This window comes from Lampetra planeri, chromosome 1, assembly GCF_965212315.1.
Source record: "Lampetra planeri chromosome 1, kcLamPlan1.2.h2, whole genome shotgun sequence".
NCBI lineage: Eukaryota > Metazoa > Chordata > Hyperoartia > Petromyzontiformes > Petromyzontidae > Lampetra > Lampetra planeri.
Genome location: NC_136107.1, coordinates 30,285,381 through 30,426,240, shown reverse-complemented (window position 1 = coordinate 30,426,240; position 140,860 = coordinate 30,285,381). Strand labels below are relative to the sequence as shown.

Genomic DNA, 140,860 nt, shown 5'->3' with positions numbered 1-140,860 from the left:
ACTTGCTAAGCCCACTCGTTTCAAATAGTAACCACATAATTCGCCGTTATTGATCACATGAAGAAATTGGAACTGCTAAAGTGATGCCACCTCCAGGTGAGGACTGACAAGTGAGATAGCTGGTCTCGGCTCATAGACTACACGTTCCATCTCCATGGTGGTTGTAGCTATAGAGTGCTTTACTGTGCACAGACATCCACGATTTAATGTCTCGGTTTGAAATCCACAAAAGGAGAAGAGATGCAATCTAGATTTGAAGTTTTCGTGACTGCAGGGATCCATACTCTTTGGTTATTTCGGTAAAGTCACATAGGTATAAAATAAATGAAATCACGACGTTTCGGGCGCAACACAAGCGTCCGTCAGAGATGCATCACCCCGAGGTCAGGGGTCGGCAACCTCTTGAAGGAACTGCTTCGTGACGTAATTTATTAAGGACCACCATCTCGTATTCACATTATATTGAGGCTCTTCAAATTACTTTGGTTGCCGACTGCTGCCCTCGGTTCTTCGCGTCTTCCCCGTTCTCTACAATGTGAAACAATACTGTGGAACTGTGGCGCCATGAGTTTGATTGATATGTGCTGGTTTTGCATATCTGCATGTCCGACCATTCACTCGTACCGAAAGGACGAGCTGATAAGCCCACACAGGAGGAAATAAAGACCGGTTTTGCAACGACTACTGCCATACCCATAAAGGACCCTCCCTCCATTCCTGGGCTAGTTCAGTACAAGATAAGTGACACTCAACAAGAGTGAACAAGCCATCAGCAAAACGTTACAGGGATGCTATGATATCACTACGCTTTGGCACATTCTGCGTGCAGCCTACTGCACTGGAATGCCTCGTGTATTTTCGGTTGGATGGCGAGGAAATAGAAATGAGGACGTTCAATAGGAACAGGTAGAGGAGGAGAAAAGTCTTGGTAGGATAAAACAGAGACAGCAAAACCAATGTCAAGTGGGGCCACATTCTGAGACGTCAAAGCTCAATGAGGGAAGTGCTGGAAGGAAGCATGGATGTTGGGAGAGATGCCAAGAGACAGAAACATAGAATGTTGCAGCTACAGGACTTGAAGGAAAGCACAACACTACGAGGAGACGTCTGGCTCGAACCCAATACACAAACTCCTCACCGATAACAATAATGTCCACAGCCTGTGCATATACCCTCTCTGTATAGTCTGTAAATACTATTTAAAAGCTCAAACTTTTTATTTTCACCATTGGTACCTCATTTTCCAGTAAAAATATGATAATTGGCTTTTTACCGTTTTATCTGGCAACAAAACTGACACCTTTTTTACGAGGAGTCATGTTTGCATAGACCACAATACCTGCAGTCATAATGCAAACAAAAAACACAACTCTGGTAAGGACAGTGCATACATTATCAGAGTTGTGTTTTTTGCATTATGACTGCAGGTATTGTGGTCTATGCAAACATGACTCCTCCTAAAAAAAGGTGTCAGTTTTGTTGCCAGATAAAAGGGTAAAAAAACAATTATCATATTTTTATTTTATTGTAAGAAGCGACCTGCCCATCACAAATGATAGCTCAACGAAGTCGCTTATCACGTGGACATTTACAGCGGCCAAATACTCGAAATGCATGTTTCTAAATGTGGAGGGTAAAACCGGAGGACCCCGTGGAAACAAAAAACCACGCGACCATCGGGAGAAAGTGCAAACTCCAATTTACACAGGCGTCGATGTCGGGATCGAACGCAGAGACGTCATGTATACCAGGCGAGGGAGTTAACATCTCGCCACCGCGGCGCCTATTGAGGTTCTCCTGCATGCGTTCTCATGGCTCAAGGCACATTGCTCATCAATGGGACAAAATGCTTGGAAGATCGCAAAGTGAGGTGGGTTTGAACCGTTGTCGCAAAATGTGGCTCTGCACGAGCCAGCCACGTGGGCGCACGCGCAGTCGGGGGACGCCGCACAGATGGGATCCTCAAAGTTCGCTCCCCGTTTCATCACGGATAAGAGGCGTTCTACCCGGAGGCGGAGTTTGACTTCTTTATATTGGGACGGGGTGGGGTCAGAGGTTCGCTTTGTCCCGCACGTTCGGAATCACGGGTGCATGTAATTAATTATTTTATTTTTTAATTATTTTAAAAATATTAATTGTGCTGAAGATTCCATGCGGAAGATTCTATCTTCAGCACAATCGGTGTGTGTGTCAACTTGTTGAAGGGGGAGTGGAGTCGGAAACCCCATCAGAAAAAAATCTCCATTTTTTTTGTCCAAAAAGTTTGTTTCTTTTTTTAATGTCTAAAATATTGTACTGACACCAATGCCACCCAGACAGGGGCACGGCACAGTGAGGGTTACATGGTGAGCCTTTTGTTCACGAGATGATTGAATTTGCAGGGGCGCATACGTTTTGTGAGATGTCGATTGTTTTTAGGATTGCAGGAAGGTACACGTGGGCGGAAATGCCACTCAGGTGTTACCTCTGTTCAATGGAAGTGCCGGGATGAGACGAATTGTAGAGAAGCATTGCTTAATAAAGGAACACAGGATATCAAGGCGCTACTAATTAGCTACAGTTTTTGACCCGCCCCAACCTGATAGTTTAACAGAGGGCTAAATAGTCATTTGGTCAGTAATACATTACTATTTTTGTCCCACATTGTGTTCGCACTTTGGCTACACAATAGAGAAAACAAATTTATTCAGTTTATTTTTTATTATTATTTTTCTATCTACGTGACTTTACCGAAAGAACCAAAGAATAAAAAGCATGTGCTATTGAGCATATGTTCTCAATCCACGTATTCCTCATTCTGTCTCTGTAATTCCAAGCAGGCATCTCTCCATGCGTTTGTTGTGCAATTTTCTGATTTCTTTTTTAGAAAAGTAAATGGACTTTGGGAAGTACACATCGCTCGGCGCAATGATATATAATTGTCAAGAATGTTGATGTAGTGGCAGCCAACGGACGGAGTCCATCCCAAAGGACGTCGTCGACTGAGGATGGGGAGCGATGACAGCGTCTCGTGTGCAGGTGCCCGGCGGATTACGACTGGCGGATTAGGGAGGCCTTCATCCATCAGCGGACTACTTTTTGTGTTTAGTTTTGTTGTCCTTCACCACAGCGCCAATTGGCCACGTACGGTGCGAAAGAAGTTCAACATACGGAGCTGCTGATGACGATGAAAAAATGGGCATGCACAAAAAAATAATAAAGTGACAAGATCAGAACCCTGCCGTTGCGTAGATGTAAATTCACCCACATGCATATTTCACCATATTCAGCACAACGAAGCCACGGGACACGCATTGCAAGGTGCGTGCAACGCGCAGGTACAACGCGATCCCTGGGTCAGCACATTGTTCACTCTTATGGGGGTAGCAGAAGGGCAGTGGGGCTGGACTATGTGAAGAATGGATGATGGAAGAAACAGGAAAATCCAGAACCACGGAATGTTGTCAGATTTTGCCCCCGATATTTGTTTGGAGAGTACAACTCACAGACCTTACAGTCCTCTAGCGCCGTGATACATCCTACAGTTAACGTGACATCTAAACCGATAGCATCGCTCCGTGTATCATTACCGGGTATGTGCCAGAATTGAAATATGTCGTCATTTTAACGTAGATTATTATTTTACTTAACAAGTCACGTATCGCATTTAAAATCTGGAACTGAAATAAACCATCGTGGATTACACGGAGGTTTCTTTGGAGCATCGGGCATAGGTGACAATGAGAATCCTGGGCCCCCATGAAACCTAATCTCGTCCTAAATATGTTGTATGTTATTCATTTCCCCCCGGCATTTGATACTTGATAATGTTTGTATTGCAGTTAAACATTTCCCGTAATGCTGGGGTCGGCAAACCAAACTAACAAGAGAAGAAAAAAATTTCTTTGGTAAAAAAAAAAATTACCTTCATATTTCAAGAGCCGCAAAGCAGTCATTAAAAGAGCCACACGCGGCTCCGGAGCCGCAGGTTTCCGACCCCAGCCGTAACAGGAAGGCTGTGACCATGTCAGTATGTCTGCTTATGTCGGGTATATGACTATACATTATATGGACATCAATGCTGCCGCAGAACGCTTCGATAGCCCACCTGAGAATAGTGTCCGATCCTTCAGATGACACACAACGCTACCGTTGGTGCTTTACAATTTATTGTCACCGTTCTTTGTGTACGACTGCTGTAGTTTATCATGCTCCTGGGGTTGACAAGGTGTATATTTAAAAAAATGGTGCGCTTTTTGAAAAGGGTGTGTTATTACACCTTGTGGAGCGGTGGCGCAGCGGTTAGCGCGCTGCGCTACGACCTCGACGACCAGAGTTCGATTCCCACTCACAGCCAGTCATGGACCACCCCTAGGTCGACTCAGCCTCAAAGGCGGCCGGGTGTGGTGCTGGCCACCGTGCAGGCCTTCATAGGTGTTCGCTAACAGCACTTGGCTCAGCAGTCTGTTAAGGTTTTGACTTAAAACTTTCGTGACTGCAGGAATTTATATTCTTGGTTCTTTCGGTAAAGTCACTAGATAGAAAATAGTATGTTAAGTCCATATTGGGGAAAGGGTCTTCGTCTTTTTGACTTTGCTGCCTGTACCACTAACACAGGGGCGTACTCACACACACACAAAAAACTCAACCACGTTCGTTAACAACGCTCTGGCCTATAAAGGCAAAAGATACTCCATAATATTACAGGATATGCCTTGAATGGGCTCTTTCATGTTCCCAACCATTCATGTTAGTATAAAGACATAAACAGGGTGGCTACATGTGTGGCACTGTCACTACTAAATTCCCGACTGAAGGTCCCTGTGACTCGATCAGATGTTGTGAGTTCGCTGATCCCACCAACACAAAGAGGTTGTATGAATTGAAAAAGTAATGTAAGGGTTTCACGTTGCAGTGGTTTTATTTTACAGGCATTATTTTCTTATTCTCTTTTTATGGACTTCTAGTTTCTGTTATGTATTCTTTGTACTGTAATGCCTAGACGTACGTCATATATATGTATATTATTTAAAGAAAGGGGCCATCCATTTAGTACGTACGCATAGGACAGGGGGGGGGGGTGAAGCCGTTCTATAGGATTCGGGGGGGGGGGGGGTTGACCCCTCCCTGTACGCGTGTGTACAGGGAGGGGGGAGGGGTCAAGTTGACAGATTTTTACGTCCGTACTAAATGGATGGCGCCAAAGGCTGTTGAACGCAGCGGATAGATAGTAATAAAGTAAAACAAATCCACGTTTGATGGAGTGTATTTGACCACGGACACGGATGATTATATTCAGGAGCAAACAAAAACATTAACAACTCATCCACACACACGTCGGACACTACCAATAACCATACAATCTCTGCCGACAAATGGTCGTGGCTTTGAGCAGGTAATTTGCAATGTTTGGAAACTCTAATTTCCAGACACATTGGTATGGTGTTTTACATATTTTTATTCCGTTTTCAAATGTGCTCTATCCTGATCTCGTCCGCATGATTTACCTTAAATAATTGCTCTACGTTTCCATATTCTCTTGTTTTGATCAACTCATATGCCTAAATGAAAAAAAATTTTGTTCAGCAAACTTGTCGATTATTTTTTATTTGCTCATATTTATCTTGAGACAAACTTTTAAACCTTTGCATTCGTAAATGTTTTTGTAGTTATTATTTGTTGTTATACAGTACTGGCTCTGGTCTCCATTCATGTTAAGGTATAACTTCTCAAAATCTGGTGTTTGGTAAAATATTGCTCAGAAGAACCTTGGTGCGCTTCGCCAAGCAGCCGAAGTCTCATTCTAAAGTGGCAGCAAAATGTCGCTTGTTCAACGGCATTGTGCAACAAAGCAAGTTTCTGATGACGGAAATAGTTGAGCCAGCTAAAATTTAGAGGAGGGTATCTGTAACAGATCGCTGATATGTCTCGTTCAAGTTTTCCAAATTTAGAAGTGCAGGTTAACGCTGGAAGACCTTCGCAGAATGGCACCGTCATGAAATACAATTACGTCGCATATCCGACCGTCCCATATCCGACCATTGTCCAGCCTGACCAATTAACCGCCCACGCCTTGTCCAGAATTTGTCCACGATGGTGTGAACTATCACTTTCTATAGATGTTCACAAATCCGACCTTTTCGCATTCAGTAACACATTCTTAGCAGCACGCACATTCACTTCCAAAAAACAGTGAAGCATATCCCTCTGTTTAAAGCACTTTCCACTCGAAGTGTGTCCATTAGCCTATTTGAGTAAAGAGTAACTAAATCCTCTATGTGTTCAAATATCCAACTTTTTACATATCTCAGTACCTAGCCAGTTAAATATGCGACTTTATGCCGTATATTAATTTAGCATAGATCAGTAAACTGAAAATTACACCTGCCTACACACGTAACATGTCCACGCAATAGTGAAGTCTTTCTCTTCTTGTTCTGGCCGTGAGGTAGTGACACAGCAAAGCCACCTTGTGGGCCAGAGACGCAGGTAAGGAATGTGAAGCACAGCAGTAAATCGATGCATTACAATGTCCTATAACTTAAAATAGCAGAATACACTCTAACAGTATAAAAACATAAACAATTTAATGCATATATTTTGTGAAACACAAGCTAAAACATGATTATCTGTAGAGGCCTCATGTCAGTTTTTTTTTTTAAATCAAAGCAATATTGCATGTATTAACATTGAAGTGTAATACTTAAAAGGATGCTTCCCGTGATTTCAGAATATAGTTTGAGGTGGTGAAAATGCACAATGACCACCTTGATTTATGAAATAGTCTGAACGATTTCTTCGCAAAAGAAATATAAATCAAGTTAAATATTGTTTTGTAAACATGTTATATATATTATTTAAACATGCTGCGTGACGAGTTAAGTTCTGCTGCATAAAAACACATTATTATTTTGTTAGCATTAAAATCACATTATTTTAAGTTTGATGATTATTGAAATGAATTATTGCTGCCAATGTATGAACTCATCTTTTTCTACCCTGCATGAAGAAATCTAAACGGCTCCTTAAAATATACGATATTTACCCAATAACAATCATTTCCATGCCGACTGTATTCTCCAGATTATGAGGCACACTTTACCTCCGTATTGTTAAGCAATAGTTGTGGTGTATCTTCCCATCTGGTAGGCGTGCGTGCATGCGTGTCCGTGTGTAACAAGACTTCTTGTGCAACTTTATTGACAACGGGCACCGGTTTTCGGTGCACCTTCCTTTCTGGAGCGACTTAAATTCCGGAGAACACGGCAATACTCAACTGGAGGTATGCAACGTTCACACGACATATTATACTGCATGTGCTAATGAGACCAACTGTTATTTCTTCATGAAGCTATTCAGTAAAGGAAAACAAGTCTGGAACTACTAACGTGAAATGTTCACTTTTTTCACACTACAGAAATGTGTTAACCATTTCACACTACGGGCCAAAATATATCGTCATTATTGTACATTATAATGTCTCGAATCATTCAATAGTTTACAGGATTGTAAAGTAGATTACTGTATCAAGAATTGAGATACTTGTCAAGGAAGGCACTTGCTGGGGTGGTGGTGAGACACTGCACATCTCTGTGGCCACAAACCTGCTAGAGGCAGTCTCAAACATTATTCTTCAGCCAAACTCTACCAGCGTTAATCACTGGCACGTTCTGGAATGACTGCACTTGCAATCTGGATGTTGATGTTAATTTTTGGCACAGTATTGTATAAAAAAATGCCTCCACTAGAGGGAGGTCAAGACAGCCCCTCCAGAGTGTAATTTGGCCTACTCTTCCACCCTGACCAGACGTCTTTGGAAGAGAAGGGAGTACCCATACTTCATCCCACAACACACGGACCTTCCGATCAACTAATTTACCAACCTAAAATGTAACATTGTTTAAACTTTAAATATGTTTGCGTTACCAGCAGACGTTAGATTACAAGAATGCAGAGGCAAAATATTACTGAATGACTGAATGATTTTATGGAGTGCATTTTGCGATTGGCGATCACCAAAGCGATGGAAACGCCACAATTTCCCGTACGATTGTAAGTTACAGGAGGACCATAGTTGCGTGCCACTAACGGCCGTCCAGCATAATCTCTGCTGCATCAATGCGGAAACTGGCAATCGTGGGCGGCACATTGAGGAGGTACAATTCGAGGCCATATTTCAAATCAAACTTGATCCACTGTGGTGGCGGCCGTGGACGAGCATAGAACTAAAACAACCTCGTCACCTATGGGGACCTTTTTGGCAGTATCAAAAATAATGAAAAATAAAAAGTTTTACCCTCTCAGATGTTGAAAAATGAAGGCTGTCTCTAGTGCAGGCCAATCAGTTTAAAAAACAATGCGTATACTATCAGATAATGTTTGTCTGCATGTTTTTCCACAAGTATCGGTGGTTAATGCAGACTTGATGCCTGTTTTATTGCCAGAGCGTCAAAACCTTTTCTTATTTTTCATCAACCGTATCACCATTCATAATAGAGGTTTTGTTGGGTTATATTGCGTAAATATATAAATGTGTCATTAAACCTGCCACCACCCGACACAGCCAACTAGTAAGGGTTGTCACAAACAGAACGTGGCCAATTCGTCACTAGTACAGCAACACCGGTGCGTTGGAGAGCCAAGCCACAACATTTACAATCTGAGTACAAGGTTTCGCCAGTAATTACAACCATACTTCATCAGACAACAGCCAGATTTGTGGAGAAGTCCACTTGTTTCGTTCCTTATATAGAGGCGTAGATGTGGTGACCAAGCTTCTGCACTTTTGCGCAAAGTGTGGGGGGGGGATTAATGAGTCAACGTACATTATGCATGCGCATTATGCGAGCCCTTTGATCTTGTCCTTCCTATCCATTGTGTATTAAAATAGCTGTACCAACGGTAATCCCTATGGAAGTATGGTGGCTTGTATCGGCGTGCATTTAAACAATATATTCTTTGTATTCTTTGATGATTCGCTTCCACGCAGCACTAAGACGGGAGCTATCCAAACAGTTGCATTTTTATTTATTTATTTCAATTTCGATACATTCTCTAATTAGTCTTGGCCAGTAGTAGCTGGTTTTGCACAGAACTTCAACATTATCCAAATCAATTGGGTGTCCTTGTTGGCACGCGTGTTCTGCTACTGCTGACAGTTGTATTTGGGAGTATTAAATATCTCTGATGTTCTTTTAGTCTCGTGCTGATCATTGTTCCTGTTTGCCCAACATAGCATTTACCACAAGTGCAGTTAATCCTGTACACACCTTATGTTGATGGCTCCGGTAATACATCTTTTGTACCAAATATTAATTTCTGTATTTCATGTACCGTGCCAAATCTGACGGTGTTAAACCTATCACCATTGATTTCAACACAGGCGAGTATCCAGGGTGTCCTTAAAATGTTCCATCCATGAGGTAATACATTACAATTAGACTATCAGTTTTGAGATCAAACTGTGAAACTCCACACCCACAAACGTGGGACTGTGGTATGAAGATTTGATCTCATGGGTAACATTGTTAAACCTACACATGTCCGTCGTGGCGTTTTGGCAGCACATGTCCTAGGGTTTTGAGAGATTTCCAGGTGGTGATAGTCTTGAATGGTTGAACCATTCTGCACCGCTGAAGGTCACTTCAATGGTTTAAGGGAACATTTTGGCAAAATTTCAACCACGCCTTTCAAAATGCTGCCGAATAAGTTTGCATTAAAATGGATTATATATTTTCGTACACCCTATATAGTAGGCTAAGGTTTCAGGAAAGTATTTCTTTCAAAGGCACAATGACTTAAACATTATCCTGCTCCGTAATTTCTGGACAAAAGCACATTGCTTTTTGCAGCCTTTTGCATTGAATGGGATCCCATTGTTTATATGGCGTGCTTTTGTCATGATATCTTTTAATCTGACATCATATAGAAAATCTTAACTCCGCTGATGAGACCCGGAAGGTAATTGCTCGATACTATTTATCTGGAAAGCCAATAGGCTGTCGAACTAAAACTTATTTTTACTCTCATGCGGAGGCACAGAACAGAGTTCTGCTTATATTCGCTTTCACGTATTTGCCACGCCAGTGAGCTCTTTAACGACGGCAATTCCGGACCGACCCCCGACACGAGCGCCGACGGCTTCCGCGCTAATCCTCTCCGTCGCTGCCCTCGTCGGGGACGTAGCCGGCGATTTGGCGCAAGCGCAGGGTGTCGTACTGGGGCGGCGGCGTGTTGGGCGTCGGAATGGGCTCGCGCGGGCACTGCATCGCCGTGTGGAAGGTGGGCGGGTCCTCCGCTGGGCTGCCACCCACGGGCAACTGAACGGGGAAGTGGACGGAGGGCGCGGGGTCGGGGCCGCGGACGAGGGACGCGAACGTCCTGCGGCACGTCGTGAGCAGCTTCTTCAGCAGGATCCACGGGAAGTCGACGCAGAAGATCTCCAGCACCTCGACGACGCACAGCATGGAGCAGCTCAGCCAGAGCCCCAGAAGCCCGCCGAGGTTGGAGAGCAATGTCACGATCTAAAAACGGTAAGGGGGGCCACGGAGGCCACACAAGGGCTGTCTGCACACCGGTTCTCTCCACCTACTATTGTTCTGGAGTTGTGGTTGTAGTTGTTGGCGCACCCAACGTTTTGGAGTGGGGGGGATGAAGGGGATGCTTTTTTTTTTACCGAGAGTATCAAATTGGAAATAAACGTTTTCCAAATCATGAAATGTATCTAAAATGACAATCATTTTTTGTTACAATTTGCATTAATAAAAAATCTCAAAAATGGTCAATGGCATAAAAAAGGCTATCCAAACATTTGGTTGGGCCTCTGGTTATAGCCAAAAATTTTACAGCCACAGCTGCAGTATAGATGTTGCCCCATGAAATCACTTTGGATAGTTTTATCGAACATTCAGGGCCATATACTTGTATTGGCTGAAGGGAGGGTTTAGGGGCCTATGCAAGGATAAACAAAAATATGAACGTACAAATACACAGGATTTTAAATTAAATAATTGCAGATGTTCAATAATTTGCGATGTAAGAATCTGCTGTTCCCTGAACCTCACAGATTATTGGCGGTTTGCGACTGCTCCTCCCATTAATTCGTAGACTTCTGGTTCTCTCCCAGAAGCGGCGAATTCATCCAGTTGCCAGCTGCACCAACTTTGTAATCCGCGCATTTATTTGTGCTGAATTGTTTGGAATCACGCAACGTGGCTCCTCTCGAAAATCCACGGCACTTTGTTTTACAGATTATAGAGCCTCTGCGGTGCGCCACGGATTTACAGGGCCCACCAAATGCTTCCCCCTGATATCAACGCCGATTCCTGGAGTTCTGCAGTTAATGGATTGGATCTCTATCCCACCTGAGGACGATTGCTTGTGTGGCGATGGAAACGTCGCGATCTATTATTTTTTCTACATACGTGACTTTACCGAAAGAACCAAAGAGTATGCATTAATGGGTTGGGTTCGGCTACCCGATGGGGTTCAGGGTTGTACCACGTGTCGCTCAGTGGCACACAGAGCAAAGCATCAGACGTCGTGCTGGATAGTGCGCACGGTACAAACCAGGAGACAAAAAAAATAGAAGAGCTACGCAGCACCACAAGTGCGGAAACCGATGCGGCAGTCCCGATGTGTTCAGTCTCCATTTCATATTCTAGAAGTGGAATTCTTCGTGAAAGCACACAAGGGTTAGATGGTGTAAATACAAATGTGTCGTTAATTCAGCATGGCAAATTAGTAAGGTTTGTCATGTAGACAAAACATGCCAATTAATTACTAGTTCAGCACACCGGTGTGTTGGAGAGTAAACCCACAACATTTACAATAATCCTCCAACACACTGGCTGTGTTGGGTGGTGGTGGGTTACCGACACATTTTTATTTACGCGATCTAACCCAACAAAACAAAACTTTGTTACGAATAATATCGATCATGAAAGCCGACTGCTACGTGTTAAACAAAACACGTAAGACGTACGCTGCTCGCCGGAGATTCTGAAATGGTCTTCTGGGTGAGATCTTTGAAGTAAATGTTGACAATGGCAATGTCGCTCCTGAGAAATGCAAACGTGGAATATTAAAGAAATGACAGTGATTGTAAGCCCCTTATTGTAATTGAAGCAAAATCATTTGGTGTCACGTTAATGGCCTTGAATGTAGATGCGAATTAAACATTTCTCTCGTTGGCACCTCTGGCTAAATACTCACGGCTTCAGTGTGTCGTTGGCCGGCAGTCCTCGCTCTTCAGAAAGGGCACGCAACAGCCACCCCTGGAGGCACAGCCAATGTCAAGTATTTTGTCTTCCATGCTCGTGACAAATGCCATCAATGTGGGAAACCCACGTGTTATACTCGACGTGAGCTAGCAACCGCTGCGGGACACCTAAATGTATTTTAAATACGTTTTACTCACATACTGTGGTGTCAAACTTGGAGGGTCAATTATTAAAAAATCAAACACTCGACCTGCAGTACTGCCCATGATATATCATTAGAGTACTGTACATAGTTGAGTACTGGGTATTTGTGAAGCTGTGCACTTGTTCAACTATTCCATCTGGACAATCCATTGAGGTTGGAACATCTCGTTTGCAAAGGTGTCCACGTTTTAGCGACGGGTGTTTACGGAGGATTAAGCGCGCAATTGTACGTGCGTGCAATTCTCTCATTCGTACGGTTGCTGATGTAGATGCAGAGCAACTACAATTTCACATTCAGGTGGTCAAGCCAGACAACCGCATCAGCAGTAGCAGAGCGTATCACCGTGATGTCTCCTTCGTATGTGTGGATCGGGGCATTGCGTCGTTATACGTTGTACGGTCTGGTTCCGGATGACCACAGTCGCACACTCCTGGAGTTTTGATTTATTTTCCATTTGTGCATCGGATATCCGCATCTGCTGCCATAGTTTGTGTGGTGGATGCGATTTAGGGGTGGACCATGCACGTGCGTGCAATTAATTGGCCAAACTAATCGCCATTGGTTCACTGACACCTCAGACTAGATGCGGATGTAAGCCTATCCCGACAGCGACAGAAAAGGTTAGGCCAAGCAGACATGATATTTATGCTCTTACCTTAGATGCTTTGGACGGCCAGTCAGCTAGGCTCAAAGTTACCTCGTGCTCCGTCTCCCTGTACGACAATACTAACAGATCATGCAAATATCCCAGGTCATACGACCAGAGGTTGAACTCAAACGACATCCCTTTAGTCCATAAGAGGATTTTTGGGTTAGATCGCGTAAATATAGATGTGTAATTAAACCCACCACCACCCGACACAGCCAATTAGTACGGTTTGTCACGTAAACAAAACGTGGCCAATTCGTTACGAGTTCAGCACACCAGTTGTGTCATGGAGAGTAAACCCACAACATTTACAATTCGAGCACTGCGACGTTTCGCCAGTAATTACAACAACCAGCCTTGTTTAGGTTCGGCTGTGGTTTCCTTGCCTTCAAGCTGAACGTATTTGAATGCACCGCCTTAGTAGGTGGTGCATTGAAACGGCTCGTAATCGTGTGAGCCATAGCACTGCACGCTGTTGACACAAGGCAGCACAGTACAGGAGAACTCCTCTCATCCACGACCCAATTGCCCACAAATTCTATTTGTGGGAGCTGTAGAGTCCGCAAAAAAAAATCTCCTATTATCCACAGCACTATTCATTACATTATCCCATTTATCAGTGATTTTTTTTGTTTGTTTAAATACTTTTTTTGTATTCGATTTTTGCTGTACACATGAACAAAGGCCCGCAGCAGAATGTTGGGTGACATAAAAAACAACCGCACGCCGAATAAATCCGCCAGGCCCGTGTACCCGACGTGTCCTGAAAGTCAAAGTGAAGAGGTGGTGGGTCATTTTTAAGTGGCGTAAATTTGTAAACAACTTCACAGACAACAGAACCGGCGATGTCCATTCTCCCGCATCACCGTGGGGACAGGCGGAGTTCAGTAGAAATGCGACCGAGACGTGTTTTTTTTTCTTTACACTCACGAGCAAATTTGTCGGCAGACTTGAATACACTTGAGCTCCTCTTTAATGTACATGTCGTACAGGCGGTAGTAACAGTACTCTGAAAAGGGGAAGGTGGAACAGAAAGCAGTAGAGCGTGAATCATTGTCGTCTCGGAGCACGAGAAGACAAAAGGGGACCGGTTAATGTACAAAATTAACATTTGTCCAACTTCGCTTTTGAGTGGAGCCGCTCACCCCAGCCTGGGTTGTTGTCGTAGTTGCAGAAGCGAGATCCTTCAGGCAGTGGTTGCTCGTAATTGGCACAGCCACAGCTTTTGATCATCTCCAACTGGAAGCACGAGTTCTGGCAGGTCTTTTGGTAAAGTCACGTAGGTAGAAAATAAAATAAATTAAATCACGACATTTAGGGCACAACACAAGCGTCCGTCATCAGGTGGGACAACCACAGCAAGAAACAATTGCTGAAGTGGGCAAAAGGGCTGCTGCAACAAGAGGTCACGCTCAATTCGCGTGAACCAAAAGCACGGTAGACGCTGAGGTTCTGCCGGGGCAAAGGGCAGTTCATGATGTGCAACACAGTTACAGTTGTCAAGGTACTCACTTGCACCGAGTATGGGCTGTCGTAGAGGCTTTTTACATCGATGTCACTTCCGTCCATTGTGCAGTCGCTGTAAGGCTCACCGAGTTTTTGGACATCGTACTATAAAAAATTAACAGAAACAACAACAAAAAGTGTCAGCTTCTCAAAGGGAGCTTAAATTGCTTCTCCGATGCGTTCCTTTGGTTATACTGCACGTTGTTCAGCCTGATGCCCCTCCCCGCCCCCCACCAACACTTCGCTCCACTTCTTGGAGAATTCCTGCGGAAGCTCCCGGCACGTGGGGCAAAACGTCAGACATCGTACCAAGCCACAACAACAACACACGGCGCAACCCGAAAACACATCGGAGAGAAACATATAGAGCACAACCAGGATACCCGAACCCATTATACTGATCCTGATCATTTCGTTCCGTGTTCACGAGTACCACTCGAAGTCCCAGGGAAGACTCCGTGGCTGGGGGGATGTTGATCCCCACGGCCTCGATGAAGGGGGTTGTATTCTGCAGGTGGATGCCAATCTTGGCACCGGCCCCCATGGCCAGGTAGGGTAGGGCATTGTCCTGCCTCGTGTTAAGAATCATGTGCAGCCCTGAAAATTGCAAACGAACATTGACAGGTTTTAAAATGTAGATGATTTTCAAAATGTTATTCTTGTGTGATGGAGGGGGGGAGAGGTGGGGCAGTGAGGGAATAAAGAAAAATAGCATCTCGAAGATTTAAAGATTGCATCTGTGTTGGGTCGCGCAATGCAGCACCCACCGTAGTCAATGCCGGCGGAGGCAATGTCCAAACTTTTCCCATCGCGTCCGTCATTGAAAGTGAAACAATTTCCCAAGATTGGATGTTGTAACTTCTTGAAGCTTGTGCTGAAAAAGGGCAAGGTCGCAGTTCATTTGAACAAATGATTAAACGTTTGCAACTGAAGCACCAATTGCCATCGAGTAGAACATACTACCAAAGAACCCCTGTTAACGACTAATCGCTTAACGGCGAGCCTCCATAGATTCAATGCTTTTTTTACCGATCATTAACCTGGTAACGACACGCTGTTGAAGGTACAGTAAATATTAATGATGCATTGATTAACCATGTTTCTTTTAATAGTATGTGTTTATAAAGTTCTTTTCTTCCCCTTCCAATAATCGCATTGTTGCTTCACAGTTCGGAAATACTTGAAATACCATCGTGCAAAAAAAGTTATTTTACATATAACATAAACAAATAGCCCCCGATTCACCTGCCATGCGCAGTATACGTTGGCTGTGTGGCTGTTGGCGTGTGGCTCAACTGGGCGTCAAGGTGGCGAGATGTCAACTACCTCGCCTGGTATTCAGGAGGTCGTGGGTTTGATCCCGACCCTGACGCCTGCTGTATATTTGAAGTTTGCGTGTTCTCCACCTGTTCGCGTGGATTTTTCTCTCCGGGACCTCCATGTTTTTCTCGCCACATTTCGAATGAACACGCGTTTAGAGTATTTGGCTGCATTAAATTTCCATGTCATAAGCCTCTTAGTTGAGCTATCATTTGTGGCCAGGTCGCTTCTGAGAAAGAGCTATATGGCTCAGTGGGCCTTACCTGGTAAAATAATTAGTTTAAATAGTTAATAGTGCAATGTCAGCGCAGGGCTGGGGAGAGGCAGTGGCTTTACCTGGGATCGCAAACAGTTCCGCTGAAGAGGCAACCGATAATGAACTCATCGGAACTGTACCCAAGCTTGTCCTTATCCTTCTCGGGCACAATGGCCATGATGTTGATGAAGTGCAGGCGGTACCACTGCATTACAGCATCAATGGCGGACGTGAAGGCATTGTAGATACATTTTTTTTCTTCCCCACACTGCACACACACACACGCATACAGACACACACGCGCGCAAATCGTCAGTGCATTAAACCTCTATCAACGTTTACGTTTGCATCAAACTGAAACTTGGACATTTGTTCACAGCCTTGGATGGAAATACAAAACACGCATAAAGGGAAATCCATACAACGCATACAAATTGAATGCGAATAACTGCAATCAACAGTGTTTGTAAAGAGCAAACTTACCACTTCAATAGCGATAAGAGGTTCGGACGACTGATAATTTTGGCTGAAGTACGACCTCATTTCCACCTCCCCCGGCACAACGTGGAATTTGCCGCTGATCACATCGGTGACCACGGTTTGATTGGTGACCGTGGTGTCCAGCCACACCAGCGGCATGGGCAGCGGCTCGTCGTCCCGCTTCGCTGTGCTGAGGTTCGTCACCGCGATGCCGATGTTGTGCAGGGCCACGGCAGCGTTCCTGTCCAGCTTCTCCAGCAGAGCCTGGGACTGATTGTATCTGCACGCGCGCCAGTCGCAGGAGGCGTCGTTAGATCGGGCGGAGACGAAGCGCCGTGCCCCGCTCTGAACTTTGGTACGCGTTGGCCGGGTAGGGATCGACGCCGCGGATTTTAGGCTCAAGCGCAATACTTGTAGGCATTGCGATACATCCTGTAGGTTAAGTTGCTGCATGAAATCATTGATATCACAATGTGTATTCGAACAATTACGTGCCAAACCTGAAATAAATGTGATCATTTGAACTTTGAATTAGCTTTACATTTTATGAATCGCATTTTAAAACGAGATTTTAAATGACCAAGTTGAATGACATAGGGCGCGGGGGGGGTATCGGATATGGGTGGGAGATAAAACAGTCAGGTAAGGAATTACATCGACAAAGAGGCCCCCCTCCTGCCCCCAAAACTATAACGGCCCCAGCCCCCACCAAACGTAATCCAGTCCTGCACAAAGATTGCCTCGCCTCAACAACAGAAACCTGCGTGTAAAACCTTGGCACCAAACGACATTGCTTAGATCATGGCACCTTTTTGCCGGTATCAACGTATGAAAAATAAGAACAGGTTTTATCCTTTCTGGCAATGAAACAGGTGTTAAGATGTTCAAACACCAAATAAACCTTTTGCAAGGATTCAAATCTGCACCAGTTTCAAAGACAATGGCATATATCATTAGATCACGCTTGTTTGCATGTTCACCACGAGTACGTGTGGTTAATGCAGACTTGATATTCCTTGCAAAGGGTATCTAGTTGGTGTTTTGAACATCATAACGCCTGTTTTATTGCCAGAAAGGGTAAAACGTATTCTTATTTTTCATGTTATTGCTTAAATGTGTTGTTAATGTTTAAAATACACGTACTTTAGTGTTACCAGCTTAGCGCTTTAGAATTTTATTTAACTAATATTTTCGTAATGAAAAATAAATAAAAAACTCGAGATGAGTGTGTGAACCACTTTTGACATTTCATTACTGTACTATATGTGGATATATTTTTTTTTGACGTAGGAATTTTATGAACGCGGCATTTAACCAAAAAATATATTTAACACACCGTTAGTGATTATGGTGTTTGAATTTACCCGTACTAATTTGTCTTCGCATTACTTGCTATTAGATATTACTTTAGTCCACATGTAACAATACTGAAAATGTACCGGTTGCATCTGTAGCAGCAGCAGCAGCACAGTTGATGTATGTGCTTGGAATCACACCGAAGACCCAATGCGATTAAACACGTGTTAGAAAACACGTACCGGTTCTAGACAATGTTGTGTGTTCGGAAATGTAAGTGGGACTTGGGCAGCACGTCACTCGAGCGAACGGTGGCTGAGAATAACGACGGAGGAGCAGCCAAAGAAGGAAGCGAATCCGAGGGAACGTCCACAGTGGAGACGGATCAATTATCTTAACGATCGGTACATCAATTGAACGTGATAGATGGCAACTTGGAAGGGTGCTTCATCCAGCAGTGGCTGATGGCGATGTGTATTTATTATAGGCTACAAAACTCTGCGTGGAAATGCAAAACGCACAACTCATTAAATCATCCAGAAAACCACTCACTTGTAGGGATTGAGGCTGCAGATGGTGATGGCTGGAAAGGGCATCTTCTGGTAGCTGATCGTCACCGACACGGCGATGGAGTAGAAGCTCTGTATGAGTTGGATGCCCTGCCAGAACACCATCGCCACTGCGATGAGCGAGAGCACGATCCAAATCGTCTTCTTGATTGGCCCTTTGGAGACGGCGATTCGGCGCATGCCGTGCATGTTGGTGTTGTTTAGGTAGAAGTCCAGCAGGTCGGTGATGGAGGGATCGGGGCCCTCGATCTTGAGGGTGTCCTTCACCCGATGGAGCACACGCTTGGAGTCACCCTCAGAAGCCATTGCAGCGCAGCTGTGAGAAAGGAAACACCGGGGGGGGGCAACGCGGTCTTAAGCCAAGGACGCGCGATTCATCGGGCGACGATCGACGATTGCCCCTTTCGACTTAATGTGCAAGCGTTGCAGCAGCAGCAGCTATTCTGGATGCCGAGGGCATTTACCTCGTGTAGTGAATGCAAGTGGTGTGCTCAGCTGTAAACAGGAGTGTCGTGTTGCTTCCTCACAGTGGGTGGGTTATCTGTTTTATTGGGGGGCATTCAACTTCTGAGAAATAAACGCTATCATTCGCTGCCATCCACTCTTCGCTCTCTCTGCCTCAGTGTGTGCTGCTGCTGCATGACACACGACTGCGACTTACCACGAAGCCAGCAGAAAGAGGTGGGTTGCTGCTGGTGGGTAGGACGGACTGAAATGTTAATTTCAGGAACAGGTTATTCTGGTCAAACAGCGCACATCCCCCTTCGAGGCTTCCACTCTTTGTGCGGAACATTTTCATTTGGTGCTTCAACGCCCCACGTAATCAATGCGCATAACAGTCCGAATTTAGCATTTGCCATGTTTATTTATTTTTTACTTTAAAATTGGAATCGTAGACCCCGTACTTATATTTGCATGTTAACAACATCAACTTCCCGGTTGAATTGTCAGCACCAAGTGCAAGATTTTAGAAGGTCCCAGCGTTGAATGAAAATAGCCAGAACTCGCCAGGTATGTGAATGAATAATACAACGAGCAGGGTTCTAATGTGTAATCATAACCAGTTGATAATGCCTTATCTGTACGCACCACATATGACAATGCCCATACACAACGCAGCTGTTTTTTGGATAATATAATCACACTTTATAAATACAGCACAGTATAGCGCAATTCAATGCACTATAGCAGCTGCACAATCTACCTTGCCTGAGACTCCACTGTCATCGCAGACTCGGATGTAAGCCTACACTGCTTATAGCCCTAAACTCCAACCCCATCATCATAATTCCCTAATCAGCAGTCGGCTCTTAAAGGCATGCTTCGTGACGTTATTTACCAAGGATCTACCGTCTCTCGTATTCACAGTGCATTGCGGCTCTTAAAACATTGAGTATTTTTTTTGCAAATTCGATAAAAGGGCTATTATGTTGGTTGCCGACCCCATGCTCTACTCTACGAAAAACTAAATAAGTTGAATCACTTCGTGCCTCGCGAAGTGTACTTTGTCTTTACGCTGGCTGTGACTTGTTTTAATGCTTTATTTTCCCCAGAACCAGTTCTTGTTCTTGTTTATTATCATGTCTGTGTGTTTTTTTTATTGAAAGCGCTTTGAGATTGTTGGGTTTAAATTGTATATAAGTGTAAATATTTAGAGCCAGGTGTGAGCTCATTGAGTCTATTCATGTCTGATTTTCAGTGTATCCCTGAATTTAAATACATCACACATCGGTAACAAAAGAAAGTCGATGCGAAACAAAACACAATCACAATGTATACACAATTATTAAAATACGGAATGACTTCCCAATTGTAGCGAAATATAACAACACCCATGTGAACGCAAACAGGTGAAATGCGATTAAATTTCAACATGATAAAAATATATATAAAATGCAGTCCTGTCATCAGCAATCCGCATGTATCTATGGTGCAACAATGAGGCCAGCAGCGTCTTCACGCGAGCCGATCTCCATGGCTGCATCTCCGTGGACGATGCCCCCCCTTGTGATGTGTTCTCCTCCTTTGCCTGCCATTCAGCAATTGTTCCTGCCCGCCGGTTATAATTGCCCAAAGTCAAAATTACTTCGATTTCACAAAATTAACAACTCTTCTAACTCATCTTGCAATATTACTTCATTGTATAATCAACAACAACGTGGCACCCAATTTACCGACCGTGTGTTATAGCTGTGGCAGCCCCATCGGCTTAACACAACTACAGTTGGGGCTGAATTGGCATTGACATAATGGGGAATTTAAATCGTGCAATGCAATTAATTCCTTATCCGCGAATTTACCCAACTTTACTTTATCGCCTACATCTCCCGCGGACAATTTGAGTTGCGGGTAAGAGGATTTTTTCCGATATGAATTACGACATTTTATATATGTGTTGAACTTCTTTTGCACCGTACGTAGTCAACCACGCAAATCGGAGGTGTAATGAAAGTAGAGCTTTCAATTTGGTTACATTGCAGCAGGGTCGCAGAGTAGTCAGAACGTATGAAATCTATTTTAACAAAAAAAACACATTCGTCATTAACACTGACATTAAAAGCTAACACAAATATATACACTAGCCTTTTGCCCGTCCAAGGACGGGTGTATTGCAGTAAAACTGAAACTTGCAAGCGAAAAGCACAACGCGACGTGATATTCATTGCATCCATTCGATCCATTCGTTTGCAATTTGTAAGGCTGTGGTGACACAGACCTGTTTAATTTTAAGGTAATAAGCCCTTGTTCATCATGACGTCCTTTTTACTTCTATGTCTCAACAGTGTTACGGAGATCGCGTGACGTGAGGGTTCTGCCTTTGTAGTGAGGGTTGTAAGGACGGCTAAACGATTTGCAGAAAATATCTAATTGTGTTTTTTCCGACAAATATTGCGATTTGATTTGCGATTACATGTTTGTTTTAAGTCAAGCTTCAGTTCAATATTCACTGTGTAATAGATTTAAAACATGTGATGGAGCATTACCACATGATACCATCAATATATGAACTGCTCTATATATTCTAATGCAAGGATGAGAACTTAAAAGATATGAATTGCTTCCAACATGTATTTATTAAAATGTTTTAATGGAAATAGAACAATCAAACATATAACAATTGTTAATGTATATTAATAAAGTTATAACTAAAAATAAAACAATTCCAATAAGAAAGTAATAGGACTTTTGAAATCGCAGCCTTTGCGATTTACTAATCGCATTGTTTCACATAGCGATTTCGATTTGAAATCGATTTATCATTCAGCCCGAGTTGTAAGTTGATGCCGAGAAGGGGGGAGGAGGCGCCTCGGGCCCCCATGTGGAGTGACGTTATGCGTTAATAATTATGAATGGAGGGGGGTCCATTTGGAGGACATCACCTTGTAATGATTATTAATGAGGGGGGGTTGTTCGATGTGGAGTGACGTCACATGCTCATGATTATTAATGAGGAGGGTGGGTGACGTCACCTGCTCATGAATATTAATTAGGGGGCTGGTTGATGTGGAGTGACGTCACGAGCGTTAAGAACAGACATTCCTGGGTGATTATAGTATGTATAAGTGCATTTCAGGCATTTGATCTTCATAACACACGAAGGCCAGGGAGAAAGAGTGAATTACAAGTTTAAAAGTGCAATTTAACACCATGGTGCCTGTTTAATAATTGCATTTTGGAAAAAAATTGTCGTGATTACCAGTTTTTTTTCATAGGCATGTATATGGGTAGCTACCTAATGGTGGTTTGCTGAGTAACAGACACACTCTTCAATCATTAACAAGTATTTCAATACAACCTCATCATACTATGTTATATATATGTGTACAAAAAGAGTTTTGCTGACTGGAAGGAGGGAGGGGCGGACGGGCGGGCCCCTGGTGTGTATTACAACTTTGCGAAGGACGGCACAGAAAACCCGCCCGCCGTATTTCGTGGATGTTGAACTTTGCAGAACCGCTTTGTGTCCACCAGGTGGCACTGCACCAGCGCCCTGCAGAGTGAGGAATTACCACAACGGGCATCCAATCACAGGGAGAGTCAATAAACTCTACTAAACTATTTATTTTACCAGGTAAGGCCCACTGAGCTGCATAGCTCTTTTTGAGAAGCGACCTGGCCACAAATAATAGCTCAACGAAGTGGCGTATCACGTGGAAATGTATAGCAGCAAAACTACTCTAAATGCATGTTTCTAAATGTGGAGGGAAAAACCGGAGGTCCCGGAGAACCACAGTGAGAGACATGCAAACTCCACGACCTCCTGTATACCAGGCGAGGTAGTTGACATCTCGCCAAAGTGGCGCCTACAGTTACTTAAGATTAAAGACAGCTCATGCAACTCTAAATATTTTTCAGATGTTTTTTTAATTAATTTTGTTTCAACATAAATAAAGACGGCATGTTTTGCAATTGGACTAAAGTAGTTAAGGTACCATGTCCAATGCCGCCATCACACTGCCCGACTTCCACTACACACGACTCATCAGTGAACCCACCACCACACTGCCCTACTTCTACAACACACGACTCATCAGTGAACCCTCCACTACACTGCCCCACTTCCACAACACACGACTCAGCAGTGAACCCACCACCACACTGCCCCACTTTCACAACACACGACTCATCAGTGAACCCACCACCACACTGCCCCACTTTCACAACACACGACTCATCAGTGAACCCACCAACACACTGCCCCACTTCAACAACACACGACTCATCAGTGAACCCACCACCACACTGCCCCCCTTCCACAACACACGACTCATCAGTGAACCCACCACCACACTGCCCCCCTTCCACAACACACGACTCATCAGTGAACCCGCCACCACACTGCCCCACTTCAACTACACACGACTCATCAGTGAACCCACCACCACACTGCCCTGCTTCCACAACACACGACTCATCAGTGAACCCACACTGCCCCGCTTCCACAACACACGACTCATCAGTGAACCCACCCCCAGACTGCCCCCCTTCCACAACACACGACTCATCAGTGAACCCACCACCACACTGCCCCGCTTCCACAACACACGACTCATCAGTGAACCCACCCCCACACTGCCCCCCTTCCACAACACACGACTCATCAGTGAACCCACCACCACACTGCCCACTTCCACTACACACGACTCATCAGTGAACCCACCACCACACTGCCCACTTCCACTACACACGACTCATCAGTGAACCCACCACCACACTGCCCCACTTCCACAACACACGACTCATCAGTGAACCCACCACCACACTGCCCACTTCCACTACACACGACTCATCAGTGAACCCACCACCACACTGCCCACTTCCACTACACACGACTCATCAGTGAACCCACCACCACACTGCCCACTTCAACTACACACGACTTATCAGTGAACCCACCACCACACTGCCCACTTCCACTACACACGACTCATCAGTGAACCCACCACCACACTGCCCACTTCAACTACACACGACTCATCAGTGAACCCACCACCACACTGCCCCGCTTCCACAACACACGACTCATCAGTGAACCCACACTGCCCCGCTTCCACAACACACGACTCATCAGTGAACCCACCCCCACACTGTCCCCCTTCCACAACACACGACTCATCAGTGAACCCACCACCACACTGCCCCGCTTCCACAACACACGACTCATCAGTGAACCCACCACAACACTGCCCCCCTTCCACAACATACGACTCATCAGTGAACCCACCACCACACTGCCCACTTCCACTACACACGACTCATCAGTGAACCCACCACCACACTGCCCCCATTCCACAACACACGACTCATCAGTGAACCCACCACCACACTACCCCACTTCAACTACACACGACTCATCAGTGAACCCACCACCACACTGCCCCGCTTCCACAACACACGACTCATCAGTGAACTCACACTGCCCCGCTTCCACAAGACACGACTCATCAGTGAACCCACCCCCACACTGCCCCCCTTCCACAACACACGACTCATCAGTGAACCCACCACCACACTGCCCCGCTTCCACAACACACGACTCATCAGTGAACCCACAACCACACTGCCCCCCTTCCACAACACACGACTCATCAGTGAACCCACCACCACACTGCCCACTTCCACTACACACGACTCATCAGTGAACCCACCACCATACTGCCCACTTCCACTACACACGACTCATCAGTGAACCCACCACCACACTGCCCCCATTCCACAACACACGACTCATCAGTGAACCCACCACCACACTGCCCCCCTTCCACAACACACGACTCATCAGTGAACCCGCCACCACACTACCCCACTTCAACTACACACGACTCATCAGTGAACCCACCACCACACTGCCCCGCTTCCACAACACACGACTCATCAGTGAACCCACACTGCCCCGCTTCCACAAGACACGACTCATCAGTGAACCCACCCCCACACTGCCCCCCTTCCACAACACACGACTCATCAGTGAACCCACCACCACACTGCCCCGCTTCCACAACACACGACTCATCAGTGAACCCACAACCACACTGCCCCCCTTCCACAACACACGACTCATCAGTGAACCCACCACCACACTGCCCACTTCCACTACACACGACTCATCAGTGAACCCACCACCACACTGCCCACTTCAACTACACACGACTCATCAGTGAACCCACCACCACACTGCCCCACTTCCACAACACACGACTCATCAGTGAACCCACCACCACACTGCCCACTTCCACTACACACGACTCATCAGTGAACCCACCACCACACTGCCCTACTTCTACAACACACGACTCATCAGTGAACCCTCCACTACACTGACCCACTTCCACAACACACGACTCAGCAGTTAACCCACCACCACACTGCCCCACTTTCACAACACACGACTCATCAGTGAACCCACCACCACACTGCCCCACTTCAACAACACACGACTCATCAGTGAACCCACCACCACACTGCCCCCCTTCCACAACACACGACTCATCAGTGAACCCACCACCACACTGCCCCCCTTCCACAACACACGACTCATCAGTGAACCCGCCACCACACTGCCCCACTTCAACTACACACGACTCATCAGTGAACCCACCACCACACTGCCCTGCTTCCACAACACACGACTCATCAGTGAACCCACACTGCCCCGCTTCCACAACACACGACTCATCAGTGAACCCACCCCCACACTGCCCCCCTTCCACAACACACGACTCATCAGTGAACCCACCACCACACTGCCCCGCTTCCACAACACACGACTCATCAGTCAACCCACCCCCACACTGCCCCCCTTCTACAACACACGACTCATCAGTGAACCCACCATCACACTGCCCACTTCCACTACACACGACTCATCAGTGAACCCACCACCACACTGCCCACTTCCACTACACACGACTCATCAGTGAACCCACCACCACACTGCCCCACTTCCACAACACACGACTCATCAGTGAACCCACCACCACACTGCCCACTTCCACTACACACGACTCATCAGTGAAGCCACCACCACACTGCCCACTTCCACTACACACGACTCATCAGTGAACCCACCACCACACTGCCACACTTCCACAACACACGACTCATCAGTGAACCCACCACCACACTGCCCACTTCCAGTACACACGACTCATCAGTGAACCCACCACCACACTGCCCACTTCAACTACACACGACTCATCAGTGAACCCACCACCACACTGCCCCGCTTCCACAACACACGACTCATCAGTGAACCCACCACCACACTGCCCCCCTTCCACAACACACGACTCATCAGTGAACCCACCACCACACTGCCCACTTCCACTACACACGACTCATCAGTGAACCCACCACCACACTGCCCCTATTCCACAACACACGACTCATCAGTGAACCCACCACCACACTGCCCCCCTTCCACAACACACGACTCATCAGTGAACCCGCCACCACACTACCCCACTTCAACTACACACGACTCATCAGTGAACCCACCACCACACTGCCCCGCTTCCACAACACACGACTCATCAGTGAACCCACACTGCCCCGCTTCCACAAGACACGACTCATCAGTGAACCCACCCCCACACTGCCCCCCTTCCACAACACACGACTCATCAGTGAACCCACCACCACACTGCCCCGCTTCCACAACACACGACTCATCAGTGAACCCACAACCACACTGCCCCCTTCCACAACACACGACTCATCAGTGAACCCACCACCACACTGCCCACTTCCACTACACACGACTCATCAGTGAACCCACCACCACACTGCCCACTTCCACTACACACGACTCATCAGTGAACCCACCACCACACTGCCCCACTTCCACAACACACGACTCATCAGTGAACCCACCACCACACTACCCACTTCCACTACACACGACTCATCAGTGAACCCACCACCACACTACCCACTTCCACTACACACGACTCATCAGTGAACCCACCACCACACTGCCCACTTCCACTACACACGACTCATCAATGAACCCACCACCACACTGCCACACTTCCACAACACACGACTCATCAGTGAACCCACCACCACACTGCCCACTTCCACTACACACGACTCATCAGTGAACCCACCACCACACTGCCCACTTCCACTACACACGACTCATCAGTGAACCCACCACCACACTGCCCACTTCAACTACACACGACTCATCAGTGAACCCACCACCACACTGCCCCGCTTCCACAACACACGACTCATCAGTGAACCCACACTGCCCCGCTTCCACAACACACGACTCATCAGTGAACCCACCCCCACACTGCCCCCCTTCCACAACACACGACTCATCAGTGAACCCACCACCACACTGCCCCCCTTCCACAACACACGACTCATCAGTGAACCCACCACCACACTGCCCACTTCCACTACACACGACTCATCAGTGAACCCACCACCACACTGCCCCACTTCCACAACACACGACTCATCAGTGAACCCACCACCACATTGCCCACTTCCACTACACACGACTCATCAGTGAACCCACCACCACACTGCCCACTTCCACTACACACGACTCATCAGTGAACCCACCACCACACTGCCCACTTCCATTACACACGACTCATCAGTGAACCCACCACCACACTGCCACACTTCCACAACACACGACTCATCAGTGAACCCACCACGACACTGCCCACTTCCACTACACACGACTCATCAGTGAACCCACCACCACACTGCCCACTTCCACTACACACGACTCATCAGTGAACCCACCACCACACTGCCCCACTTCCACAACACACGACTCATCAGTGAACCCGCCACCACACTGCCCCACTTCAACTACACACGACTCATCAGTGAACCCACCCCCACACTGCCCCGCTTCCACAACACACGACTCATCAGTGAACCCACCCCCACACTGCCCCCCTTCCACAACACACGACTCATCAGTGAACCCACCACCACACTGCCCACTTCAACTACACACGACTCATCAGTGAACCCACCACCACACTGCCCCACTTCCACAACACACGACTCATCAGTGAACCCACCACCACACTGCCCACTTCCACTACACACGACTCATCAGTGAACCCACCACCACACTGCCCACTTCCACTACACACGACTCATCAGTGAACCCACCACCACACTGCCCCACTTCCACAACACACGACTCATCAGTGAACCCACCCCCACACTGCCTCCCTTCCACAACACACGACTCATCAGTGAACCCACCACCAAACTGCCCACTTCCATTACACACGACTCATCAGTGAACCCACCACCACACTGCCCCCTTCCACAACACACGACTCATCAGTGAACCCACCACCACACTGCCCCACTTCCACAACACACGACTCATCAGTGAACCCACCACCACACTGCCCCCTTCCACAACACACGACTCATCAGTGAACCCACCACCACACTGCCCCCTTCCACAACACACGACTCATCAGTGAACCCACCACCACACTGCCCACTTGCACTACACACGACTCATCAGTGAACCCACCACCAGACTGTCCCCTTCCACAACACACGACTCATCAGTGAACCCACCGCCACACTGCCCCCTTCCACAACACACGACTCATCAGTGAACCCACCACCACACTGCCCCCTTCCACAACACACGACTCATCAGTGAACCCACCACCACACTGCCCCCTTCCACAACACACGACTCATCAGTGAAGCCACCACCACACTGCCCCACTTCCACAACACACGACTCATCAGTGAACCCACCACCACACTGCCCACTTGCACTACACACTTGCACTACACACGACTCATCAGTGAACCCACCACCACACTGCCCCCTTCCACAACACACGACTCATCAGTGAACCCACCGCCACACTGCCCCCTTCCACAATACACGACTCATCAGTGAACCCACCACCACACTGCCCCCTTCCACAACACACGACTCATCAGTGAACCCACCAGCACACTGCCCCACTTCCACAACACACGGCTCATCAGTGAACCCACCACCACACTGCCCCACTTTCACAACACACAACTCATTAGTGAACCCACCACCACACTGCCCCCTTCCACAACACACAACTCATCAGTGAACCCACCACCACAGTGCCCCACTTTCACAACACACGACTCATCAGTGACCTCGCCACCACGCCGCCCAACTTATATTTTCCACGGAAATAATGGGCAGGCAGTGCTTAACCGGATCCACAAAAACCACAGACGTGAACATTTTATGCACAATTTGAGAACAAAAAACCCTCATGTGTGTGACTACAAACACCAACACATGGATCATGGAACAATATACATTAGAACGTGATTCATCAGACATTCGCCCACTGTCAGACAAAGCAACCGAATGGCTAAATCACTCAGAACTGAATTTGTGATAGTCTAAACGAAACGTTGTATGCTATTATTTAATTTATTGTTCTCTTTCTACGTGACTTTACCGATAGAGCCAAAGAGTGTTGAGATAGTCTGTATAAGAGGAAAACATGCACAGATAATAGATATGTCAATAGTGCTCCCAGTATCAGTGCAGACAAGATTAATTATACGGTACATGACTGAATGCCATTCCATCCTCATGTTTTACTCCAATTATTGAACCTCCTCTTTCGAAGAGATGTTGTTCCAGACTTCACGACACTTGAACACACTTCTTGCAAGCCAATAAACAGTTCGTCGTAACGTGCTCGCATTCACAGACTCATTTTGAGTCGCATTCATCCTTTTCCAGGAAGGAGCCCGTGAATGTTGAGCCACGTGACAGTATAACAAGATGCCGTGTGCTCTTGTCAACAGGTGTGTCCATTGTTGAACATGCAGGTACTGTACCTGTAATTTCCAAGATGATGCAATGGGATTTTCCCTTGCCTTTGTGACACTGATGTGGGTTTTTTTGCAAACAAGATTTTTTGTCTGGGCGACCCAGAACACATTTCTTTACACCTGGTACATCACAGTATAAGCTGTGGCCGTGGCTCTTTTAGCCACTACATCTCACTGGAACAACCTGCGCAGGCAAGTCACCCTCAGTTCATCGAGGAGGCTTTCGCGACCGATATCATCCATAATAGAGGTTTTTTTGGGTTAAATTGCTCGCCTCTCTCAGTTTTAAGACTTTCCACAAAACTTTCCTCTTCAAGCCGCCCATACCTTCATAACTTCATTTTCACTTCATTTTCAATGTATTTTCTCATTCCCTTGCTTGGTTTCCTCACGTTCCTTCACGTTCTTCATTTAGAAACATTCATTGAGATTATTTGGTGCTATAAATGTCAAAACGATGGGCCACTGTGTTGAGCTATTATTTGTGGCCAGGTTGCTTCTGAAAAATAAGTGAATGCCTCAGTGGGCTTTACCTGGTAGGATGGGGATGGTTTAATTGTATTTGTATGCGTGTGGGTGATTTGTTTCCCTTTCGTTTGCTTTGCACGATTACCATGTTTTTTTGTATTGTTTGTTATTGTAAGGTTCTGACCCTGTGCCTCTCCTGGACATCTGTGAAAAAGAGCTTTGTAGCTAATCGGATTCCTCCAGTATGAATACATATTCTGAGTCTTCGTAATTCTGTGCTCTGAGATGTTTGTTATATCACGGCTGCACGACAAATGGTTAAGCCTATTGCAGGCCACCAGCTGAGCAAAACATTTCCATTTTAAGAATTAAGCTCCGATTGTATGTGCAGAGCACAGTTGAATTACAGGACAAATGTGTTAACGATTACCATACTGCTACAGTGGTGTACTTTGTACAAGTGTTTGTGTAACATTTTCGTTTTATGCAACTTAAAATTACATCCTTCAAATTTGCTTTACCATGAAAGAGTCCACGAAGCAACGCCTTTACGTCGTAAAGTAACACATGAATTGATGACTGGTATACCTCTTATCCACGAGGTAAAAACAAAATCCGATAACCTGCGGATAACAGGGTGGCGAATTTACTGCTGTACTCCTCTTATCCGTGGACAAAAATGACGAAGCAGCTTTGCCATGCAATACGGCTAAAATCGCGGATAATAAAGCAAAAAATGTGCCCGCGGAAGAGGAGTTCGGTACTCATAAAACCAAGACGTTACTACAACTATTCTCTCTCTTCGAAATTTCACCGTCACTATCTTTTAACTGCCCTCCCACCGTGCCTATTGCTAAATTGAGTGAGTTGTAGATACATTCGAATAATTCATGTTATGGTTGAAGCACATCAAGCTGTTTTCATGAGACGTGCTTGCCACAGTTTTCCATTTCAATGCGTTCCATGTTGCTGTAGCCACAACGCTGTAACCACAATGGGTGTTGAACTTGAGTCACTCTGTTGTGTGTGTACAGTGAAGTACTTCTAATTCCAGTCCAGGAATTACGTCTCGTCTTTTTCCTTTCGGTAAAAATATACTGCTACTCCATTGCATTCCTCCATAGGACAAAATCACTCGAAATGCACTTGATTACCCTCTTGTCAGATCTCAGGAGGTAAGGAAAACTCGGATGGACGACCGCCAGGGCATGCCGGGTGTTGTAGGCGTGAGGCAGCATGTGGCAGTGTTGAGTGTCATTCTCATTTTCACTCCGGTTGTTTCTGTGGGTACTTTGTATGTTCTGTATTTTGAACGTCTTTCGCACCGTATGTGTCCAACCGTGCTACAGCGGGATTCACTTGCCCTTTTTGTCAAATATTCAGCAATTTGTTACGTCATAAAACGATTCACATTTGCACGTGTTTTTTTGATCGAAACAAAACATAAACTCTTCTTTCTGGGCCACACCAGCCATGAATACTGGAATAAAAACGGTGACAAAGAAGAGTCTGTCGTTTAGCAGGCCATAACATTTTTACACGTGTCGTGGTGTGAAGTAACGCGTTCAACTTCTTTTCTCCTGTGTCACTTCATTTGAAGCATCCCACGCGGATGCTCCTCACGTTCCACCACACGAACTCTTCTCGCAAACTCTCCCTCTTGCTCTGCTAGCCTCCTACTCCGAGCTCACTCTCTCTTGCGCCACTAGCCTGTGACTCCGCACTCCGTTAGCCTGTCACGGACGCTCTCGCTCGCTAGCTCCGCTAGCCTGTTCTCCGATCGCCTCTAATTGTATACTCCGCTAGCTTCTCATTTCACCAACCTCTCACTGAATCTTCTGCTAGCCTATTCTCCGCTAGCCTAACACACTCGCACTAAACATTCCGCTAGCCTTTCCCCCGCTATCCTGTCACTACACCCACATCTCCAACCTCGCCCGTGCCCCCAGCGGGGGTTCAGCCAACACCGCTGGGGAGGACGAGGTGAGGTCCCGAACTTCTCTTGTATTGACTTCTTCATCTCCAACCAACTCAACCCCGTTGTTTCACACATTCTCTTATATCCCCCTCCTCTTTAAATGCCCTCAGGTGGCCCTCGTAAAGCCGGCGTCCTTCCCGTGTCTCTTGCACCTGCACCCCCCCCCCCCCTTATCACCTCTATCTCTCGCCTCCTTGGCGCCTACAGCGTGTTTGCATTTGCAGCCAGCCAATCACTGCCACTTTCCCTAATTGCTGGCATCTCTCTGTCTGCTGTTTCCCAGATCACACGCTTGCACCTGCTCGTCCTGACCTGACCTCACTGTTTGCAACGCCGTACATGAATGCAACTGCTGTTTGAAAACCCTGCACGCGTTACGCCACTACACATGTTCCACATGTATGTGCAGTAAATCTGTAATGCGTACACGTCATCATCAGCGATGCTCTATCCACTGCTGGATGATGCCCCCCCCCCACACACACACTTTTCTCATCCCTCATGATCCTGCGACATGTCACACACTCCATCACATTCACATGGACGATCTAATACTTTCACTCCATCTCTCTGGTGGTCTTCCTCTTCAGTGTGTGTGTCTGCTCATTTGGCTGCCAGTCCCCTTACCAATCTCTTCCATAGGCCACCTTCCTCTCCAGCAGTGCATCTTGCCCAAGTCCACATTAGGTTTCTTAGCCGTCGGTCTGATGATCTCTCATTTGTGTGCATTCTCTGATGCATGTGTTCCTCTTTCATATCTCTCAGTGCAATTTCAGGCTTGTGTTGTAATTTCCCGAGGTATATCATTTGTGGCCAGGTCGCTTCTGAAAAATAAACTTATCGATCAGTAGGCTTTACCTGGTAAGATAAAAAAAAATTTGTTTAGTTTTATGGATATATATTTGAAAATTATTTGTTTACCTTTCCGATGCTTTGCACTCCTGTCGTGTTTTTGTTTTGTTTGTTGTTGTAACGTTTTGACCCGCTCCTACTGGAGATCTGTGAAAAAGAGATTTATAGCTCATCGGATTCTTCCAGTATGAATGCATATTCTGATTCAAGTTGTTTCTCCGCAATTAATTTGTTGTCGTTATTTTGTGGCAAGTGTACACTAATCAAACGATGGAAGGCACGCAACCAAAAACATGATTACAACGATACTACTTCCATAATATAGGTGTTTTGGGTTAGATTGCGTGAATATAAACGTGTCGTTAAACTTGCCACCACCCGACACAGCCAATTAGTAAGGTTTTTAACTTAAATAGAACATGCCAATTCGTTACCCGTACAGCACACCAGTGTGTAGGATCGCTAATCCACAACATTTACAATTTGAGTACAACTCTCCAGCACACCGGTGTGCTGTACTAGTGAATAGGAGACTTGAGCTGGTCAAAGAAGGGTCTTTATTCTTGACGCCAGCTCACAGCACACTTCCACTCGTTATCCAAAACCAACCTCGAGCTCTACAACTCCATTCCCTTTAGTAGCCCGTCTCCCCCCTTTTCCGCTAATCACCTTCACTGGGTTTCCTGCCCTTTTATAATCCTTCTTGCACCAATCCGATCAGAGTGTCCTCCACTCAATAATCGGATTGCGTGTCGGTGCGGCAACCGTGACAGTTCAGGCCCTGGTGAGGGAGACTGTGTGGGTTCCCCCTGGGGCACAGATGCTGATCCCGCTGCGGTTGTGGAAGCAACTCGACCAGGTGGCCAATGCAGGCAGGATTATGCTGAGCCCCTACAACAGGGTGGTTGAGGGTCACTCGCTGGTGGGAGGGATCAAGAGCCCTTCCTCCAGGTTTTAAATGCGGGGACGCGCACCGCAGTTGTGCAAGCGGGTGTGGTGTTGGCCCACGCAACGGCGTCGAGTTAAGAGGAGACCAACGAGGTGGTCGCAAGGGGAGCGGGGAGCGGCAGAGGATGAGTGGTGGAAAGATGGATTGTTTGCAGAGAACACGGACTTGACAAGCGAGCAGATGGGCGAGCTGCGAGCTCTGCTCCGGGAGTTCTCTGACGTGTTCAGTAAAGGGAAATTTGACATGGGGCGCACATCGTTGATACATCATCACATTGACACGGGTGTTGCCACTCCTATCTGCCAAAATTCGTTTCGGTTTAGTCCGAAAGAAAAGGAACATGTGCGCCAGGCGGTCGATGAAATGTTGGTCGCTGATATAATCTCTCCATCCACCAGTCCGTGGGGAGCGCCAATCGTTCCGGTTAAAAAGAAGTATGGTACCTTGCGGTTTTGCGTCGATTTCAGAAATAAAGTCTCCGTGCAGGATGCTTATCCGCTTCCACGGATGGACGATTCATTGGATGCCTTGTCGGGTGTGCGTTTATTTTCCACCTTGGACTTGCTCTTGGGGTATTGGCAATTGCCTCTCGATGATGACTCAAAACCCAAAACTGTGTTTCGCACCCCTCAGGTGCTTTTTCAATTCAACTGTTTGCCTATGGGTCTTCATTCGGCCCCGGCTACATTTAAGCGATTAATGGAATTGGTATTCTTAGGTTTTTTTCGGTAAAGTCACGTAGGTAAAACATTAAAATTAATCAAAGTAAAATAAAATAAAAATCACGACGTTTCGGAGGCAACACAAGCTTCCGTCTTCACTTGATACAGCTGTCGTGGCTGTGACGGTTCCACCTGAAGACGGAAGCTTGTGTTGCCTCCGAAACGTCGTGATTTTATTTTATTTTACTTTTATTAATTTTAATGTTTTACCTATGTGACTTTACCGAAAAAACCTAAGAATATGAATCCTTGCAGTCACGAAAGCTTCAAATCTAGAATTAAGAGAATTGGTTTTATCAGGACTCCAGAGAGACTCTTGCTTTATTTACTTGGATGACGTCATCGTCTTTGGACGCAGTTCCGTGAACACCTGCAGCGACTGCACTCGGTGTTTGCGAAAATGCGCGCAGCAAATTTTAAATTTAAACCACAAAAGTGCCAATGATAACACTACACCTGTGTAGTGATTGTGGTATCATTACTGGGTGCACACGTATGACGTAACTGTGCCGGGAGCGTTACTACCATGTGGGTCTACACACACACATGGCGTCATCCCGGCTGGAGGCGGGAATGACGTCAGGGCCGTTGCTGAACGCGTGACCGGGTCCCAGTGGGGACCGGGGGTCCAGGGGGACCTCGGGGGGCACGTGGACAGCAGAGGGGGGGGGCTTCAAGAGGGTGCTCGAGGGGAGGCGTGGCCAGGGTGGGGCCCGGGCACGCCGAGGCCCATATAAGCAGCCGCCTCAGGAGGTTCGGGGCTGTTCCTGTGAAGAATGAAGACGCCTCGTGAAGATGCCGAGAAGAGAAGGCCTCCAGTGAGCGGACTGCCAGCAGCCACCTGGCTGGGTCACGCTGAAGCAGTTAAGAGACAAGTGTGTGTTAGCTAGGGTAGGTCGGTGGTCACCACCCTATGTGTAGAGTAAGAGTAACTGTTGAGTTACTGTTGTGTTCATTAATAAATGAGTGTTGCCTCCCAAGAAGTGTGTGCGCCTAAATTGAACCCATTACACCTATATGCGCCAAGTTCAACTCCAAAACCTATTCACAGGGGAAACAAACTGGCAGTCAATACTGTACTTTGACTTCCTCCAAATATATCCTGCGGTCATGAAACTGCATTCTCACACTTTGCCTTGTCACATATTTTGCTCCTTTTGCTTTTTTTACCGACGAAGTGAAAGCAAGCACGGGGACCGGTGAGTTACGCATACGTCCCACCCTTCTTGCGTACGCTCGTCCTCCCTGGTCGCTATCATTTGAAAGCGTAAACAATGAATATAATAATTAATATGAGGGGGTTTCAATTGCTGCAATGCAGATTGGCGTGTAACTACCTTATTTAAGGAAACGGAGGAAGTTTGGCAGCGCACTTGCCCTTCAGCTAACTTCCGTTTGTAGCTGTGCGTGTTGCGGGGGGGGGGTAGCCTGCAAACGTTGTCACTTATAAGAATCAACACGGGGTCTTGTTTCCACATACTGAGAATTCCTCCTCATCCGTCAGTAGGGGAAGGGAGGACGCGTTCGGCGACGTTGAATGTAAGTTTGGCGACGATCACCTTCTCTTCGGCTCGACAGTTCTATATGATTTGTGAAGGAGAATGGTGAACAAATGTATAACGGTATGTATTGCTGCTGTTCACTTGGAGGTTTTGGTGTGCGTGTGTGTTTAGGACCCATGATGCTACAATGGTGTTTCGCTTGTGCATCATATAGTTGTTTTTAGGTTAGAACGCGATCAAACCCAAAAAACTATTATGAATAATATTGGTCGCGAAAGCCTACGTGTTAAATTGTATCGCTTGTATTGGGTCGTGTATATTGAGCATGGGGAAACAGAGGTGTTGCAGCATTATTGTTGCTTTGAAAACTAATTTATTTCCAAGTGCTGTTTGTGTTTAGTTTATTGGCGTTCTCCCGCACCTCCGATTAGCAAGCTTGCCTATGTACGGCGTGAAATAAGTTCGACATGCTTCCATCGTCACTGCAGTGGAGGTTCGTACTAAATGCGTCATTAAAGCAGCTGTGAGGTTTTAGGCTCAAACTCTAAGTGCGTTGCAGATTGAGAATCTGTGTTAGTGATCATACGCATCCAGGTCATATGTGAAATGCCTTTAATATGAACTGTGTTTGAACAAAGTATTACATCCGCATACGAAATGTAACTTAATTTAAAGATTCAACAATGTCCATCGACAGTAAATCACAGTGCACGACACGAGCGATGCATTTTTATTGCTTAGGAGATGGCAATTGTGTACTGTCAAACATGTGCGTGGCTCGAAATGAATTCACGACCAAATAGAAACCAGTTTAGCTGGATTGTCCATAGCCAGTGCAGTTAGAGCAGTTGTGAACACTCAAAGAGAAATTGCTGTGCTGATGTACACACCGACGCTACTCAATTACATTTGCATCTTTGCTCACGTCACTCTGGAATTCGCCACCAACGAACGACACATATTTACGCGATCTAACCCAAACAAAAACCTCTTATGGATATTGGTCGCGAAAGCCTACGTGTTGAACTCACTAAAACACCGACATTTGCCACACTCTGCTCGCCATGACCAACACCCACGATGTAAAGCACAATCACCACGCATTCGTCACCTGACACCAGACAATAAGCCTTAGCCAGATACGAACCGCTTCAGAGACGGTGTCTTCTCATCACCCGTCCCTTGACCCCTAGTCGGTCCAACGGTGGACATGACATGAGTGATTATGATTAGTGATGATTAGTGATGGACTGACACCAGGGGGAATTCTAATTGGTCAGTGAGGACAGACGGGATTGACAATAGCATTTTAATGTCGGTGAACTGCATATGCCGCATCAAGCATGCAAACTCTTTCCTACATTGAATCAGATATTGTGTAACATGCACATACAATATCCCCTTACAATCTGGATTTCTACGACATGTGTGCCATTGTTTTCATTGTATTATCTCACATTTCGGTTTTAAGCAGGGATTTTTTAAATCTCCCGCAGGCCATTCATAATTGGCTTAAATCCTCTGGCCAATGTGTATTTTGAACCCATATACATTTTTATAAAAAAAAAAACTTCATCACTATTATACACTTTTAAATTGCTCAACTCGCGTGTGTGCTCGTACTGCGGTTGAGTATCCAGCTGCTATACATGTCCACATGATAAGCCACTTCGTTAAAGCCATCATTAGTGACGGGCAGGTCGCTTCTAGAAAAAAGAGTTATATAACTCAGTGGGGGCCTTAACCAGGTAAAAAGCTAAAATAGTTTCAACTTTATTTAGGTTTTTTTACGCGATTGTGCCACAGAATTCCTGACGTGTTTCCGGAGTTACGCCACCGCGCGTTGGTCTTCGACACAATTTACCCCCCAAGTTTCGCTCCACGAGCTTTCTTTAGTCCGCACAGAATTCGGTTCCTAAAATTATGGGAGCTTCTCCTATTCACTTCCTGAATACATTCCCAGTGCGTCAAGCAGCAACAAAGTTCAACGACACGGCCACAACCCGAAAACACGCCCGTCGTGATGTGTGGCCCTGTTATGGGAAGTTGACCACTCGGTGGCAAATTGCACAACCGTTGATCATTCTGTTATTAATCGCTCAAACGTACAATGTTTTTTTTATCAAGAAGGAAGCGGTGGGAATGTGTAATGAACTGTAATGTGAACCCGCGTAGCTAGAGTTTAATGCGCAAACTACGACTGCTTATATCAAGGCCGTAGCCATAGAGTCAACATTGGGGGGGACCAAAACTATTTTATTGCAATATATTGAGAGGGGGGACATTTTGAGCATATTTGAATATTGGGGGGGATGTGTGTGTGTGTGTGTCCCAATATATATTATAATTACGGCCTTGGTAAGCTCGCCAAACTGCACTGAGCTTTGGTAAAACGATCCCTGCCCAAATAAGTATTCGTTAAGCAGTGGATTGGCGCACGGAGAAGGCGTCCTCTTCACACCCAGTCATTCTTAGTAAGCTCCGTCTCTTTCATTCCCCAGCCAGAACCACGGCTGGTGCATCTATCGGACTGCTGGTGACTTGACGCACCGTGGGTTATAAACCAATTCTAGTTTACTTATTTGCTTTACTTCACTTTCGCACATAATTTGACCGCTGCGTGTCCTGTAGACGTGTGTATCATGATTAAACAGAAGGAAACTCCGTGCACCACAGTAACACTGCCCCCATCTCAGCAAACAAGCCGAGTGGGGGGAGGGAGGGAATGCCACGTTCACAATGCTATGCGTATATGGTTAGCGGAAAACGTCCATTCGTTTTATGATCTTAGCAAAGAAAGTGATAGATTATACAAAAAATGGTAACTGTTATTACGTAAGCATTTCATTTAGTCACACAATGTATTGTGGATCAACAAACCAGATTCGTTTCATTTGCATGTCAACATTATTTTGAAAATTAAACCATCGGATGAGGCTGAAAACATTCAATCGAGTGCCGAGTTCACTTGGCGTTACGATTGGCGCGTGCGTGGGAACGTTTCAATTGACTCCTCTAATGTGGAAAAGGGTGGTACCAGAGCAAACAGGTTTGACCTGATAACAACCACGGCCAGAATAGCAGCAGCCAACTGACTGTATAACCACTCCTCGCAATGGCGTTATCACAGAGACTGCACCCAGCACAATGTCTCGGGTGCAGTCACCCACCGCCTCTTCTCAAGTTGCTACATCTTTGCTCAATTCACTAAATAAGAACTAATCTATCTTGATTAGAAGCTTTCGTGACTGTAGGCATCCATACTCTTTGGTTCTTTCGGCAAAGTCACGTAGGTACAAAAACAATAGATCACGACGTTTCGATCGCAACACAAGCAATCGTCATTAGGTGGGACAACCACAGGAAGAAAACTGCTGAAGTGGCACGAGGTTATATAGGCCTCGGCAGTAGGGGGGGAGGGAGAAGGGGGGAGGAGGCGGGGCAGAAAGTGGACCCCGCCTAGGTGACTTTACCAAAAGAACCAAAGAGTAAATAACTAATCTATTACACGTTCAACAGTGCTGTTTGTTGCTGGTCGCTTGGTGTATGGGGTATTTTGGCTCTGTGCTCAGCAATCGTGATAATTGCGTTTCGTTGTCGCTAAGCAGTACAGGCTCATGATGCCAACTTAAACCCATTTCCATGTCAACCCAACTTGTGTTCAGGTGCAGCTTGGCAAACGCGTTGGAGTCCCATGTGCTTGGGAACAGTGTTGAGTTAAACAAAACAAAACGATGGAGAAGAAGCCAGTGGTAGATCAATTCTGGAGACTTCAGCACCTGGTGGAGCGATGCCTTCACGACCTTGAGAAGCTCTCATGCACAGAGTCACCCAAAAATGGTAAGCTTACAAGCCAACGGCAACAGCCTTTATTATGAATCGATCCAGTGCAGTGGGTTTTTATTTTGTATTTAAATGTTAACGAGTGTATACACTTGTTAATTTCAGTGGGTTCACGGTTGTGCGATTGCAAGAAAGAATGACGCAGAAGTTAACTTGCATCTAAATATACAACGGTATATTCATATTATGGGTGGAAGAATCCTCGTTATCAGTCATGCGATGGAATAATCCACCGACCACCCACATACTAGCGGATTTTACCGTGCCATCTCCTCTGTGGATGGCCTCTCGAATGTCTTCCGTTCCTTGGCCGCCACTCCGTTATTAATCTTGACCAAGGGCCATCAATCCTTTTCGCGCCATATCCTGTCCAAGCCCTCTTCGCTTTCCGTAACCATTTCAATGATGCCCTTAACCGGAATCATCTTTATTTGATCAACGTATGCGGTTGTTTGTCTCTCAGTCTGATTACAGTACAGTATACGCTTGCATGTGTAATGTAGTAACTCGGCGGGAGACGACTTCACGGGTAGCACACTCTTTATTTCACCAACTTCGGTTCACAGGCGACTAACACCCACTGTAGTATCTCGGGTGACTAACACCCACTTGGTTACTCGGGTGACTAACACCCACTTGGTTACCCGGGTGACTAACACCCACTTAGCTACTCGGGTGACTAACACCCACGTGGTTACTCGGGTGACTAACACCCACTTAGCTACTCGGGTGACTAACACCCACTTGGTTACTCGGGTGACTAACACCCACTTAGCTACTCTGGCGACTAACGCCCACTGAGCTATTCTGGCGACTAACGCCCACTAGCTACTCGGGTGACTAACACCCACTGAGCTACTCGGGACACACCCTGCCGGGGTGTCCGTCTCGACTGTGGGTCCCCCAGTCCCGACCCACGTGGGCGTCGAACCACGGGTCCCACAGTCTCGCCTCCGAGCCACACAGGGCCCCGGTCCCTACAAGGACAGCGGGACTAGGGGTCTCGGGGCACTAGCTCTTCAACTCCGTCTTCGATCTTCAACTGGTTAACAACCCCGAGTGCTCTCGCGCGTCCCCCTTTATACCCCACCTGCGGACGTCGCTGAGAGCACCCATCCTATTTGACCAATCACTGGCCACTCGCTACGATCCTGTTTTCCCACATCTCAGCGTGCCTCACCACCCACGCCGCGCCGCCCCGTCATCCGTCACTCCCGGCGCGCGCGTCCATACCACGCCCACAACGCGTGCCCAACCCCGCACCCCGTGCTGCCCCGTGATCCATCACTGTCACAGTCGGCGCGCGTCAACACCACCACTACACATGTATTCACGGTTTAAGCACTTTCAGTTGTTGTTAAATGTTGTTTGTTAACTACGCACTGATTAAATACCTTATTCTTTAGGCACATGAGTAGTGTAGTACTTTTCTATTGTCTAGTTCACCTTTCCAAAAGTACTCCAACCCTAATATGTGAAATAGTATTACAGTAAATACTTCATATGCTGTGTATACTATATATAAACAGTATAGAAAGTTGACCATGATCCCTAATAGAGCGTTTGGGTTAGATTGCGTGAATATAAATGTGTCGTTAAACCCACCACCATCTGACACAGCCAATTTAGTAAGGTTTGTCACGTAAACAAAACGTCGCAATCCGTTCCTAGTACAGCACACCGGCGTGTTGCAGAGTAAACCCGCAACATTTACAATTCGAGTACGACGTTTCGCCAGTAATTACAAATAGCATAATCAGGTGACGGCCAGAATAATTTAGACTGAAAACAAGATAATTTCTCCACAACTTTGGCTGTTGCCTGATGTTGCTGGTTGTAATTATTGACGAAACGTCTTACTCTCCAACACTAGTACAACACACCGGTGTGCTGTACTAGTAACGAATTGGCATGTTTTGTTTGTGACGAACCTTACTAATTGGCTGTGTCGGGTGGTGGGTTTAACGACACATTTATATACACGCAATCTAACCCAAAATCCTATATTATGCATATTGGTTGCGAAAAGCTACGTGTCAACGTTGACTATTGTTTCACAGCAGATGTCTTGCGTGGAATGTATCCGGAAGGAATTTGCATGCCGTGCTTTCTGTGGCCCACAGCTGGCTTGGCACTTAACCGATGGACCTTGGAGGAGTTTATCAGCAGACATCCATCCAATGGTGTATTGGTCATTCGGCAGATACTTGACAAGCTCCGAGAGGTAACGGCCGAACACTTGGCGATCAAACGATTCCGACGCACCTGCAGGGATTCACAACTGCATGTTTTCTGTAGCTGTTGCCACTACTTTTGCACCGTCGCAGTTTGGCCACGGCCATTGCTAGTTGACTTTGGTGAGAGCTCGGAACATGATTACTGTTGGGCCCGATCAAGATACCGTTTGGCGAGTTGAACCGCCAGTGAAGAATTGTATCATCCAGTATTTCCCTGAACTAGAGCTCACAAAATAATACCGTGGTGTTTGGATTATTTCCCCGTGTATTTTAACGCAAAGGTTGGGGAGGCAGACTTTGCAGCAGTCCACGGTTGTGATCCTTCTGCTGCTGCTGTCCGTTGGTCACATTTTTTTTTTGATGGACGATCTTAAGAGGACCACAACGCACCACTTTAGAAAATGCTTAAGATGTTTCGCGTACGCACAATGGGCATTTTTCTGTTTTACACATTTGTGTATCTCGTCTGAAACACGAAAAACTGCGTACCATATTCTTCCCTTGTCCACGCTGCCACTTTCCCTTGCATCCACATCCTCATTGCCACACCATCATATCAACGTCACATCCCACGCATTGTGAGTGCTACAATTCAACGAATAACATTTTAGGATACGTTTTAGATGTGGCTGTTGTAAACATTGAAATGGAACAACCGTATTTGTTTATTCATGTAAAGCCTCAAAAACATGTTTTAAACGTACTGTGTGTATCGGTTAATCACTAAAAACGGTATGTTTATTCGTACAGTATTTTTCAAAGGGTATGTTTTTTTATTATTGTTTGTGGGATGATTAATGATACAAATTAGAAAAGGGAAAAATAAAAATAGTGCATTGACACCTCCATACTGAGTGCAGTAAACTGTGGTTTGGACATTTAAATATTTTAAAAGCAATATTTTTTTGCTACATGAAAGTCTATCGATACACAATTCTCTGACCAAAAAGGTCACATGGGTAAAACACACACCATGACTTTTTTTGTATGCATGTTTCCAGTGTGTATTCTTAAATTGTACTGTATTGTTCTCTTGTGGTTGCATTCCTGCGTTGGAGGAAGTAGCCATGACCTGCGGCTATTCCTGCGTGTACATAGCCTGAATTATTAGGTGGGTGTTCATTTCCAGTCATAGCCCTGTTTGCGAGTCTTACAAAAAGTACACAGGCAAACATGACCCACCTTCCTGGGAACAAAAACCATGCAGACACTTTCACACATGCAGGGAGGAAAGATGTGTTGTTCCCTGGTTATATGGGGTATTGAACATGGAACAGTTATTTTAACATTTGCTTTTAATGTGTTTTAAATATGAATATACACCATTTAAATGAGTCATTACCCATACATGCCTAAAATACTCCACTTTATTTGAAACCTGATTGTCATTTAAATACCTCTTGTATTTAAATCCCTGTCACAAGTTATTTTGTGTTTTTTTTCCAGCTTCATGGGACATTTAACCACGATGGATTTGTTCCTTTGGCGCTCATGTTTTGGTCAACTGTAATAAACGTACGTACATGTTCAGTGGCATTTTTTGTTGTTGGTACAATATTGCCTAGATTGAAATTACAAAAAAGCTGAATCGCTTATACAATGCAGGATTGTGATTTACTACTAACAACCGTTAAGTGTAAAGACAGTGCGGAGTGATAGCGGGACAGTCTGGGTCCCCGGGACCATGGTTACTAATGGCCGTGTTCATGATTGATGATTGGACGAGCGTTGACAGCGTCACGTGAGGGGGGGGGGGAGCACGGGGTCCAATAGCAGGGGAAGTGTAACTCGGGCGGTGATTGACAGAGGCAGGTGGGCGAGGAGAGTTCTAGAATGGGGGCGTGGCCGCACCGGGCGAGGATAAGATGGGGGCTGTTGGCGTGGGACACTGTCGTCTTTGTCGCCTTGAATCGGGTCGTCTCCATCGTCTGCGAGTTGTCTTGAGACTAGAAGCTACGTTGTCTCAGAATAGAGTCGTCTCACTACCCAAGTGTATATAGTCACTCGCGGTTACTTGTTGAGTTGTAAGTGGACTTTATTCAGAATGAATATACAGAAAGACAAGACGGTGTCTCTGAGAGCTACATCACATATGCATTACAAAAGGGCAATTGTCCAAATACATTGTCCCACTAACGTGCTGTCTGACAGTGTCCGTGGCAAGGTGTTTTTGGTCTTCCTTACGCACCACTCCCAGCTGAATTCCGTCTGTTGTTAATGGTAAAGACAATGGTAGAGGTGCAGCCCTGCAAGTGCTTGCTCATGCCACTGCTGGTGGAAGGGCCTCTACTAGAGGGAGCTCTCGAAAGGCCCCTCTAGAGGGTATTGTGGCCTGCCCTGTCCACGACAGCCAGATGTCATAGAAGTTGGTAGGAGTGCCCACGTTTTACCCCATCACACAGGATTTGCAAATCGTCTATGGTGTACACATTGCTACTGCTCGCTGGATAGGGATGGGTGGATTTAAGGTATGGTTACGTACTTGCCTTCCGGATTGCAAATTTAATGTACTTACCATTGCACCAGGGCAGCATACGTGTTTTGTTGCCACACCACTAAAGTATAATTATGCGGTGATAATTGAATGAATTGTTAATTGTGTACGGTATCCAGCATACCTTTATGATTTATTATACTGCACTGTACACTGTATTTGTATTTTCTTTGTCAAAATGAGACTTGGAACATGATGCCAAATTCTCGACAGACCCCACACATACCCCAAGACAAGCAGATCCTCGACATCTCTTACGAGGAGTTCTACAAGTTTCTGACATGGCCACAGCCTGCAGGTGGACTCTGCAAAAACATCCTTCACTTAATCAAGACAGAAATGAGAGCCCCTGGTTAGTCTGGCGATGGGGGTCGTGTGCCTGTCTGTGCGTTGTGTGCCCCTGGTCCTGGCCTCCCCCTCGGTCGACTCAGCCTCAAATGAGTACCTGGTGCGGTGTGTAAACATCGCCACTGGGGAGACAAAGGCGGTCGGGCGTGTTGAATAGGGTTGAAGACTTAGAATTTCGTCAGTTTTTACCGGTTTTTTTTATAATTGGTATAAGTCCCAACATGTTTGTGGTCTTGTGGTTTACCCCGTATGAGGAACAGCTAATGATTAAACCAATATTTTGTTTATTGTGTATCAGTTAAACTACAACCCATAAAACCCACACATTAATAACATAAAGTTAACCGTGGTACAGCATTTGACACAGCCACTGTCCAGGCATACCTCACTTAGCGATCAAGATGCTTTCCCAGATAACTAGTTCTCATCGAATCAATGCTAAAAGGAGTCATTCTACTATTCTATATACGGGGATACGTTCCTTGACAGCGTTATTTTTTTACGTATGAGCAATGTATGAGGACTTCATTTGGCTTTCGGTAATAGCGCAAAGAAAACAGATGGTAATACAGATTATATATAAAAAATGTTTTGTTATAATAATATCAGTATTATGTACGATTCTCACCAATACATCCAAGACCCACACCCACCTGACACTCACCGGCCTTGACCGGGCCTTATCACTTTTATTTTAACATCCGAAGTCATGCTTTTCCTTGATACTTCATCTCAAATTTTCAGCACCAATACTTGCAGGCCTTTTTACAGATATTATGGGTTTTAAATGCTCATAAAAGCATGAAAATAAGGTAGAGAGAGAGAGACCAAGATGGAGTGAACAAACGCACGTCAGTGGGAGGGAGTGTCAAACAAAAACTGGCGAGCGATGCGTCGCTGTAATAACATTGGAAGAAGAATCATTTTTGTTTAATGTAATTGTGACCACGAATCGTGAAAATTGACTCGCGTGGGGGGGTTGGGTGCTGATTGGCTCAGAGCGTTGCATTTCCTCAGTGCCGCTGCTGCGTCTTCACATAAGCGATTTTATTTATTTTTGTTGTTGTTGAAATATTTGTATCCAGGACAAAGAGCGCTATAATAAATACGTGTTCTACGCGGTCGCGCTAAAGAGATGTCTGTATAATGTTTTACAAAGTCAATTAGATTTTACTTTCAGTTTGAAATATGAATTTTAAAAATGTTCCAATTAACTTCAAATAATATGTTTAAAGTTACATTTTAATATACTTACTTATTTTGTGTTTGTTTTTGTCAATGACAATACTTTTTTTATGCAGGAATAACGTTCCAGAGGCTGGCCCAAGCTGAGAATGAAATCAGTTCAAATAGTTGCCTTCCAAATGCAAAGTGAGTATTTTTTTGTTTGTATTTTTCACAGTTTATGGTTGCACTGTTTGACTTCTCATCATCCGTTTTTTTTATTCCAGAAATTGAAGTTCTTGAAAAAGAGATAAAATACAGGACATTTCCACTAAAAGCTCCCATAGACCTTAATGTTAAATCCTTCCATAGACTTCAATGTAAATAATAATAATTTAAATTTATAATGTGCATTCCATCCTAGAATCTCAATGTGCAAAGGCTCCCATAGGCTTAAATTGCAAAGGCTTACATAGACTTTGGATTTGGTCACAAATAGATGTGGAAATGTGTTCATGAATAAGTTACATACACAACATATAACACAATACATTTGGAGAAATTGCACACTTTCCATGTAATATATACATACTGCACATTTATAAATGAAGACTTTCCATGGAAATGTTGTTTTGCGGTTACACATAACACTCACTGTATGCACACATTGCTGATTCTGTTCATTTCCATTCAGAACCGTTCTCCTACTTGATCCTGCGGAGGTACCACAAGTGTTTTCCGAGACTATCAAAGCCGAACTGAAACTTCTGGGTCTGGACAGACAGAGCAGCAACGTGAAGCTCATCCGACACGTGTTCCAAAGCACAGGCGGCAGGGAGTATGACCTTGATGCCCTGCAGAAATCCCTGCAGGTGTGTGCATTGCCACTGTGCATTTGTGAGTTTGGCATGCCACAGCAATGGTCAGTCAAATGGCATTGGCTGTAAACTGGATATGTATGCATGTTGAACTTCTTTTGCACGGTACGTAGCCAACCGTGCCAATTGGAGGTGCGGGGGAAGGACAACAAACTAAACACAAAGCATTTCTAAAGAGATTAGATTTCAGTCTAGATGATTTAAAAGTGCATAGCTCCAGTAACTTCCTAATATCGGAAGGAAGAGCATTCTAGATGGCTGCAGAAGCGCAACTGAATGTGCGCGATGCAGTTACCGTCTTTGTTCGTAGGCTAGCCAAGGTAGGTGAGTTGGTGAGAGGGCGAGATGGTCATGGTAAAGTTGCTCCCAGGCCTTAGATCGTTACTGGCTTGGTGGTGTTCAAATGGGAGCAGAATAAAAACAATGTTAACATACAAATGTTGTACATATTGTCGGCATCATCGTTAAAAACCATGTAAATCCTGTGGAGCCAATCCATTTCATGACGAAGTACAAACGTGGGAAATACATTTTGTGATGCATCCTTGCTATAATTAAGTCAACGTACCTGCATATCACCATTGCAGACGAAGGACAAGGATTTTGTACACAACGTATACCTGAGGTGTGTGAGTGCACTGGAGAAGGCAGATTCCTCAAGAAATGACGACTGCACTTCTGGAGACCTTGGGCAGCAGCTGCACACAATCTATGAGGAAGTTGTGGGATCTGGTAAAAAAGGTAAAAAAGGTACAATCTTTGTTTTTAGTGGGTATGGAGCCTGACCTCAGTCAAACCGCTTATCTGATTCAATACTGTATTAGTCATTATAACAATGTAAACAATAAATATGTCGAGCTGAGGGGAATTTATGTAGTGTTCATGTGGTAATTCCTCGTTTAACGTGGTAGATGTGTTCCTTAAAAGTTACGTGTTAAGCAAAAAGCACGTTAAACGATTCATTGTTGTACTAAATTACATTTGCACGGTAAAATCAGCCTGCAGTAATTTTTTAAAACCCACTAATGCGTACAATTGCTGTGGTGTTGACCACTGTGATAGTCGGTTCTAGCAAATGTGCGTTTTTGTAACGCATGAAAACAGTTTCATTGATTCCAACACCTCATACCATTCAGTGTTTGTGTAACATTCACAAATGGACTGTATGTATTGTTTTGTTTATGTGCAGGTGAAAACAATAGCACATTGGAGTTCATTCCATTGCCTGTTCCCAAAATATTGGTCCATGACTGGAAAGACCAGAACTTAGGTGAGCTGATAATATCCATCATATATATATTTATTTTTCGATTTAAAGCTTTCGTGACTGCGGGGATTCATATTCTTGGTTCATTCGGTAAAGTCACGTAGAAGGGAAATAATAAAAATAAAACGGAATGAAAATTCTCACGACGTTTCGATTGCAACACAAGCAATCATCATCATCAAATTTTCTTGCTGAAGTTTTCACACCTGATAATAATTGCTTGTGTTGCAATCGAAACGTGATCATTTTTATTATGTTTTATTTTTATTATTTTATTATTTCTCTTCTATGTGACTTTACCGAAAGAACCAACAATATTATATATATTTTTTTATTTTCAATAAATGCATAAATTATTTTATCCAAGAGCATAGCTGGACACCCAAAGCAATGGCAAATGTGACCACGTGGTTTCAGTGCTAACACTCTTTGAGACTAGGCTCTTAAGAAAGCTGTCTCTGGTGTGGACCAATCAGTTTCAAAGACAATGCACATACTGTCAGAGCATGTTTTTTGTTTGCATGTTCACCACAAGTATATGTGGTTAATGCAGACATGATTTCTTGCAAAAGATTTCAGTTTGGTGCTTTAACATCTTAACACCTCCTGTTTTATTGCCAGAAATGGTAAAACCTATTTTTATAATTGTACTGTGACTACACAATCACCTTTTGGGTTGCAGTGGTGCTGCGAGTAGCCGTAGTAGTGGTGATGGTGGTTGGGATGTCCTGGTGGTGCAGCTTGTGGCCACGTACCATACTATTTTTATCCATTGCACTTTGTCTGCAAGTGATGCTCTCGCCTATCTATGTATATAAAACAGGTTAAGGATTGTCTGCAACAACTCAGCTGGCTTCCAATTTTACGTTGCTCTATCAAGAGTCGGATCGTTTGATTAGCTTAGTGTAGTGCCTTAAAAATAACCCAGAAGTTGACAATTGTGTCTTTAGAGAAATCTTTGGTAAAAAAGAAATATATAAGTTCAAAAAAATTAGTTTAATGTTTAAATAAGATATGCTAGATCGGCATATGTTTTAATACCAGTTACAGCTTGTGAAATATATTTTGGGCCAAACAGGAACTAATGAGCAGAGCAAAACGAAGCCTTTAAATCATGCCGGCTTACAGGTGCAATTAGTCCTTTCACAAGTTATCTATTCATATGAATACGTATCTAAAAGTATTAATTATTCATGACGTCAACGACAGTTCTCAATAGGGCCTCCAAAATGTTAACACCATTCTTATCAGTGGCATTCATCATTCACCTCTTGTTTTTTTTGTTCTTCAGACTTTTTATACAAATACGTGCAGCAGAAAAAAATTGGCAAAGCACTTGCCACCGAGCAGGGATCTGGTGACGTCGAACCTTTTCGAGATTCCGGATTCTCCAGTGCTTCCATAAGTTCTGGCTCTTGGCCCGAAGGGGAATCCGCTTGTGAGACACGGCCACGTGATGACGGCCTGTCGGCTTTGCGGCACAGTGAAGCGCACTTGCCGAGTGACAAACGACCGGACAGTGGATATTCCGAAAAGGACGAATTAGAACTGAGTAACATAGAGGAAGATGACCTTTTGGACACTGATCCCAATGTTAGCCAAGACGATCTACCACAAACAGATGAATATTATTTACCCAGTGAGCTACCACTGCTGGATGAAGAGGAACCCAGTGAAACATTGTGCTGTCGCAGTTCAATTGAGGATGACCTATCGGACAATGAAGCGACAGAAGAGTGCTCTTTCCAGAAAACGCCCGAGGCAATTAAACTTAAGCGAAAGACGGCGATGCGCAGGAAGCTACAACTGAGAGGCGAAAAGGCTGCAGAGTTCCGCGCCTTGCGAATTGTAGTTTTTGGCCGAGATAAAACGCTGGGAAGGCTTGCAAGGGCCTACAACAGGATGAGGTGAGTGTGTGTGTCTAGCAACAGTGGTTAGCACGCTGCACTATCAGCGTTGTGACTCGAGTTCAATTCAAGGCTAACAACATCAGTGGTGAGTGATATTAGAACCAGTGCTGTCATCCATCCACCGCCCCCATAACCAATCCGCACTGACAAATGTGGTGCAGTTTGGTCAAATAAATCCACCCAATGACCAAACAAGGTGTGAGTAGGGCCTTCTTCCAGAGTTCTTCCATAGTTCTTCCATAGTTCTATAGTTTACTGGACATCTGTGAAAAAGAGCTTGATAGCTCATCAGATTCCTCCACTCCAAATAAAGCGTATGATTCTGCATGAGAACGGCTCAAAAAAGACACCCCCAAAAAACAGGTGTTGGTGATGTGTGTGGGATTCACATTACCGTACTGATGTGTCCAAAAACTAGGTTTTGTACTTTGGTGTTTTAGCATTGTAATTTTTTTTTAGGTTTGCTAACACTAGCGATATCAGAAACTTAGAATAATGCAAAGTGTCAAGTATATTCATATTAGGCAAGTTTAGGGCATTACTGGCCTTCAGTAAATCGCTATACTCTATTTTGCTGAAGTTCCTTCCTCTGCATTATTTCAACTGTTTCTGTTCAGGATACGCGAATCAAGATGTTCATTGCTGATGAAGCACTTCCGGCTGGAGTTTTACTACATTCCCATTCGAGACCAACCACCCTCCACAGCCAACCCACTATATGGACAGGCTCTCAACCAGCAGGTACAATTCCAAGACAAATTTTAAAATGTGTTCTTGTAAATCACGAACCACCTATCTAGAAACAGTACACGCCTTAGCACACTTTGGTATGGAGCACCTGAGGCATGCGCTTAAGCGATAGGAGGGGAAATTCGAGCCCAAATTGTCCCCTTTTATACAACATCTGAAATAAGTTAGCCAGATAGAGGGTCGAGAGACACGGATGGAGGATAAGTGGTATAACCCCTGCAGATTAGATGGGAGCCGGACTCAGAGGGGTGGAAGGAAAAACGCTAGTTCTGGTCGCCTCTTATGTTTTCTTTTCTTTATTTCAGATGCGTTTCGGTTACATCCCTCGCTCCCCTTGTCAACCCCTGTCTCTTACTTAAAGAACTTCCCTTACCCCTTTCGGTGTGGACCCGTTTGATTTGGGGCAGCAGCGGGGTTCGTTCCCCATCTCTCTGTCCCCTGCTTTCTATTACCAGTTTAGTTTATGTTGACGATGTTATACGTACGTCACAACGTGATGTAATGGGCCCGCTCGTTGCCTCAATAAAGCAGAAAATGCTCTTGTTATTAAACCGCTGTATTGCTAGTTCTTAACAATTGCGTGTTTTGTTGCCGCATGTTGCAGAGGTTTGCGGCTCTAGCCCCAATGCTGCCCTGGTAAACACTTTGCTGTGCGTTAACCATAAATTTGCACTGTCTATTTTGCATTGAATGTCATTCGAAGAAGAGCAGACCATGTGTGCCGACATCAGTGTACAAATTTTGTCGGATAAAAAGAAATACACTCCTAAATTACTTAATTTGACAATACACGTATCAACATGATCCCTTTACTGACATACTAGCTGTATGCAAAACATGGTATCTTCCTGTTATATGTATGTTTAACTTCTTTTGCACTGTTGGTATCAAACCGTGCTAATTCTAAGGAAATTAGTTCTCAAACTAGATTTACACTAAGAATGGCACAGACATCAAATGTGCTAAATTATTATGAATATTCAATGTTATTATTATCAGCAGGATCAAGACGACTGCGTGATATCTCAGACTCTGGGAGCAATCGACACCTGGTACGAGCGTAACGTTGGCAACGCCTTCAGCATCATGACCCTTCTTCCGAGCCAGGTCTGCGCTTTTTGCCACAAAAAGAAATACACGAATTTAATGCAATATCGTTCGAGTGATACACATCACTTGAACAATATTATACGTTGATCTCCAGGATGCAGCGATATCTCGCCGTGCGGTGGTAACATAGCCCAGCGGTAGCGCGTTCGCCACTCGCTGCAGAGGTTTGCAGTTCGAAACCGGCAGGCCACCCTGCTTATTATTGCGGGCGCATGAGCCATAAAACACACACTGTTCGTTTCACATTGGATACTCAAGATCCTGTGACGTGATTCGAAAGAGTAGGCCAGTGTTATGTGTCGTCGTCAAGGTCTAAGATTTGCTGAATTCATAAAAGTACCTGCAAATTACTAATTTGGAATTATGCATAGCAACGTCGCACCCTCGATTGTGAAACTACTGCACACTGCATGGAAACATAGCCACCTTCATGTTAGCCTTTCTCTATAGGAATGGTGCCCATTAAATGTATTTGATTGTTACTGTTATTGAACAAGAATCAGAGTTCTTGACACTGAGCCAGTCATAGTCGCAGTATTTTCCCCATGAAATGCAATGTTGGTGATATTGTTTTCTTGACCTATTTTTCTACTTCACAGATCACACAAGAGACGAGCGTAATTGCACATTATCCATTCTGGGCCAACACAGTGCTGTATTACAGCCGGTTTGCCAAGCACTCAGTCCTGCTTCAAGCTTATCAAATGGAGGTAGGCAATGGCATTCAACAATAGCTAACTACACTCATGAAATATAAAAAAAAATAAGCACAGGGGTATGCCACATAAAGAAAATATATTTAGTGTTACCAACCTGAATAACAAATTTGTAAATTATCTTTAAACTTAATTTAGTTATTTTAGAATGGATAAGTAAACTGATGCTACTTACGTGACATTACAATCAAGAAGAACGTGCATCAAATGGTCCCAAAGTTAATTATTACTTTTTCGCATTGTTTTGCTCTGTTGACCAGTTGTGCCTAATGAATGGAAAGAAGGTGAAGGAGATTTTTGTCCAGGAGATGCTCGTGTCCCCTCAGTCTTCAAGACAAACACTGATGGCCGGTAAGAATGATAATTTTAAGGACTCATCAATTAAAATCGATTCTAGTGTGTATGACACTTTGCAAAAAGTTTCGTGAGCAAGAACATATTGTAATTACTAGATTAACCTCCACTGGTTTCAGAGGGGTGGAAATAAAAAATGCTCCTTTTGGCCACCTTTTATGTTTTTATTTTATTCATGTCAGGTATGATTTGGTTATATCCCTCTCTGCCCTTGTCATCCCTTCCCCCCTCATTATATAAAAGTTACCTTCCCCCCCTTAGGTGGGACCCCATATGGTTCGGGGGCAGCGAGCCCGTTCCCGATCTTTCTATCCCCTGTTATTTTCGGGCCGGTTTGGCTTGTGCTGATTGGGTGTATGTGTGTCACGACGTGATGTCTGCATATTGCCTCAATAAAATTAAATGAATAAAAAGAGATTAACCAGCACTGGCTGTGCATTTGAAGTGCTATTGTACTTTCTTATTTTAAAAGTTTTGCTGGAGGGAAGAGATGATAGACGGATAGTCATGTCTAAAGGATGTGCGGGCTGCTAGTTTTGGCTTAAAGCAAGGACTTCTGCTCTGGAAGACCTTGCATACTTACTAGTTTAATCATATGTAACATTATTAGATAACACTGGTCAACACACTTTTCCTGGCATATGGTATTCCAACGGGTTTAAGGTAATTTTGGGGTGCTGATTCCAAATCTGGCATCAGTTTTTGTCTATCACATCAGGTTTTTGAGATATAAAATATTGCATTTTCAATAAAAACTGCAGAAGAAAAATATTAAATAAATGCGGATATTATATTATAAACACACTATCCTAAAAATACAGCAGCATATTTTAACACTAAAGCAGTCACTGACTCGCAACAACTTGCAATCATAAGTGACAGAGTTAATTTCGGGTAAAATCAATGAAAATGGGGTATGCCGATAGCATAAAAATGAGATGTGATAGAGCAATTCTGAGATCATATTTGGAATCAGCACCCTGAAATTAGTCTAAAACAGCTGCAAAAGTCCAGGCCAGAAAAAAACGTTTTTTTTGTTGACCAGTGTAATACATTTTGTGAAGCAGGCACTATGAATTTGTAAGCACTGCCTAACTCACCATTTATTTGGCAGGTCAATGCAGAAGAGCTTCAGACTATGACAAAGAACCATCTGTCTCTCTCTCGTTGGCGTACGACAAGGTAAACAAAGCATCAACAATGCACCCTCATCTCCAGGTGTATCTCCTAAAACAAATCTTCCTGTAGTTCAGACCTTTAAACCTGTTAAAAATAATATTTATGAAAAATGGGCTCTCAGTTGGTTTCCAATAAAGAAAATTATTTATGTTATGAGGATTCGAAACTGTGATGGTGGTTAATCTGTTGTTAACCCTGCCTTTGCAGGTTAGCGTAAGCAAACGTGTGCAGACGGTGACCGTTGAGAAGAATTTCACATCTGTGAAGATTTCACGACTGTCACCACTGGTGAAAGCAGGTATGGGAAGTACTGATAGTCATGCAAGTAACTGAATATTTCTTGAAGCGTTCTTTTTTTCAGTTTCTTCAGATGTATCTGGTGTATAATTGATATATGTATATAAAACATATGTTCATACCTCTAGAGGCCAACTTGGATACTCTATACCTCATCACGATGGAACCTGCTGGGAAACAGACAAGGATGTTGCCATTTGTCACCCAGGTATGATCAACAATTATATTTGTACTAAATAAATGGCTAACTTAAGGGACTGAATATTAGTAATAATAATTATTGAGTACATATCGTATTCGGATCATTATTGTAGCACACTGTTATCAGGAAGGCGCTATGTTTTGCTTACCAAAAGGATCACTGTGTGACGTCAAGTTGACACTTAAAACGTCCACGTGTTTATGCGTACATTTTTGTTTGAAGAATTAATTTGTTTTCAACATTTAAAAGGATTACATTTAGTACACAAACAAGAAAGTTGGTAACATTTTACAAGCATGAAATTTGAAACAATCCAAGATTGGGCTTACATTTGAGAAAATCAGATATCCAAAAACTAGAAAACAAAAATCCTGTCCGTCATATTTTGTGTGCTCGGTTTCCATTGCATGACCTGAGAGTGATGGACTTGTGACATGGTCTCATCCCACAGGTGAACCAACAGACTACTCCACAGATAAGGAACCCTCCCATACGGGTCAATGCTGTATCATTGAAGAGCAAAGCATACTCCACTTTAACTGTCATGTTGGATAATGATGAGAGTAAAGTGTTTCAGGATGTAATCGGGTAAGAAACCACTTCAGACTACAGTTAGGACCATTTATGTACAAATTACAATGCTGAGAAAAAGTTTGTGAACCCCTGAGGATTTTCACATTTTACATATTTCAAACCTAAAATGTTACGAGATCTTAATCTAAGTCCTAATAATGACACAAACATAATACTCTTTCCACATTTATTTATCTTGAAATGATTCTACATTCAATAACCATGTGTGAAAAGTATGTGAACCTTTAGATTCATTAACTGGTGAGCATTAATTACTGAAAATAAGTGTTTCCTGTAACCGATGGTCCGTCTTTCACATCGAATTTGAGGAATTTTGGCCCATTCCGCCTCACATAACTCCTTCAACTCGGTGACATTTGAGGGTTGCCTTGCATGGACAGCTCGCCTCAGGTCCTGTCACAACATTTCTATGGGGTGTAGATCTAGGCCGTTGTAAAACGCAGAATTTTTCCTTCTGCAGCCATTCTTTTGTAGCTCTGCTTGAATGTTTAGGATCATTGTCTTGCTGTAAGGCCCACTTTCGGTTCAGCTTCAGCTCACGGACAGATGGCCTGACATTCTCCTCTAGAATCTTCTGATACAATGCATAATTCATGGTTGTGTCGATGATGGCAAACTATCCAGGTCCTGAGGCAGCAAAGCAGCCCCAAACCATCACATTCCCACCACCACGCTTGACGGTTGAGATGAGGTTCTTCTGTTCGAAAGTGGCATTTGGTTTTCGCCAAACAACGCTTTTCATTGAGGCCAAAACGTTCTACCTTTGGCTCGTCTGTCCAGAGAACGTTGTTTCAGAAGTCTTGTGGATCGTCGGATTCCAAAGAACACAGGATGAGATGTTACTATCCTTTGTGCAAGCACTTCCAAGAGTTCATGAACAGTGAGCCTGGTGAAATTTGGGGAGTGCATCGTCAGTAGTGACCCTTTGGTTCCTAGGGTGTTTCGGCCTTTCATACTATACACCCTCCCCAAAGGCGGCCAGCGACAGGGTGATCAATCCTACGCTTGCGTCCCATTCCCAATTAGTCATAGGAGTTGCCTTGTTGTTGATAGCCAACATCCCATGGGACTATGCATGGCAGGGGCGTCCTCCTCCCTGAGTCAAGCATTGTTGACTGCATACCTCCTGGCCCTCTCACTTTGGGGCCCAGCTGGGGTCTTTCCTCTTCATCCAGAGCCACTGACTGCTGCCTTCTGCCGCCTCCGATACAGCTCTGATTGCCGAACGCTGGCTCTGGCCCTTAATTCCCAGGTCTCTAAGCAGTCTGGTTGTAGATGTTGCCACAAAACCTCTGCAGCCCACCTCCACTGGTCGGACTTCTGTGTTCCAGCCATGATGCCGTGCTTCGGCAGCTAGATCGGCATAGCGCAGATGTTTTCGCTCATAAGCCTCATCTACTGAGTCCTCCCAGGGTACTGAGAGCTCAATGATGAAGACCTTCTTGAGCGAACGGGACCAGAGCACCATGTCAGGTCTTAGGGTGGTGGTTGCGATCTCCGGAGGAAACACAAGTTGCCGGCCCATGTCAGCTAGCATTTTCCAGTCGCGGGCCAAGCACAGCTGGTCTCGCTCTATTGGTGTAGAGCCGACATGCTCTGTGACAAACTTCAGATGGGCAGCAATGTTCTTTATGGAGAGCAGTCATATTATCCTTGCTTCTTCTTCCATGAACACCATTCTTCGGTCTTTTTTTGATAGTTGAGTCGTGAACACTCGCATTAGCCAAGCCAAGAGTGGCCTGCAGATCCCTTGGCTGTTTCTTTGGGGTTCTTTGTGACTACCTTCAGGATTTACCGGTTTATTCTTGGTGAGAATTCGGTAGGACGACCGCTCCTGGGTCGAGTCACTGTGGTCTTGAACTTTCCCCATTAGTAGACTATCTGTCTGACAGTGGATTGGTGGAGCCCCAAATCCGTAGAAATGGTTTTGTAACCCTTTCCGGAATGATGAGCATCAATAACAATTTTTTTGAGGTCCTCAGAGATATGTCTTTGGATCATGGCATGATTTGTTTCCACACACCTGTATGGTGAAGACCAAACTCACAGTTTCTGATCTTTGCATAGGGTGGGGCCTCCCAAACTCACCCATGAAGAGCTACCTAATTATTTAAATGCCTGATTCTAATTATTTCCTTAATTAAGTGAATTAAACCAGGAGTTAACTTACTTTTTCACATATCCTGAGTCTTAATTACTAATTGTTTGTTTAATTCACGCATAATTTTTTTAAAAACACATGTAATTGGTTAATATAAAAACCCTATTGAATATTTAAGAAAATAGCTTTTTTATTCAAGAATGCTATGGTAAAACTATGGAACTTCCATTATTATCATTGGGGTTCACAAACTTTTTCTCGGTACTGCATGTCACGTGTGATATAGTCACATAAAACAAATATACACGTTAAATGCGCAATGTGTACGTGCGCATTATACGTGCGCATTTGTCAACCCACTGCTGGATGAGTGTCGTCCCATGCCACGTGTGCTGTGGGATGTTTGACCATACTTCACCATGCTGGTCAGTGTGGGTTGGGGAAGGTGGGGGAAGTGCAGTGCTGCGTGGATGTTGTTTGCCGCACTGCCCTCTGCTGCCCACAATGCCCCCTTAAACTGGCCCTGTATTTTTTGCACTTGATGGTCAACCATCCAAGTGCCATCAGGGCTCAAATTCTGCTTTGCTTCCAAGAGCTGACGAGATTTGGTGACGCCTCGGTAATTGGGTCTAAATATAAGGAATTATGAGGATCTATTGACTTTTAGTAGTTGTTACAGTAATCGGTGACTACTATTTTGAATTGAAATACTTTTGTGTCCCAACAGCTGTGCAGTGTCTGCTTGTTTGAATCCTGAGCACAGCCTGCTGAAGCGACAAGGCAAGACCTCAAAAGTCAACCCAGTCGATTGTCACCCATTTTTATGTCTCCCCATCAGCCTCTTTTCTGTACGGACTTTATAGTCACATTTTAAAAAACGTGTCTTTTTAACGTCCTGGGGAAAACTTGACAGAGTTCCCCAGGACAGGTAACTCAACAAGGTGGTTGATCCTGGGAAAAACCGGGACGGGTGGCGACCCTAATGTTCGGTTATCAGTGCAGTCTTATCTCATCATTGCCAAGAGTCGATGATACACTTTGAAACGTCGAAACCATACCAGTGTACTCTGGTTTCCTTTGAAAACTTGACACTGCGTGCGTGAATACAGTATACAATCATTTTAAAATGGTTAAACAATATATATTCTTGATGAAGATGTGGTATATAACATTCTCAAAAAACATGAAAAATAACTGATACAGTGCACTGTTTTCCATTTAAAGTACCGTAACAATACAGTATAATACACCGTGCAATGTTATACTCGATGCCTATATATATGTTAAATAATGTGTTAGATTGTAATCTTTTTGTAAGTGCCTAGAATTGAATGTAATATCCTATTTAAATTGGGGAAAAAACGAAGCATCCTGTGGAGGAAGCACTAGTTTCAGATGCCTTGTTTTAATGCGCCTGGTGTGCAAGTGCAACTATAGGTATGAGGGATATTTGTTGTTATTATCAGAACCTTTATTTCGACTGGAAGAATGTGATGTGAGCTATGAAGATTTTTTCAGACGTCCACATTGTGTGGTCCCCCAAGTTCCTCCTCGACTTTGATGCCACCTTGTGTTCATGGAGAACCACGTGCAGAATATTGCTGTTAATTCTTCTCACGAGGCTCAAGTTTATACCGTGAAATTCTGTACCTGGGTGAATTTGGGCTTGATATGTGTGAGAAGGTGCATTTAAACAAAAACAAGGTTCCCTCTCTGTAAAAATTCAAAATTTGAAATTGGTGTAAAAAGTACATTGTAGGTATATAGTTAATTAATTCTCTGTATTTAAATTATTTATATGGTTTAGCAGATTGTTTTTATGCTGTATTTATGACCATGTTACATCGGGCCTGTGGCGTTATCTCCCTTGATTGGTGGAGCGATGAAAACTGGTGGTCCTGTTCATTGTTATTTTTTTTTGTCTTTCATAGATTAAACTGGTGGCCCTGTTCAATGTTACATTTTTTTGTGTTTCACATTTGATGTGCTTTGGACCTTGTTGCGTGACAGACACTTCATGAAATAATTATGAGATAAACTCTACAGTGTACATATAGGAGGGTGTGTGTGTAAATTATATTTCATCATTGGGCAAAGTGTATAATTCAGCAAGTAAAACATCATGTTGTATAAATCTACTTGATGTATATATTATGTATATTTGCTGAAATTGCAATTACCTGTTTTATAGTGTGTCCTTGAAATCACGTGGGGAGACAGTGTCCCATATATTACATGGTTGTGTAGGGGGAGGGGGTGGAATTCCTACATTTTAAAAATAGGACTCGTAAGTGGAAGTACATGCCAAGCAATAATGACATTTAGCTGCATCTCTGCGCTGCGTAGACACGTCACATGCTTGTCAGTCCCAGTTGAGCACTTTACTGTTTCGTGACATGTCGCATCGGATTGTGCATTACAAAATTGCCTCGTGATTAGAGCTGTGCTCATCACTTACTCACGTCATCGAATACTGGTGATCCGTTTGGTTTACTCGACTAATTTAATGACACCAAAATAGTTGCGGAATAAAGTATCAACTTTGTACCCATGTGTGCAGCTGGATGGGAGGTGATGGGCAGAGCTTGGTGATGTAATTGGCATCATCAGCCACCGTCATGCTGGGCATGACTTGCAGGGGGTTTCCAACCTTCAGGAGGCAGAAAGTCGGGCCACCATCTTAAGAGGTTTGAGTAATCGATCACGAATTTTTCAATTTTTGCCGTTTGACTTAATGAATAAATTGTCCCAGCTGTACTCTTCATTTTAGATGCTTTCATAAATTTGTATCTTTATTAAATAGACATGTATGATTTTACAACTTAAAATGCAGTCTAAATATGACAAGCTGTTAATGGGCTAAATTATAATCTTTACGTGAATCTGGTAATGGGGGTTTGTTAAGAAAACGGAAACATGGTTTACTCCACCTCTAAATTAGTTTGGTATTTTGAGACACAATCATCAGTGTTTGTTTCTAAATTCGTGATTGTATTGTATCTATATGTTGAGAAGCTTATTATCGTTTGTATGAATTATGCAGGCATGTCTTTTATTAAAATGCTACTTCCTATTGCGTTTTCCAGTTGTCCCTTAGATATCTTCAATTGTTTTAAAAAGTGTTTTGCATTTCTATGGTTTTGTTCATATTTGTCTCGAGCCACACTTTGTAGCGTTCTAAAGTAAGTTCTGATATAATGTCTTGTACTTAATTTCCATCGGTTGCTAAATTGACTTGTTTAAAATAGAACATTTAGAAGCTAATATTTTCTCCAATTCAGTTTCGACTTTGTGATGATATTTTAGTTCATTAAACGTAGAAAATCACTTGAAAAACTGCAACTTAACTTCCACTGCATGAATAATATGCCGAGATGCTAAACATGAAATAATTGTAAACAAATGCTTACCAGAGAGATGTTGAGAGACAGAATGGATTAGGCAATTTAACCAGGTAGAAGACATTTTTCAAACTGTTGGGTTTGAGTAAGAACACAGCTGTAGAAGAGATGGTCAGTGGTCAAGAGAAATAACTTGAGTGGCATCCAAATAATAATTTAATTTGTCGGACAGCACGTCCACCGGGGAGAGCGAGCAATGAAATCGGCTCGTATGTACGTGTTAGGCGAATTAGTGCATCGTCAGGTCACGAGAGGACTGGCGCTTGGGGGTCGCCTACATTCGCAGTGGATTGACCAATGGTTGGTGCGTATTCATTAAAAATGTATCTTGCATATTTTGGGCCAGTCGACACTGCCTGACAGTTGGATATACTGTATGAGCTTGTCCTCCCTTAGACTTCAATATTACATCCTCCCATAGACTTCATGTTCAAGGCTCCCATAGACTTCAATGTTAAATGATCCCATATAATTCAAGGAAGCACTTGTTTAAAATCCCTTGTTTTAATGCACTTGAAGTGCAAGTCCAGAAATAGGTGTGATGGACAGTTTTATCGGAATCTTTATTCTGGAAGAATCCGATGAGCTGTGAAGCGCCTTTTCACAGATGCATCTTATGGTGGTACCCCGCCTCTCGCACAATGTCCGTGATGCACTAATTTTTAGTCTGTTGATGGTCGGCAATGCAGCAATCGACTCATCTCGACGAGCTGTATACGATGCACTATTCGATTAACTGTTAAAAGTTTAATTTTTCGATAACGGAATTTGTTATGCTAATGTTTGGCGTTTCGACATCGCGGAGTAGCACTGATTTCAGATTGATTGGTATCCCAGCCGTGGAGTTAAGTACACCCCTGGAAAAAATAGTGTCCCAGAAATAAAATATTTTATTTCCTCGGCCCAGTTTGTATTATTTGCTTCCCCGGGGTACCGCCATAAGGAGCAGATGTCTAGATTGTGTAGCCCTCAAGTTCCTTATCTACTCTGTCGTTTGCTGCCACCTTGTGTTCATGAACCACCAAATGTGGAACGTTGCTGTTATTATTATCATGAAGCTCAAGTTTGGAGTGGGAAATTCTGTGCCTAGGCAAATTTGGTGATGTCTATGAGAAGGTGCATTTATGAAAAAATAAGTTGCCCTCTGTACAAAATCCAAAGAGTGAAATTGGTGTGAAACGTACAATATAGGTATAATTCAAGTTCTTCAAATCTTCTGACTCGCGTATGCAAATCGGATAGCAATCCCTTCCTTAGCTATCAACTCAATCTCAAGTCGGTTTCTTCGTTCGTTTCTCAATCCACTTCTCTTGGTGAGGGTCGCGGCGGCAGCGTGTGGAGTCCAGACCTCCCTTTCCCTGGCGACGGACTCCAGCACTACTACACTATACACTGCTACACTATACACTATACTATACACTACTACACTATACACTACACACTACTAAATACTACGACACTACTATACACTACACTAGAAACTACTATACACTACTATACACAGACTCTAGCTCTTCCTGGGGAATTCCCAGGCGTTCCCAGGCCATCCGAGCGACGTCGTCCCGCCAGCAGCAGCGTGTCCTGGGCCGGCCCCGGGGTCTTCTCCCAATCAGTTTATTAATATCCAAAAAAGTCTTGCTCTGGCCTACCTTATTTCATTCCACTTTACTCCCAGTTACACCTGCTGCTTTATTAGTCTAGGCCAGGGGTTGGCAACCAAACCAACAAGAGGCATTTTTTGTTCGAATTCGGTAATAAGTATAACCCGTAAAAACAACGTTTTTCACTATAAATCCTTTATATGCGTGGCAGCGAACTTAATATAAAGGATTTAAAAATATATTCGCCTGTGGAGGACGCGGGGATCGATCCCGCGACCCTTGGCACGGGAAGCGAGGGCGCTACCAACTGCGCTACTCCGCCACAGCCTGTGGAGGGGTTACGCTCTGGGCTCTTACACTGTGACGTTCAGCCAAAGCCATGAATGAGTTCTATTTGAATATATGTAAAATAAATTTTTTTTGCCTAAAAATTGTAAAATTTTGGGAATTTTTTTTTCACGAACATTAATTGTCTCGCACAACGAGTCTGTGTGGAAAATGTCAGCACGATTGGATCACGGGAAGTGGGTTAAAAACGACAGAAAGATTTGCACGGTCATAAGCAAGCAAGCACGCAAGCAAGCAAGCACGCAAGCAAGCAAGCAAGCACGCAAGCAAGCAAGCACGCAAGCAAGCAAGCAAGCGAACTTAATATAAAGGATTTAAAAATAAGTATAACCCGTAAAAACAAAGTTTTTCACTATAAATCCTTTATATGCGTGGCAGCGAACTTAATATAAAGGATTTAAAAATAAGTATAACCCGTAAAAACAAAGTTTTTCACTATAAATCCTTTATATGCGTGGCAGCGAACTTAATATAAAGGATTTAAAAATATATTCGCCTGTGGAGGACGCGGGGAACGATCCCGCGACCTTCGGCATGGGAAGTGAGGGCGCTACCAACTGCGCTACTCCGCCACGGCCTGTGGAGGGGGTACGCTCTGGGCTCTTATACTGTGACGTTCAGCCAAAGCGATGAATGAGTTCTATTTGAATATATGTAAAATATTTTTTTTTTGCCTAAAAAGTGTAAAATTTTGGGAATTTTTTTTCACGAACATTAATTGTCTGTCACAACGAGTCTGTGTGGAAAATGTCAGCTCGATTGGATCACGGGAAGTGGGTTAAAAAACGAGCGAAACATTTGCACGGTCCTAAGCAAGCAAGCAAGCACGCAAGCAAGCAAGCAAGCACGCAAGCACGCAAGCAAGCAAGCGAACTTAATATAAAGGATTTAAAAATAGCCGCAATGCATGTGAATACGAGACGGTTGTCCTTAATAACTCGCGTAACACAGCGGAAACCTTCAAGAGTTGCCGACCCCTGGTCTAGGCCATTGGCAACACAAAATCGCCGTCAAAAACATTCCCATTCCTGAAGCTGGGAAATCTCTCTCCAGAGTCAGGGATAAACAATGACCCCCTGCATGCACGATAGCCACCGATTTCAGTTTCATTTATTAGGTATAGCCCTGTGAGCCATGCGGCTCTTGACTCGGGTGCAACCGCAACAAATAAAACCATGAACAACGAACATCTTGAAGTGACTACGCGCAACAGAAAATCCAGGAAAAAACTGCAAAATCTTCCAGAAAAAAGGCCCGTATATCAACACTATGTGAAAAAATCCCAGTGGGATGCAAGTCAATAACAACCATAAGACAATTTAGATTAAAGTTATCAGGCTAACTCTGTACTTCAACACACATGGCTAAACCATACGTTTTCGAAATCACCAAAATAAAGCTATGAAAACAATGTAACAGTATACATAGGAACTGTTATTAAAATTTAACAAGAAACGATATACATAACATGTATGACTAAACTTTGCAGCCACAGCTGGCAGCATGAGTCCCTCCATAACAGCAGGAGTATCAGCGTGCGTTGAAGAGTGAATTCACAACATTTAAAATGTAAATTTAAAATGTAAATGTTGTAGATTCACTCTTCAGCACACCGGTGGGCTAAAGTAGTGGACTATTTGACTTTCGTGAAAGTGACACTTTTTTACTGATTGGCAGTGTCGGGTGGTGGAGAGTTACTAATTTATAAATAACGCGATCTAACCCAAAAACGTTTATTATGAACCTCTTGTATGTTTGCCGCGAAGATGGCCCATTGCTCACAACATCTCCGATTAGGACGGTTGACTACGTACGATGCGAAAGAAGTTCAACATACATACATACAACATCGACATATATATATCCTTTTATTCTTGACGAATGTGTTTGAATCTTGACTTAAAGCTTTCGTGACTGCAGGAATTCATATTCTTTGGATCTTTCGGTAAAGTCACGTAGATAGGTTCAAAAATAGAATGTGTTTGAGTTGTTATTATTCGTTTACCTTTGCCAATACAGAATGTCCAAACAATTAGTTACACTCTCTGGGTGAAATTCAGAGCCAGGAGACGGTGGTTGATGTTAAACAAAGGATAATGAATGTGATTAAGACCCCCCACGGTTTGTGCTGGAGAAAGGGAGTGTTGTTTGAAGGAAACAAGATGTGGACCCTCTTTCTTTATTGTATGACAGAATTAAAACAATTAATAAAATACGTGAATGAAACTGAATAATACATTGTATTTATAAAGGGCCTTTCAACGATGTACTGAAGGCACTGTAAATCACAAAAAATATATGGTAGGCCAAGGGGAGGAACATATCAGAAGTATACAGGTGCTAAATTAGAGAACCTCGAGCAAGAGAAACGCGTGTTGAGGCAGGGTTGAAACCACACCGCCGCTGTCTCCGAACCACCAACAGTGGTCTGTGGCCACCAGTGCGACTGTTGTCATCCAAAAGAGACCCATACAACATATAATGACGCAACGCGCGTTCCACAAATACGAAGGAGACATCCCGGCGATTCACTCCGCTGCTCCTGACGCGGTTATCTGCCTTCACCACCTGAATGCGAAACTGTTGTTGTTGCTCTGCATCTACATCAGTCGTACGGAAGAACAAGAGCCAACAACAGTCGGAGCAGGGAGCTCGTTCCACAGCCGAAGAGGGCAGCGCAGCAGAGGGCAAGGGCACCCAGAGCATGCGCGGAGGAGCTGTGTCCGAGGAACACACGCAGGGGCCATCGACCATCGAAAAGCGATTCCTTTGGGATGGCCACACATGGCCATCCTCGCAGCAAGCCATCAGATTGTCACCGCATCGTGCGCTTTCAGATGCGCTTCTGCCGATATTAGGAAGCCACTGGAGCTATGCACTTTTAAATAAACTAGATTGAAAACTTATTACTTTAGGAGTGCTTTTTGTGTTTAGTTCATTGTACTTCCGCCCAGGGGCGGTTTCTTCATTAGGGCGATTGGGCGACGCACCACCAATGTCATTCAACCACAGAGTCACGCTAGCCGTCACTGTGCCTCTGGATATAGTCCAATCAGCGTCATGCTACGTTCTGTGGAGTACCGCCTCTTTTTGGGCGATTTCCCTCTGGCTGAGAATCGCCCCGAGTGGTCCCATAGACTTACATTCAAATATGTTTTTTTTCGAACGGGGGGCGCTGCAATGCATTCTCTATGGCTTCCGGGAGGGCTCGCACTAACGTGCTTACGTCATCATACGTAAGCACGTTTCATCCAACAAAATTATTTGTCGCCACCTAGTGGAATCTTTAATAAAAGAAACATGAGTGGATTGTATTAATAGTGAGTATAGAAACAAACAAGATGTATTGTAAGAGTCACTTTATTTTTCATTAATATTAAAGAAGTGAAGTTGCCTTTACATGCTTAAGCTGTTAATTTATCCTTTGCATGGGTGGACCTTATCCTTATCAATCATCCAGACATTTGCTCCCCCTGAGAGATTTTGCAGGAGCCGCCACTGCTTCCGCCGCACCTACAATTAGCACGGTTGGCTACGTACGGTGCGAAAGAAGTTCAACATGCATACAAACAAACATGCTTTGATGTATGTGTAATAAAGTATTTCCACGACGATGCTTGTTGGGTGCTTCTTTATTTACAACGGTACAGCACAGCTTCACTTCCCCTCCCGATGGATTCACTCTCCCAACCCGTGGACGAGGCGCCTCTCTCCCTCCCTCCGCGTCCCCGCGAGGCTCACTCCACTCTCCAGCCTCGCCGCTGGCTGACGGCATGCTGGAAGCGGAGGCGAGCTTCGAGGGAAGATCCGCAATGTGGCCCGTGACGAGGAGAAGGGCACACCGACCCCCACCTCTGGCCACACCCCCTCGAGGAACCTTCTTGAGGGTTCCTGAACGCCTCACCGGCCCGATCATATCCCCCCTCTCGGATTGGATCCCGATGACATCATTGTGCCCGTACTCGTTACCCTCTGGTATCCCCTGGATAGCGCTCCCTCATTACATCACCACCCCCCCCATAATAAAAAGACTAGCCGTCCCGGCTAAAGGTAAAACCCAATACGAGTAATGAAGAGACGCAAACGTGGGCGCATGTGGCGTGCGTGCAGAGCGTAGCACTGAATAGGCTGAGGCCAGCAGAACATAGAACATTAACAAGAGAACAACATCGAATGTTAACAAGAGAATAACGAACGAACGCAGCCCCCAAGGAGGCGAGAACGGTGCGTTGGTGAAATCAACGGAAGCGAAGTGTCTTGGAGCTAGTCCGTGACGCCGGGCCGTTATCATGAACTGCCCCCTGCTGGCCCTTGGACGGCACGCCGGGTGGCAGGATGAGCGACGGCAGAGCGGAGGGCTCCATAGCAGTAGGGCCGGCCTGGTCGCCGACATTGGTAGTTACGGACTCGGAAACTGTGGAAGGTATAACAGAGCCCTTTGGGCGGTCATCACGTAACCGCGCTGTCCCCGGTTCGTCAGACACGTCAGACTTCGGCAGGCCAATTGGTGGAAATGAAGGGGTAAGTTGAAGAGGAAAAAACGGCTTCAGCCGCGAGGGGTGAACGAACCAACGTCGGCGGCCCGCCTGGATGCGCACAAATTGTGGCCGAAGAATTCAGATCACTTCGACTGGTCCCCGCTAGGGCTTACGCAGCTTAGGGGAGGTACCAACGGGAACTTAAGGGCAATGCAACCAAGCACCTGACGGTCAGACCTGTGAGCAAGACGTTAATTTCGCTCTTGTGTCTTGGCGGTATTGACTTTGGCCACCTCTCGTGCGTCAGAAAGACATGGCAGGGAATCACGGACATGTTCAGGCAGTCTAGACTTAGAATCAGCCATCGTTACTCTCAATTGGGTATGAATATGTAGCACATTCTCTCGGCCGTACATAAGGAATAACGGCGAAAACCCCGTAGAAGCATGAGGGGCCATCCTATATGCAGCGAGCACACTAGGCACCTGCAGATCCCAATCGGCCTGGTTGGCGTTCACCGCCTGACACAGCATGGCGGACAGGGTCCTGTTCAGGCGTTCGACCATACCATTCGTCTGAGGATGATACGGTGACGTCCTAATTTTCTTAGTACCCAATGCATCACAAACCTCGAGCAGCAACGTAGAGGATAAATACCGGCCTTGGTCTGTAAGTAGTTGTTCGAGAGCACCCTTATCCATAACATCACCATTAAAAAATGCATTGGCAATGGAGGCGGCCAACTGGTCCGGTAGCGGCCAAGCCATCGGCCAGTGCGTAAAATATTCAACACCCACCAAGAGGAACTTATCCCCCTTAGCTGTGAGCGGAAGGGGCCCAAAATGTCGAGCGCCACCAGCTTGTTGATACACGAGACCGAAATAGACTGCAGTGGCGGGTGGCCTTTCTGTTGCGGCGGATTCCTCTGAGCACAATCAGTGCAAGCTCGGATCCATTTGGAGACATCGGCCGTCATACCTGGCCAATAATAATTCTGCTGCAATGTAAACAGAGACTTTTGCACTCCCAGGTGTAACAACTTTTTCCCGTGCAGAGTGCAGACCAAGCCGCACCGAAGAGGAACGACAATGCGGCAACGATCCAACGCGTCCTCCATCCACATCAAAAGGCCACCAATCAAAATCACCCTGCCATCCCCAGCCAAATCGGATGCCACCTGCCCGTGCTCAGACCAACGCCGCAGATCCCCTAAGGAGAGGTCAAGGAGCTGCTCACGTATCCATACGGAGCAGGGAAGTCGCAAAACACTGTAAATCGGCGCGGTCGCGTCCAAAGGCTCAGAAGCATCAACCGCAGACATAGCCGTACTAGCCTGTGAGGGGAGGGGTCCACAACGACTCGTACCAGACAGACACGGGCAACGAGGCGATTGTGGCAGCTGTGTCAAAGCATTCGCATTGCAGTGGCGAGAACCTTAACGGTAAACAACGTTGAAAGAGAATTCCTGCAGAATCTCTAGCCAATGAGAGAGCTGGCCAGCTGGCTGTTCAATTTTCAAGGAGTACTGAAGAACCGCATGATCGGTGCGGACAACAAATTCCCTGCCATAGAGGTAAGGCCTGTATTTACTAGCAAAGTAAATGATGGCCAAAAGTTCCTCCGGGTAACACAATAGTGGCGTTCCGCAGGCGAAAGGACGCGGCTACCGTACGCGACCACCTTTTCCACGCCATCCTTAGTTTGAGAAAGGACAGCGCCAATGCCCGTATCGCTGGCGTCGGTGTCAAGGACAAATGGCAGTGGAAAATTGGGATATCCGAGCGTGGGCACGTTAGACAGCCGTTCACGGAGGGCAGAAAACGCAGCCTCCTCCTCCGGACCCCGTTTGAACCTCTGATTTTTAGTGGTCAGCGCGTGCAACGGTGCAGCGACGGTAGCAAAATTTGGCACAAACCTGCAGTAGTACGAAGCAAACCCTACAAAGCTGCTCACATCCCCCAAAGTTGCAGGGGTCGGCCAATCGCGGACACAGGCAGTCTTTTCAGGGTCCGTGGCAATGCCCTTGGAACTAACAATGTGACCCAAGTAATGCACCGAAGTCTGCAGCGAATTAGCCGGCTTAAACTTCAAGCTAGCGTAACACATTCTATCGAAAACGGATCATAGCCGCTGCAGATGTTGTTCAAAAGTGCGACTGAAAACAATCACGTCGTCTCAGTAAATGAGACAAGTGTCCCACTGTAACCCGGCTAAAACGAGCTCCATCAACCGCTGGAAGGTGGCCGGAACCGAATTAAAGCCCATGGGAAGGCGTGGAAAACGTAGTTCTGGGCTTCCATGACTTGTCTAGGGGTAGCTGCCAAAACCCCGAAAACAGATCAAGGGTAGAAAAATATTTAGCGCCGGACAGGGCGTCTAGAGAGTCGTCCATCCGTGGAAGCGGATAGGCGTCGGGTACGAAAACCTCGTTTCATTTGTGAAAATCGACGCAAAACCTGAGGCCACCATCCTTCTTTTTGACGAGCACAACCGGCGTGCCCCAAGGGCTAGTAGAAGGGGAGATAATATCGGCGGCCAGAATATTGTTGACTGCCTGTTGCACATGCTCCTTCTCCACTGGGCTCAAGCGGTGTGGGTTCTGTCGAATAGGACTGGTGTTGCCCATATCAATATGGTGTGATAACAGTGTCGTACGACCCAAATCGAACTCATCCTTGCTAAACACGTCCGAATAATCACATAGCAGAGAGCGCAATTTACCCCGTTGATCGGAGGACAAGTATGCATTGTCCCCACACAACGTAGTAACCCATCCCTCATCCGTCACACGGCAAGGCTGAGCTGCTACCACCAACCGCTGCGGCTCAAGCTCATCATGGTCCGAAAACATAGTGGTGGCGTGAGCCAGTACCATACCAGCGGGAACCACAACAGCGTCCGGCCCTCCATTGAGAACCTGTAGGAACAGGGCTTGCTCGGAGCAAACAATAGTCTGCGCGTCAACAAGCGCCAACCCTCAGTCCACCGCATTAGACGGATCAATATGTCCAATTCCTTTGCGATAACGTAATGGCACAAGCATCTGAGATCCCGGAGAAATCTCCACCTTGACGTCAACGATGGCCTGGACTGCAGCGCCCAGTGTTGAATGCATCAATGGAGAGGGCAAGAAGGGCAATTTGTGACCCGAAGGCATCTCCAAGCAACCTTGATCGACCAGGATCTTAACGGGCATGCGACGAAGATAATCAGTACCCAACAAACAGGGCACAGTTAACGACCTCGAGATCAAAAACAGGTCCCGATACAGCAAAATCACTGATGACAACGAGGGCATCCACCTGGCCAATTATTCCCATGCTGCCCCCATTAGCCACAACACAAGCATCAACGACGGGTCGTATTTGAGTATCAGGGATAGACAACAATTGAAAAATGACATCCGAAATAATAGTAGCGGAAGCCCCCGTGTCCACCAAGATACGAACGCTGACCCCTTGTATCGAACCCGACACCAACGAGGACTCCGCAGCCGCCGCAACCACACGACACGCCAATTTCCTCCATTGAGTGAGCGATTCGGGCCAATTCTGTGGGACCGACCCGCAATGACGGTTGCCAACAACCAAATCCCGTTGTGAGCGTACAGGCACCGCAGATCGAGATGCATGAGGTTGCAAAATGTGCCGTGTGTCAGACATGTACCGACTCGCCTGGGGGTTCAGAGGATGATCCGTCGGAGGGGCCACAGGAGCCGGAGCAGCAGACGAAGATGGAGAGCGAGGACGACTCCGGCATTCCCTCACGAAGTGACCCGGCCGACCACAGCGGTAACAAGTGATGGCTGGTCTTTGAGTCCCCCGGTCGTCACGAAGATGGGGTCCTTCGGTCCCCCAGCGACGAGAAGCCACGGTCCGTCTCCGATCCCACTCATAGGCCGCAGTGGCCAGATCACCAACCGAAGAATCTTCTCGAGGCGGATTATTCACAACTTTAGATGGGGACCAACCCCGGGGTCCCCCATCATGCTTAGGGTTCCCTGTCCACGCCGCCATTTGAGACCAGCGCTGCAAATTTTCGTGCCAATGCAAGCACCTGGCAGCCCACCGGGATGATTGCGTTTCATGGCCGCATGCAGGAAGGACAACCCCCATGTTCGGGGTAGGCAGCCACAGCCAGTGCCATCAAGGCACTACGGTAGGCCAGGGGATATTCTGAACTGCCCCGCTTATGCTGTATACATTTTCTCCGCCTGTCTGAAGGTAAACTTCTGCCATCTTGGCGTACACACCTTGTAACGTTGCCCGCTTCTCTGGAGGAATGGACCTGAAGACCGCCAGAGCGTCATCGTCCGGCACTGTCGGCAGAGCGACCAGTGCTTCCTCCTCCGACCAATGGACCGACCTGAACGCCGCTTCGAATCTCCAGGTGAAGGCGTTCCAGTCGCCACCAGCTGCAATTAATTCTTTAACGTGGGGAAGATGACGTCCACGATCGATGACGCTGCGCGCGACAACAGTGGTAGCAGTGGCAGTCGCCCCCTTCCCAGCACGCGGCTCGTCGGAAATGGCGGCCACCGTACCCGCCTTCGCCGCACTGTCCAAAATGGCGGCGTCCAGCCGCGTGGGCGACTCCGGTCGTGTAATGGCGGATGGCCCATCTGCGCACGATGGCGGACGCCGACTCCGCGTGCGCGATGGCGGCCGTCACCCCAGCTGAGGAGCCCATCGCAGCTGCCTCGACCTCTCGATCGCCGCTTCCTGGAGGCAATGGGAGTGGACGTCCCACCACCGTGGACGTCGCTACGAGCGAGACGAGCTGGAGAACAACGCCCCGCAGCGACTCTTCCACCCGTCGTCGGGCCCTACGGACGAAGGTGCGCGACCGCAGTGCCCACCCCCGGAGCAGTAACTTCCTCGGCCGTGGCACTTGTAACCGGGACCACGGGTCCCGGGGTCGGCTGGTCCAGGGTCTCCATTTCATCGTCGTCTGAAAATTCCACAGGTGGGTTCTTCTTTCTGAGGTTTTTAGACACATTTCTCCCTCACGATGGTCTTGTCTTGAAAGGCCACGTCTGACACCACTGTAATGAAGTATTTCCACGACGATGCTTATTGGGTGCTTCTTTATTCACAACGGTACAGCACAGCTTCACTTCCCCTCCCAATAATTTTACTCTCCCAACCCGTGGACGAGGCGCCTCTCTCTCTCTCCGCGTTCCCGCGAGGCTCACTCCACTCTCCGGCCTCGCCGCTGGCTGACGGCATGCTGGAAGCGGAGGCGAGCTTCAAGGGAAGATCCGCCACGTGGCCCGTGGCGAGGAGAAGGGCAGCGCCGCCGTCCGGAGCCCAGGCTTCCACACTGACCCCAAACCTTCCCCCCGATCTCCCTTATATCCCCCCTGGGGGAACCTTCTCCACTAGACAGCCTCCTTTATGGCCTTGTCTCACCAGTCTTAGACCAGGGAACAATGCCATAAGGCATATTATTGCCTATTCTTTCTGAAAATAAATTACGTATGATAAGCTTGCATTGTCACGATAGGTTGATATACAGTGCTAATGGTGGGATTGAGTCAAAAGTGATTTTCCATGGTCTGTAAAAGCTGAGCGTTATGGTATTCATGTTCATGAATCTTTTCCAGATGTGGTCGATGGTGGAGAAAGCTTTCTTCAAACAACTGTGTTGGCTTGGTTGGTTGGCTTCTCCAGTAACCTATATTCTGTTCCCAATGATCTTCGTTAATAATTACCTACGTGCGAAAATAAGTCAACGGGTCTGCATATCCATCATGTAACGGCATTAGGGAAATATCAACTGCTATTTATTCAACTGCCGTTAATTAAAGTTCAAGTTTATTATGTTTATCCAGGTGAGAACTCAAGATCACGTATGAGTGTAATTTGGAACAATTATCTAGGTTGCCTGGTTTGTTATTTGTGAATCTAGTATTTGTTTCAACCCTCCTTCATGCTGCATTGGTCATGGGAATTGTTTGCCCGTACTTCACCACGCTGAGCAATGCGGGCTGGTGAAAACCTTTTTATTCTGGCGTAACTACATTATCAGCTCAGGGGGTGTGGCAATTGGTTCAGGTTGGGCCCCAATATTTGATTTATCTCGCACGGTCGCACCTCGGCTATATATCGCGGCTCCTCTTATCTAATCACATCGTTACGCTCAAGGTCTCGAACATTTAACGCTGTATGGGCGCGCCGTCTTCGCAAATGCAGCCACAACAGCTCGGTAGCACCTCTTTGGAATATCATTGACACGTATCTAATGCAATAAATATCCCAGAAACGGAGTTTTATGTGAAAGCATTTTAATAAAATTAATTTAAACCGCGTTTTAAATAAGTTTTTGTTATTTATACGTAAAATATATATCTCATGGTGGTTGTCAAGGGGGCCCCAACTCCTAACTTTGGCCACCAGGGGTTGTCACGGTGGCGAGATGTTAAATACCTCGCTGGTATGCAGGAGGTCGTGGGTTCCAGCCCATACCTTACCAGTGCCTACATTATTAGAGACCAATTAAAATTGTATTCTTCGCCTAGTGGCCCTATACACTTCAACGTTCATCCTACAGAGTCCCATCACAAGGGATAAATACAAACAGACAATAAAAGTGTTTGCCCGTATTGAAACGGCTAGGGCTGAACGATTAATCGATTTCAAATCGAAATTGCAATTTGAAACAATGCGATTAGCAAATCGCAGAGGCTGCGATTTTTAGCGATTTGAAACGTCTAATAACTTTATTATTGGAATTGTTTTATCATAACTGTATTTATTTAACTTAGGAGCCGGCCGTCCATAAATGACGTCACGCGATTTTGGACGATTTTTGACCACCCCCCCTCGTCACATGGCGTCACAAAAAGTCAGACCCCCCTCAAATATGACGTCACAAAGCTCTGCCCCCCCCCAAAACCATATTTCCATTTTGAAAATAAAACATGCTTCAAATCGCTTTAAACTATTGCCATTGTAGTGCGTATTTAATCTGGCGTTGCACTCTGATGTTGTAGGAGAAAACACGTATTAAAAAGGAGGCGTTGGAAAGCTTAAATTTAGCATAACATTCACTTTAAAATATTCAGAATATTATAATTATAAATTATTATAAGTAATCTCCATACATAAAAGGCAAAGTTGTGAATGTGTGTCTGTTCAAAATGTGTAGCGTACTTCCCGAAATGCAACAAACTGGAAATTTGCCATGTGGGTACTTTCCAGACTGTACACCATGCAAAAATTATAAAAATTACACTTTTTTGGGGGGGGGGGGGGGGGGGGCTCAATAATGCATATTTTGCACGGCAAGTGAGCTGTGACGTCAAATCTGTCACGTGACCCGCGCCGCGCTATGAACCCGGCGACCCGAGTTCGATTCCCGCTCACGGCCACCACCGGTAACGATTATTTCAGCCGCTCCTGTGCCTCCCCTAGGTCGACTCAGCCTCAAACGAGTAACTCGGGTGGTGTGTGAACATCGCTACTGGGGAGACAAAGGCGGTCGGGTGTGGTGGATCCAAGTCCCGGGCGAAGCCGGGGTAGTACAGCTAGTTATACCTATTAATAAAATACTTGAAACGTTGTAGTAGAACGAAGCAAACTGGAGAGTACAATTATAGCAATCACATATTAATTCCATAGAATGAAAAGCCCTGGTAGAATCAAGATGTTTAATAACAATCATTAAACATTTTTTCAAAATGTATGCTTCTCCAATCTCCCATGGAAAAACAAAATGCTCCTTCATGGAATAAATTAAAGGTGACCTTAGTCAATTTAAATAAACAAATAGTTAATCATGAAAATTAATCAAAATTAGTGTTGTTATAACAATTCTATATTTATTTAAAGTTGCGCATTTTGATGTGACGTCACATTTCTCAAACCCCCCCTCCTCGTCACAAATGTCTGACCCCTCCCCCCCAGGTGCGTGACGTCATTTATGGACGGTCCCTTAACAATTGTTCTGTTTGGTTGTTCTATTTAAATTAAAACATTTTAATAAATACATGTTGGAAGCAATTAATATATTTTTAAGTTCTCATCCTTGCATTAGAATATATAGAGCAGTTCATATTTTGATGGTATCTTGTGGTAATTCTCCATCACATGTTTTAAATCTATTACACAGTGAATATTGAACTGAAGCTTGACTTAAAAACATGTAATCGCAAATCAAATCGCAATATCTGTCAGAAAAATTGCAATTAGATATTTTCCCCGAATCGTTCAGCCCTAGAAACGGCTGTACGCCAAACGGACCTGAAAACTCAATTTCCCTGTACAACAATACGGGATGCCGACCGTGACGCCTGTATATTTGTAGTTTGCTTGTCTCTCTCTCTACCCGTGGTCGCGTGGATTTGTCGCCGGGTCCTCCGGTTTTTCTTTCCACATTTAAAATCAACATCACGCGTTCAGAGGACTTGGCGACTATAAATGTCCACATTACAAGCTTAACACTTGTGGGTAGGTCGCTTTTGAAGAAACAGCTATATAGCTCCTGTGGGCCTTACCTGCTAAAAAATAGTGTCATAGTTTTTCATAGTAACGCTCCTGACTAATTTTGTCCCCACTGGAAATTTGATAAATTGCAGTGCGTCCCATAACACGTGCTATGGAGAAACGGCCATTGACAACGGGACGGGTGCGCATGGACCGTGGCATCGAGCGGCGCTCTGCGGGCAAGTGGGCGCGGCTCCCCCCGCCCCGCCCCCCCGATCGCTCTCTTTCCCCTCGCGGATTAAAAACAGAAACAACTGGAAGCGTATCGCACAGAGGCACTCCGGCAAAGTCACGGTCACACAGAGGAACGTAACGATTCTCAGCCAAACGTTCTTGCCCGGATCCATTTATTTTTCTCCCCCATGTTTGTCCATGCATCACATTTATCAGCGCAAATATATTAAATACATAGCGGTATAAACGTACGGCAAAATTAATATTTCTAAAAACATGTTTACGATACGCACGGATCAATACGCGAATAGTGGGGCGTAGTAATCGATCGGTTAGGTCTGGGGATCGATCCGTTCGTAATCGCAAAAGCCGCCCGTCGGGAGGGGGGGTGTGCAGCGGGCGGGGCGACCGGGGGCTGTCGTGGAGGCGGGGCCAAGGGGGGGGAATTCCCGGCATGCCCCGCGCGGGATATATAAGGCGGGGGCGGGTGAGCCGGCGCGTCAGACGACGCGGAGTTCGCGTCGAGCGCGGGGTGGCGGAGCGTGCCGGCCGCTCGGCTCTTACATAATAAAGACACCACCACCACAGTAACAGAGAGGAGGGAACGCAAAGACAACCGAGACGGGACCGACAAAAAACACACACTCGGGGCCAAGGACAGGCAGGCCTCGAGGCCCTCCTCGCGACGCCATGGACGAGAGGAAGGAGGCGGCCGAGGCGGAGATCCAGGAGCACTGCCCCGAGCACTGGTTCTCCATCTGGGAGCGCGAGTGTCTGGACGACGCCGAGCAGGAGGCGCCCGAGGAGGACGACCGCCTCGCCCTGGAGAGGGAGCAGGCGGCGCAGAAGCTGTGGCTCTCGTTTCAGAACTCGGCCACGGCGGTCGCCCAGCTCTATAAAGGTGCGGAAGAAAGCCCTTCCCCCCAACACCTCCCCCCCGGCGAATGACGTTCACGGGGCCTCGAGGCGGGCGGTGGCCTCGGCTCGAGTGGCGGGTCGGGCGGGCGGGCTGGGCGAGCCGGGCTCGCAAAGCAGCCGAGGGCCCAAAATGGCGATTGTGAAGAATATGGCCGATAGTGGTGGTTTGTAGTGTTGATGATGGTGCTTACACTGAGCGTCGTTTTGTTGTTGAGAGGGTGAGGCCCCTAGGTGGTGAAGGTGGCGTTGATGGCGGTGGAGGTGATTATGGTGAGGTGTTGGCAGAGGCGCAGTGGCGATGGTGGGAGCGATGGTGGTGGTGGTGGGGAATTACGGTGACCGTTGAAGGTGGTGGTGGTGGTGGTGGGAGTGATGACGCTTGCGGTGTGGGAGTGAAGACGATGGTGATGGCAGGATTGGTGGGGGTGATGTGAGTGGTGGTAGTAGTGATGGATACCGTGATAATTTCGAGTGGCTGGTTGTAGGGGTGATGTTTATAATGGCAGTAATGATGTTGATCCAGTTGGGCGTGATCATGGTTGTGATTTGACGATTGTTACTGTCGGTGATGGTTGAAGTGATGATGGTGCCGTGAGTGATTAATAGTGGAGGATACGTAAGATCGCTGAGGGTGATTATTATGGCTGTGGTGGTGGTGGTGATTGTTTTGGGGCGAGTGATTGGTTTATTTGGTGACAGTGGTGTGATAGTTGAGTGATTGAGGTGTGAGTGATGACAACGCGATGTTTATGACTTAGGTGGTGGTGGTTGTCATGACGATTATTACTATAATAATTTAGGTGGTGTTATGAGTTACAATGATTATCGATAATTTGGTGTGGGTAATGGTGGTGGTGCTGATTGGCGGTGCGGTGTAATGCCGATTATGGCGCCGGTGGTATTTGTAATTGTGACTTTAATCAATTAAGTTGTTGGATGTGGTGATGTTCACAGTGATGACGATGATGTTGTTGGTGAGCGTGATCATGAAGATGATGACAATGATAACCATGATGATGGTGCTGCTTCAGTTTGCTAGGATCGGGGCCTGTAGTCGCCAGCCATTGTTTATTATGCGGGGTGGGGTGATGGAGGAGTGGCCCCTTGGAGCATGGTCGCCTGGTCTCATTTGCAAGGGCAAGCACATTGGATGTGGGGGGAGGTTAGGGGGGGGGGTCTCATTTTAGGGGTACTTAGCTGCGGTTTTATAAAACGTGGCTTATTAAACGTAAATGAATGCACCACCACCCAGGGGTGGATGAAGACATCCTTTTTTACATTCAAATATTTCCCTTGGAAAGATCCGTTGATAGGGAACGTGTCGTTTGCAATGGTGTCAACTGTCGGATGCATTGGTCTGAGTACGCCTTATGGCACTGGTATTTTGTACGTATGTTGACCTTCTTTCGCACCGTACGTAGCCAAACATGCTAATCGGAGGTGCGGAGGAAGGACAACAAACTGAAATAATTGTACGAGCATTTATTATTTTTCAAGAATGGTGGACTACATATTTATTTCTGAGTTGGTCGCAATAGTTTGACATGCTTTGCCCAAGTGAAAAGGCACTTCATGAATAAACCAATGTATAATCACGTGGGCCCAAAGAGTGACCAATGTTGAAGTAAGAAAAGGGTTCCACATAGAAGAAGACGTGATGCAGGCAGTGATGAGAAGGAAACTGGTGCTGTTTGGACACACGTGTGGGATGGACAACAGCAGGAAAATTAAAAGTGCTATTTGGAAAAATGGAAGGAACAGGAAAAAATGGAAGATCTCAGAGAATTGATTGACAACATGGGAGATTGGTGCCAGAAAGATGTGCACCACTTGACCATATTGGCACAAGACAGATTAGATTTATAGTGGAAACGAATGGCGAAAGGTGCAGTGGACACCAACGTGGGCTATCTCACCATGGAGTGTGGTGGTGATGATGATGATAACTACGTATTTTTTTATTGCTTGGAACGTATATCTGAAATTGTGGCACTTGTGTCCTCACAGACCGCGTCTGTAGTGAACACCTAAGGGCTATCTGTCCATGGAGTGTGATGATGATAACCACGTATTTTATATCGCCTTGAATGTATGTCTGAAATTGTGGTACTCGTGTCTCCACAGACCGTGTCTGCCAGCAGCAGGGAGTCTCCTTGTGGATCCCCTTCCAGAACGCTGCCTCGGCCGTCACGAACCTTTACAAAGGTGCGGGGCGCTGTGCGTGCGTGTCCTGTGTGGCACAGCGAGTGGGCTGCATTTGTTAAGTGTACGTGTCCTGTGTGCCACAACGGGCAACATCTTCATAGGTGCTCGCTAACAGCACTTGCCTAAACAGTCTGTTACAGCCTTTGTCTTTGTTGGGATCTTTGTCTTTGTTGGGCAGCACGGGTGTGATGTCTGTGTCCTTTGTGGCAGAGTGGGCTACACGGGTGATGTTTCTGTCATGTGTGGCACAGTGAGTGGTAAGCACTTGTGACGTGTGGAGTGGTAGTGCAGTGGTTAGCGCGCTGCGCCATGAACCTGGCAACCCGAGTTCAATTCTTGCTCACGGCCAACACCAGTGCCAATTATCTGAACCGTTCCTGGGCCTTCGCTCGGTCGACTACGTTGAAAATTAGTACCTGGTGTGTGAACATCACCACTGAAGAGACAAAGGCGGCCGCGCATGGTGCTGGCCCCACACACCCCCTCGTGTGTTGTGGTGGCTTTCATTGGTGCTTGCTAACAGCACTTGCCCAAACAGTGTGTTAAGGTTATACAGGGGATCTTTGTCTTTGTGTGGCACAGTGGATAGCATGGGTGATGTCTGTCTTGTGTGGCACAGTGTGTGGGCAGCACAGGTGGTGCATCTGCTCGTCATTATAGTCGATTAACCCATAACAACTGGGTCTGACCTGCCAGCGAGACTCCAACAATTGACGTGTCTTCAAAGTGCACCTAGCCTGGCACAAAACGCTTTCGTAACAAACGGTGGCTTTTGTTGTCGCTTCTTGTTTGTGTCTGTCAGCCGTGCGTGAGCACTGGATATATATTTCAGCTGTGTCTGTGTGGAGCAGTCATAGTGGTTATCGCACTGTGGTGGTACAGACCTGGCAACCCAAGTGTAATTCCCTGCCATAGCTAATATCACTGGCAAGTGATGTCTGAACATCTTTAGGGTCAACTCAGTTTGACATTGTGGAAACACTGGCAAGGTGGCAACTCAGACTCGACTTATGGCTTATGGAAAGGTTAAACTATTGAATTCTGTACAGTGAATAATTATATATATAAAAATATTGCAAAATCCCGCTACAATAATGATGCAATGCTTGTAGATTTGGTTGCCGAGTGTTGTGTTTGCTTTTGACAACTCCGTTTTGGTGTAAACCGTCTTTGCGTGTTATTTTGTTGCCCTGTTAATAGTGTCGGTGAGTGCGTGTCTATATCTTTAGGTTATCTGCGTTCGTCCCTGCTTGTGTTGGTGTCCATCAGATGTGTCCATACACACATTCCTGTCATGCCGAGTCCTTGCGTGTGCGAGCTGTGTCACTATTGGCACGAGTACTAATAGTGATGTGGTCATCATTGCCCTGCACGCTGTTCAGTTTTTAGTTTTTTGAGCTTCGGGAGTATAAAACAGAAGTTGTTAATATTTAGGGGTCCCCAGAAACATCCCCCTCTCACCCTCCTCCCATTGTATGTAGTACACAAAAAATCCACACGTGTCATTTTCGACAACTCTCCATGCATGTATGCGTGTGCTGCTATGAATTGTTGTATGTTTGCGCAATGCCTTGCCTGGACGCAAATGTGGAAGGTTGATTGACGTCTGCCGTTTCTTTTTACAATAGATCACAATTGTTTTTTAGTAAACATTACTCACAGCTGATGTATGGTGCACTGCAGCTTTTAGGCGGGATTTTAAACTTCTGTTAAAGCTGAGGGAGGAGAGTGTCATTGTGGCGGCATTTGTTACCTTTGAAGTGCTTAATAATGTATTTGAGTCATTCTAACGATTTTCACTGAGAAATTGCAGTTGATGTTTAAATCCAGTTCATGTTGTCGTGGCATGTTGACAGTATGAGGTCGGATACTGTTTACCAACTATAATTGTGTCTATTTAATTGTCTCCTGTACATCCCAACCATGATTACTTTATAAAATCTGACCAGGCTTCTTGTGCAACTTAATCACCTCTCACTATTAGACCGTGCACGGTATCGGTACACAGCTTGTGTTTAAAAGTATTTTGTCGACAAGTCATCAATATCACTGAGGGTCAGAGTATTACAGCACGTGTATCTTATTGTATTATGGGGATATATTGACCACACGTTTACCTCGTATAACCATATCTTACTCGGCAGCCATGAATACAGATTGGTGTGAACAAAGGGCCTAGGTTGAGGTGTCGTGCCGAGTGAGGTGTTTTGAAGATGTGTGTAAGCAGACGCACAGGGGAAACTGTCTTGCCTACTGTTTTTAATGCAAGCCTGTTCGTCCATCTACACATTATGAGGGTGCTTTAAACAAACATTTACACACAAAATAGGTACATAATGTTGGCACGCTACCCTGCCATACTCTAAACTACTTGTACATATGTACGTTGAACTTTTTTTGCACCATACGCAGCCAACCGTGCTCATCGGGAAGTGCGAAATCGGAGGTACTTCAGTACTTTCAGAGCGGAGCAATTATAATGAAGTTGGCTTCCGAGAAACAAAGCGCATGCACATGATGCAACACAAGCGAGAGAGAGGCCTTGTTGATGGTGGCTGTCTCTCCAGTTTAATTTTGTTTGGTTTTTGTTTTTGAACGCTATTGCATCTTCATCATCATCGTCGTCGTCATCAATGCACCCTGTACCTTGAGATGAATGGGTTAAATATGGAATGAGTCGCCTTAACCAAGTGAAATAATAAGACTAGTTGTAGTTCAGCGATCATGCTGCAGCTGCTTTGGCTATTCTTTCCTTAGCAGTTGGTTGTACGGACAGCGTGAACATTGTATGCCCGCTGTCTACATTGTCAAAAGTAACACTGTATGCAATTGAAAGTATTTAGCCATTCCACGCATCGTGTGTTTGTGTATATTTATAATCAGGATATTTATAGCAGAGGAATCCGATGAGCTCTACCTCTTTTTCACAGATATCCAGTCAAGGCAGGTTAAAGATAATATAAGAAAGTTGTATTACTGCTTTAGCCTATCATGCCCCTGGGTTAAAAATATTGTATCCTGTTTTGTGACAAGTACTTAGTGGGAGTACGATCGGTCGATGGTTACTTGCCATAGGAATTTGGAATAACCACAACTTGCTTGGGACTGCTGATGGAGATTTGAACTGCCCAAATGCTTGTTTGAGCATTGTAAGCGCTACGACTTTTAGCGCATTTAGTACGTACGTTGAACTGTATGTACGTTGAACCTCTTTCGCACCGTACCGTGCTAATCGGAGTTGCGGGAGAAGGACAACAAACTAAACGCAAAAAGCAGTTTGAAAGAACACATGACATGGTCCCAGATACTTTACTTTTCTCGCACCAACATATCTAGCTGTATAGCATTTACAGTTATTGTCTTATTAAAACAGTTACTCGAGAAAAATATCACCAAAAGTACGATTTTCAGTTGCCTACAGAGATTGGTAGCGTTATTGATTGCGCCATTGTGGTGAGATGTTAACTACCTCGTCTGGTATGCAGGACGTCATGGGTTCGATCCCGACCCTGATGCCTGCATATTTGGAGTTTGCATGTTCTCTCCTCGTGGTCGCCTGGATTTGTTTTTCTGGGTCTTCCGGGTTTTCCCTGCACGTTTAGAATCATGCGTTTTAGAGTATTTGGCTGCCAGAAATGTCCACATCATCAGCCAGTTAATTAGGCCATTATTTGTAGCCATGTCACCTCTGAAAAAACAGCTATACAGCTCAGTGTGGACCATACCTGGTAAAAAAACACGTTGTTTTGTTTAATAGTTAAAATACATTGCATTTAATAGTAAAACAATGCTTCAAAAATGTGGGCAAGTGTTGCTTACATAGTGTTTGGCTGCACAACTCGTCACGTTTTCATTGCCATCGGGTTGTAGTGTAGGCATGGACGAGCATGCTTTCCAAGCGCTTCGTTGCGAGCCCACTGGAAACCTAATGCCAGGGACATTTCAGAACACACTGTTCTACAGAAGCCTGGATATTGACAGTGGGGTCCCGTTCTGTGTGTGTGTGGTTGCAAAAAAAAACGCACACCACTTAACACGGGAAGGGTAACAGTCGACGAGTCATTTGATGCTACGATTATGTACTTTGTTGAAATGTCTACACGACATGTACCGGGATTTTTATCTCAATTTTTTTTTCTTTTTCAACGGTAACGAAACAATTTTAATGTCACCAGGTAAGGCCCTCTGAGCTATATAGTTCTTTTCAGAAGCGACCTGGCCACAAGTGATACCTCAACGAAGTGGCTTATCACGTGGAAATTTATAGTTGACAAATTCTGTAAAAACGTGTGTTGTTCCTAAAATTGGAGAGAAAAACCGGAAGACCTGGAGAAAAATCCACACAACCACGGGGGACAGTGCAAACTTCAAATATATACAGACATTGTCAGGGTCGGGATCGAACCCATGACCTCCTGCATACCAGGCGAGGGAGTTAACATAGCGCCACCGCAGCATCCTGTTCCTCAACCCAATTACATTTAAATCTAAGGCTCTTTAGATTAATGTCTCAATTGAATGAGGCAGTTGCTTAAGCATATTTCTCTAATATATAGTACCTATTTTCCTGGTTTGTTTTAAACAAGGAACTCCATAGCAAGCTGCGTGTCTCCATATTTTATCGTTAACTCATTTCCACCTGTAAAATGGGAACCACAATTTGAATGCTGCATGTTAGGATTCTGGTAACCTTCATTCAGTCTTCTGTAGTTCACGGCATTCCTCAGAAGTTGGGGTATCTATACATCTCGTGGTATTTGCTCATATGCATAAAAAATTAAAATTATCTAAATATATAGTAGCAGAGTGCATCATTATTTACTTGGTAAAGTTTTGTGAACAGCTTTAAGTTACCGTCTTCTCCCGACGCACCCCAAACACGTGGCTCGTTTAAAAAAAAGTGTCCTGTAATGGGGAGATTATGGTAGTGGTGATTCTGATAGTGCTGTTTTAAAATGAGAGAAGTCTTTTGGAAGGTGATTCCTGAACAACCATATTAGAACGAGTCTTGCCGAAGGAATAAATGTAGTCCCCAGTTTATAAGGCGTATCTCCAAACTTAAAAAAAAGTTTTTATCGTGACAAAACGCAAGCCCGGTACAATACGTCGATAAACATCCAAATGACCTTGTCGATTATGCAAATGCAGTACTGGTGGTGTTCTAATAATGTTATGTTAATTCTATGACCAGCACAAGGACGCGTGGGAATGTGACGAGGACTGAATTAGATTACCAAAATGGGACACAAATACAGTGCGGGCAAAAGTACAGCTACAGCGCGTGACGGGGCACAAACACAAGGGGGGGGGGGTGCTGTTGTATATTAAGACGAATTAAAAGATAACGGTTCACACTACAGAAAATAATCGATCCACTCGATGAAAGAAACCAGTCGAGTACAGAAGTAGGGGATGGTGCAGCCCTGTCATTACTTGTTTAATGGAGCTCCAGACTGCCCCCCTCTAGGCGTTACACAGGGGTACCATGGTGGCTAGGGGATATGTTAACGCCCTCGCTCGGCGTGGAAGAGGTTGTGGGTTCTATCCAGACCCTGACGATGCCTGCATATTTGGAATTAGCATGTCTCTTCACGTGGTCACGTGGATTTTTCTCCATCTCCTGTTTCCCCGCCACATTTACAAACATATGTTTAGAGTATTTGGCTGCTATTAACTTCCACATAATAAGCCACTTTGTTGAGCTATCATTTGTGGCCAGGTCTCTTCTGCAAAAGAGCTGTATAGCTCAGTGGGCCTTACCTGGTAAAAATAAATTGTTTAGCTTTGCATTGGACTGTACAAAACAAATTCACCAGCGCACAGATGTACACAAAAGACAAAATCAAAACAACACAAGATGTTAGTTGGTGGGCACACTAAGGCGGTCCTTCCACACAAGACGTTGGGAAAGAGACATGGGACTACCGTAGCCTGATGTTTTCGTGTTGGTCAAAATAATGTTTTTCTTGAAACCAAATTCAAGGGAAATTCGTTTATTTTGTATTATTCATCAATCTGAGTGAGGGATGGAATAACAACTCTTTGACTCGAGCATTAAATTGCCACTCCTTAGTGGAGTGAATCAAACCACCACCGACTAAAATAATTCTGACCTCAAACTCTACGATATCCTTTTATGATTAACCGTGTGTGTAGTAGACTCTTTGTGTATGCAGATCCTTTGTTGTTAAGTGTCTGGATTGACAACCACCATGCATAGCGGGTATGTTGTCGGCTTAGAGGGCTGTGTGGCAGCAGAAGGTAGTGCAGCAAAGTCGGTTGCGCTTTATTTTTTTGCCCCCATATGCTCCGCACCCTCACACTGCCGCAGTGTGTGGTGGAATCTCTCCCCCTCGTCCAGCAATGGATCGACGAAGGTGCTTTTCAGGGGTGCCGTGGTGGCGAGATGATGTTAACTCCCTCGCCTGGTTTCCAGGAGGTCGTGGTTCTATCCAAACCCTCATGCCTGTATATTTGGAGTTTGCGTGTTCTCACCGTGGTCACATGAATTTTTCTCCGGGTTTTTAGGTTTTTCTCCCCACATTTAGAATCTACGTGTTTAGAGTATTTGGCTGCTATACAGTGAGGGAAAAAAGTATTGATCCCCTGCTGATTTTGTACGTTTGCCCACTGACGAAGAAATGATAAGTCTATAATTTTAATGGTAGCTTTATTTGAACAGTGAGAGACAGAATAACAACAAAAAAATCCAGAAAAACGCATGTCAAAATTGTTATAAATTGATTTGCATTTTAGTGAGGGAAATAAGTATTTGACCCCTCTTCAAAACATAACTTAGTACTTGGTGGCAAAACCCTTGTTGGCAATCACAGAGGTCAGACGTTTCTTGTAGTTGGCCAACAGGTTTGCACACATCTCAGGAGGGATTTTGTCCCACTCCTCTTTGCAGATCTTCTCCAAGTCATTAAGATTTCGAGGCTGACGTTTGGCAACTCGAACTGTCAGCTCCCTCTAGATTATCTATGGTATTAAGGTCTGGAGATTGGCTAGGCCACTCCAGCACCTTAATGTGCTTCTTCTTGAGCCACTCTTTTGTTGCCTTGGCCGTGTGTTTTGGGTCATTGTCATGCTGGAATACCCATCTTCGACCCATTTTCAATGCCCTGGCTGAGGGAAGGAGGTTCTCACCCAAGATTTGACGGTACATGGCCCCGTCCATCGTCCCTTTGATGCGGTGAAGTTGTCCTGTCCCCTTAGCAGAAAAACACCCCCAAAGCATAATGTTTCCACCTCCATGTTTGACGGTGGGGATGGTGTTCTTGGGGTCATAGGCAGCATTCCTCCTCCAAACGCGGCGAGTTGAGTTGATGCCAAAGAGCTCCATTTTGGCCTCATCTGACCACAACACTTTCACCCAGTTGTCCTCTGAATCATTCAGATGTTCATTGGCAAACTTCAGACGGGCACGTATATGTGATTTCTTGAGCAGGGGGACCTTGCGGGCGCTGCAGGATTTCAGTCCTTCACGGCGTAGTGTGTTACCAACTGTTTTCTTAGTGACTATGGTCCCAGCTGCCTTTAGATCATTGACAAGATCCTCCCGTGTAGTTCTGGGCTGATTCCTCACCGTTCTCATGATCATTGCAACTCCACGAGGTGAGATCTTGCATGGAGCCCCAGGCCGAGGGAGATTGACAGTTATTTTGTGTTTCTTCCATTTGCGAATAATCGCACCAACTGTTGTCACCTTCTCACCAAGCTGCTTGGCGATGGTCTTGTAGCCCATTACAGCCTGGTGTAGGTCTACAATCTTGTCCCTGACATCCTTGGAGAGCTCTTTGGTCTTGGCAATGGTGGAGAGTTTGGAATCTGATTGGTTGATTGCTTCTGTGAACAGGTGTCTATTATACAGGTAACATGCTGAGATTAGGAGCACTCCCTTTAAGAGTGTGCTCCTAATCTCAGCTCGTTACCTGTATGAAAGACACCTGGGAGCCAGAAATCTTTCTGATTGAGAGGGGGTCAAATACTTATTTCCCTCATTAAAATTCAAATCAATTTATAACATTTTTGACATGCGTTTTTCTGGATTTTGTTGTTATTCTGTCTCTCACTGTTCAAATAAACCTACCATTAAAATTATAGACTGCTCATTTCTTTGTCAGTGGGCAAACGTACACAATCAGCAGGGGATCAAATACTTTTTTCCCCTCCCTGTACATTTCCACGTGATAAGCCACTTCGTTGAGCTATCATTTGTGGCTAGGTCGCTTCTGAAAAAGCTATATAGCTCAGTGGGCATTACCTGGTAAAATACCTACTATAATCACCCAGGAATTTCCTTAATGCTCGTGACGTCACTTCACATCGACCAGCCCCCCTCATTATTACTCATGAGCAGGTGACGTCCTCCAAATAGACACCCCCTCATTAATAATCATGAACAGGTTACGTCCTCCACACGAACCCCCCCTCATTAATAATCATGAACAGGTTACGTCCTCCACACGAACCCCCCCTCATTAATAATCATGAACAGGATACGTCCTCCACACGAACCCCCCCTCATTAATAATCATGAGCATGTGACGTCACTCCACATAGAGAACCCTCCTCCCTCACTGATAATTATGTAGTTGGTGACGTAAATCCACATCGAACAGCCCCCCCTCATTAATAATCATAAACAGGTAACGTCCTCCAAATGGACCCCCCCCCCCCATTCATAATAATTAGCGGCTGACGTCACTCCACATGGGGGGCGAGGCGCCTCCTCCCCCCTCCTTGGTGTCAACTTACAACCCTCACTACAAAGGCAGAACACTCACATCACGTGCTCTCCGTAACGCTATTGAGACATCAAAGTAAAAAGGACGTCATGATGAACAAGGGATTATAACCTTAAAATGAAATAGGTCTGTCACCACAGCCTTACAAATTGCACACAAATGGATGCAATGAATATCACGTCGCAGTCTGCTTTTCGCTTGCAAGTTTCAGATTTACTGCAATACACCCGTCCTTGGACGGGCAAAAGGCTTTTAAAATATATTTAGCTTTAACAGAGTTGCACAAAGGTGAATGCTAACTGTCGTAGCAAGCCCAAATTAAAAACACGTTCGCGGGAACGCCATTTAACGTTTTGCTATTTATGAACATGGCCTCTATTATTTTCTATGCACTCGTGCCAATGTGGAGCCAGAGCCAGACATCCATCGCGGGGCAAAAGATTCATCAGCCTCGCGAGAACCATTTCCAAACGACATCCTGTTGAGCAGTTAATTTTCTAAATGTTGCCCAAGTAGCCCATCCTTTCAAGGGCAGATACAAATCTTGAGGGTGTCCGATCTGGGCTGTCTGGTGGATGAGGCAGCCACAGTCCATCTGGACTAGGCCTTGGCCTCCGATGTCTTCTAAGACTTGTGCGTGTGTATGGGGTTGGTGAAGATGGGTGGACAGTGGAAGGTAGGGAGGGTAGTTAAGATATCACATGCCACTGATGTTAACCATGGACAGGAGTTGAACTCAGGGGGGAGGTGATCTTAGCCCAAAAGACGGAAGATCCCCCCGTATTGTAAAGCAGCACCTTGAACCACAGCCTTACTGCTGCACCCCACTTTTGCGTGTTTCTATATAATGACCAAATTCTATTACAATATTGGAAGTCGCTGCTACCTCGCGGAGATGTTCAGATTGTCCTGTGGTGGGTAGGTGCAACGCAGTGTGTGCAGGTGAGCACGATGCCATGCTCATTGCCCTCATGATCTGTTGTATGTATATCAGTGGGTTCTGTAGTGCTTTCTCTCCCTCGTGGCGATGTTTACACACTACACCAGGGAATCATTTGAGCCAACCTAGGGGAGGCCCAGTGAGCAGCAATCGAACTCGGATCTCCCCTGGATTCATAGCGCAGTGCGCTAACCGCTACACTGTCCACTCACCCCCTCGTGTTCCGTGCCAGCCTTAATAGGTGCTACTCGCTAACAACACTCGTCCAACAGTCTGTTAAGGCTATACGAGGGATCTTCTGCCTTTTTTTGTACTGTGCACATGTAAAATATATAAGCATTACTTCCCGTGTCGGAGAGCTGGATTTGGGGTGCATTTATAATCCCATGGTTGTTGGTGAATATTTGAGATGCAAGGCCGCCCCCATTATCTTTCTCAGGGTTCTTTGTTCATTTTGTGAGGTATTCTAACTGGCTCATAACTGCAGGCAAATGAAAGCAAAGTCAACAGACCCTCTGCATGCGTGATGTCATTTGTTCGTGCTCGCAGGTTACTCTTGGAAACAGCATTGTTTACGACCAACGAGTTTAGAAAGGTATTTATATCGTTCGAGGGTACATATGGATTCATATTTAATCGTTATTTTATATTGGTAGATTCCTACATGATTACTCACCAAAATGACTAGTGTATGACATAATTTCACACATTAATAAATCACCTCGCATACCCCCTGGGACATTTCCACGTGTACCTTCAGGGGTCCACGTGCCCCCGGGTGAGATCGGCTGGTGTATTGAATGCACAGATCCCCACAATACTTGCTCAGAGACCAGTAAGTAAATCCCTCTGCTCCTATATCTACTATATATCGATTTATATTGATTCTTCAGCGCACAATAATCATTCTAATGTCCAATGTCAATTAACTACAGGAAGTGTTAGAATACAGTATTCCCTTGTTTTTCACGAACTTGCCATGTGCGATTTTGGCTGGCCGCGAATCGCCTATGCAGCTAGACGACTACTGAATTGAGAGAGATGAGAGAGAGAAATAAAGTGATGAGATAATGTACTATGTATGTATGTGGTAAGATAAAGTGGTGAGATAATTTAAATGTAGTTAAAAACTTGTTTGTCTTTATTTTAGTACAGTAGAACCTCGGAGATCGAACGCACCAGAACTCGAACAAATCGGTGTTCGAATTATATTTCCAAAAATTTTTGCCCCGGAAACTGAACGAAATTCGGAGGTCGAACGGGCAATCGCGACTTGAAAGAATCCGTACGGCCGAGACGCGTATGGCCAGCGTGCATGACGCTTGGCCAGACAAAGGTTTTACCACCTCCTCTTCCTCACCACCTTCCACTCAAGCCATCAACTCTCCTTACTACATGTAAAGTGAAGTTCAATGTTCACTTATTTCATTTATTCCATATATTTATTAATTTATTCCATTTATTTTGTTTCTTTTTTTTATTATTTTATGCATGTAATTACTGTAAACTTCATGTAAAAATGCTTTATAATGAGATATTTCTTGTGTCTGGAAACAATTAATGTCATTTACATTAATTCTTATGGGGAAAATTAATTCGCTGCTCGAACAAATCGGTGTTCGAATGGCCTTCTGGAACAAATTAAGTTCGATCTCCGGGGTACCACTGTAATTCATTAATAAAATAGTTTTTTGTGATACCAACGATGCCCCTGGTAATGCCAATCCAGAACGTCAGTATGTTGCAATGTACGATGTCAGGGGGGATGTGGAATAAAATATTTTAAAAAATAAAATATATGTTTTAGTAAGCAAATATCATTATCTGCTAAATTTGCTATTCACGAGCATCTTCAGAATGTATCCCTCGCGAATAATGAGGGAACACTAAACTTCATAAAGAAGGTCACGAAGTTGGGCCCACGGTAATTGAGCAAAGCAAAGTTGACATGCAGCAAATTCACTTTGCAATTGGAGATAACCATCAGAGGGATGGAACAGGGAAACCCTGCCGATTATGCACGTAGGAAAGTTGGTCTGTTGGACCGAGATGGAGATGATGGATGTGTGTGGATTGAGGTGAGGATGGCGAGGAAGTTCGTGTGGCATGGATCATACTCTGTACGATTATTGCAACTTGCGCCTCTACGGGATGCCTGACAAAAGTTGCAGCGTGTACTTAACTCGTTGGCACGTGTCATGATGGGTACTGCAAGATCCGACCATGTCTGTACGGTGCTCACAGAGCTGCATTGTTTTCCGGTTGCTGAACGAATTCATTATAAGGTCCCACTCAATTGCACACAAAGTGCTTGCAACATATGAACCTTATGGCGGTACCCCGGGGTACCATAGTACCCCGGCTCTCGCACAATGTCCGTGATGCAGTCATTTTTAGTCTGTTGATGGCCGGCGATGCGGCATTCGACTCATCTCGACGAGCTGCACACGATGCACGATGGTACGTACGAGCGGTCAGGGTTTCAGCGCAATCGTCCTCGCTGAGTTTCCACATGGCAGAGTAGCACTTATTTTGGATTGATTGGTACCCCAGTCGCGGAATTAAGTACACCCCTGAAAGAAAAAGTGTCCCAGAAATAAAATATGTAATTGCCTCGGCCATTTTGTGTTATTTGGTACCCCGGGGTACCGCCATAAGGATCATATGAACCATGATACCTTGCTGATCTCGTCAAGGAGCATAAACCATCACGCAGACTCCGGTCATCCTCGGAGAGTGGCTTTTGCTTAACCATCGAACTAAGACGGTCACTGTATCGCGCTCTTTCAGATACGCTTCTGCGGCTGTCTGGAGCGCTCTTCCGATATTAGAAATCCATTGGAGCTATGCATTTTAAGTCTAATTTGATAATTCATTTCTTTAGAATTGCTTTTTTTGTTTAGTTGGTTGTATTTCCCCCGTACCTCCGATTAGCACGACTGTCTACGTACGATGCGAAAGAAGTTCAACCTGCAACCGTATGTGTATGTGTATATATATACCGACGGTTGCAATGAATGCCATTTGATTCGTTCTGTACTTATTTAACGGTGGTGGTCGTTTGGCTGGTCTGGAAGGCAGCTCAAGTTTAATTTAACTGAATTTATTTCACAAGCAACATTATTTTGTCGATTATAAATATACTTTAGAATAAATGACGCTTGCTCTGCACATGTGTGGCTCGTACAAAATTATTAAATTTTTCCATTAAGAGATGCTTCTCCGATGTTTTTTAGTGGGTTTCAAAGGTACTGTTTACAAAAGTAAATTTGGTGCAGCATAACCAAGATGTAAACATTCCAAGAAACATAGTAATTTAACTAGATCGGACGGTTTTACTGAATCTGTATTTACGCAAGCCATTTGTTGTGAATCGGATATTTAATTTACCAATATGCATCATGCAGTGATCATGATACTTTGTGATTGAATACATTGACTGTAATATTTTGCCTCGAGTTTACTTTTACGTAATGTTTAGGAACATTGAGTGTGTAATGGTTAAGCGAGTGACCTCTGAACCATTCCTGGGCATCCTACCCCCCACCTAAGTCAGTTTTCGCGACCAATATCCCGCCACTCCCTGACACAGTAAGGTTCATCACGTGAACAAAATATGCCAGTTGGTTACTAGTTCAGCACACCGATGTGTTGGAGAGTAAACCCACAACATTTACAGTTCATGTACTGTGACGTTTTGCCGGTAATTATAACCAGCCTCATCAGGCGACGGATATAATTATATTCTCCTTCGTCAACCTGCACTGATGATGCGCGCGGTCAAGTATGGTCAAACAACCCCGACGGCTGATATGGAATCGGGAGGCTGTTATCCAGCAGTGCATTGACATAGGGCAATCGTTCTATAATTTTGTGCAATTAAACCGTATGGCGGTACCCCGGGGTACCATAGTACCCCGCCTCTCGCACAATGTCAGTGATGTCGTAAAATTTAGTCTGTTGATGGTCGGCGATGCGGCAATCGACTCGTCTCGACGAGCTGTACACGATGCACTATTCAAAGTTGCATTTTTTTATAACGGAGTTTTTTATGCTAATGTTTGGCGTTTCGACATCGCGGAGGAGCACTGATTTCGGATTGATTGGTACCCCAGTCGCGGAGTTAAGTACACCCCTGGACAAAATAGTGTCCCAGAAATAAAATATTTAATTGCCTCGGCCATTTTGTGTTATTTGGTACCCCGGGGTACCGCCATGAGGATCATTTGTTGCTTTATTAGAGGTGGCTGCTTTTTGTGTTTTGTCCTTCCCCGCACCTCCGATGAGCATGGTTGGCTATGTACGGTGTGAAAGAATTTCAACATGTATACATATGTACGTGTTTGTTCCCTAATGTTTAGTAGGTGTCAGTAGGAACCCTTAGGACAGGGGTCTGCAACCTTTAAGACATAAAGAGCCACTTGGACCCGTTTCCGAAGGAAAAAATAAACTGGGAGCCGCAAAACCATTGCAACATTTAAAACAAATATAACACTGCATATATTGTTTCTTACCTTATTGCTATATACAGGATCGTGCAGTCAGCTGTCAATCTGAATAAAAAAAGGACTTTTTCACTTAACAATGTAAAATATATTTTTGCAAATTAATAGCTAAATTACCTGGTTAATGGGATTTTTGCTCCTGAACCTCAGTGCACAGTGTCTGCACATCAGGGCTGTAAGACGTCACCTTCATTTTCACACAGGCTTGCAAGCTGTCATCTGTGAGGCGTGATCGATGTTTGTTTTTAATATAGTTCATGTTGGAGAAGACCTGCTCACATACATATGTGGAGCCGAAGATCGACAGGACTCCAAATGCATACTTTTTCATGTTTATATAAGTGTTGGGGATGGCATTCCATGTTTCGAATACAAGTTTGTCCTGTTTGGGAAGGTTTTCAATATCACTCCATTTATGATTCTGAGCCAGAATGGCCTTCTGACGGGCAACATCCTCAAGAGTAGCGGTCAAGCATTTGAACTTGGACACCCATATATCTTTGTCGGCTATATCGGCCAGTTCCATCTCAAGATCAGGTTGACTTACACCTGCAAATGCAGTCATATTCAATAGGGATGGATCGATCGCCAGGGGAGTGACAGGGAAGGATAATGTCGTTTTTTCCTCTCTGAACTCACAGAATCGTTTCCCAAACGAACTTTGCATTGTGGTGATTGCAGACTTGAAATATTCCAAATTTATCGTATCATGACTTTGTTTGAACTCTCTCAAAGAGGGAAAGTGAGACAGTGTACCTCTCTGTAAATCTTTGACAAACACTGTCAACTTGCGCTCGAATGCCAAAACCTCCTCCAGCATGTGCAGGGCTGTGCCTCCTTTCCCCTGAAGGGTTGTATTTAGCGTGTTTAGATGTGCTGTCATGTCTACCATAAAATGTAATTTTTCCAGCCACTCTGGCTGTTCCAGCTCAGCAAAGGTGAGCTCTTTGCTGCCCAGGAAGGTTTTTACTTCTTCCAAACATGTGACAAAGCAACGGCAACGTTATTGCCTGTCACCGGGCGGGCAGTGTGGAGCGGAGCGGCGACCTGTCAGCAGCGGCAACGCCAGAGCAGGTGTCACAGTGCGCCTCCTCCCCTCGCTAGCATCCGCCCCGGAGCCGCGGTCAAGGTTCAAAAGAGCCGCATGCGGCTCCGGAGCCGCAGGTTGCCGACCCCTGCCTTAGGATAATGGAGGTTAATTGCTTGAGGCTCACAGTGGCAAACCAATCCCACATCTCCTGTGCTGGACATTATGAGCTTCACTCTGACCTAGCAGCACCTCTGTCGGGATGTATTGTGTGTGGCTCGGATGTGACTTATTGGTGGCTGATGGCCTACTTTTTGTTATGCCTAAGAGCTAATTTGGGCGCCACGGTCGCGAGATGTTAACTCCCTCGCCTGGTATACAGGAGCTCATGGGTTCGATCCCCAACCCCCTGACACCTGTAATATTTGTATTTTGCACATCTCTCTCCCCGTGGTTGTGCGGAATTTTCTCCGGGTCCTCTGGTTTTCCCCTCCACATTTAAAATCAATATCACGCGCTTAGAGTATTTGGCTGCTATACATTTCCACATGATAAGCCACTTCGTTCAGCTATCATTTGTGGCCGGGTCGCTTCTGAAAAGGGATGTATAGCTCAATGGGCTTTACTTCATAAAATAATAATTTTAGTTTTAATTAAACAGCTCTCAACACTTGTCAATAACAACACCATCCTAAAGCTTTAAAGGGTTAGAACGGGGAAAGGGTTGGTTAAGGTTCTGGATTTTGAGGCCCTGGGTGCACAATTTTGGGTTCTTACTCTGTAGGATGAGACCCTCAGACTCAAAAGCCACCACATTGTAATCACCCCTAAGGTTCGTGGCATTCAGCGATAATGGAAGACTCGACCAAAGCAAGCGGGTGTTTATTTACTTACCAAAGCAAGATAGTTCCACGGCAGAGCGGCTGTTTGACTCCTGCCGTGGACGGGTAACTGTTGAATCACCCCTGACGAGAGCCCCCCCCCTCCTCTCATCGTTTCTCACGTGCTGCCATCTCCACCGTGTTTAAACTACCCCGGCGCATGCCGCTTCTGCAGCTGATATTCACTGACGCGGCGAGTCTGGCTCCCAGCGTGAGCGTCATCGTCACGGCAGCGTACCAGTCACAGTGCTGCTGCTGAGAGCTGATTTAACTGCCGTGCTCATTGATCACACTCAAAGCTCACAGTAAACATGTACCCACACACACACAATGTAATGTAAATGAACGATTAAACTAAGTGAGAGAAACGACTTTGAAACAGGCGTTTTCTTTTGCCCTGGATGCACAAAGTTGTTGTTAGGCATGCATTGTTGCATGGAATAAATTAAAATTGATTATTGCGCACATAACGTGCATCGTTTTGTGTGTGTGTAGGATGATGGCTCGTCTTGATTTGTTGACGTTGTGTGTGCGATTTTATAACTTGCCCCCATCGCTCCCTGTCTTGGCCAACCTTGACCTACTGGCAATGTCTTGGTAATGTCCACGGGAGCCTGATATTGGGAAGTCGTGAAAGTGCTGCGAGATGTTTGTTGCGTCAATCATTCCTTGGAAATCTTTTTCCTTTTAAAACAAAATTTTTGCAATCTGCTCCACAATGGATATGGCCACTTCAGACCAGTAAACAACACATTTACCCTTGCCTGATTAATCTAACCTATATAATTCATTTTTTGTCTGTCTGTCCGTCCGTCCGTCTGCGTACGCTCCCTACCGGGGGATTTAGCTCTCGGACCGTGGGGTTCGGCGAGATTACATTTTGCAGGTGGGCACGCCCCCGGCCCCGCGGTAAACTTAGGCATTTCCGATTTTTCGTCTCTAAACTTTAAATCGGACCGATTATCGATTTAGTGCGATTTCTATTTATTTATTTAACGCTTTATTTATTTATTTACTCTTGCCGGCCGGCGCGGACCACGGCGGTTGCCCCTGGCAACGGATAGCAACGCGTTCGCTGCGGGGTGGACGCCATTTTGAATTACCATTAAAAATATGCGCACGCATTAACACGCGATTCTGAGGTAAATTCATCAAAGTTTCACGTCCTCTTCAATCCCCCCCCACCCCAATGTGTGCAATTACTATTATAGGGTCGGTAGATAATAAAATTATAGCGATTAGACAGTATTATTGTAGCGCGGGGGGGGGGGGGGTTAACGGCCCCAGCACCCAGCCTCAGCCGGATGGGCAATCTAGGCGAGGCCGGAGGCTCTGCACGGTACTAGGCCTCGACACGCAACTCTGTCAGGCGTCGACTTTGTGGTATAAACTCGATATACCCAGCGTTGCCCGGGGGAAAAATACATTTAAAATCTTCTGAAAACTTTCAAACATAACATCCCAATGAAAATACAACTGTGTAATTAAAACTCTAAACCCGACCGCGCCAAGAATCGATTCTCTAAATCGCGAAAAGGAATCGAAGGTTGTAGATTCATTTAGAATCGCCTTATTTCCGTTTAATATTAGTTGGTTATAGAGTTGATATAAACTGCTACGAATGGGAAATATCCGGCGTTGACCGGGACTAAAATATAATTAAAAACTCCTGAAAACTTTAAAACATAACATACGAATGAAAATAAAACTCTGTAATTAAAAATGGAAACCTCCTATGCGCCAGGAATCGATTCTTTGAATCGCGCAAAGGAATCATCGAAGGTTGTAGATTCCTTTAGGATCGCCCTTAACATGTGGTGAGGGGGAGAGTGGTGAGGGGGAGAGTGGTGGTGGTGGGGGAGAGTGGTGGTGGTGGTGGTGTGGGAGAGTGGTGGTGGTGGTGTGGGAGAGTGGTGGTGGTGGTGTGGGAGAGTGGTGGTGGTGGTGTGGGAGAGTGGTGGTGGTGGTGTGGGAGAGTGGTGGTGTGGGAGAGTGGTGGTGGTGGTGTGGGAGAGTGGTGGTGTGGGAGAGTGGTGGTGGTGGTGGTGTGGGAGAGTGGTGGTGGTGGTGTGGGAGAGTGGTGGTGGTGGTGGTGGTGTGGGAGAGTGGTGGTGGTGGTGGTGTGGGAGAGTGGTGGTGGTGGTGGTGTGGGAGAGTGGTGGTGGTGGTGGTGTGGGAGAGTGGTGGTGGTGGTGGTGTGGGAGAGTGGTGGTGGTGGTGGTGGTGTGGGAGAGTGGTGGTGGTGGTGGTGGTGTGGGAGAGTGGTGGTGGTGGTGTGGGAGAGTGGTGGTGGTGGTGGTGTGGGAGAGTGGTGGTGGTGGTGGTGGTGTGGGAGAGTGGTGGTGGTGGTGGTGGTGTGGGAGAGTGGTGGTGTGGGAGAGTGGTGATGGTGGTGTGGGAGAGTGGTGATGGTGGTGTGGGAGAGTGGTGATGGTGGTGTGGGTGAGTGGTGAGGGTGAGTGGCGGTTGTTAGTGGTGATTAGTGAGGGGTGAGTGGTGAGGGTTAGTGGTGAGGGTGGGTGTTGAGCGTGAGTGGTGAGGGTGAGTGGTGATTGTTGAGTGTGTGATTGGTGAGGATGAGGGGTGAGTGGTGAGGGTGAGTGGTGAGGGTGAGTGGCGGTTGTGAGTGGTGATTAGTGAGGGGTGAGTGGTGAGGGTGAGCGTGAGTGGTTGGGGTGAGCGGTGAGGGTGAGCAGTGAGGGTGAGTGGTGATTGGTGAGGGTGTGATTGGTGAGGATGAGTGGTGAGTGGTCAGGGTGAGTGGTGAGGGTGAGTGGTGAGCGGTGAGGGTGAGTGTTGAGGGTGAGTGGTGAGTGGTTAAGGTGAGTAGTGAGGGTGAGTGGTGAGCGTGAGTGGTGAGTGGTGAGCGTGACTGGTGAGGGAGAGTGGTGAGGGAGAGTGGTGAGGGAGAGTGGTGAGGGAGAGTGGTGAGGGAGAGTGGTGAGGGAGAGTGGTGAGGGAGAGTGGTGAGGGAGAGTGGTGAGGGAGAGTGGTGAGGGAGAGTGGTGAGGGAGAGTGGTGAGGGAGAGTGGTGAGGGAGAGTGGTGAGGGAGAGTGGTGAGGGAGAGTGGTGAGGGAGAGTGGTGAGGGAGAGTGGTGAGGGAGAGTGGTGAGGGAGAGTGGTGAGGGAGAGTGGTGAGGGAGAGTGGTGAGGGAGAGTGGTGAGGGAGAGTGGTGAGGGAGAGTGGTGAGGGAGAGTGGTGAGGGAGAGTGGTGAGGGAGAGTGGTGAGGGAGAGTGGTGAGGGAGAGTGGTGAGGGAGAGTGGTGAGGGTGAGTGGTGAGGGTGAGTGGTGATTGGTGAGGGTGAGTGGTGAGGGTGAGTGGTGAGGGTGAGTGGTGAGGGTGAGTGGTGAGGGTGAGTGGTGAGCGTGACTGGTGAGTGGTGAGGGTGAGTGGTGAGGGTGAGTGGTGAGGGTGAGTGGTGAGGGAGAGTGGTGAGGGAAAGTGGTGAGGGTGAGTGTGGGTGAGTGGTGAGCGGTGAGGGTGAGTGTTGAGGGTGAGTGTTGAGGGTGAGTGGTGAGTAGTGAGGGTGAGTGGTGAGGGTGAGTGGTGAGCGTGACTGGTGAGTGGTGAGGGAGAGTAGTGAGGGAAAGTGGTGAGGGTGAGTGGTGAGGGTGAATGGTGAGGGTGAGTGGTGAGGGTGAGTGGTGATTGGTGAGGGTGAGTGGTGAGGGTGAGTGGTGAGTGGTGAGGGTGAGTGGTGATTGGTGAGGGTGAGTGGTGAGGGTGAGTGGGGAGAGTGAGTGGCAGTTGTGAGTGGTGATTAGTGAGAGGTGAGTGGTGAGGGTGAGCGTGAGTGGTGAGGGTGAGGTTGAGCGGTGAGCGGTGAGGGTGAGCAGTGAGGGTGAGTGGTGATTGGTGAGGGTGCGATTGGTGAGGATGAGTGGTGAGTGGTCAGGGTGAGTAGTGAGGGTGAGTGGTTGTTGTGAGGGTGAGTGGTGAGGGTGAGTGATGAGGGTGCGTGGTAAGAGTGAGTGGTGAGGGTGAGTGACGGTTGTGAGAGGTGATTAGTGAGTGGTGAGGGTGAGTGGTGAGGGTTAGTGGTGAGGGTTAGTGGTGAGGGTTAGTGGTGAGGGTGAGTGTTGAGGGTGAGTGGTGATTGTTGAGGGTGTGATTGGTGAGGATGAGTGGTAAGTGGTGAGGGTGAGTGGTGAGAGGTGAGGGTGAGTGAGGGTGAGGGGTGAGTGGTGAGCGTGAGTGGTGAGGGAGAGTGGTGAGGGAGAGTGGTGAGGGAGAGTGGTGAGGGAGAGTGGTGAGGGAGTGGTGAGGGTGAGTGGTGAGGGTGAGTGGTGAGGGTGAGTGGCAAGTGGTGAGGGTGAGTGGTGATTGGTGAGGGTGTGATTGGTGAGGATTAGTGGTGAGTGGTGAGGGTGAGTAGTGAGGGTGAGTGCTGAGCGGTGAGGGTGAGTGGTTGTTGTGAGGGTGAGTGGTGAGTGGTGAGAGTGAGTGGTGAGGGTGAGTTGTGAGGGTGAGTGGTGATTGTTGAGGGTGTGATTGGTGAGGATGAGTGGTGAGTAGTGAGGGTGAGTGGTGAGGGTGTGTGTTGAGGGTGAGTGGTGAGGGTGAGTGGCGGTTATGAGTGGTGATTAGTGAGGGGTGAGTGGTGAGGGTGAGCGTGAGTGGTGAGGGTGAGCAGTGCGGGTGAGTGGTGATTGGTGAGGGTGTGATTGGTGAGGATGAGTGGTGAGTGGTCAGGGTGAGTGGTGAGGGTGAGTGGTTGTTGTGAGGATGAGTGGTGAGGGTGAGTGGCGGTTGTGAGTGGTGATGGGTGAGTGGTGAGTGGTGAGGGGTGAGTGGTGAGTGGTGAGGGTGAGTGCTGAGTGGTGAGGGTGAGTGGTGAGAGAGTGGTTAGTTTTGAGGGTGAGTGGTGAGGTTGAGTGGTGAGGGTTAGTGGAGAGTGGTGAGTGGTGATTGGTCAGTGGTGATTGGTGAGGATGAATGGTGAGTAGTGAGGGTGAAGTTGAGTGGTGAGGGTGAGTGGTGGTTGTGAGTGGTGAGGGTGAATGGTGAGGGTGAGTGGTGAGCGTGACTGGTGAGTGGTGAGGGTGAGTGGTGAGGGTGAGTGGTGAGGGTGAGTGGTGAGGGAGAGTGGTGAGGGAAAGTGGTGAGGGTGAGTGTGGGTGAGTGGTGAGCGGTGAGGGTGAGTGTTGAGGGTGAGTGTTGAGGGTGAGTGTTGAGGGTGAGTGTTGAGGGTGAGGGTGAGTGGTGAGGGAGATTGGTGAGGGAGGTTGGTGAGTGGTGAGTTGTGAGGGTGAATGGTGAATAGTGAGTGGGAGTGGTGAGTGGTGAGGATGAGTGGTAAGGGTGAGTTGTGAGTGGTGAATGGTGAGGGTGAATGATGAGTACAGTCAATATGCACTGCTGTTATCATACCAGGTACCACCACCACAATATGTACTCCTCTCATCATAGCAGATACCACCACAGCAGTATGCACTGCTGTAATCATAGCAGGTTCCACCACAATATGCACTGCTGCCATCATAACAGGTACCAACACAGCAGTATGCACTGCTGTAGTGATAGCAGGTACGACCTCAGTCGGTATACACTGCTGTAGCGATAGTAGATACTGCTATCGAGTTGGTAGATACCGCTATAGTAAATACTAAAACAGTCAGTATATACCGCTACAGTCAGTATATACCGCTACAGTCAGTCAATACTGCTACAGTCAGTATATACTACTATACAGTCAGTACATACTACCACGGTGAGTAGCTACTAGAGTCAGTAGATACTATTATAGAGTGAGTAGATACTGCTATAGATTTTGTAGTTACTACTATAGTCAGTGGATACAACTATAGAGTCAGCAGATACTATACAGTTAGTCGTTACGAGTATATAGTCGGTAGATACTACTGTAGGCCCAGTAAATACTACTATGGTCAGTAGTTATTACAGTCACTAAATACTACTACACAGTCAGTAGCTACTACTGGCTCAGTTGATACTACTGTACAGTCAGTAGATACTACTACAGAGTCAATAGATACCACTTCCTCTGTTGTATGTAAGGTGTTGTTAGTATATATACCTACGAGGGGTAAAGATATTTTTTGAGGGGGGGGGGAGACCGCAATTTTCGGAAACCTTTTGACATCAACTATTTACCTCACACTTTCTACAACTTTTTGGACTTGTGAAAGCCTCTTATATATTTGTTGGTGGAGAAATGTACAAACAGCCCACCGGACTTTGACAATACCTTAGTATCTGTGTATATATATGTAAGGTTTTTAAGAAATATATTTTTCACCCGGGCAAAGCCGGGTACTTCCGCTAGTTGTAATATAAAGGTTTTAGAGGAATGCGAACATCTGCAATTTTCTGAGCTGAAAGTTCAGTATTGCCTTCGAGGAATTACTCGGACTAACCTTGTCAGGCTGCCATTTCATTGACTCGTAACAATCGAAACTCCATGGATTTAAGAATATTTTTTCTGCTATGTTGCTGCAGGGTTTTTTCGACCCAGTTGTATACACGTACACAATCGGCTCTTACTCGCGTGCTTTGATTAATGTATCGCTTGTGTAAAGAACCGGTTTGGATTGAATCCGTGTCCATTGCATAGTTGGCACAGACACTGTGGCCCCGTGCAGTCACCCAGACTTTCTCTTTCCCTGGCTGCACCTGCAACACGGGAAAGGGCAACATGTCCACGTGATGACGATGGGAAACATAGGTCTGGAAGGCCCCATTAACCAGATGGACTTTAATGTTAATTGTATTATTTGGTGCTAATACAGTCTCGGGCTCGCTCGATTGAATTACACGTACGTTGCTGTGCAATGTGCTCAATTGACCCACAGTGTCCATGCAGGGCTCTTGCCTGTTCATTTCAGGAAAACAAGCAACATTTATTTCAGCGGTCACACCCTGCCCGATGACTCTCGGTTGAAACCTGTATTACATTGGTAATATTGTGTCACGAGTTTAATCAGCTTAAAGGTCCTACGTGGTTTTTATTTTCGGTGGGTGAAGCAACTCCGTGCATAATAAAACGTCAGCACACCGGTGTGTGGGAGAGTAAACCCACTACAACAAATTACTCTCCAACGTACCAGTGCTGTATGAGTAACTAATTGGCATGTTTTGTTTACATGAAACACTTTACGAATTGGCTGTCGGGCGGTGTGGCGGGTTTAGCAACACATTTATATTTACGCAATCTAAGCCAAACAAAACTTTATTATGGATAATATTGGTCAAGAAAGCCTACTACTACTATATGTTAAACCAATTAGATTTTTATTCGTTTACGATCCGAAATTACTCTCACTCCACCAATGCAGTGCATAATGTTGTAGACGGCTACCCTTTTCTTTGTCTGGCGTGTCTCCTTGTACATTTAAATTGCTTTGCTCACCTCCGCACACTGCTAGTGGATTCTCTGCGCCTAGCCCGGTGACAACAGTTGAGGGGATTAAAGCGACCGGCAGCATTCCTTGTTTGTTTGGGACATTCTGTGATTGCATAATTTCTAACCGCATTATCTGTGGGAACGGTCTTTTGTTCAGCACCAATGCGCGGGAATAAAGAGAAAAGTAGGAAACGCATCTTGGAATGCTGTAAACGTGAAGTGGCAAAGTTTTGCCTTTGACAAGCAACAAAGACGTTATTTTCAGCATGCCCTGTTTTTGTCATGCCCAAATCGTCAATATCTTGTAAAAGACCGGCAGTAATGCCGGTCTTTTACAAGAGATTCTTAAGATGACTAAACTATAAACTAATTTTTATTTTATCAGGTAAGGCCCCACTGAGCTCTATAGCTTTTTTTCAGATGCGACCTGGCCACAAATGATAGCTCAACGAAGTGGCTTATCACGTGGAAATTTATAGCAGCCAACTACTCTTTAACGATCTGTTGTAGTGTATACAGGGATAACCTCAAATTTAACAGTAAGAAGGAACAGTAATTTGTTTTCCAGCATTCAGTTGAGGGTCATAAATTAACATATATTTGTATTTTTTTTTCTTACCCCAGCATTCAGTCGGCATACCCTTGAAAGCAATGCCCAATTTTTAGCCGGGCAGAATGCTTGGGTAATTCTGTACAGACGTTCCAGACTGTTGTGCAATTGCATAGTTGTCACTGCAAAATTGGTGCAAAGCCTAAGAGGCCGATAATCTATTCAATTGATTGTATCTCATGGTGGCACTTAGCGCACAAATTCAATCACGCAGCATTCGTGTTGACACGTGTTCAAATGTAGATTAATTTGCATTAGCGTTTGTATGTTTTGAGTGCTTGGGTACACGTGCTTCCCGCTTCGTAGTATTACTTGGGCATCTAACAGCGGATCCTACGTGGTTGGACAAGTGTCGGTGGTGGATCGATGTAAACATCGATGCTTGTTTGTGTTGCCGCCTTTGTGTCGTCTGTCCCTGTGTTCTGGATTGTTCCGTCAAAATTGCATTGGCCTGAAGGTAACTTTTGCGCATTATTTGGCATAAATAACGTTTTTTTTACGTGCATTTATCCACGTGTGATTGTGAATTGTGATAAACATGATAATTGCTTCTTATGAATCCAGCATTATATATATATAAACTCCTAGAAATAATGCGATTAATAGCTTTTTTAATGTTTACATAAATAAATTGATAGTTTGAGCGATGTCTCTTTCAGGCACGCGTGAGTGCATTTAGTTAGTTTATTCTTAGGCATTGCGACTGTCGTTTAGATCGCGAATGTAAGAAAGCTTTGCGTTGGCGCGTCAGGGGCCTGCTGCTCGCGTCGTCACGCCGTGTGGGAACCTCTGGGTGTGTCATCGTCGTCGTGAGAGCGTGGAATCGCCGCCTGGAAACCTCTCGGTGTCGTCGTTGCAAGAGCGTCGCCGCGTGCGGAGCATCGAGCGAATATCGTAAAAACTCGCGCCCATCTCCGTTTTCGGGTGGCCCCCGCACCGCGTGCACGCGGCTCTCCCACCCCCCCCACCCCACCCCCCCACCTCCCTCCCCTCCCCGCCGCGGATAGACGGCGCAGAGACGCACCGGAGGAGCTACGAACACGGCGCGCAGATGGGGCTGCAGCGGCGGACGCGCGACGTTCTCGCCTGGGCCAAGAAGCGGCGGCGCACCATCCGGCGCGAGGACCTCATCAGCTTCCTGTGCGGGAAGTCGCCGCCACCTCCGCCGTCCCGCGGCGGCTGTCGCGCTCCCGCGCGCCTCTCGGGCATCCCGGCCTCCCCCCGCGTCGCCCCCACGGAGCCCAGCCCCACCGACGATACTGACCTGCAGCCCTTCCGCGAGGCCATCGCCCTGCACGGTGAGGAGAGGGCCTCGCACACGAGACGCACCACTCCTGACACATACACCATCTAACAATTCCATAAGTTCTCCAGTTATCACGCACACTTTCAAACACATCCTTATCACACATACACCGTCTAACAAATCGATACGTTCCCCAGTTATCACACACACTACCTACAAACGACACACAAAACACACACACGCTCCCCTCTCCATATACACATAAATATACACAAACACACATGCTCCCTTCTTCACACGTAAACATGTGACTACACAAACACGCATGCTTCCCGACAACAACATGAACACCTGTATTTTTTCTCCCCTTCGTGGCGTGGATTTTTCTCCGAGTCCTCCAGTTTTCCCTCCACATTTTGAAACGTGCGTTTGGAGTATTTGGCTTATATAAATGTCCACGTGATCAGCCACTTCGTTGAGTTATCATGTGTGGCCGGGTCGCTTCTGAAAAAGAGCTATACAGCTCAGTGGGCCTTGCCTGGTAAAATAAAAAATAATTTTGTTTAGTTTAAGTGCCTCTCTAGCATGCATCTTTTAAGGCTGGCAACGGGCACACGAGGTGGTGTTGCGGCTTGCATCATGCTTGGCCACCTTTGTCTCCCCACTGGTGATGTTTTTACACACAGCACCAGGTACTCATTTAAGGCTAGGTCAATGTAAAGGAGGCCCAGGTCCAGGTCAGATATTTGTCACCATTTGTTGGCTGCGAGCGTGAATTGAACTCTGGTTGCCGGTTCCTAGTGCAGTGCGCTCACCACTACACTGGTTCCCGACACACCTCGCCACAACACACACTCGTAGAACAGTGCATGGCACCTGACGGCATTACCGTGTGTGTACGTAGCCACTCCATCTTGGCTGGGAGGATGACAGCAGCATCCCATAGTGTAGTATATTATCAATTCTTATGCTACACTATTAAACTTTCTATTTTATGAGGTAAGGCCCACTGAACTTTCTAGCTCTTTTTCAGAAGCGACCTTCCCCAAATGAAAGCTCAATGAAGTGGCTTATGACGTGGAAATTTATAGCAGGCAAATGCTCTAAATGCATGTTGATTCTAAATGTGGAGGGAAAAACCGAACGACCTCGATAAAAATCCACCTGACCACGGGGAGAATATGCAAACTCAAAATATACAGGCATCGGGGTCAGAAACGAACCCACAACCTCCTTCGTACCTGGCAAGGGCCTTTAACATCTCGTCATAGCGACAAGATGTTTCTATGTCGAGGACTAGTCTCACCATGGGACAAACCCGCTGGTTGGCTTTACACAAAGTGGTACACATTTTATATTCATCCCATAAGGTGATGATGGTCTGGCTCATTCCCTGATCATTACTTGAAATCTAAACCTTCCAATTGTAAAGCAAGAACTTCTTTCCGTTGCACCAACCAGATGGATTTCCAATAAGTACGTTGCACGTTATGGTCCGAATTGGATAGGTATCCAATTAAAAACAGTATACAGTATATTCATGTTTCCTTGTTTATTTACGAGAGCCGCAAGGAGTCTCAAGCGATGGTAAAAAAAGTTGTTTTTGGATGTTAGATTTATTTATACATGTATAGCAGATTCTTGTGAAAGTCACCTAAAAAATTTCCCACCTGCACAAATCCTTGCATTGTGACATTCTTGCTCGCTTGAAGCATTCAAATAAATTACCTGCTTAACAAAGAATGGTCCCTGTGTACGGACAATGAGGGTCACGTGACAACAAAATGCTCGTTTTATATTTTAAAAAAATAGCTGGACAGTCTAGGGACAAAGTACATATTGACCATAATGTCAATACACTGAAACACACCTTTAGTGATACCATCCAACAAGCTGGCTGTTTGAGTTCTTAGTTGCAATACATGCACTAAGGAAATTCGGTCCGTATTGCAACAGGTATGTATTACAAGGAAGTCCATCAATGACACACAGCAAAATCAAAACACTAAATTTGTTATGTAACAAAAATTACGGTGAACGGAACAATATTTGCAGAAGTAAAACGATTACTAGACTTACTGATTTTACAACTGAGCTGTAGGGTTGGGCACACAAAAACACCAGCGGAGGGCTTGGGTCATTCTGGTCAGGCCGGCATATACAGTAGGTCCCTCGCTTAACGGTTTTTGCGTTTAACGTTTCACCTTCCATAGGATCCCCATGGTTTTGACTAATGTAAAAATGTTGATTCACGGTCATGTTAACGTTATGCACGCAGGCGCTAATTTTGGCCAATCCGAGCGCTCTTAAGTGGGATTGAGCCATGTCTTCAGCCAATCAGCAACGCCCATTTATGAGCATTTAGTCCTCCACTGGCTTTGTTTACACTGATTTCTGTTTTGGCTGTGGAAACAGCTCTCTTGCAGACTCGGTGATATTTTTTTCTTCCTTTAAACTTTTAGTGCATTCGATTAATACTTATTTTGATTAACAGAAGTGTACATGGAATGGATTAAAAACGTCAACCGAGGGACTACTGTATTGTAGAGCAGCAGCCCTGAGTGTTCAGATGTTGTAGGGACCTATTCACACACTTGCCAAGAGGAAGGACAAGCAGCAGTTGTAAACAGGAACTCGCAACGACAACAACACTGCCAAAATAGAAGGCGTTGTCACCGAGTTCCCCCTGCAAAGTAAAAAAAAGCAATTCAGGTCCGATTCAAAAATTCCCACTGGTGTCCAAGGCAATGCTGTTAAAGTGGGCACTGCCAGGACATTCCAAGGGTGTCATTGGCACACCCCCACAAATACAACAGCGACCCTTTGTGGCAATTGCAGGCAACCCCACTCCTCATACGCCACGGTGGTGAGATGTGAACTACCTCGCCTGGTATACAGCAGGTTGTGGGTTTATTCTTGACCCTGATGCCCGCTGTATATTTGGAGTTTGTATGTTCTCCTCCTGGTCGCATCGATTTTTCTCGGGGTCCTCTGCTTTTTGCCTTCCACATGTAGAAAAATGTGCGTTTCGAGTATTCGACTGCTACTATAATTTTCCGCGTTTAGCTATCATTTGTGGCCATGTTGCTTCTGACAAAAAGCTATACAGCTCAGTGGGCCTTACTTGGTGAAATAAAAAATTGTTTGAGTAGAAAGAATAAGAATGGGTTTTAGCCTTTCTGTCAATAAAACAGGTGTTCAGATGTTCAAACACCAAATGGAAACCTTTTGCAGGGAATCAAGTCTGCATTAACCACACATACTTGTGGTGAACGTGCATACAGAACATGCTCTGGTAATGCATATATTACCAGAGTAGTTTATGTTGGCAGTTTGTGTGGTTATTTTTCATCTGTTGATGGTGGCAAAGAAGATCCCCTTATATAGTTTGAGTTTAGTTTGACATACAGGACATGGTACGTCCAGCAGAGGGCGCCAAGTCGCATGAGAACAAGATGCAAAGTTGGCATACGTGTTTGACAGACGATTAGCCATGCGGCCTCGTCTCCACGCTGAAAATACCGTCCTGCTGACCCACCCATACTGGATATTTTACCTGGTAAAATAAACAAAGAAACATTGTTTGAGAGATTTCATGCAAGTTGCTTCCATCATCATCATCACTGCACATTTCGGCATTTGTTTCCACATCTTTTTGGAACGAATCTCTTATGTCGTCGTCATCAAGCCATTCTCTGTTCGGTCTTCCTCTCCGGTTCCGTCAATTTTTTTCCGAACAAGACACTTTCACTTTTCTTGTTGTCCATCCTACACATGTGTCCAGACAGTACCAGTTTCCTTTTCATCACTGCCTACATCAGGTCTTCTTTTATATGCATCCTTTTTTCTGACTTCTACTTTGATTACTTTGTGGGTCCAGCTTAGATGCAAGCCGCTTATCCACGTGTAAAGTGTTCTGAGTTTCCCCGTTGTAGAACACGCTGTGTGGGCATGGGAGTAAACCATTTCAGGTCGCACTAATTGCACATAAAGTGCTCGCCACAAATGAACAATAATACCTCGCTGATCTCGTCAAGAAGCATAAACCATCATGCAAACTTTGGTCATCCCTGCAGCAGTGGCTTTTGGCTAGTCATCGAACAAAGACGGTCTCCGCATTGCGCGCTTTCAGATGCGCTTCCGCGGCCATCTGTAACGCTCCTCCGATATTAGGAAGCCACTGGAGCTATGCATTTTTAATCTAAATTAAGAATTAATTTCTTTAGAACTGCTTTTTATGTTTCGTTTATCCTTCTCCTGTACCTCTGATTAACACGGTTGGCTACGAACGGTGCGAAATAAGTTCTACGTACATACAGTTCAATGTAGATACTAAATGCGCTAAAAGTCTGAGTGCTTCCAATGCTCAAACAAGCATTGGGCAGTGACCATCTCCATCCGTGGTCCTAAGCAAGTTATGGCTACTCCACATTCCTATGGCAAGTACCAGTCTATCCATGTCACAAAAAAGTGTAAGAACAGGTCGTGTGCCGGCTATGGAGACAGCTCGAGATTCCCAGAGTGTGACGCTTGTCATGAACGTGCGGCTCCATGTGAGATGTTAATGAACTACCTTGCCTGGTATGGAGGAGGTTGTGGGTTTGATCTATTTAAATAGTAACTCTCACCCCGGATGCGCGTGCGTGCGTGTTTGCGCCCCCGTGTGGGGGGCGTGTGCGCGCTCGTTGGCGTGCGCGTTGGCGTGCGCTTTTTCGTGCGCGTTTGGCAAGCACAGGCCTGAGCGGAGCGATGGCGAGCATCAGCATGCGCTCGGGCAACCCGGGCTCGCCCACGCACGCGGCCGGTGGCTCGGGCCCGTCGCGCCGCCGCTCCAGCCTGCACGACATGGACCTCAACACGTTCATCTCGGAGGAGATGGCCTTGCACCTGGAGGGGGGCACCACCACCACGACGACGGCGGCGGCGATGGCGGCCAGCGCGCGCAAGCGCTCGGCCACGTCGCAGTGCCCCGACGTGATCACGGACTCGCCGACGCACAAACGCAGCCGCCTCATATGAGGAGGCCTTGGGTGGGGGGGTGACGACGCTGCCCCCTTACTTCCTCCTCCTCGTCCACCTCCTCGTCATCCTCCGACTACGATGGCAACGGCCACAGAGCGCTTGGATCCAAGTCTTGCACACCCTTCCCGTTTAATTCTTAAGATTTGAGAGGAAAAAAACGACAGCAAAAAAAATACTAACTGGACTGGAACCGTATACTTGTGAGTATATGTGTAAACAGAGTGTAAAATAAAGTTTATTGGGCAAATGCATCTGGAAAATTGGACTGTTTGGGGAAGGATATTTGGTTAGTGTTCTAATTGCACAAGCTCAGCTAGTTCTCTAAAGGAATAAATTCTAAGCACTCAAAACAGGCTGTTATAATCTAAACAAATGATTAATCTCCATGTTACTAAGTGGACTTAACATGGATAGAAGTGACCTTAGAGAATATGGTCTTATGAGCGGTATCAAAAGACTACATGTATTTTTTTTCCATTCTGTTTGGCAACATTAATGCTATCATTGCGTAAAATATAGAATATCTGTTTAATAGCTACTCAACCGTCACAACTCGGGTTGGACTTATGCACCTATGAAAACATTTCGTTTTGTTAACAAAGAAAACAACGTTTGGACGGCGTTTTTTGTGATGTGTACTATTCAGTGAAAAAAAGATATTCTTTGAAGGTTTAATCCATTTTGAAATGAAGCATGCGTCAGAAGGCATTTAAAGGCTTTGTTAGGCCATATATGCTGCACAGCGAAGAAGAGGATGATGGAAGTTGTGTGTTACGCAGACAATGACTTTAAACAGAAGTCAAAACGTGGAGACGATGTGACAGAATTAATTACGTTATTTTGTCTTGGGAACATCAGCAGATGAAGCTTTTAGTGAGAACGAGCAGGGACTCTGCCGCAGGGGTGTTAATGGTCAGCACACACTGGACCCTGCAATCCAGAGGTCGCCGGTTCGATCTCCGGGCATGGCGGTTGAGAATTAGCAAGTTGATTAAATCTTCCCCTTCCCTCTGGCTACCCAGCAACTAATCTCAATCTCAGTTTATCTCAATCATCAGGATGTTCATATTTTCTGCAGACCCTCCTAGTTCATGCTCTGCTCTTTACCCATCTGGAATTCCGTTCTTCTTGGTCACCCTGCTTCTGCCATCACTACTCTCCCAATAAATAAAAACAATTCTTCCTCGTGGGTTATTTTCAATCTCCCAATTAATTCTCACCACTTTGCCTCCTCCTTCAACTCCATGGGCTTCCTGTTCAATACACCGCAGTCTTTTGAAATAGCTGAATCTTTAAATCTCTCCATGGCCTTGCCACCCACCTGATCATCTCTCCTCTCTCATCTCCTGTCTTCTCGCCCTCTTAATTCCCAATCTTCTCTCTATCTGTTCCTCCTCCCCATGCTCAATCCCGTGTTCAGTCCTCTTTACTTGCACGCCTCCACTGCCATCAACTTCCATTGTACATTAAGCGGGTCCCCCTCCTTAACCACTTCCCATTCCTCTCTTAAGCCTCACCTCTTTATTTCTCATTCCTTCTCTTCCCTCCCCTTGCCCCCTCCACTCCTTCCCATCCCTCCCCTACCCTTTCGTGATGCCCAAGTAGCCCTCTGTCTCTGCTGTCACTCATTGCTCAATCCTTGCAGCACGCTCCTGCCATGTAAATCGTTATATTCCGCCACAGTTGTCTATGCTGTGTCAAGCACCTTGAGTGAAGGCGCTGTGTCAATATACAATTAGATATCTGGGTGCACCACAGTTGATTGGCATTGTCATGTGTGATGTGGTAAAGTATGGGTACTTGAACTTCTTTACAAGATGAACAAAAATAGGCTTTCCCCTTTGCAGGGATAAAACAGGAGGTGTTAAGATGTTAAAACGCCAACTATACACCTATTGCAAGGCTTCAAGTCTGCATTCACCACGTATGCGTGTGGTAAAACATGCAAACAAAACATGCTTTGATGATAATGTTATGCATTGTCCTTGAAACTGATCGGCCTACACCAGAGACAGCCTCCTTTATTGGCCTTGTCTCACCGGTGTTTGACGATAGAACAGCAAAACGTGACCAGCACAAAGACAATGCAACTCATCAAAGCGTTATTAATAGCTCAGGTTGAGCAGTTATATCTATGGGATAGCATAAGACCCGATAGTATTGCTGGAAAGGGTAAAGCCTCTACCTTTTGTTTTCATCTTGATACCGGCAAAAAGGGGTCCCATAGATTAATTATTGCAAGATTTCCGGGCCAGTGTGGAAGAGGAGATCAATATACCCCCCTGCAGCGCCCTCTTGCAGAGAGAGGCCCTTTCACCAGCAGTGGTGTGAGCACGGAATGGTAGGGCTGAGCCTTTTACCTTTCAGGATAGTTAGAAAGTTAAAGTGGCTGATAATACTCCCAAGAAGGCATATATGGCCTAAAATTCTATGAATTTTAAAACACTGCTATTTCGACTTGTCTTAGTGGAATACATTTTTTTAGAGTTTATTTTAGAAAAAAAAAAATCGTGTCCTTTTAATGACCAGTGGGGGTATGAATGACCGTACGTTTGCAAAAAAAGATGGCTTTCGTGAATCCTGTGTTGGCGACACTTTGTTGTTGAGCAGCTTTGAGGGGTGGAGGGGGCGGGGGGGGGTAGCCTTTAAACACGCCAAATTGCTTGAACCTGAGCGTTGGGAAGCCTCAAACCATTCTACACTCACCACTCAACCTACAACCTCCTTGAGTTGCACACCTCGTGTATAACCACTAGGCACGAAAGGATTATTTAACCTTAGCGCCAAGGTTGTTGCAAGGCCTTAAAACACGTTTCGACTGTTGCCCATTAACGTTGCTGTGGCGAACGGTGATGAAATAGCCATGGTCTGCTCTTCACTGAATAGTTAAAGTTGTGAGGGTTTGTTTTCGGAGGTTTGGACACGGCTTCTGTGGCTGCTGTCCCCTGGTGTGGAAATTGGAAGGACCCGGAGTTGACATTTGTGTGCACGGACAATTTGTAAATTCGCAATTGTTATAGATGTTCCTTGGAAAAAAAATAGCAAATGCACAACCTGATCATCGGAAATAGGAAAATGGTAGATTTCGTTGGCAAAATGCTGCTGCTCGTTATGAACCCGAGTATTGTTTTATCCAATTAATATAAACACATCAGCATTATTATCGCCACCCATTTCTTTTGGTATAGTTATATGGTTGACCTAAAAATGATGTTTTTCAGCTCCTATCAACGCGAGCATATTTCATGCATACATGGATTTAGATTTAAATTTCACAGCCTCTTATCTCCCCTCCTGCCTCCCCCCCACCTCCTACCCCAAATCTGAAAAAAAATAAACTCTTGTTATTCCAAGTTACAAAACAAAAATATGCCCGAGAACCATTTTTTTCCCTTCCTCCCGTTGTCTCTCATCCTCATCGGCTCATCATCGACTCCTCCCCGGCCCAAGGATTGCTGGTTCTGTGGTGGTTATGGCTGTGGTGCTGCTGCTCCCTCCTTTATTAGCCGCCGACGGAGGAGGAAGAATAAGGGGTTGGCCCCGTCGCTGCATGCCGGGAGGCACGGGCAGCATCGAGGGTTGGTGGGTGTCAACCGGTGCACGAGGAGGTCAAGTGGCAACCACCCCCACTGTGGCTCGGCTCAGTGAGTGGCAGCAAAGTTTTTGGCGTGGCACTTTTTTTTGTTTTGTTTCATTTTTAGCCGAATGTGGTGTTTGCATGCTCGGCTGCCAAATTTTGCAAATACGCGCTGTTAACAGTCTTCAGGATTTGTAAGCTCAACGTATATCCTAAGGCCCTGTTTTTTTGTCGTCTTTTTTGCTTATTACAAGGCTTTTTGTGAACTTGTAGTAAACAACACAGACCGAAATAATGTTGAAAATAAGTTTTAATAAAGTACTTGAATCTCATGTCAATATTTAAGTGCCGTGTGTTTTGAGTTTTGCGTGACTTCGGTGGATCGATTTACTTGTAATTGAGACCCCCCCCCCAACCCCGAGTGGAGTAATGCACACCAATCGCATGTCCAGCATCGTCAAATACTGCTCTTTAATTGCCAAATTTGTAAAAAGCAAAAACATTAATCGTTCTAAGGGGAGGTATTGCGTGATAAGCATCTGAAGAGGAAGGTATTTTATTACTTTTAAAACTTTTTACGCAATTTATGTTTTTCAGGTGTTCCTTTTAGAGATAAAAAAATATTAAATTCAGAATTCAACGTTGAGAAGCGGCAGAACACCAGCGTACGTACAGAAGATGTTGACCGTCTTCCATTAGGCCTCGATCGTGGCATTTGGCAAACCCAATTTTCTTTGTTCTCAGAACCCGAGTGCTGCATTAAGAGCACAATCGAATGATAATTTTGTAAAGTCACCAGACAAAGACCGTGAACGCGTTGCACTTAAAACAATGTGCGTTCATCTTGGCTGGCTGGCTGGCATGATTCTAATCCGGGATCTTTGTTCACGCCACACCATGAATAATTTAGACTAACGCCCTCTGTAAAAAAATATTCTTAACCAGACTGATATCCATATTTTGTCACGAGGGATAAAATTACATCTGATAGAATTTCCCAAGTGCTCGTATGCTGTTATCCGGCAGTTATTTGGATAAACTTGTCACGTCCATAGGAGCGTAGAATTTCCATAACTGGATCAGGTACTGATTTGGACGGAAATGCACTTTGCATTGTTTTATTTGAAAGTTGATGCCGTCTACGGGGAATGTATTTGTACAATTAAAATGTCACAATTGAATGGGACGCAAACGGAAAGTTTCATGTTTTGTCGACCACACGAACATTAAGCGCAGCATTTAAATATTACAAATCATGTAGTCGGGATACAAAATGTTTGTAGATGTGGCATAGAGCACCACAATAAGTAGGTGAATATGCCTTGTGGTTTAAGAAATATCTTGTTTTCTTTCAAACCTTTCCCCCCAAAATCTCTAAAGGTTTTCTTTTTGTGTGGGTTCGAGCGCTTAAATATAAATGTGTCGTTGAATCCGCCACCCAATTAGCAAGGTTTGTCACGTAAACCAAACGTGCCAATAAGTCATTACAGTACTACAGCACACTGGTGGATTGGAGAGTAAACATACTACATGTACAATTTGAGTACGTGCCCTTTCGCTGGTAATTACAAATAGTATCAGTCGATTTGCCAGATTTCCACCTTACCGTCCATGACTTGTGGTTACAAAGAGACGGAGAAGTATGAACAAAAGGGTGAGAATACATGGAATTAAAATGCTTTGGGAAAAGTGAGAAATTCCTCGAAAAGGCTTTTGGCTGGCCATCGAACAAAGACCATCACCGCATCGCGCAGTGCTTTCGGATGCTCTTCTGCGGCCGTCTGGAACGCACCTTCAGATATTAGGAAGCCACTGGAGCTATGCACTTTCCAATCTAATTTGGAAACGCATTTCTTGAGAACGTTTTGAGTTTAGTTGTCCATACCCCGCACCTCCGATTTGCACGGTTGGCAACGTACGATGTGAAAGAAGTTCAACATGCATGTACATAAAAAACAAGAAGCATGAATGATTGAGCCGTTACAGCCCACGACGGGAGAGCAGAGAACGCATAAAACAAAGTTTGATTCGAAATTATGAAACAGTCGTCCTTGAGTGAGACAGATGGAACCCTAAGACTCGTACGAAGTAAACTTAAATTCGTGGTGGATTTTACGTAATGCTCTTAAGAAGATTATTATAATATATAAATTATATTTAATTAGAATTAATATACTTATAATTAATTATAATTAATATACTCACGGACTATTTGCTTTCGAGACGAAGAGGAGGGATATTCCAGGTCGGACTTTAAATCAGCGATTCTTAACCTGGGGTGCACGCATTTTAAAAAAATCCTTTATATTAAGTTCACTTGCTTGCTTGCTTGCGCGCTTACGACCGTGCAAATCTTTCGGTCGTTTTTTAACCCACTTACCGTGATCCAATCGAGCTGACATTTTGCACACAGACTCGTTGTGCGTGACAATTTATTTTCGTGAACATTTGTTTCCATAACTTTATACTTTTTAGGAAAATGTTTTTTTATATTTAATTACCAATTGCTTAATGGTGGCAGGCAATCATCTGACCCATAGGTGGCAGCCATCTCAAGCCAGAGGACGAGAGGACTCTAGCCGCCACGCATATAAAGGATTTATAGTGAAAAACTTTGTTTTTACGGGTTAATTTTTTACCGGTGCGAGATGCCCTTGTTTATTAGGTAAATCATCGAAACAAATTAAGCACGGGCACGTAAGCACACCCACTTTGTTTCATCAAACCCTCTATGTATTTATTAACTTACATTGTTTTTACGATTAAGAACCGAAAGAGTGCAAGCCTGCAGCAAATGTTAAGAACCTTTGCTTTAAACCATTAGTGGATGAGCTTTCTCATGCACAACCCCTGCAGTCTGGAGTACCCTCCCATTCCGCGGCCGACAAATCAATTCCATCGTCATATTATTCAAATGTGAACTCAAGGCCTTTTTATTCATCCGGGCGCACGCTGAAAAATAGATAATCACTTTTTGGACAGTGACCGCACCCCGTGGCGTTTGGCATTTCTAGATGACACTGGTGCAACCATCTGCATGCAACACAATATCGACATCCATATGCGCACTTCTCCTTCATGAATGTTAAATTAAAGAATAGCCACAGGAGTGCGATCGTGGCCATGCAACCAAAAACTTTGGACGCGATAATAAACCCACTGCAGTCGACATTCCTTCAACGGAGGAGGAACCGCACAACTGCAGGAACATTCTCCTAAAGCCATCTCGTGGCTGGCAGACCTCGACATTGGCATCTGATCGGAGGTGCAATCGTTTGTCTACACACGGCGCGAAAGAAGTTCATCGATCACCTCCGCGGTGATTGATGGCTCTGCTTAAAGTGGAACATCTCAGCCGTTCGGGGCAGAAGCTCACGGAACGCAGCGAGTAGAACGCCACCTCCATCTACTGGAGCCTTTGGGGATTCCCGGCATTTGCCATTACTAGCTCTGTGCAGGGCAAGCATCGTGAGGCCAGGTGCATCTTGAACAGTGACGCAGTAACGACATGATCAGCTCAGGGGGTGAGGCAATCGGCCACGTGGGGCCCGAATATTTGAATTTGTCTCGCACGGTCGCACCGATGCTAGTTTGCATCGCGGCTCTTCTCTCGCCTAATCACATCCTATAATTACATAAGCGTTCGTTCTTCTACACTGTTGTTGAACACATATCTCATGGTGCTTGTCAAGGGGGGCCCAGCTCCTAGCTTTGGCCACCAGGTAAAGCCCCGCTGAGCTGTCGCAGTTGTCTCAGAAGGGACATGGCCACAAATGATAGCTCAACGAAGAGTAGCAGCGAAATACTCTCAGCATGTTCCAAAATGTGGAGAGGAAAAACCAGAGGACCAGGAGAGGGAGACACACAAACTCAAAATATACAGCAGGCGTCAAGGTTTGACTCAAACCCACGACCTCCTGTATAGCAAGCGAGGTAGTTAACATCTCACCAACGCGGCACTCCATACAGCAGGTTATAATGAAGATGATTGTTTTAATGTGCAGCGTATCCGGCATGAGTCGTTGTCGTCCGTGGTAATGATGGTAAGAGCTGTGTGAATCCACAGGTTTGTGCCCTGCTGGATCCGGCACATTGAAGGTGTCCCCTGGTGGACTCTGAGCAATGTAATTACCCCACAGCAGGACCAGCTTGCCCGCATGCTGCTTTCTAGTGAATTGGCCATCGCTCCAACACAATCCGGCGCCACGGTGTTTCCATTCAGCACGGATTCAACCATCCCGGGTACACTGAGCACAAAAGCAACGGCCAAGCCAATCCGGGTGATGATGACGTCACACACTACATGGTGATAATGATGTCACACACGACATGTTGATGAAGATGTCACACACGACATGGTGATGGTGATGTCACACACTGCATGGTGATGATGATGTCATACACTACATGGTGATGATGACGTCACACACTACATGGTGATGATGCTTATATTATTGGTTCTTTCGGCAAAGGCACGTAGAAGGGAAACAATAAAACTATAAAAATAGAAAAAATAAAATTAACATGACGTTTCGACTGCAAACACAAGCAATCATCATCAGCTGTAAAAAAACACTACATGGCGATGCTGCCCTCCACCTCCCCTTGGATGGATAAAGTCATTCGTAGTTTCCGCCGAAGTTAACGAGATGTAGTAACACAGATAGACCCCCACCCCCCCCCCGTAATAGGATCGTGGCGTGTCCACCACGAGCTCAGGGCTGTGAACACCAATGACTCAGAGCTCGTCTTGAGCAGGAGGTCCCATTCACTCTGTAATGGCCAATCTCGCAGCTCATGGCTCGCCACGGTGGCGAGATGTTAAATCCCTCGCCTCGTATACAGGCGTCGTGGTTGCGATCCCGACCCTGATGCCTGCTGCTGTTTGTTCGCTGTTTGTTCTCCAATTGGCCGCGTGGATTTGTCTCCGGGCTCTCCGGGTTTTCCCTCCATATTTTAGCAACGTGCGATCAGAGTATTTGGCGGCTAGACATTTCCACATAAGCCACTTCGTTGAGCTGTCATTTGTAGCCAGGGCGCTTAAAAAAAAAACATTTATATAGCTCAGTGAACATTACCTGGTAAAGATTAATGTAGCATTACCTCGTTAATTAAGCCTTTTATATTTGTGTATTTACCAGGAAAATCCGACTGACCTTTTAACTGAGCTATTATTAACTAAACTCAACTAATTTATTTTTATTTTACCTGGTAAGACCCACGGAGATATTACATATTTTTTTAGAAGCGACCCGGCTATCATCGATGTGCTTGATCACTTGGGAATTTTTAGCAGTAACCAAATAATAAAAACGCACGTTCATTCTAAACGTTGCGGGAAACCCCGCTGGACACTAGATGGCGATGAGAGAGAAAGAGAGAACATGCATCAACCACAAATACAAAGCAGGCGTCCAGGTTGCGATCGAACGCACGACCTCCTGCGTACCAGGCGACGTAGTTAACATTTTGCTACCTTTTATTCTTGCTCACGGCCACCGACAGAAGTGACAATCATCCGATCCCGTCCCTGGGCTTTCCCTATGTCGACTCAGCCTCAAATGACTGCGTGCTGTGATGGGTAAACAAGAACAACAACAACAATAATGAGTACCAAATTTATGAATTATTCTTAGTCTCAGAGCGAGCACAGGGTCGTTCATGTGCAGAGAGTTGCGGGCTGTGTGAGACGTGAGACGATGACTGACTCTGGCAGATACCTGAACAGCTTCGCTCCGACTGCACCTCGAGGGGCGATGTCTCTCCCGCCCGACTCGTTGCGTATCCCCACTCGGTTGTCGCCCACCACCTTTGAATGCTGCGCAGGTACTTTGAACTTCTTTCGCACCGCCGTGCGTAGGCAACCCGTTCTCATCGCAGGAGCGCTTGAGGGAGAGATATGAGAGCGAGATTGCGTGTGGCTAGAGCAGGGGTCGGCAACGAAAATAACAAGGAGAGCCACTTATTTCAGAATTGGTTTAAACAACTCAATATTTCAAGAGCCGCAATGCACTGTGTGGTAAATATGAGACGGTGGGTCCTGAATAAATAACGCCTCGAAGCAGTCCTTGATGAGCCGCATGCGGCTCTGGAGCCTGCAGGTTGCTGACCCCTTTCTGATGGTGAACTGGACTCCCATGGTGAACTGGACTTCCATGGTGAACTGGACTCCCATGGTCAACTGGACTTCCATGGGGAACTGGACTCCCATGGTGAACTGGACTTCCATGCTAAACTGCACTTCTATGGTGAACTAGACGAACATTGTAAACTGGACTTCCATGGTGAACGGGACTTCCATGGTGAACTGGATTCCCATGGTGTATTGCACTTCCATGGTAAACTGGACTTCATGGTGAACTGGACTGCCACGGTCAGCGGTCGGCAAACAACATAACATGAAGACACATTTTTTTCCGAATTGCAAGAGCTGCGCTGCACTCTTTAACGAGCCACCGCGTGCGACTCGGGAGCCGCAAGTTGTCGATTCCTGGGCTAGAGGGAGAGGTGAGAGCGAGTGTGGCGTTATGGGGGAAGACGGGTGAGAGAGAGAATGAGTGTGAAATGGGGGAGCCAGAGGCAATACACCTAGAGGGGGGCGGGGTGTAATTTCATCGGCGAGGCAGTGATTGTGGCCGTGTGAGCTTGATGATTTTCTCGAGCGCATTTTTGATGGTTCTGCAACGCAAACACCTTCGTTAGATCACAAGAAAAACAAACAGACAGACAGACGGTGATGCGACAAACGCGTGAGTGTGGTGCCGTGCGTTCCGAGAGTGTGCGGTAGTGTAGTGGTTAGTGCGCCGCGCTACGAACCCGGCGAACCCGAGTTAGACTCCCTCTCACGGCGAACACCAGTGACGATTATCTGAACCGGGCCTAGGCCTCCCCTAGGTCGACTCAGCCTCAAATGAGTACCAGGTGAGGTGTATAAACATCGTACTTGGGAGACAAAGGCGGCCGGGCGTGGCACTGGCCACCCACCCATTCGTGTGGCGTGCCGGGCTTCATAGGTGCTCGCTAACAGCACAATCCCCAACAGTCTGGTAAGGCTACAATGGGGATCTTTGTCTTTGGTGTGTAAACGTCGCCAATAGGGAGGCAAAGGCGGCCGGGTGTGTCCTTTCATAGGTGATGCTCGCTAACAGCACTTGCCGCAGCAGTCTGTTAAGGCTACGCGTGTTTTTTTTGTCTTTGTTGTGTGAACGGTCCTGCACAAGGTGCAGTGAATGTTAACGGGACCTACGCCTCTGCTTTATCGACCTGGTCGAGACCTAAAATACCATAAAGATGCCAGGGCTTTGGATTATTCTTCGTGCTTTCGGGGTCCCTGACCCTCTGCTCACAATCGTTAAGGATCTTCATGATGGTGGGCAGGCCCGGGTAATGTTGGAAGACAGAGGCACGTCATTTTCAGCTTGAAGTACAACACGGAAGTTCTCTGCCCTCTATACTATTTCACATCTTCTTTGAGCGCGTAGTTAGAGAAGCTTTCCGTGACTCTACCGAAGGAATTTCCATCCGGTGCAGATACAATGGGAGGGTTGATTGATGCCCAACTGCAGTCAAGGGATGGCTCCTTGAATGTGTAGTGACATAAGAAGGGAGGGGCTGCTGGGGGGCTCTGGGTCCCTGGAAGGGCCAGGCGCTTAATCCCCTTGGCGCCAGGCGTGGGTTCTCAGGCGGGTCAGACGCTGAAGCCTCTTGGCGTCAGGCGTTGAGTTCCTAGGCGCTTAATCCCCTTGGCGCCGCCAAAGGGGGGGGCTGTGTGTGCTCTGTGGGATATCTGGGGGCGCACACGTCCTCACCCCTCGTTGGGGACTGGGCATAAAAGCGGAGCTCCCTGGACGATCAGGGCCAGTCGTAGCTCAAGACCCAAGACCCAAGACCAGCCATCTGAGGACCCTGGGACGATGTGAGAGCCAGTGGTGGGACTCTGGAACTCCCGACTCGACGACCTTGTGAGGGCGAGTTCCAGAGCGTAGCCAGAGTAGAGTATCTAGGCTGTGTACCTAGACTGTGTACCTAGGCTGTAACAGAGTATCAGGACTGTTGGAGTGTTGTATTGTAATAAAGAAGTTACCTCTACAAGTGTCTCCGGAACCCGTTACAAATGTACGTATTTTGAACTTCTTTCGCACCGTACGTAGCCAACCGTGCTATCGGAGGTGCAGGGAAGGACCACAAACTAAACGCGAAATTAGTTTTCAATCTAGATTATTTAAAAGTGCATAACTCAAGTGGCGTCCTAATATAGTAAGGAGGAGCGTTCCAGACGGCCGCAGAAGCGCATCTGACAGAGCGCGCTGCGGTGACCGTCTTTGTTCGATCGCAAGCTAAAAGCCACTACTGCAAGGATGACTGGAGTTCGAGTGATGATTTATGTTCCTTGTTTCATTTGTGATCAACCACTGCTCAACCATGAATGCTGATGACTCTACTGCTGAACCTAGAGCGTGCTACTCAGAGGTGGCGCCTTACTATCAGCCCTACCAAAACCAAGCACATTCCTGGTTATTTAATGTTATCAAACACTCCATCTAATCAACTCCCCATGAGTAATGGGGTTGTTGTGGAGAGAGTTGGAAGAGTTCCCATTCCTGTGCAGTGTGCTCATGGTCAGCTATGGATTGGCAGCAGAGATCTCTCTTCAAATCAGTCGAGTGGCACCTGGCCTAGTGCACCATACTAAGCTACGGGTCTTCTGGGCCACAGTTGTGATGTCTCTTCTCTGTGCTTGCGAAACGTGGACCAATTTACAGGAAAACCCGTGCCGCTTTCAAACATTCAAGGATGGCCTGCTTACAATTCATCCGGGGTTTGACCAGTCTTGATTGTGTGAGGAACTCACCGATCACTTGAAATATCTGTACACGGTTCCATGAATGAGCTCCTCCGGCAGGCTTGGCTGCGTTGGCTGGGCCATGTAGCCCGCATACTCAGGCACCGCATGTCCAATCACGTTTTGTTTGGCCGGGTAGAGGGGAGATGGGCTGATGTGGTACAGGATGATGTGGAGTTTATTGGACTCGCCAGTGACTGAAACCGGTGCAGTCTGTGGAGGAGGCTCGTGAAGGCCGCTACTTGGCAGTATCAGGCGAGGTCCACTTTTAGGCTGCTGGGCAGTTGGAGGCAGTCTCCTCCCAGCAACAACGGAGGGCAGAGGAGCGACGCTCACAACAACGAGCGGAGTGCCGGGTGGCTAAAACGCAGAGGGGAGCACAGCTGGTGCGTCTGCCAAGTCATCTCAGCCAGCCAACTCATCGTCTGTCCCGTGGACCTCTTGCCAGTGGCGCGAGCCTTCCACGCTTACGTGTCGTGTGAGTTGTCTTTCCTCAGCTCTAAAACAGCCTGCCTCAGCAGCTTTCCTGATGACAACCGCTTGCGTTGCGATCGAAACGTCGTAGTTTTTTTGCTATTTTTTGTTATTTTCTTTGAACCTATCTACGTGACTTTACCGAAAGACCCAGAGGATATTTACTCAGCTCGTTGGCTTTTTGCACTGAGATGAGTTTAACTTTGTACCCCAGGTCTTCCTGGCAAAATTCGCTCGCGTCGACCCGCTATGAATGTATAAATAACGTCCATGTTGATGTTGGCGACGACGATGATGATGAATATGCACACTCCGGGTGGTGAGTAAAAAAATGTAATTTACCATAATCAGCTGGACGAGGCTAACCATGCGTGCCGCAGTAAACATGTCAAGCAAACAGCAATATCCCGCAGAGCGTGAATAATTTATTACTCAAAACAAAAAGGGCAGAGTGCAGTATTTGTTAGTGACAATTGTTTAACAGAATTAGAATACATAATAGAGTTGTTTTTTGGGTTAGATCGCGTAAATATATGTGTGACGTTAAAACCCGCCACCACCCGACACAGCCAACTAGTTAGGGTTGTCATGTAAACAGAACATGCCAATTCGTCACGAGTACAGCACTAAACGGTGTGTTGGAGAGCCAAGCCACAACATTGACAATCTGAGTACGACGTTTCGCCAGTAATTACAACCAGCTTCATCAGGCGACAGATAGATTTGTGGAGAAGTCTTAAACTGTTTCGTTCCTCATATAGAGGCGTCGATGTGGTGACCACACTTCTGCGCTCTTGGGAAAAGTGGGGCAGGGGGGGGATTAATGAGTCAGCGTACATTATGCATGCGCATTATGCGAGCCCTTTGATCTTTTTTTCCTGTCTATTGTGTTTATTCAAATAACAGTACCAAAGGTAATTCCTTTTGAAGTAAGCTGCCTTTTGTAGGCATGCATTTAAATAATATATTATTTGATGATTCGCTTCCACGCAGCACTAAGGCGGTAGCTATCCGAACGGTTAAAGTTATTTCTATTTATTTCATTTTCGATAGATTATCTACTTAGTTGTGGCCAGTAGTAGCTAGTTTTGCACATAACTTCAACATTATAAAAATCGATTGAGTGTCCTTGTTGGCACGCGTGTTCTGCTACTGCTGATAGTTGGATGTGGGAGAATTTAATATTTATCTGATGTTCTTTTAGGCTCGTGCTGATCATTCGTCTTGTTTGCCCAACATAACATTTACCACACGTGCAGTTAATCCTGTACACACCGAATGATCAGCACGAGACTAAAAGAACATCAGAGAAATATTAAATTCTCCCAAATACAACTGTCAGCAGTAGCTAACCTAAAAAAACTCTATAATGGATGATATTGGTCGCCAAAACCTACGTGTTAAACAGAATTAGAATATGTATTCATGTAGGAGGAATCCGACGAGCTACAAAGTCTTTTCCACAGATATCCAGCATTGGCGGGTCAGAACGTTACAATGACAAACAATACAAAACACAGTAGGAGTTCAAAGAATAGGAAAGGTAAGCATATCACTTTATAACATAAACAAATACAGAGCAGATTTTTCTTACCTTACCAGGTAAAGCCCATCGAGGTATTCGCTTCTTTCTTTCAGAAGCGACCTGGCCACAAATGATAGCCCAACAAAGTGGCTTATCGCGTGGAAATTTCTCACAGCAAAATAATCTCAATAATCTAAATAACCATAATATAGGTTTTTGGGTTAGATGGCGTAAATATAAATGTGTCGAACATCTAACCCAAAAACCTCTATTATGAATTCATATTGGTCGCGAAAGCCGACTCCAACGTGTTAAACTCAACAACGTTAACCACTTCAACAAGGGTGAGATATGTCCACGTGGCACTAGATGGCGACAACGTTCAATGTAATCGTAAATTCTCGGTGCCACCAATTTTTTTTTCCCATTTGCCAGGGGGTTACAGGAACACAATTTCACCGCATCTTCCTCCCCACCCACCATCTGCATTTTAAATGTCCCCTTGATGTATCCCCGCCTACGGGAAGTACGGACCCACGCGTGTCAGCACCCCCCTCCTTTGTGGGGCCCAGCTGAGATTGGGGGAAAATGTCACGGCGAGAGCCACGCAGCCCCAGGGAATGTGCCGAGGGCGTTAGGGTGGGGGGGGTCACGGAGGTCACGGAGAGGAGCAGAGTCACTTTGCGGTGCTCGCCTGCCAGCTCCGAGGCCCCAATTACAGCCGGCAGAGCCAAATTAAGTTGTTCCGGGCCCTGCAAGTGGATAATCTCGGCGACCTTGACTGCCGGGTCACAATCTGTGGACCGTGGCACTCTCCTCACATGCTAACTCCCCCCCACCCCCCCCGGCATTACATTATTAAGTTTATTTTACATCACGGTGTGTGTTGTGTGCGCGCGGCACGCCTGTTGATCTATGCGTTTAATATGGAGAGATGGGGGGGGAGAGCGGCGGAGCATATGTTACAGAAAATGCGATGCAAAAAGGGGGCACGTGATGTTTTACTTTTTTATTGAAGGCACAAAACAAATATAATTGTATAAATTAAAATGTCGAAGTCTCCATCGAGATATAATCAACCCGCCACTTTAATTCCAAAGAGTGAAAACAATTTGCATTTTAAGTCCAGCAATTAAAAACTAAAATTTAAACAACCTGGCAGGCCGGCGACGCGGTAATTAAAGGGCTCGGATTTTTTCCTTAGCTGGCTGACCCAAGCAAGGTCGCACCACAGCGCATTCAGAAACATACCTCCGCCTCGCGCGTTGAGCGGGCGGGTTTTGGTTTTCTGTGACCTCAAAGCGCACTGCGAGCGAGCCGTTGCAAATCTCACGCTCGACCACCGCCAGTAGCCTGGCTCGCTCACACCTCCACCCCCCTCCACGGTCACTGGCAGTGAATGTCAACAGTCGCGTGATTGCCATGGCCCCTGTGAACCGCGGGCGTTTACACTGAGCTAGGGTCCACCCAACTTCATCTGGCTACTCAACAAAATATCCCTCGCATAGCCTTAGGCGCCGTCCATAAATGACGTTACGCACCTAGGGGGAGGGGGGGTCAGACATTTGTGACGATGTGTGACGAGGGGGGGGGGGGTTAAGAAATGTGACGTCACATCGAAATGCGCAACTTTACATAAATATAGACAACACGTTCTACTTAATTAAATTGACTTTTTAATCAATGTTTTCTCCAACAACATCAGAGTTCAGCGCCACATTAAATACGCACTGAAATGACAATAGTTGAAAGTGATTCGAAGCATGTTTTATTTGTTTGCATTTGTGACGTCATATTAGAAGAGGGGTCTGACTTTTTGTGACGTCGTGTGACGAAGGGGGGGGGGGGGGGGTCAAAAATCATCCAAAATCGTGTGACGTAATTTATGGACGGCCCCTTAACGGACTGTTCCATGCATGTGTGTTGAATTTATTTCGCACAGTACGTAGCCAACCGGGCTAATCGGAGGTATGGGGAAGGACAACAAAAATATCTCCCCCCATCCTTCATCTCCAATCTTACTCCACTCCCCTCCACACACTCTCCTACCTCTCCCCTCTCATCTCACTCTACTCCGCACCCTCTCCGCTCCAGCAAATAATGGCATCTGTCAAACAGCACAGGTACAGCTTGTTGCACAGGCTTGCGGTTCGAATCCAGCGGGCCGCCCTGAGTAAAACTAAGATGTGTGTATTAACCGCAAATACATCAATAGGAATCACACGTTCATATATAACAATCATTGCCTCGTGATGCGGAAACTTGGCACGACCCTCTTGAAATAGAGTCACGAGACTCAGTGCGTGTTTTTTATGCAGGGGCGTCGCGGTGGCGAGATATTAATTCCCTCGCCTGGTATACTGGATGTCGTGGGTCTGATCCAGACCCTGACGCCTGCTTTGTATTTGGAGTATGCGTGTGTCTCTCTTCCCGTGGTCGCGTGGATTTTTCTCCAGGTCAACATCACGCGTTTCGAGTATTTGGCTGAAATACATGTCCACGTCATAAGCCACTTAGTTGAGCTATCATTCGTGGCCAGGCCGATTCTGAATAAGCTACATAGCTGAGTGGGCCTTACCTGGTAATGAATAAATAAATAATAATCAAGCTAAATAAATAAAGACAACTTGCACCCTATCCAATGTCCTAAACAAAGACGAGCGAACGGGGCGAGGCAGTGTACTCGATGTAGAGATGTACACACCGGAATCTAGACAGCAGCAGTAGAGAGACGAACATAGCCAATGGCTTTCCATTCAAATTGTAACGTCACAGAAATTCCCTCGAGTAAACATTTGCCATTGTATGTCAGTGAAGAGAAGTTCACTGGCACAAAAACAAAATACAGAGGGTGAAAATGTAACAAAGCCACACGTGCATACATACACACAGAGGAGAGACACGAAGAGGAAAGACGCACAGAAAAACTCGAAGAGGATAGACAGAGGAGACACACAGAGGATAGACACACTAAGAGACACACACAGAGGAGGGACACACACAGACACATAGAGGAAAGACACATAGAGGCAGGAGGAAAGGGCCGGAGACACGGACCCTATCGAAGACTTGTGAGATTCATCGGGTGACGTGAAGCGACGCGGAACGGCAGGGCGAGAGAGTGACTTGGGCAGAGGTATAGATGGGGGCACTTACAGACAGAATTGGAGTCAGACGGCACAGAGAAAGAGAGAGATGAATTCGCCCGCAATGCATGCGGTGGTCTCGTGGTCGCCGTGCAGCGATCTCATTTTTCAAAATTGCCCGAGCCAGGGCGATTTACACGGCCATCGCATAGCGGCGGAGTTCTATCCATCACTCAAACAAAACAACGCCCCCCCCTTCGCCCGCCCCCTGCCCCTCCACCAGTCTCTGCCCACCCCAGCCCCCAACTCCCCGGCCAAGATTTTGTGAAAAAAGTAAAATGAACACCTGGCTGCAACAAAGCTAGTTGAACAAAAGTCAAAATAGCATTTAGTTGTAGCAATTCCTTCTGACTGGGTTGAAATAACAAGCAAAAAAAAGAACATGAATCAAATTTCACCAAACAAAAATGAAAGTTTACCCCGAAAAATATCAATTCTTGGCTGAGCGGTTACGTTGTTGTGTTTTAGTTCTGTTTTTATGTAATCCCAAGTCTCCAGGTGACCCAGGCCGCACTGCCAAACGCGTGGACGTGGATCCAATAACATGCACGCGCCATGTGATGCCATCTGCTCCGGGCATTGCAAAGATCAGTACTACCTCGATATACGAAGTGGATGCGTTCCTGGAGCTCCATTTGTATATTAAAACAGCGTATATCGAATAACTTTGAACATGAGTCCGATGGGGATGCGTTCCCAGCTTCCGTAATGCTGAGCTATTGTTTGTGTCCAGGTCGCTTCTCAAAAATAAGTTAATATCTCAGTGGCAAGATAAAAATACCTGGTAAGCTAACAATTGTTTTGTTTTATTGGTATATTCTCAGGTAATTTGTTTACCTTTCTATACTTTGCACTCCTATCGTGTTTTTGTATTCTTTGCTGTTGCAACGTTTTGACCCACCCCTACTGGACATCCGTGAAAAAGAGCTTCACAGCTCATCGGATTCGATCCAGTTATAAATACATATTCTGTATATGATTTTGACGTGATGCTCCGGTGGCAATATAATAACAAAGTCATTGTTGTTCGATTGGGAAATAGCGATTGCTGGGTACATTTGCACGTGTTGCAACATTACCAAGCGCAGCATGGACTTATGTGATTTACCACACACGCCCTAGCAACCACACCATTTTTACAAAACATTTATTTTTGTAAATTGTCCACTTGCTATTGTCTGGGTCTCCGAAAGCTCAACAATCACACATGGAGTCCTGGCTTAATTCAGTGCAGTGTGCCACATGCTGTTTTCATTACACCCTGCCATGGTGAAGACAACGGAGGGGTGAGCAATGTTGATGGGGTTTTCATATTGGCTCTAAGTGCCATACATTTGCGACAAACGTCCGTACGATTGCGTGGTGGCACACCTGCAACTTAAATATGTATATATAATTTTAAATGTTCATTACAACTGAACAACACTGCGAATGAAGGTTTATACTTTGTAATTTATCAGCGGGCCCGGACTGACCATAGGGCAGCAGTCCAAGGGGTGAATACCCGCTGGGCCGGTCTGCGTGGGGAAATTGCCAATGTGATCGGAGTAAAAAAACATATATAAAACAATTTTGGTTAATTAAAATATGTTATTATCTCTAATGTGCACGTTTAGTTGTTTATGGTCTCTCAGTTGGCATTAAGTCTCCCATATTCTGCATCCCCAAAGAGTCTTCCTCACCCCCCCACCTTCCTCCCCAATTGTGTTTTTGGACCCAGCCCAAATGGGCCAATAAGATGGCACGGCAAAACCACGCGAATACGCTACATCACATGGCGACATCTAGCTCCTCGTAGTACGCAGCTTGTCATCGCACAACCCATTTAATAAAAATATAAATAATTGCCCATATCCCGAATTTTGGCCGGTGTGTTTTAAAATGCCCTGCGTCGATTTTTTTTATTCCAGTCCGTCACTCGTTATCAGAATGTTATCCGTAACTAGTTCGGTATTCATGAAAGTCTCACTGAGATTCAGGACTCGATAACACGTAAGCGAGTCCTGACACTCTCTGGGATTGTTTTCGCCGACTTTCTTATTTTAAGTATTATGCGAGAGGTTAGGTTTTGGAGGAAGATGCCCTCCAATTGTCCCAGCGAGACGATTAAACAAACCCTCCTCGCCACTGCTCGAAATGAAGGAGCCTGGGATTTCCAGATTCAGAGAATACATCTATACTGTTTTAACACCAGTGAGACAAGGACATGAATAATGCTGGCTCTGATGTAGGCCAATCAGTTAAAAAAAAACAATACATACATCAGAGCATGTTTGGTTGCATGTTTTGCCACGAGTACATGTGGTAAATGCAGACTTAATGCCTTGCAAAATGTATCCATTTGGTTGAACATCTTAACACAACTCCTATTTTATTGTCAGAAAGGGTAAAACCTCTTCTAATCACACAGACACTCTTAGCTTTTCTCCTATGTCACTTTATTTTACCCCGCATCCAGTGTGGATGCTCCTCACTTACACTAACACACACACACACCCTTGTCCCCATACTCCCCATTATCTCTCTCACTCTATACTTTGCTATCTCTCTCACTCAATACTCCGCTAACTCTCTCCTGCTTCCCTCACACCTCCACCCTCGTCCCTGCCCCCAGCAGGGGATCAGCCAACACTGCTGGGGACGAGGTGAGGTGGGCAAGGCCCCAGGCGTCTTCTCCCCGACTCTTGTGTCTTCATCTCTTGAGCACCAACCAACCCACTCCCCGTGTTGCTCCGCACACCCCCTTATATCTCCCTCCTCATTAGGGGTCCTCACTTACCCCCAATGAAGCTGGTGCCTCCCCGGCGCCTCCAGCACGTGCTCTCTCTCTTATCGTCTCATGCTCCCGCCTCTCTGGCGCCTACCCCGTGTTCCCACGCTTTGCAGCTGCTCGTCCCCAGATGCACCCGCACAATTAATGCTTCTCCCCCTAATTGCTGCTGCCTCTGGCGCCTGATCCACGTCTCCCCGCTTACACCTGCGCGACCTCAGTTGCACCCGCTCTTCGCCAACCCCGCGCGTTACGCCACTACACAAACACCACCACGAGGAAGAATAGACCTCCCGTGACACCAGTTCCCAGCCACGGCTAACATCAGTGGTTAGCGATATTTTAAACCGGTGCTAAGTGTGTCGCACAAACCCATCACCCCGCCCCTACCCCCTCCCTCCGTGTGCAGTGAGACTGAAGCCACAGTCACTGCGCGAGAACACAACCACACGACTCACTGTCAGAGCGAATGTACCGCATGACTCGGAATAGACAACAGCAAAGAGGGGAATCTGCGGCCGCAGGAGAAGAGAAGAGGCTTCTATTGAGGATGCGCGATGGCAGACTTTGGTTTGTCTCGTGCACTCACTTCACGTGCACGCCTCCGTTGAAGCCGCCTCGGGGTAGGGATTGTTTATAGTGTCCGGAATTGATAGCTGGATTTGTCAGAGGGCTCTGCTGCACACTGGCACGATGATGTGTGTTTTTGTGACTTTGTGTATCTGCCAACTCGGCTGGCACGAGCGGATCGTGTGCCTTTCCTGTGTGCTATGTTGGGGTGCCACGGGGTGCCACGGTGGCGAGATGTTAACTACCTCGCCTGGTATACAGGAGGTCGTGGGTTTGATGCCGACCCTAACTCCTGCTGTATATTTAGAGGTTGCATGTCTCGCTCTCTCCCCGTGCTCACGTGGATTTGTCTACGTGTCCTCCGGTTTTCCCCTCCACATTTAGCTATACATTTCCATATGACAAGCAACTTCGTTGAGCTATCATTTGTGGCCAGGTCGCTTCTGAAATAGAGCTATGCAGCTCAGTGGGCCTTACTTGGTAAAATTTTAAATTGTTTAGTCTTTATAAAGCTAATGTTGAACTTATTTTGCACTGTATGTAGCCAACAGCGCTAATCGGAGGAGCGGCAGAAGGACAACACATCAAACACAAAAAGCTGTGATCCGAGGTGCGTAGGATATGACCTAGAGAGTGGGCTCATGAACCCTCCTGTGTGGACGTTGCAATATTACCCATATATTATTATTGTTGTCCTCTCGGTGCTTTGTGGGATGTGTTGCGGAAAGTCTGTGGCCCCACTGTCGGTGCAGTACACGGGATCGAATTGGGTCTTTATTTGGCCCGGTTATGTTTTTTTTCTCCTCTTTCCTGAGAGCCTTAATAACGGCAAAGTGCTTCGAGAAAGAAAAAGCAGCAACAACAAACAAACGTCTTTTGTGTGTTTCCAAGTTCCTCTCGGCACGCCACCGCAGGAATATCAAATTCACCGAGTGGAAAGTGTATTGACGAAGCGCCCCTCAAGAGAGAGGTCTCAGGGTACAGACAGCAACGGCACAGCTCGCGGCACTCCGGGGCAAGGGCAGGAGGGGGGATGGGGGGGTATCAATTGAAGGTAGCGTCTCCAAAGTGCCGCATAGGTCAGTACGTGGGAAAACAGAGATTTAGCAGTCAGCTTCGTACAGTTTTGCCTTTTCATGGAGAGTCTAAATCTAAGCATTCCACTTGCAAATCTTTTGCAGAAAAAATATAAATAATTGATTCGTACAAGGACGATTGAATGTACATCGAGTATAGATTTGGGTGGATGGATTTTTGTTGTAAATTATTTTCTTTCTTCACACAGTTTCTGAGTAGAGCCACCCCTCCCCCCCTATAAAAAATACCTAAATAATGAAGAGGCCAGTAACATACAGCACAGTCACGTGTTGCAAGTGACGTAGAGTTACATTTTTGGCAGCATCAAAGTATGAAAATTAAGGATAGGTTTTTCCCTTTCTGGCAATAAACACGTGTGGTTAATGCAGACTTGATTCCTTGCAAAATATATATATTTGGTGTTCGAACATCTTAACACCTGTATTGTTGGTGTTGAATACAGACACGATTTAAGGGAATCCACAGATGCCGACGTAGGCTACAGAATCGTTGGGGTTGACCAATTACGTCGGCTGGGAGCGGAACCACGTGGTGGGAGGCAGCACACGGGGAGCTCACGGTCCACCCCGAATCATAACAGCTGTGGATGCACGTTTACATCGTCATCTCGATTGAAAAAATAACTACTTTCTTTAGAACTGCTTTTTGTGTATAGTGTTGTTGTCATTCCCCCGCAATTCCGATTAGCACAGTTAGCTACGTACGGTGCAAAATAAGTTCAAAATACGTACATGATGCACAAATAGAAAATCACAACTCCAGTGGTGTATGACTGGCCATCCAGAACAGACCGTACAAAGTATAACGGGACAATACCCGATCCACAAATAAGAAGGAGACATCACAGCGATACACTCCACTACTCCTGATAGGGTTATCTTGCTTGACCACTGGAGATCTGTGAAAAATTGTTTAATAGCTCATGTGATTCCCCCAGTATGATTACATATTCTGTTTATGATCTTATTCTCACCAACAGAATGTGAAATTTTCTTCTTAGGTTTTTTCGGTAAAGTCACGTAGAAAGTAAAATAAAATAAAAACAAAAATCACGACGTTTCGGAGGCAACACAAGTCTCCGTCATCAGGTGGGACCGTCACAGCCAGATTAGCTGTATCAATCTAGAATGTGAAATTGTCGCTGTTGCTCGGCATCTGCATCGACCGGAAATTTGTGAAAAAAAGCTTCGTAGCTCATCGGATTCCTCCTCCAGTATAAATAAATAATTAAGATTCTGAAACGTGCCAAGGGCCGTGATTTCTATGACTCCCAAAGCGTCCCCGGACACACGAAGTTGAGAGATATTTCCAGCCGGGCTGAGCCTCTTCTTGAAAGGTTTCTCCTCTCCACGTGTCCTCCTCCCATCCCACCCCCCACCGTGGCCGTTGATACCACGGTCAGAACCAAAGGGAGCAAGCAAGGCAGAGAGAAAAACAGTCATTACATTTCAAGAGCGGAAATCCAACGAGAAAATCCTCCTTACGAGTGCGGCAAATCCTAAGACAATTGGACGGTAGGGGAGAAAAAATCTCCGTCAATTTACGTAACGCAAAAAAATGTCAGCGAAAACTTAGCAAGCTGCCCTTGGGCTGAAGAGTTCAGCTACAGTATCATTTTCCCATCGCGGGAATACATGCGAGTTGATATTACAATATAGATATAAACCCCGGTGTGCGGCACGAACTCAAAGATGGGGCAGCCTTAAGCACTCTATGCCCCATTCCCGCCTCCCCCCCGTGCCCTTTGCGACCCCCTTGTGGGGATTTTTTGCTCTGGCCCGGCCAGTGACGAGATGAGCTGTGGATGAAGCCCCTCCACGGTGCAGCTTCACCGCTCTGTGGGGAGACACTGGAGGGAAAGGAAGGGGGTGGGTGGGGGGACGCGGTCGGAGCTTTACTCCAACTTTTATTGTATTTTAGCATGTGTAAGAAGGGGTAACTCGATTGAAATAGAATTCAACAACAGGGGATTGGTGAGGGTCAGAGAATTTCAGTGATTGGAGAAGAAATTCCAACGCAAAAGGTGGGGAAACGAGGGAATGGTTGACAGCTATTGTAGAAGGAGGCCGGGGATTGCCTGAACCTTCGAGAAAGGGGGCTTGGGGGATATAACAGGGTATTATAGCACAAGCGGAAGGGACGGTTGTAGAGTAGATGAAATTCGGGCCTAAAGAAGAGTGTTGGTGTCCACAATAAAGGCTCTGAGTAAAGCAAGAACGTGTGTCGGGCGTCGTTACACTAATATCAGAAGGAAGAGCGTTCCAGACGGCTGAAAAAGCGCATCTGAAAGCGCGATGCAGTGACCACCGTCTTTGTTTGATGGTTAGCCAAGAGCCGCTGTGAGGATGACCGGAGTTCTCGTGATAGTTTATGCTCCTTGACGAGATCAGCAAGGTATTGTGGTTAATTTGTGGCAAGCACTTTGTGTGTAATGAGTGCGACCATATCATGAATTCGTTCAGCAAGCGAAAGACGAGTACAGTGTATGCTCCAATAGCAAACGACCATGATGACAAATTAGGCCAAATTCATGAAATTATTCAACCACAGATGGGGTGTAAAATGCATGACATCACAATAATACTACTTTCATTTTATATAGCGGCGTCATTCATGCCAACAGCATCCCACAACGCTGCACATTAATTATATATTTGAGGACCCTATCCCATATACGCGGTTGGTTATGTACAGTACGAAACAAGCCCCAGCACATATGTACCGAGAAAATGAAAACCACTCTACTACTACCGAGAAAAATCTAAAATATAATAAGCAATTTAAGAAAATGGCACCGAAACAGAAAGCACAAATAAAACAAAAAACGATATCACAACAAAGAAATGAGTCCACGAAGTCGAGTACAAATCCCAGACCACATTGCCAATATCCCAACCAAGCCAGGAAACCTTCACAGGAGGGGCAGTAGTGGGGTGACCAACAAGTTGCGGCTCATACCAAATCGGTGAAACGTCCAAAAAAGTGATTCCCGATTTTTCAGTGTATGACTGGATAAATACATTTTAAAAGGCGTTAAGTTCAGGGTTCAATAATAATAATAATAGTACTGTGATGGGCGACTATGATGCTAAAGTTGAGGTGCAAAGAGTAGAGTACGGTTGGTAAGTATGGCCGGGGAGGGGGGAGTGAGGAGAGAGAGGGTGGTAATCATCCATTAGACGTCACAGCCAGCAGAGATGGACTTGACTCAAACGGACAAAACGCCAGATTGTCAAGAGACAAATTCAACACAGGAAGCGATCACGGGATGGTGAGAGGAGCGTTGCACTTAAAACTAAACTAAAGCATTGTTTTATTTTACCAGGTAAAGCCCACTGAGCTGCATAGCTCATTTCCAGAAGCGACCTGGCCACAAATGATAGCCAAATAAAGTGGTTTATCACGTGGAAATTTATAGCAGCCAAATACTCTAAACACATGTTTCTCAATGTGGAGGGAAAAATATAGAGGACCCGGAGAAAAATCCACGCGACCACGGGGAGAGAGACACACGCGAACTCCAAATATAGAGCAGGTGTCAGGGGTGGGATTGAACCCACGACCTCCTGTATACCAGGCGAGGTAGTTAACATCGCCACTTTTTTGTGGAAAGAGAGAGAGAGAAAGCAGAGCCACTTTCAGAAAAAACACGAAGAGAGATACCATCAAAACTGTCGATCAGCAGGTGTCTAATGTCAGCCCAAGTAATATTTTTAAATGCCTGTAGGAGCACGATGATGAAGTGACTGTCACCGATGAAGAACGATCATCACGCCAACTCTGGGTGAGGTGAGAATTTATGCTATAGCAATGTCTTGCACTTGGAGGTGATCTGGCACGATCCGTCAGCGTAAATGACACCACGAGTTCTTTTTTCCGAGACAATGGCAAGGAATCTCGCTGCGGTGGCTAGGAGATGTTAACTCCCTCGCCTGGTATTCAGGAGGTCGTGGGTTCCATCCCGACATTGACGACGCATGTACTGTATATTTGGAGTTTGTCTCTCTTCCCCGTGGTTGCGTGAATTTTTATCCGCCTCCTCCAGTTTTTCCCTCCACATTTAGAATCAGCATGCGTTTAGAGTATTTGGTTGCTATACATTTCCACGTGATAAGCCACTTCGTTGGGCTATCATTTGTGGCCAGGTCGCTTATGATACAGAGATATACAGCTCAGTGGTTCTTACCTGGTAAAATATACATATATATTTTAAAGTTGACTTGCTCGATTGCCATATCCTGACCACGTCACAGCCAAGCGAGTTTAGATTTTTGCCAAATATTCGTGATCTACCAACCCTTCAATTCAAAGCGCTGGATTTTAGGTGTGCAACACCACACATGGCTTCCACGTTGTGGGAACTCAATATTAACACCCCGGTCTCTTCAGTTTCTTTCATAGGAGGGTGTCTGTCTCATGTGTCCAAATCATTCATACTAATAACATGAACAACATGTCGATTAATTTATAATCGACTACCCCCCACAAAACAATACACTTTTTAGAAGCGACCTGGCTACCACAAATTATAGCTTAACGAAGTGGCTTATTATCACGTGGAAATGTATAGCAGCCAAATACTGCATGTGGAGGGGAAATACCAGACGACCCTGAGAAAAATCCACGCGACCACGGGGAGAGAGAATATGCAAACTCCAAACATACAACAGGCATCGTGAGGGTCGGAATCGAACCCACGATCTCCTGCATACCAGGAGCAGTAGTGAATATCTCGCAAACCTTGTATGTTGCTGTGGACTCCGAAAAATAGTTTTCCGTAAAGCGGCGAATCAAACGGGTCGACATTCAGCGTTGGCCCCATTGACACTCACACAAATCTCATTTCTCTCCCGACAAAACACTTTTTTTCATACACGCAGCATGACTTATCAATGATTGAAGGCCGCCACCAATGGCCGAATGTGGCAGAATGCAATTAACGGCACCGGACAGACTTGTCCACCGTTTGCTCGCGCGATGTCACACTTGCGCATCACCGGCACGATTAGAAGTGACGGCGAGAGATGTAAACGTAGCAGGCAGCCGGGCTCCGTAGGAATCGGCGTCGCGTTTCCAATATCTCCGAGCCGCCGTTCGCAACGCTGTACTCTGAACGGTGGCCGGTGGCGCGGAAGATCAACCTCTTTGAGTTCCAGAGAACGCCAACAATTTATAAATGCAGCGCTTTAAATAAAAAGGAAGTGCAATTGTAGTCGGCGGTGGCGATATGTGAACTACCTCGCCTGGTTATGAAGGAGGTCGTGGGTTCGATCTCGACCCTGATGCCCAGCTGTATATTTGGAGTCTGCGTGTTCTCTCTCTCCTCGTGGTCTCGTGGATTTTTCTCCGGGTCCTCCGGTTTTTCCCTCCACATTGACAAACGTGCGTTCAGAGTATTTGGCTGCTATATATTTTCACGTGATAAGCTTCGTCGTTGGGCTATCAGTTATGGCCAGGTCACGTCTGAAAAATACCTATTTATTCTCAGTGGTTCTTACCTGGTTAAAAAAAGTGTATCATGTAGTTTAGTATTCTGTTATAGAAATGCCTTTTTAATTGTGCCATACGTGAGTTCTTCACACTAGTGCAACGCACCATGTGGTTATTTCAGATTGCTGGCTTGATTTTCATTGTGCACAGTTCTGGTTGTGTATATGTTTTATTATTCTCTATTGGTCACGTTTATCACATTTCTCTGCTGTTTGTGCCACGCAGCTCCTGTTGAACTCCTCCCTTTTTACTGTGGCGCGATTGCGATCGCCGTATCAGCCGTTCTATTCAGCCACCGCTCGTGTACTTGAACACGAAGGCTTTCGCGACCAATATTTTCCATAGTAAAGGTTTTTTTGGGGGGGTTAGATGTTGTAACTTGCCTACCGGTCTTGGCCAGGGTCCCTATTTACGCAGACAGCGAGTTGGGGGGGGGGGCTTTCAGCTCAACGGGGCCTCACTGACAGAGTGGCCGCTGTCTGTAGAAATTCCCGAGTTTTTCCTCAGTTCGCTGATCTCGTCAAGGAGGATAAAACCATCGTGACGCGAACTCCGATCTTTCTCGCTCGCAGCAAAAGCGGCTTTTAGCTGGCCATTGGAACAACGTCGGGACCGCATCGTGGGCACGCGCTCGGATGAGATTTTCTTTCCGATATTATGAAGCAATAGAGCTATGCACTTTAAAATAATTTCGATTGACGAACTCATGTGTTTAGAACCGCTTTTTGTGTTTACTTCGTTGTCCTTCCCCCGCATCTCCGATTAGCGCGGTTGGCGACGTACGCTGAGGCAAAAGTTCAGCGTCCGTACAGAGCTCGACGTGAAGCAGAGTGCAATGCTGATCTCCTCACTTTTGGCACCGTCACTCCTCACCGCGGCATTCAATGGTACCCGATCATACGTAACCGACTTACGGAGCGTGCTAATGAAGTGATGCCATGCTTGTTAAAAATAATTATTCAGATGCTCCCGACATCTCAGCGGTTAAAATTGAAAAGTAATAAGTACAAGGGAATGAGCGATGGACTGATAGGAGAAGGCTACAAAATGTGTGGGCTCCAGATGAAAACTGTACGGGAAAAAAACAACAAATGGTCATTAGCACGGTTCGATACCTACGGTGCGAAAGAAGTTCACCATACATTCGTACTATAAGTGTGTGAAATAAAAGGGAATGATCGTTGGAGGAATACAATGGGATCAAGGATTGTGAATTGAAGTGATGAGAGGGGGCAGGCTGGACTGGAGCGCTTTAAAAAAAAAACAAGCTTGTTTTGTTCTATGTGTATGTTGGACTGTACATAAATAACTATAACAATTTTTATTTTAGCAGGTTAGGCCACACTGACCTATATAGCTCGTTTTCAGAAGCGACCTATCCACAAACGATAGCTCAACGAAGTGGCTTATGTGGAAATATATAGCAACCCAAATTATCTAAACGCATGTTGATATTAAATGTGGGCGGAAAAACCGGAGTACCCGGAGAAAAATCCACGCGAACACGGGGAGAGAGACATGCAAACTCCAAATATACAAGATTCAGGAACGGGATCGAACCCACGTCTACCTGTATACCAGGCAAGGTAGTTAACATCTCGCCACCGTGGCGCTAATTGGAGGTGCGGGGGAATGAATATCGGGGGTCAGCAGCGATCTGCCTGAAGGTGAAGAAAGGCAATTGCCCAAAATGTCGCCCAATTTTTATCCTTACGTTGTATTTGTTTGTATTGAAGGCGGTGTTGTGGGCGAGTGTGTTGAGAGACTTCAATCGGCGCTGCTGCCTATCGCCTGCTACGACTTGGATCAAAGTCACGGATACTGAGAGAGGCAATTGCGCCGAGAGGCAGAAAGAGGAACACGCCGGAGTCATGCAGCAAAAACAAAAAACATACGAGAGAGAGGTCATGTTGACTGTTGAGTATCGTAAGCGGGCTTGGGCAAGACACACCACTCAAAGGGATGGTGACAAATGGGAGGGACTGATGATATTATCCATAATAAAGGTGAGCCAGAATTTTGGATAATCGTATGACGAAGTTGGTTGCTGTCATCACCAGAAAAAAACGTCACGGTACTTGAATTGTAAACATTGCGCGTTTACTCTTCAGCACACCGATGTGGTGCTGAACTAGTAACTAATTGGCACGTTTTGTTTACGTGACTCATCTTACTAACTGACTGTGTTGGGAGGTGGCGGGTTTAACGACTTATTTATATTTTACGCGATCTAATCCAAAGATAAAACCTCTACCATGTTGATAGAATGCCAGCAAAAGGAGAATTCACGACGCAGAGGGCAACCATCACCGAGATGGAGCGATGAGATCGGCTCATTTGCGGCAGTGGGTCAGATTGTGGCATTGCATGAGCTTCGTCCAGGTTATATCCATGTTTAATCTACTGCTGGATGAAGGCCTCCCCGTTTCGTGACGCTCGTGGGGCTGGTTTACCAGAGGTGTGGACTCGAGTCATGTGACTTGGACTCGAGTCAGACGCGAGTCATGAATTTGATGACTTGCGACTCGACTTGGACTTGCATAACAATGACTTTGTCCCACCTATGAGATGTGGACTCGAGTCATGTGACTTGGACTCGAGTCAGACTCGAGTCATGAATTTGATGACTTGCGACTCGACTTGGACTTGCATAACAATGACTTTGTCCCACCTCTGTGGTTTACACTTCGGTGGGAGGGGGGGGGGCAGTGGTTAGCGTGCTGCCCGACGAACCCCGGCTAGCAGAATTTGATTCCCGCTCACGGTCAACATCAGTGACGGTTATCTTGAACCAGTCCTGGGCCTCCTCTAAGTCAACTCTGGCTCAAATGAGAACGGGGTGCCGTGTGCAAAACATCGTCACTGGGGAGACAAGGGTGACCGGGCGTGGTGCTGGCCACCCAACCCCGTAGTGTGCCGTGCCAGCGTTAATAGGTGCTTGCTAAAGGAACTTTCCCCAACAGTCTGTTCAGGCTACATGGGGGATCTTTGTCTTATACTTCAGCAGCCTGTTCTGTGAGGGTAGGCGGAGGGCGCACAGGACCGGTTCAGATATCTGTTTCGTTCGGTAAAGGTATTTTTCTATGAAGGCTCTAACCCAATTACTACATCTTGTGGAGGTCACTGAAATAGTGACAAGGACCAAACATTTAATGAAAAGGCAGCATTCACACTTTACGTTTGGGGCTGTACATTTTTTAAATATTTTTTTTATATATATACCGTGTGTCAACCGTGACCTTTACAAGAAGGCTGCGACAACGCTGTCTACCCAGTGACCTTGGGTGAGATACATTTAAAGAGAGGAATCATGGGCCATCGATATATATACCTTATTATTATTGCCAACGGCATGCGCGCAATGCATTGCATGTACATGGTAATTATTTCACTTTTCACGAACAGTGTCGATCAATAGGCAGCGAGTGAAGGATGCCCTCTGCATGCGAAGTGGCTGCCGCTGCTGCTGCCTGGAGGTGGGGGCGAGGGGAGGGGGGTCGAGGGAATATCAGAATCATCGTTTGGTACTGGAGGAATCCAATGAGCTATGAAGCTCTTTCTTTCACAGATGTCCAGTAGGCGCACTGGTTCAGAACGTTACAACAGCAAACATGATACAAAACCACGAGAGGAGTGCAAAAGGAACGGTAAATACATCACCTGAAAA

The 140,860-nt window shown here is 45.8% G+C and overlaps 3 protein-coding genes across 9 annotated transcripts; 2 read left to right on the top strand and 1 right to left on the bottom strand.

The window, feature by feature from the left end:
• Positions 1-7,943: 7,943 nt before the first annotated feature.
• On the bottom strand, positions 7,944-19,229 carry LOC144721083 (epithelial sodium channel subunit gamma-like). Of its 3 annotated transcripts, none has more exons than XM_078598452.1 (13): positions 19,143-19,229; positions 18,465-18,797; positions 16,620-16,896; positions 16,217-16,404; positions 15,328-15,434; positions 14,994-15,157; positions 14,567-14,665; positions 14,200-14,317; positions 13,985-14,063; positions 13,061-13,118; positions 12,193-12,254; positions 11,963-12,038; positions 7,944-10,502 (listed from the first exon to the last, which is right to left on the bottom strand). In XM_078598452.1, exons 2-13 carry the CDS (start codon positions 18,785-18,787, stop codon positions 10,128-10,130), a joined length of 1,926 nt encoding a protein of 641 aa, XP_078454578.1. In that variant the 5' UTR covers positions 18,788-18,797; positions 19,143-19,229; the 3' UTR covers positions 7,944-10,127. The 3 variants fall into 3 exon arrangements, with proteins under 3 accessions (XP_078454578.1, XP_078454561.1, XP_078454569.1); XM_078598435.1 differs by lacking the exon at positions 19,143-19,229 and adding an exon at positions 19,009-19,136; XM_078598443.1 differs by lacking the exon at positions 19,143-19,229 and adding an exon at positions 18,946-19,112.
• Positions 19,230-35,577: 16,348 nt separating this feature from the next.
• LOC144721046 (phosphoinositide 3-kinase regulatory subunit 5-like) lies at positions 35,578-60,815 on the top strand. 5 transcript variants are annotated; one of them, XM_078598372.1, is made up of 19 exons: positions 35,578-35,995; positions 39,964-40,138; positions 42,265-42,365; positions 43,825-43,893; positions 45,086-45,224; positions 46,522-46,591; positions 47,079-47,256; positions 47,850-48,012; positions 48,452-48,532; positions 49,821-50,436; positions 51,057-51,180; positions 52,189-52,296; positions 52,899-53,009; positions 53,276-53,366; positions 54,484-54,551; positions 54,756-54,846; positions 54,974-55,053; positions 55,499-55,635; positions 58,470-60,815. In XM_078598372.1, exons 2-19 carry the CDS (start codon positions 40,033-40,035, stop codon positions 58,603-58,605), a joined length of 2,469 nt encoding a protein of 822 aa, XP_078454498.1. In that variant the 5' UTR covers positions 35,578-35,995; positions 39,964-40,032; the 3' UTR covers positions 58,606-60,815. The 5 variants fall into 5 exon arrangements, with proteins under 5 accessions (XP_078454498.1, XP_078454507.1, XP_078454517.1 ...); XM_078598381.1 differs by lacking the exon at positions 35,578-35,995 and adding an exon at positions 36,193-36,335 and having other exon boundaries at positions 52,192-52,296; XM_078598391.1 differs by lacking the exon at positions 35,578-35,995 and adding an exon at positions 36,194-36,335 and having other exon boundaries at positions 47,850-48,003.
• Positions 60,816-76,732: 15,917 nt separating this feature from the next.
• On the top strand, positions 76,733-109,952 carry LOC144721040 (HUWE1-associated protein modifying stress responses-like). The gene is made up of 4 exons (XM_078598342.1): positions 76,733-77,131; positions 79,273-79,353; positions 104,441-104,731; positions 109,415-109,952. The coding sequence occupies exons 1-4, from the start codon at positions 76,921-76,923 to the stop codon at positions 109,696-109,698; spliced, it is 867 nt and encodes a 288-aa protein (XP_078454468.1). The 5' UTR covers positions 76,733-76,920; the 3' UTR covers positions 109,699-109,952.
• Positions 109,953-140,860: the final 30,908 nt, after the last annotated feature.

Coding starts and splice junctions, on each gene's coding strand:
- LOC144721083 (XM_078598435.1), bottom strand. CDS start 19,079: ATGGCAGCGAATGATAGCGTTTATTTCTCAGAAGTTGAATGCCCCCCA. Junction 15,158..15,327: donor CTCCGCCGGCATTGACTACG/GTGGGTGCTGCA, acceptor TGCAATTTTCAG/GGCTGCACATGATTCTTAAC. Junction 12,039..12,192: donor GCCAACGACACACTGAAGCC/GTGAGTATTTAG, acceptor TGCATTTCTCAG/GAGCGACATTGCCATTGTCA.
- LOC144721046 (XM_078598372.1), top strand. CDS start 40,033: ATGGAGAAGAAGCCAGTGGTAGATCAATTCTGGAGACTTCAGCACCTG. Junction 40,139..42,264: donor CACAGAGTCACCCAAAAATG/GTAAGCTTACAA, acceptor TGTGGCCCACAG/CTGGCTTGGCACTTAACCGA. Junction 42,366..43,824: donor TACTTGACAAGCTCCGAGAG/GTAACGGCCGAA, acceptor TTTTTTTTCCAG/CTTCATGGGACATTTAACCA.
- LOC144721040 (XM_078598342.1), top strand. CDS start 76,921: ATGGACGAGAGGAAGGAGGCGGCCGAGGCGGAGATCCAGGAGCACTGC. Junction 77,132..79,272: donor GGTCGCCCAGCTCTATAAAG/GTGCGGAAGAAA, acceptor GTGTCTCCACAG/ACCGTGTCTGCCAGCAGCAG. Junction 79,354..104,440: donor CGTCACGAACCTTTACAAAG/GTGCGGGGCGCT, acceptor CGCCGCGGATAG/ACGGCGCAGAGACGCACCGG.